Below are 136,225 nucleotides of genomic sequence, written 5' to 3'. Positions count from 1 at the left end.
CCCACAAGCCAGATACTAAGAAATGATACATGCTCAGCACATTCATGAGAAAGGTTTTTTTTTTTTTTCCTTTAACTAGAATTCTAAACTGTGTAAAAGCTCCCAACTATATCCCAAAAACTTCCTAGATGCTTGAGTATCCTCAGTTTCCACTTCATTAAGTAAGCCTCATCAGAGCAATTTTATTTTATCTGAGAATATGGAAAAGGAGAAAAGTGCTAAGCAGCCCAAGCAAATGTATGGGGAATTCAAGTTCCACTGGAATCAAACTGGTGTGCCTCATCTTCCCAAACAAGAAATGTTCTCTACAGGTGTCAAACACTCCAGTATACTTTCAAGTTGTACTGCCTCAGCTACACTTCCCCAAACCCACCAGAGATGGTGACAGTGTAAGAAATGACTCCTGCAGTGATGCAGAAATGCCCGGCTCCCCTGGAAAGGTAAGCCTCCACTTGCATTCATCACTTGACAACTGCTTCTCTCCTAACTTTGATGAAAGACATTGCTATGGTCTGAATATTTATCTCTGCACAAATTCTTATGTTGAAATTCTGACCCTGTAAAATGATTATATTCACAGGCAGAGTCTTTGGGAGGTGCTTAAGTTGTCAGGGTGGAATCCTCATGAATGGGATTCAGTGTCCCATACAACCAAGAGGCTGCAGAGAGATCCCTTTGCTCCTTCCACCTGTGCGGGCACAGCTGGAAGGCACCAGTTACGACCCAGGAAGAGGGTCCTCGTGAGGATGTGACCATAGTGGCACCTTGATGGTGGACCTCTAGTCTCCAGAACTGTGAGAAATAGATTTCTGTTGTTTATAAACTACCAGACTGTTGTATTTTGTTATAGCAGCCTGGATGGATTGGATTTACCTTGTATTTCGTCGTATTCTTCCTCACAAGACCCTGGAGCACATCAGCTCCACGGGGGCTTCCACTTTTAACACACCTGAGACCTTTCTGTAATGGCACTTGGAAATATACACTGCTGTTTCGGCAAGAAATTAGGAAAATACAGGTGTGGGTAAGCTACTATCTTGAGATGAGACAGAAGCATTTTGTATCCACAGTGACACAATGGAAGAATTGTTGATTCTAATTTCCATGTTTATTTTCCACTAGAGAGAAGTTACAACATATTTTGGTTTCAGAATGCGTAATGGAAAAATAGACTTGGGAGTCCAACAAGTAGAAAGTTGTTTTTCTCTATAAATGTAGGTAAATGACTTTATATCAGAAATTGTTAATATTTATTTACTCCTCTGTAAAATGCTCTGATTATATCCATGGTTGCTATATACATTAAGTATGCATATGGGGCTTATATCCCAGAGATCAACAAATGCCAGTTAGACTACAGCCAGTGACTTAATTATTTAACAAAAGAGTTATATCATAAAATAATTTAGTTATTTCCTTTTAAAGATACTGAGTTATGGGTGTCTGGGTGCCTCAGGTGGTTAAGCGTCTGCCTTCAGCTCAGGTTATGATCCCAGGGTCCTGGGATCGAGCGCCGCATCGGGCTCCCTGCTCAGTGGGGAGTCTGCTTCTCTCTCTCCCTTCCCCCTGTTCATGTACTCTCTTTCTCTTTCTCTCTCTCACTCAGCCCCTCTCTCAAATAAATAAATAAAAATCTTTTAAAGATACTGAGTTACTAAACTTGTATTATAAACTTTACTGAGATAATTGTTCTTTTTGATATAGGCCAACTAAAATTGGCTAAAGCTAGAGAGAGATTCAGTGGCTCTGTTGGTTCACAAACTGCCTTCCCGACCCCCGACAGGGAGGGCAAGGAGAGCTCAAGAAAAAGGCAGGGCACTGCAGACTGGTAGGCAGCAGGTTTAATAAGCGAGGGAACTTACACATGAGGCTTGTCTCCGGAAGCCTCAAGATGAGTAGATCACTGCATCGCCTGCCAGAATCTTACATGTTTACATAGAACCCTTACCTGGATTCAGTCATGTCTATGGTCCAGAGGATCTCAATAGCACAGTCCTCTCTCAGGGCTGCATCCTTGAAACATCTCCCGTGGTGGGAGTGGTAAATGTAACCTACATTCCAAGGACAGGGAGGGGTTAGGAGCTTCTTATTGCCTCGGGTCAGCTCTCGGGTCAATTGGAGGCCATGTCCTCTCAATGACCTCCTTTAACAGGCTCCCATAGGGGCGCCTGGGTGGCTCAGTCATTGGGCATCTGCCTTTGGCTCGGGTGGTGATCCCGGGGTCTTGGGATTGGGGCCCGCATCGGGCTCCCTGCTCCGTGGGAAGCCTGCTTTTCCCTCTCCCACTCCCCCTGCTTGTGTTCCCTCTTTCACTGTGTCTCTCTCTGTCAAGTAAACGGATAAAATCTTAAAAACAAACAAACAAACAATAACAACAAAAAAAAGTCTCCCATAGTTGAAGAGTCCAGGGCTAGAATTGACTTCAGACATGTTTTAACCTTGTTTTGGGCCTGAGGGTTTCCCCTCCTGTCTCTTAGCTGTTTTCTTCTGTGTCTCACCCATTCTCAGGCAGCTTCTCTCCCCTGGAAGGGAAGGGGACCATCAAGCCCTTGGCATACATCTTTCTCTCTTCAAAGCCAGAGCAGGAAGTATGACTCTTCATAGTAAAATTCTAGATTTGTGTCACATCTGTTCAATGTGTCCCACGCCCATCAATCTCACCAAGTGGAACTGACCCCACTTGGTGTCCAGCATCATGGATATAGGTGGGACTGGCCCTATTTCAACCACAGAAACTGATGGTAGGAGAGGGGTGCATCACCAAGGAAAGTCAAGGTATTAGAAGACAAGTGAAGAGACCTGGGCAGGAACAAAAAATAAAATCTCAGCAAAGCATCTAAATTCTGAATTAGGGCACCACAAGAAAAAATAAACTAAGGAAACAAAGGAAAAGAATACCAAAACGCAATTTCTTGCTCAAGGAAGGTGATTTGGTTAGGACTTCTAGAAGGCAGTGCTACACAGAAACTGAATGTTAAGACACACAGTGAATGATGCTAATCTTGGCCAAACAGGTACAGCTGCTGAGGTCTAGTGCTTACAGGTAGAGAAAACATCTGTGCCGATATACCTGCTCATCCCATAGTAAGAATCAGCTGTGTCATTATCTAAAGCAGGGGTTTTTAGCACTTTTTGTCATTAGTCCCCTTTCTCCATAGAACTCTCTCCTTAGAATATTTTTAAAGGCACACATTTTGTTTTAAAGGATTACAAAGGAAAGTAATCATATTCAAATATATTCACCAAAATATTTTTTAAAACAAATTTGTGAGAGGGGTCCTGGGTGACTCAGTCCTTTGGGAGACCAACTCTTGATTTCAGCTCTGATTTCAGCTTGGGTCATGATCTCAGGGTCCTGGGATCAAGCTCTGCCTCTAGCTCTGTGCTCGGGGGATAGTCTACTTCTCTCCTTCTCCCTCTCCCTCTCCCTCCGCCCCTCCCCCTGCTCAGGTGCTATCCAAAGTTCTGTGTAAAACCAAAAATAAGGAATGGTCCCTAGTGTCATTTAGATAAAATAGGGTGCAGATGAAACTAAGTATAAAAAAGAAAGAAAAAATTGTTGAAAAAAATAAAAATATAATAAATCAGTGAAACATCTATATATCAGACATTTATTAGAAGACATTATTTTTGGAACATAAGGCAACTACTTTCTGTTTAATGACATTTGACTTCCCCCCAACCACTCCTGAATTGTTCCAATATTTGTCCACTTAATATTTTGTAAGATGCTCATATCTGGAAGAGAGAAATAAAATCTGATCAGCCTCAGATTCTGAGTAAACCTAAAATTGACAGCTCTGGAAAGAATATATATATCTGGTGATGAGCTCCTTGATTATAAGGCCTATCAATAAGGCTCTAAGACACTTAGTAATAAAGGATGACATTATACAGCATTTGGAGGGGGGGAATAAGAGATTCACTGTCTTTTACCGGAGATCTGCACCAGAAAAGAAAAATTAAGTCAACACGATGAATTACCTTGCCATGAACTGCTTACTGGTTTCCTTACTAACAAACTGACAGGAGATGACCATGATTCAGGGGACAGGGCAGCAAGACTGGGAGAAGAAACTGAGAAACAACATAGAGACAACCTTGAGGTCTGTTTGGGGGACTACAGTTGGACTAATATCTTTGAAACTCATGGTGGGTCGAGAGGAAAAGAGAAATGACCAGATTATGGGCAGCCTTTTATGCCTTACCAAGGGGACTAGAGTTTATCCAAAAAGAAAATGGAAGCTGTTGGTGGATTTTAAACAGGAAGCAACCAGGTCGATGTTTTTAAAAATTGCTTGAAAAGTGCTTGGAGGATGGTTTGGGAATAAGGATGATTGCCAGTTCTGAGGTTATTCCAGTAGTTCAGGAGAGACATGGTAATGGATGAGCTAAAAAGTATTGACAATGAAGAGGAGACGGTAGATCCAAAATATTGAACAATTTGAAATTTACATGATCTGGTGACCCTTTGAGATGAAGGAGGGGATGGGGAGAAGAAAAAGTCCCGGATGAGCCACTTACTGAGGCACTCGTCTCACAATTAGATGCTCTCTCTACAATATAACTCTATCAGTTGAAGTTAAACATTAGGATGAAACAAGAGTTCCTAGGGTCTATGTGTCCCTGGGGAAGATATGCTGGCTGTCTCCAAGAGAATCAAAACATCTCTGCAAGAAAGCGTTGCTTTGGGGGATTCCTGCTGTACATGGTCTGGCTCTCAATCTAATAGGATCAAGAATGGATTCATCCTTTAGGAATTCACAAACATTAAAAAAAAACATAGAAACATTAATCATATTGCCAATTTACTTATTCATAAAAAGAAACCTAGCTCATAGCCTGTATATTTACTTCATATAGGCATGCCAATAGGGGAAAGTTTTTAGATGAAAGGTTTGGGTTGAGGGGATTAGTTCTGTAATGAATTCTATATTACTAATTATTTAATGGCATCAGGTTAAGATAGTCCCCAGATACTGCTCTTTGTAAAAATGAGGTATATGCTATATTGTTGCTTTCCTTGGGTAAATTAATCTATTTAATCATGGCAGCCCAATTTGGACACAGTGCTATCTTTTTCAGCAAAATTGGACATCTTTCCATGGTTGTGTTTTATTGATTTTATAGTTTAGGCTTTGGTAGATAATTTCTTTCAAGTTCTAAGAAAACATAGCAACTCTAATGTACTAATAATATCCTTTGCTTTGACACAAATAATTTAGAAATTTTATACTAGAACATCACATATAATTGGACTAATCATAAGGGTCAAATGTATGCCATAGAAGGTTTTGTCTATGAAGCAGCTAATATGGGTAACTGAAAATAGCAGTTCTAAATCTGGCTTTCAACTGTTCTATAACTTCTATTAGTGGGGTCAGATTTTCAGAAATTAGCGACACTTTTAAAAACATAATCAAGACCAACTGTTGAAAACGATCTTTAATTTCTTTAAATTTTCCTTTTCCTACCTTCACATCTGCTCTCTGCTTCCCATTTCATGTTAATATTAGGGTCTATTGTACATTCTTATCATGGTGGGAAAATATTGCGTGCCTTTTGATTGGCAAATTTATAATTAATAGAGAGGGAACCATTCATTACCAGATCACCTCAAAGCACTATAGATTTATTTTTAAATTTAATATAGTTCTTCCTTTTGTTATAGGATATAGTAGCCTTTGAAATGAGGTCATCCACAGTGCAGTCATTGTCCTCCAGAGAGATGAATGGTTGGGGGTAGTGGATGGATGCTTTTTGCTGAATTATAGACTGGACAATTTTTGTAAGATTAATTCTCCCAGGGAAGTATTGAAGAAAGACTCTGGACATCCCATGGGAGAGATGTCTTACAATAATACATAAGGACATATTATTTTCAATATGGTATTAAGTCTGCTGGAAACAGATTTATATTGTTTAAATTATCTTCTTTTCCTTCTCAAGGTAATTTTTTTCCATTGTAAAATATTTGGTATTTATGTATAGCATTTGAAAAATAACAAATGAAAATATTTATATTTAGGCTACCAAGAGATATCTACTGTTTACCTTTTGGTGTATTTTCTTTAAATTATTTTACTTAATTATTTTTGAAGCATCCTTGTTGGATTTGTATATACATTTGTACAATAAAATGTTAATAGCATCTTTATTTTTTCTCATTGCAAAGGTCAAGAAAAATCAATGATTTTATCACTTATGGGTAACTAGTGTGAATATTTGGTTATATTTCTTAGGTCTTTTTACATATACATATACATCCATATGTATCCTATATATCATTTTTCAAAGCATAGATAGCACAGAAATATTAATAAGTTATAGATGAAAATAATATGAAAAAAGATGGCAAAAGTTATCTATTTTAAATTTTCAGCTATTTCCATTAAAACTCTACATTCACTTCTTGGATTTAAACTAATATATTTTTTTAAAGACTTTTTGGGGCTTCTGGATGGCACAGTTGGTTAAGCCTCTGACTCTTGGTTTCAGTTCAGGTCATGATCTCAGGGTCATGGGTTCCAACCCTACCTTGGGCTCTGCGCTCAGTGAGGAGTCTGCTTAAAAGATTCTCTTTCCCTCTGCCTCTCCCTCTTCCCCTCCCACCCCAGCATGCACGGACTTTCTTTCTCTCTCTCTCTCAAATAAATAAAGAAATCTTTAAAAAAAAATCAGGCTTTTCAAACTATAAATTTTTAAAATAGAAATCCAAATAACTAAAATTCCATGACTAACACATAAAATAAATGCTTTGTCCATGTAATGCATTTTTTTGCATGTGGAAACTACTCAGCTGTTTTTGGTTAATTATGCAAGTAAACCTATAATCACAGGCAAAAATTCAGAAAATATAGAAAATTCTAAGTAAGAAAATAAAAATAATGTATAATTTCATTCCCAGAGATAAATGATGTTGAGATTTGATGTGCAACTTTCAAAAATTTGCCAGGCATAATTATAAATATTCACCATATATATTTTAAGATTATATGCTACATACTGTTCTATAATTTGGTTTGTTCCATTAACAATGTATCATGAACACCTTTCTATGTCCATATGTAAATATCAACATAGATTTATGTCTATGTAGCATTCTATTACTTAAACTTTAGTCTAATATTCTTTCATTTATCCAACAAATATTTATTTTACATGTACTATATTCCAGGCACAGCTCGTATTTTACAGATAGGTAATTAAAGAGACATAGATTCTGCCTTCATGGAGTTTATATTCTAGTTGGGGAATACGTAAACAAATAAAAAGTATATACCATCTACATCAGGTACCTGTAAATCTAAGAAGAAAAATAAGAAAGAAAAAAGGAGATAAAAAATTCCAGAGTTGTACGGAAAAGAATTACTATTTTATATAGGATAAGTAAGTAAAGTGACAAGACACATAGCTGAAAAAGTGGAGAGAGATTCCAGGCAGAGGGAGATAGATAATTACTCTATATGTTCACAGATCAGCTATTAGGCCACTGTGGCTGGGACAGAGTGAGGAAGGGGGAGAGTGATAGGACATGGGGTCAGATAGGTTGTGGGACTTTGTAGGCTTACAGTAAGGATTTTGATTTTTTTTTTTACTTGAATAAAATAAGGAGTCATTGGAGAGTATTGAGCAGATTTGTTTGCTTTGTTTAAAAGGATCCCAACTACTGACGTGTGGAGAATAGCACATGGGGATTCAAGGTGAAAGCAGAAAGCCTACTTGGGAAGCTAGTTCTGTGCCTTGGGTACACTGAACTATGAGTTTGGGATGATGATGAGGAACTAGGAAAAAATGATGAATTAAGTGAAAGGAAATCCACAAGAACAGGGCATCCTTGAAGCCAAGGAGAAATGTTTCCAGGAGAAGGGAGGAATCCACCACTAATAGCTCCAGTAAAATTAAGACAGAATATTAATTTAGCAATGTGGAGATTATTGGCGATGATAATAAGAGACGTATTTGTGGGATATGGGAGCAAAAACCTAAACAGGGTACATTCAGGATTAAAAGGAAGCAAAATAATTCTGATAACTGGTTATTTCTTCTTCAAGGAAATTTTCTATAAAGAGAAGCAGAGAATCGGGGAAGGGTCTGGAGAGGGATATGTGATCAAGGAAGAGATTGGAGATACTAGATTATATTTATTCTATACCTTAAACACCTTTCCTGACGACAAATAAAAATCAAATGAGTGCTTGAGTCACATCTATAATATAATCCTGGCTGTAACCCTCTAGCTCTTCTGTCTCGCAACTGGAAGCACCCACCTGAAGTTGGCATTCTCCCTCGCTGCGGTGTTATTGCTTGTTTTTCCCTCTCTGTGTTCTACGTCTGTGTGTTGCCTCACTGCAACTGTTAATATGTTATATCATTTTAAGCAGATTATCATATGTTTACTTCCCTTTAATTCTTTCCTGGAAAGGACTTTGTCTACTTAATGGAATTATCGTAAAATTGTTTCCAACAGCTTTTATTTGTTCTATCTCATTATAGATTTCTAAATAAATTCAACTTCACTGTTGATGTAAAGCTCATTTCCAACTCATATTTTCCTAATGGGTGAATTACTACAAATAGAGCCCGAGATTCATGGTACCTGAATTTGGATCTTTCCACATAATCTGAGCTTTTCTTTGCTGAGATTCTCAGAACAAACTTTCCTTTTGAGGGTCATTCAATTGGCTTTTCCTGCAGGGTATTGTTTTTCCTCTTAATGTCTCCATATTTTCTCCTACTTTGGATCCTTTTCTCCACATTTCCAATGTATCAGGTTTTTTCTTTTTTAAATCTATGCAATGTAAAAATTATCCCATAATCAGTGTCTTAAAACAATAATAATTATTTAGCATCACTCACGGTTTCTGTGGGTCTGAAATTTGGGAGAAGCTTGCCTGCGTAGTTCTGGCTCAGGACTCTTGTGAGTTATTTCAGAAGGAAGGTCTCAAAAGCATCTTCCTCACTTGTCTGGCACCTGAACTGGGAAGCCTTGAACAGCTGGGACTCCCTGGGCATATCCCTATCTTTATGTAGTTTCTCCACGTGGTCACTCTAGATGGTAACTTCAGGAGAGCTGAGCTTCTTACATGTCAGTTCAGGGCTCCCACAGGGTATGTCTCCAGAGAAAGCCAGATGGAAGCCATTAATGCCTTTTGTGAGTTAGCTTCTCAGTTTATGCCACATCACTTCCACTGCATGCTATTGGTCAGGCAATTGTGAAGTTCTCCTTAGTTTCAAGGAGAAATAGAACCCTCACCTCCTAATGGAGGAATATCAAGCCGGTGTTGTAAAAATAGCATGTGGGATTGGATATACACTGGTGCAGCCATCTTTGAAAGATTACAATCTGCACATAAATCTCTTTTCTTTTCAAATCTTGTTTCTTTTCCAACAAGATCTTGTTTCTTATACTTCGACATAATCTCCAGTTTTCCACACTTTTATTTTTTTATTCTCTCGTTACTCTCCTGGTTTCACTTCCTTGCCTCCCATCCTGAAGCCTGTTAAGAAATTTCTTCACACTCTTTAGTACTCTCAGATGCTTCTACTTAGGATCCTTAAATACACCACAGCTGTCCATCCCCAGATCAAATGAGCTCGGCATCTGCACCACTGACTCATACTGGGGAAAACTGTATGACCACGTTTGTTGGTGGCAACATCATCATCATCATTATTATTATTATTACTTTCTATCCTCACCTAGAGTATTTGACAATGGCAAACAGCACTCGGTCAACTAGTTAAAAATATTCCCCATTCTCAAAGATGGCTATTGCAAACATTTACCACATTTATAAAATGTACCTTTTCACAACTCTTGCCAGAAAGTTTAGTCTGCTTCTAATAAAAATTTCTATTATCTTCCGTTTTAACACCTCAACATTTAATTTCTAAAAATAGAAAATTAATTTATTTTCATTGTCTTTAAAAAAATAACATGTGCTCTATTTTTTATAGATATAACTATTTCACATCTATTTTGAAGTGTTCTCTATTATTTTTGAATAATAACATATTTTAAGCTTTAATTTTATTTTAAATCAAATATTATTTCAGAGCATGTTTGTTAACTTTTTAAGCTAATATGTATTTAGCACATGTCACATGCTAATAATGGTTCTAAGTGTTTTATATACAGTGAATCATTTGATCCTCAAAAGAACCCTGAGTTGCAGAAACTATTATGATCATTACACTGAGGTAAAAAGAAGATACATAACTTTCCAAGTTTTCTACTACAAGAGTAGGCTAATTGTCCAGTTTATGTTCATAACCACTGTATAACACTTCTTCTTTTTATGCCTAATATTATCACATTATTATTAAATTGGCTTGTAATATCTCTACGTTCTTGTCCTTGTTAAGGTTTTCTGAGTGGCCAAATACATTTTCAGTTATTTCAAATTTTCCAATATCTTAAGATAATTTATCTTTGCATTTTCAGGATACAGAGTAGTATTCAGATATAAGTTTTAAATATATATACTCACATATATTTTTATTTTTGTTTGATGTATTACTTTCTGCAATAAATATATTAATACTGCCTGATAATCTGAATTTTATCAGTCTTTTATACTGTCTGTATTTTGCTCAATTATTTCTTGAGATATTATTGGCATATAATGTTGTGTAAGTTTATGGTGTACAATGTGTTGATTTGACACATTTATATATAGTAATACGATTACCACTATAGCATTAGCTAACACCTCTATTATCTCACATCATTATCATTTTTTTTTTATGGTGAGAACTTTAAATTTCTAGTCTTTTACAAACTTTGAAGTATATAATACAGTATTGTTGACTATAATCACTGTGCTATACATTAGATCTTCAGAAGTCATTCATCTTCTATTTGCAAGTTTGTACACTTTGACCAATATCTTCCCAATTGCCCCACCTCCCAGCTCCTGTAACCACCATTCTACTCTATTTCTAAGAGTTTGGCTTATTTAGATACCACAGATAAATGACATCATACAGTTGTCTTTTTTCTGATTTATTTCACTTAGCATAATGCCTTCAAGACCCAATCATGTTGTTGTAAATAGCAGGTTTTCCTTCTTTCTCATGGATGAATAATATTCCATTGCATATATGTGTATACCACATCTTCTTTTCTATTCATTTTTTGGTGGACATTTAGGTTATTTTCATATCTTGGTTACTGTGAGTAATGTTTCAATAAACATGGAGTGCAGGTATCTGTTTGATATCCTCTTTTCATTTTCTTTGGATATATACGAGGCAGTGGAATTTCTGGATCATATGGTAGTTCTATTTTTAATTTTTTGAAGGACTTCCATATTGTTTTCCATAGTGGCTGCACCAATGTGCATTCCTACCAGTAGCACACAAATATTCCTTTTTTCCACATCCTCACCAGCACTTGTCTCTTGTCTTCTTGATGATAGCCATTCTAATAGGTGTGAGGTGATAGCTCACAGTGGTTTTGGTTTACATTTCCCTGATGATTAGCGATATTGAGCATCTTTTCATGTATCTGTTGGCTATTTGGATATCTTGTTTGGAAAAATGCTATTCAGTTCCTCTGCCCCTCCCACCTTTTTAAATCCAGGTGCTTGTTTTTTTTTGTTATTGAGTTGTAAGAGTTCCTTATGTAGTTTGGATATTAAACCCTTATCCAATATATGGTTTGCAAATATTTTCTCCTATTCCATAGGTTTTCTTTTTATACTTTTTCATTGTTTCTTCTGTTGTGCAGAAGATTTTTAATGTGATGTAGTCCCACTTGTTGATTTTTTGCTTTTGTTGCTTATGCTTTGGTGTCATATCTAAAAAATCATTGCCAAAAACAATGTTAAGGAGATTCTTTTCCAATTTTCTTCTAGGGGTTTTATAGTATTAGGTCTTATATTTAAGTTTTTAATTCATTTCAAGTTAATTTTTGTGAGTGGTGTAAGAAAAAAGTCTAATTTCATTTTTCTGCATGTGGTTATCCAGTTTTCCCAACACTACTTGTTGAAGAAACTATCCATTTTTCATTGAGTATTCTTGGCTCCCTGGTCAAATACTAGTTGACCATATATGTGTGGGTTTATTTCTGGACTCCCTATTTTGTTCTGATGATGATCTATGTGCCTGTTTTTGTGCCAGTACCGTACTATTTTGATTATTACAACATTTTAATATAGTTTGAAATCAGGAAGTGTGAGGCCTCCGGCTTTTTTCTTCTTTCTCAGGATTTCCTTGGCTATTCATGGTCTTTTGTAGCTCCATACAGACTTTAGAACTTTTTTTCTATTTCTGTGAAAAATGCAATGGAACATTAATAGGGATTGCACTGAATATATTAATGGCTTTGAATAGCTATGGACATTTTAACAATTCTGATCCACAAACATGATATATCTTCCCAATTATTTGTGTCTTCTTCAGTGTCTTTCATTAAAGTTTCATAGTTTTTATGGTACAGATCTTTCATTTTTTTGGTTAAATTTCATCTTAATATTTTAATTTTTTGATGCTATTGTGAATGGGATAGTTTTCTCTATTTCTTTTTCAGATGTTTCATTGTTACTAATAGAAATGCAACTGATTTCTGTAAGTTGATTTTATTTTCTGCAACTTTACTGAATTCATTGCTTATTTTCAACATTTTTTTGTTGATCTTTAGGATTTTCTATATGTAAGAGTGTATCATCTGCAAATAACAACAATGATACTTCTCTATTTTAATTTTGAATCCTTTTATATCTTTGTCTTGCCTGATGGCTCTACCTAGGACTTCCAGTGCTATGTTGAATAAGAGTGGTGAGAATAGACACCCTTGTCTTGTTCTTGATCTTAGAGGAAAGGCTTTCAACCTTTTGTCATTGACTATGATGTTAGCTGACTTCTGCTCCTGCTTAGGTGAATAATTCAAGAAGGTCTGAGGACTACAGGCTGGGGACACTAAAATGGGACTTTCAATTTCATTTGACAGCAGGTGGCCCCTTGAGAAATAGCAGCTCAAGTGTAAGCTACCCCACTAAAGAGCCTCTAAGACTTGGACCTGGGACAGATTTTGGTGTGAAGCTCCCTTAGATATTTATAACAAAAGAGGAGAAAATGTAGTTTGCTCTCTTCTATTTATAGTAGACACAACCACACTCACAAGAACACTCTCACAAGGACGCAAAGATAGAGGGGGAGAAGAGAAAATCCTCAATACCCATGCTTGTACACCAAGGCCTCCATTAGCCAGGAGCAGCTAGCAGAGCAAGCTGTGGTGTTCAAGGTGGTGGCAGATTTTTGGCTCTAAGACTAGAAATTGGCAGCAGTATTTGGGTGCCTGGGGCAACATATGCCACAGGAGGGGGCAGACGTCATTGGTTTAGAGTAAAAAAGAAAGAGGACAGCTCACAGGGTGAATATCTACCTAACTTTCCCTCTCCCATAAACACACACAGTCAGAAAAAAAGCACGTTAACAAGAGGAAGAGAAGTTCACAAATGTATTTAAAGCACGTCATCGACAGAACAGCACTCCCTCTGTTAAAGTGGATGGTGGCTTAGATCCACTGTAAATAAAATTAAACATTAATGTGACTTCACTTATTCCCCAAATCTTCATCTAGTTTTAACATCTATTAAATCTAATGTTTATTTTCCAGCCCCATTGCCACTGCCTTGGCTTAGATCCAGCCGTTATTCTTGAGGATGAATAGTTCCATAAACCTTATCTGAGATCTAAACTTACAATGTCCCACTCTCAAATTCACTAGCGACAGGGCCATTAATACACTCTCCAGAACCCAAATCTAATCACATCACTCCTCTGGGTAGAATTCCTAAATTGTTCTCCATTATGTAACACAAGTTTTAAATTTCCTTAAATGTTATAAAAAACTTTTTACCAGGCACCTGGGTGGCTCAGTTTGTTAAGCGACTGCCTTCGGCTCAGGTCATGATCCTGGAGTCCTGGGATCGAGTCCCACATCGGGCTCCCTGCTCAGCAGGGGGTCTGCTTCTCCCTCTGACCCTCTTCCCTCTCGTGCTCTCTCTCATTCTCTCTCTCAAATAAATAAAATCTTTAAACAAAACAAAACAAAACTTTTTACCACCTACCCCCTACCACCAACATTATTATTATTATTTTTAACCACTGGCCCCTGTTGTCCCTTTAAATTGTGTGCAAATCCTGAAGGGGTCATGCTGTGGCACATGCCTATCGCATTGTGGATCTATCCCTTCTGCTCAGAACGCCTTCCTCATCTCTGCCTTCAAATTCCAGCAAAGCCTCTTGCTTCCACAGCTACCTTTCTTTAGGCAGAGCCCAAAATGTCATCCTGTCTGATATCCAGCACCTAACACCTGATTTTTCACTTTGTTTACATTCCTCCTTACAAAAGGGTTAGCTTCATGTGGGCAGGGGTTGAATCTTTTTCAGCTGTATAACCCTTCTTAGTAGCGTGTTCAGGTGAGTCGTAAACACACAATTTTTGTTCTTCGTGAGCAATGTCTCATATTGCTCCTAACGCTTTTCAGAATTCAGTAAAGTAGAAGTACAATGTTGGGTAAGGATTCCTCATTGACTGATTTAGTCAACAAAGGTTTATTGAGGGCTTACATCTTATGAGGCACTGTGTGAGGTCCAGGGGCTGACACACAAATCTTACAAATACAGCCTAGTTCTTGCCTTCAAATAATTTATGTGCTACCAGGGAAGAAAATGCCTAAATCAAAAGGTCTGAATCTAATTTATTGAAAAATATTAATATTTCAATAATTAACTTATTGAGAAAATAACTGATACTGAAAGGAAAGAAAATAACTGGATTCTGAAAAGATTTCTAGTATATTACTGAATAATTTCTGAGAGGACAGTTGTTTATACTTCTTTAAAAATGTTTTCCTTTTTGGTCTTAAAAAAATCATAACAGATGTTCATCAGGATTTGAAACCCATCAGTTGGGAAAGGATTTAAACAGATGTGACATTTTCAAAAAAATATGATAAAATATAGATGCAATGGAGGATACATACTTTGTAAAGAGAAAGGTACAGTTTTCTAATGATATTTAAATTTGTTAAGTCAATCCTTAAAAGGCAAAATGTTTGGCAGAGAAGGAATCCTCCTCTCAGAGTGGGAAAAATGCACTATGATTGTTTTAGAATCCAAGGAAGGGAGCTCTGCTGCCTTTTCATGATACCAGAGTGGGGTAAGTTCTATTATTATAACAGCTCTCAACAGAGGGAATAAAGCCATAGGATTTATAAAGTAAAAGGGCCTCATCTGCAGAGATATTCAAAATGGATAATTTATAATTTTTAAAAGATGAATCAATAAGGAAATTATTAATAGCTAGCCAAGAAAAAAAGCAGTATGACCTACTCCTGCCCTCAATCATACACAGTTAAAAGTGAAGACTGGACAATAGAAAGAGTTGTAGAGGATTTACAAGATCAAATTAAGCAAATGTATATGGTCCTAAGAATAATTTGTAAATAATGAAATAATTTTCAGAACAACTTCTGCAGGATCAAAAACCAGAAAGGCCCCCGATAGCAGAGAGAGGGTAAAGTAAGTGATGTGATTCATGCCAAGCAGACTCTCCATCTGGACATGTAAGTCTCTGGCATGCAATCCCAAATGAGAGAAGAGTGGCTGGCTCTGATGGCTGGACAGTCTAACTCAGTAAGGTTTTATGCCTAGCTCGAATTTATTTTCGACACTATTGGAGAGCAGGCACTCTGTTGTATGGGAAATGTCATGATTTTCATTAAAGCAAAAAGTAAGAATTTTTTCGAAGTAAATAATGTCAAGTAATGAGTGTAGTACTACCTGATGATCTCGTTTTTCCCTGGATGGGGAAGAAGATAAATCGAAGATGTAACTGATAAACTGGGAATAAAATGAAAGGATGAAGAATCCATTTGTCCCTTTGGGTTTGAGGGAAGTTATAGTGGGAACACAAGTATGAGATTAAAGGATAATAAATTGTCGTCTCAGAATAAATGAACAGAGTTTTGCATTTTAGAGAAGGATATGTTGCCATAGGGGATAATAAGGCACAAAGTGCAGCCTATGAACTGCACTAAGCAAAACTATGAGTGGTTTGGTGAAGAATAGTGGAAGTCAAAGTCTTATACATTAAGGAGACCAGGGGAGTATAGAGCTGGATGCGGGGTGCATCATCTACATGGACCCGGGGCTGGAGAGTGTGACCTCAATCCAGGAGCTAATGTATGTGAATGAGGGGAGAAGAGATGAAGAGGTTGACAGTGCTGGCAAAAGAGAGAGGTCAATGATGAGAAAGCCCTCAGAAGGGCCAAGTTTTACTAATGAATGGAAAAGTAGTCATCTGGGCCTAGGATGGGTGACAGGGAGAATGCTGGTGCTACCTCCCAATTCCATGGTGACTGGAGAATGGGAATTAGTGTTCTCAACATGTGGTTTAATTTTGGTTTAAAAAAAAAATACGAAGGTCCAGGCAGTGTAGACTCTGGGAATATAGGGCATTTTGTTCTCAGTGAAAAAGGGGTTTTAGAGAGCACATGGAAAGAATTGAGAAAAAATAAAACAAAAAGATGAGTTGGGGAAAGAATTGCCATGTGATTATTATTAATTCATTAATTCAAGCAGTATTTATCAAGTGACTTCTATATGCCAGTCATCGTTCTAGGACCCAGAAATACAGCAGTAAACAACACAGAGAAGGTCTGTGGCATCAAGAATCTCAGATTCTTGGGGCACCTGGGTGGCTCAGATGGTTAAGCATCTGCCTGCGGCTCAGGTCATGGTCCCAGGGTCCTGGGATCCAGTCCCACATCGGGCTCCCTGCTCAGCGGGGAGCCTGCTTCTCCCTCTGCCTCTCTCTCTCTGTCTCTTATGAATAAATTAAAAAAAAAATCTTAAAAAAAAAGAATCTCAGATTCTTATTATTTATATGGAATTTTGGAGGAGATAGGCAGTTTATAGACTTCTTTTCTTCACTTGTCCCAAATTATTATAACCATATGAATACCAGTCAAATAGAAAGAAAGAAAGAAAGAAAGAAAGAAAGAAAGAAAGAAAGAAAGAAAGAAAGAAAGAAAGAGAGAGAAAGAGAGAAAGAGAGGAAGGAAGGAAGGAAGAAAAGAAAGAAGAAAAAAAGAAAGAAAGGGAAAGAGAAAGAAAGAAAAGAAAGAAAGAAAGAAAGAAAGAAAGAAAGAAAGAAAGAAAGAAAGAAAGAAAGAAAGAAAGAAAGAAAGAGGAAAGAAATGCTTTTGTTTTTAGGGAAAAAGCTGTCTAGAATACCATAAATATGAAACCTAGATATTTGTATAGGAGAGGAAAACTAGTCACCAAACTAAAAGATATAATTGAAGAAAGGAATAAACTAAATGAAGAAGGGAAATCTTTAAAAGGCTGGGGTGTGAAATTAGCACACATTGGGGAATTTTCTCAGACTAAATAATATCTACCTCAGGTTTTTTTTTTTAAGATTATTTATTTTAGAGTGAGAATGTGAGGGGGGAGAGAAGAGAAGGAGAAGGAGAGAATCCTCAAGCAGACTCCCTGTGGAGTGTGGAGCAGTGCTCAACCCAGGACACTGAGATCATGACCTGAGCTGAAATCAAGAGCTGGCCTCTTAACCAACTGGGCCAACCAGGCGCCCCATCTCAGTTTTATATATATGTTAGACATACACATACGTACATGTGCATATGTGTTGGTGATACTCTAAAATGACAATTTTTCCCATTCCTTAGTGAATATTCTGCATGATTAGACATGGCTTTGTAAGCAAGTGCTCCGCTTCATCTACCTGTACCATAGAAGGAGAAGTCTTCAATCTGTGTCCCTGTGAAAGAAACATCACTTCTTTCTGGACATGATCTTTTATCACATCCATGACAAATTAAGCTTCACGTTGCCATGAAATCCTGTTAAGGATTTCTCAGTCCCACAAATATTTTGTTTGTACCCTTCTCCCTTTGGAAATTATCAGGCTAACTCAAACAATGTATGAAAAGCAATGGATGGAATAGGTGGTTTGTTTCCAAAGATGACACAAGTACCACCTCCTCGGGTGTAAATCCCTAGTGACCTGCCATGCCCTTGACCTAAGAGTCTCAAAGATGGGATTCCTTCCAAGTTGAGGCAGCAAGCTTAGCTAGGGCTTGGAAAGGGAGCTGACACAGATCCAAAAGCCCACTGATAAACATAGATATTCTGGAAAGAAAATAAATGGCTTGTTTTGGGGGGATGTAAAATTATAATTTTTGGATATAAAAATGCATTTTTTTCCTTTTTCCTTGAGCTTTGCTTCATTTGTTCTCAAGTTAACCACTTGCCATGGTACACCTCAAGAGATAACAAGAACCTGAGGCACTGAGTCACCCCTATTGTCTGGATCTGGTCTGAAAGTTTCAGGAACTCTGTAGGGCAAGGTGGGCTGTAGGGGTAGGTCTGCTCATGCTTAGCTTTGGGGGAGGGGGAGGCTGGGGTAAGGACTACAGCTGGAAAGTGAGGAAGTAGTAAAAGCAGGGCAAGGCCAAAGAGGTTCTTCAAGAAACTTCCCTTGTTACCATTTCCCATTCATGGCAACTGGCCTAGATGAAAGCGGGGATGAGTTACCTCTCTTCAGGGCTGACTCCAGGAGCAGAAGTGGCCAAATACCTAATCTGTGATGATGGATTACTCAAAGCAAAACACCTTCACCCATGAAATAGCTAGTCTTGGGCTTTCACTCTGAGAGTTTCTGCTCTGTCTTTAGAAACCATCCCATAATCAAATCACATTTCTCTAGATGGAGTCAAGTATTTACCTTGCCCAGTTACTTTGGCTCCATTTTTTATACAAGTTAGAATAAACAGCAGTGAATAAAAATGGACTTTTAAATAAAAATCCTTGACAGTTGATTCTGTCATTTATCAGAATCATTTAGGAAATGAAAAGCAGAAAATATACATTTTAAAATTTATCACTAATTAAAAAGAACCCTAAAAGTTTTATATATAATGACCAAGAAAAAAATTGCTTAATTATGGAAATACCACCTATTTGTCTAATAACAAATTGAAATCACAAGGTCATCATTTTCTCTAAATCCAAATAAGATACAATCTCTTGACTCTGATAAAAGTTCCAAAATTTAATGATATATATCAGTGGTTTAACATAATTTTTATGAAATATTTCTGTGTTAATCTTAACCATCCTTAGTTTAGTACCTGCTCTTAAAAACAACATTAAAAACATTTTATATCATGATTAACCCTGGTTATATAAACTTATTGGGAAAAAATATTTTGATCATTAAGTACCACACCAGAGGGCTTAATTTAATTCTTACCTGCAAAGATTTGACACTAGTTATGAGTGAATATCCAACATCTCTAATCAACAACAACAGGATTTTTCATACAATAGAGAGGGCAGTGTTAATGTGATTATAGAATTCTCAATATGGTTTTTACTTAAAAAGTACATAACGAGCATCCTTCACAGTAGTTGGTGTGTAATCCCATTGGATTTGATAAGAAATTTCTTCATGAACACACAGGAAATTAAGCATCAAGAACTTTAAATGTATAACTGTTAAACAAGTGACATGATGTTACACACATGGGATACAACAATTATAGAAATACATTTTGGAAGAAAAAAACTTAAAAGATATTCTAACCCCAAAGCTTATAAAGAAAATTAAAGAGAATAGAAATACGTGGCAAATGGGAGGGAGTGTTTTGCTCCCTCTTTAATTGCAGCAGTATTCTAGAAAACAATCCTCTTTGAATTTGGGGAGATAACACTGTTTTCCATGCCTTTGCTCTTCATTTTCTGAGGTACATAAAGTAGTAGAATAGACTTAAATTGACAATATTTTTTGTTTACATATTATCTCTAAAAAATCAATTATTTTGCTTCATGCTATTTGAAAACTAATTGTACATAACCTAATGGAATTTACTTTTTTTGACTTGTAATTTGTAGAAAGTAGAAAATTGTCTGTTGTAAAATTAATTGGAATTGAAAAACTTTCTAAGTTGTAATGACTAACCAGACTTTTTTTGAAATGCAGTTGATTACTACTATAATTTATATCAGGTGTGAGAGATTGTATTATTGTTATACTGATATTAAAACAATAATAGCCCTCCTCACGATTTGTGTCCATAAGCATGTTTGGGTGTTTGTCATTCTGATATTTCAGGTTTATGTATATTCAGACCACATTTTACAAGCATATTTATCTCTATCTTTAATAAAACAATGCACACTGGGAGTGAAATTCAGTATCACTATGCCTGACACTTTTGCAATTAACTCATCAATGATTTGTAACAGTTATTTGATATCCAAGAAACACTCTAAGTCTCGGAACCTTTAAGTCATTTTCCTCAGAAACTAGGAGTCCTCTTTTGCCAAGAATGAATGAATTCGAATATCAAAGTGTCCATGGGTTTGGAGAAATTCAGAAATAATGAAGTTCAAATGGATTCTCTATTCGCTAAAATGATCTCATCCTTATTGATAACAAAATTCATCAACCCTAGTGACATTTTACATTAAATCTTTGAAATATGGCAAAACAGAGAGATGCGTATTCTATGTAGAGCATAAAACAGTTGCAACACATTCTTTCCATAAGAAGTCTCTCATTTGTGTTATTAGCACATAATGAAGCGTGTGGTTGACCCTTTGTTCCATAAGATTGGCAGGTTTTGGAAAAAACTCTTTCTTGACCACTCGTCCTAGTAAGGTAACCATACTCCCTCCAGAACTCTTAGAAGGGTTCCAGAATCAACATGTTGAAAGCAATGCGTAGAGTCTGCTATTCCGTTGCCACAGTATCTTGTAGGTACTAGTGTTTGTTTGTTTTCCTTCCAGGCAAGGATCATTCTTAGAAACTGTCTGCTTCCACAAAACTTAGCCTTTAGTTAGTGTAAGTAAAATTGGAGATTTAAAAGTTTTAGTTAGAAACTCAAGTCATCCAGGTATCCATAAAGTACACAAGTGCTTTAAAACCAGTCTTCTTTCACACTGCACTGGTCATGCAAGGCAATTGGTTCATAAACCACTATCTCTTTGAATGAGATGACACTGAGTGACGTTCAACATTGATACTCAGACTCTTCTTTCAACCTCCAACCAGGTTGACAGGAGTGATGACGATGGTCCCTGTTGTAGATACCTGTGCAGTGAAATACTTAATTTTGCTGGGCTAATTAGCAGGTGCCAGGTGGTATATTTGGAGCAGGGGTTCTCAAATTTTTAGATGCTTCAGGATAACCTGTAGGATTTGTTAACACACAGAGTCCTGGGTGCCACCCCCAAAGTTTCTGCTGCAGCAGATCTGAGATTGGGTGGAAATTTGCATGTCTAATAATTTCTTAGGTGAGGCTGATGTTGATGGTTCAGAAACCACATTTTGAGAATCACTGATTTACGGCAAAGGCATCTTGACTTCTGAGTCTATCCTTAACAGGCAATCGTACAATGGCTGCCTCTCTGAGCCTCTCTCTTTCTCTCTTTCCTTCTCTCTTGCTCTCCCTCTCTCAACCTCTCTCCTTCTTAAATAATAAAGAACTAGATATATTACAGTCTCTATTATTTAGCTCTTATTCTGAGATACTACTTAGGCATTAAGGCATATTATCAATATTACTTGAAGAATCCTCAAACTATTTAAACTATCCTAGCTCCCATCACAATCTGAATATTACAACATTCCTTTCACGCAGCATAAACAAGAAAGTTCTCAAATGTACAAAGGAAGGGAGGAGAGAGTTATAACACTTTGCTTTTGATGTTATCTTTCTGATAATTAGCAATATCACTTCAATAAATCTTCTCTGGTAGGGTCATTTTTTGCTTTGAGTAGGAAAAAAGCACAAGGTAGCCCCACGTTCTAAAATAAGAAGACAACTTGTGGACAATTTGTTTGTGTCTTCTTTCAGAAAGTGATGGGTTGGAAAATAGCAAGAAATGAATGAGATAGTTTTTATCATCTATAAAAATTTTTCTTAAATATTATTCTCCACATCTTTTGTTTCAGTAAAAATAAGGATACCTGCTGCTGTCATGCAAGAAGAGCAACTTTCATGAACATGTCTTACTTTGAATTCAATTTTCAAGTAAATATTTGAGTTAGAAGCATTTTGCAGGGAGACAAGTTTGAAATATTCAGTGCTTTGGATTGCAGCTCTCACATTTGTACAAAGTATGCCAGGTGGCTACTCCTTTGTATATGAGTTAGGAGCCAGCACTTCCCTCCTAACCACCTGCAGGCCTACGTGGAATTTGCGGACATCAGCCGTGTCACTGTAATGAATCAGAAACAAAACTTTTTCTGTTTGTGTCCCATGTTGGTTGCTTCACTCCTCCACCCCCATTTGAATCTGTCCCCTACAGTGGTTTGCTGTCCTGTAAACTCTATTGACATGTCTCCCTCAGTCATCTAGAGCTCTTTTGAAGGCACGTGTACATCCGCCCCCACCTCATTCTCCAGCACCTAGCACAGTGGGTGCTTGTATTTGATAAATATTTATGAAATTCAAATAAATGCAAATATTTACATCACATCACCGTGGCAGTAGTAACTGTCCCATATGGGACCCAGCTGTGATTTAGTAGTCCACTACTCCTTTTCTTTGTAAATTGCATTCTTAATTTAATCCAGCAAGGCCAACTACATCATTTTTATTGGTTAAATGAATCCTGCCTTATTCTCAAATGTTGAAGTCTTTTCTTAGAGATGGAGATTGTTATGTATTTGTAGTTACTCCAAGATTGTTATGTTAATACAATCTTACTGGCCATATGTTGAGATGAGAAATGTGAGCAATGGTAAGGTTACAAACCTGAGAAAATTGTGTTAAATGAATGGAAATTAAAGTTTAATAGTATATATTTTTAAATAGTTTTGAAAGATAGCTTTTGAGTTATCTAATATAGTATGCTATTTTGTATATATAAATATTCTCTCAGATGTCACATCATGAGTCTTTTGTGATTTTTTTTAAAACTATGAAGTTAATTAACATGTCTGTTGTTAATTGAGTTAGTAATTGCTACTTCTTTTAGTAGACAAAAGAAAATCATTGGATAACTCTTGGTAATTTTTTGCAACCAATCTGAAGGTGAGAGAGTAAAATAACAATTAGAATTAAAAATATTCAAACATTTAATTGACACAAATCACAATACATGAAGCTAAAAGTGAAATAGCCTAAAATAAATTCAGTTGAAAGTCAAACTTCTAAAATTTTATTTAAATCAAAAGTTGAGAAATTATTTTAAACTGACTTTTTTTTTTAATTTCCAAAGAGCAATAGAGTAAAAAGAAAGAAAGAAAGAAGAAAAAAAGAAGAATGAAAGAAAGACCACAAAGTAATTTAAGCTTCAGATCATTAGGATAATAAAGTTTGTGTGTACAGAGATTTTTAAAAAAGAATAGTTTTACTCAGATATCCCTGTCATATGAATGAAATTTCTACCAGCTTTGAAGTGGCCCTGCTCCATTGGCTGCTGGGAGTGTGCTTATGCTGGTGAGCACAACTTGCTCTGAGAGTTTTGATATGTTGTCGAAGTTGCTGATCTGGGTGGTCAGAGACTTCCGGCTCTCTGTGCTCGTTCGGCCCCGGGTAAGCCGGTCCTCCTGGCGATGGTGAACTCCAAGGCAACAGCAAGAAAATGCAGCTTTAAATTCCTCTCGAAACTTTCCTGACAAACCAGGGAGAATGAAAGGAAAAAGAATTACACATAAATAGTGTTCAACAAATCATGAATAGGGTATAACCCAGTTGCTCCCTTGAGCCAAACTAACAATGAGGTGCAACATTTTGCAAAAAGGAGGAAATAGGAAGAGGAAATTGTGTTACTGGAAGCTTGGTAGACTCTTGAAACAATAAGGTATTTCCATAAAATAATGTAACTGCTTTTCATGTGCGATGTTTGGAATTTGTTTCATTCCTTTAGAGTCAAACCTTCTATATTTATGATTGTGGGTTTTTATAGACAGCTGTAATGAAAATGATAATTTGTAGGCTGTCCAGAGATACTTAATAATTTCAAAAATGATGAAGCCTGTATTGTATATAGCCATGACTGTACAGAAATTATCCCTACACTGGACTCTGAAGAAACTGGTCTACTGGCATGCTCAGTTCAACAGAGTATCTAGAAAAAAACATCTTAAAATATATAGAAAATTTCTAAAGTTTCATAATCTGCATGAGGCAGAACAAAAAATGGAAGGAAAAATTACCCACTTTAGAAGTTACTACTTGCCCTTAAGTCACTGACATGAAATTGGAGAAGTATGAAAAATGAAACAGACACCTTTTTAAGGATAAATGAACAGGATTGGGAATCATCATTTCTCTTCTCTGAGCCTCCATTACCAAAGTGGGTGATTGAGTGATTACATGGGAAGCGAATGTTCAAGGGCCTCCGACAATTGCTGGCACATCCCAAGTCTCCACAGGTTATCAACCACCTTCCCTGCCTCAGTCCACCCCACAATAGCACTTTGACTTGGTCCTGTGGCCTTGACTTCAAACACTTCTCCCTATAACCTTCTAGGAGGTTTGATCTGCTTAGTGCAAGCCTGAGGGCTTTAGTCATCTCTAACCCCAAGGCAATGGCTTCCTCATTGCTTTCCAAGCCACAGCTCCACATGGTCCCTTGATCCCCCAAAGACAGCCCATGAGCAGTGAGTGGTATCCGATGATCTCCGATCTAATGCCATCTTTAACCTGGAGACAGGGGTTGGATGTGGTGGGGGAAGGCAAGAAAACCCCACATATACACCACCTGAAAGGTGAAATAAAGCAGGTATATATATGGTATATACCATGATTGAGAAAGAAAACAATGGAAGTTGACTGGTCATTTGTCTTTTTTTCTTTTTTTTTAAATAACCCATACAACCTACAAGGCCAAAGATGAAGTTGGAAAATATACATACTTTATTAAGTATGCAATAAAATGAATTGCTTATTCTTCCACATAAAATTATCATATATTTGAAAATAGCAATGAAACAGAAATAGCCAACCGGTTAGAGAAGAAGACAGTGTAAAGATGCAGCTAATTAAAACACAGTTCTAAAGGTCAGTCAGGCAAAATGTTTGTAAATAAAATAACTAGTTAAATGATTTTTACATTTACATTGGTTCCATAAACCGAGAAAAATTAAATCTGTTACAGATGTGTGTCTTTGTGTGTCATTTAGCTTGTGCATTATTTAGAAGTAGTATCATTTTTTTGTGGTCAGTGAGAAATCTTGAGATAACCTGAAGAGATGTTACTCACAAGAGAAGTGTAAATACAGAAAAATACCCAAAAGTGGGTTCCAATTCAATCTCAACGAGGCAATCTCAGTGTTGGCAAAGGAAATAATACAGCAAGTCTGTTTCATTTTCAGATAAAATTATTTTACATGTTGGTAAGTCGTAAGTTTAGTGTATGACAAGCAGGATTCTGAGTTCTTCAGTTCTCACAATTTTCACTTTCCCCCTACTCAACATTTCTTTTAAATTTTACGGGAAAATGACTTAGATGGTTTTCTCTGATGAGTTAGGTACCATGTGATCCCCCTCATCAGGGTAAAACCTCAAGATGAATTAGATCCGGGGGGGGGGGGGGAATCTCATTGTATAGCAATTAAGCTCTTCGCACATTTCAAGAGTGTTCAAAACCTTGGGGTCACTGATCCCTCGCCCTTGGTAAGGACTGTGGCTTACATGGAAGGAACGGTTGAAAACTCACCACTGAGAAAATTATAAATAATTGGGTTCGCGGCACTATTGGCATATACAAGCCAGTGTGAAAATGTAAACCAGGCGTATACAGTCTCTCTGTCTTCTGTGTGTGTAAACATCCCAAATACTCTGTAGGAAAAACAAAACAAGAAACAATCACGGGAAATCCAATGTGATTTTGAAAAGTACCCTTCAAATAATGAAATTCAGGGGTGAACACAGCCCTTGATGGAAGCTGCCTAACTAACCCCTGTCCTCCCCTGCAGCAGGCACTGCTCATGGCACCATAGTGGGTTTAGGAAAATGTCAGTACCTGAACAAAAGTTCCATGGCACAATTAGGGCATCAAAGGCCAAATCAAGCCAGAGAATGGTCTTTCTCTCCCGTAAACAACAAATGTAATCCTATTTCTGGTGAGCAAGAGTACAGAAGTCGAGTATATAGCTATGTCCTTTTTTCATTTTGTTTCTAAATACAGCTGAACAAGTTTGTTACTATTCCATTTTGTGTGTCATTTAAAAAGCACTCTTGGGGTGCCTGGGTGGCTCAGTCGTTAAGCGTCTGCCTTCGGCTCAGGTCATGATCCCAGGGTCCTGGGATCGAGTCCCACATCGGGCTCCCTGCTCTGGGGGAAGCCTGCTTCTCCCTCTCCCACTCCCCCTGCTTGTGTTCCCGCTCTCACTGTGTCTCTCTCTGTCAAATAAATAAATAAATAAATAAATAAATAAATAAATAAATAAATAAATAAATCTTTAAATAAAAAGCACTCTTAAACTGCAGTCTTTGAGTCCTTCTTCTACCTACCTTTGTGCATTGATCAAAGTATCACACTTTTTCAACTACACTCTTCCCAGCCTTGTTGAAATTTGCCTTCTGGGACTTCATTACAGTTAGAGAGAGACTAGTTTTCAGTAGGCAAAATTTTGGTAACTTCTTAAAATTCATGAGTTTTAGTATTTTTATTTATGATGTTAAACTCTGAAAAATATTTCATTATTTTATCCTTAAACATCATTTTTAAGATTTGTTCCATACTCAGAAATATCCCATCTATCAAATTCAATCCACTAGCCAATAGCAGGTAGCTTGTAACTAACTACCTAGTAAATTTTATAGATTGAAGATGATAATGCATTTCCTGCCAGAGGCTCCATCATTGATTGTGTAATTTGATTACACACGGTGGTGCCCATGATAGAAATGCATTTCTGGAATAAAGTGATGCTCTGTGGAGTACTGGAGTTTTACAAAAATATGATACGGAGTGAAATAGCATGGACAAATGGAATTAATGGTATGTTCTGACCCTCTAGCACAATATACCTTTGAAATCCTAGACAAACCAGAACTGCTTTAAAGAAGCTGGTTTTAACTAGTCAGGCAAAAAATTCTTTCAAGGAAAAGAGTTTAGAAATGTATTGGTAAGAGAAAGAAAATACAAGCATAACCTATAAGGGCAAACAAAGAGATAAGCATTTGAAGAAAAGGAGTGTTTTTCTCAAGTTTTGTGGAAAAGAGCAGAATGCTCAAAAAATTGAGAATATTTTAACATAGACTTTCTTCTTAGCCATTTATTTTCCTTGAAAAGGTCTTTAAGTTAGAGGTCTTTAAGTTAGAAAAAGAAGAGAAATATTATGGACAAGTAGATATTTGGAAATAGCTAAAGGACTGGTCCAAGTGCCGAGACGCAGGGAATCCCAAAGAGCAGTCCAGAGAGCAGTAAATCTGACTTTCATTGCATTTAGACGGAGTACCATAAAAGTACAAAAAGTTAAAAAAAAAAGAGAAAATCATTCAGTATCATAGCATGTTTATAAGGTTCTTAAGGGTAGAAAACATCATCTAGCCAAAGATCAGAATAAATCTGTATGGGATTTCTTCCACCAAGAAAAATAAGACCGAAATTATGAAGAGCTATGAAGGGCAAAGTAGCTTTCAGTTTCTTGTGAGCCCGGATGTTTCTCAAGGCCCCACGCTGCTGAAAATCTCATTCCTTAAAGGCTGTGTCTGTACTAAATAATATTACTAAACAAAAGGTCATTTTCCATCGGGAGAGTGATTAAGCAATCAAAACCAAGGGCCAAGAAGAATGAGAACTCTTTGCAGTCGGTTGTACCGCCTTTAGCGTGTGTGACTCCAGCCAAAGCTGCCGCTCTCCAGAGTCTCCAGCTGTGAGGAATATGATACTGACTCTGAATCAGGGAAAAGTGAGAGGAGCAATCCTAGTTTAAGTTCGAAGCCTATTACAAACAAAATTACTACTACCTTGGGGCCAGTCTGTTTGCAACAGTTATGATAATTCCCAATAAAGTTGGCTGGCTGTGAAGTTCATGCGCACCAAGGCCCCTGCATTGGTTGTTCTTGTTGGTCCATTGTTTTTAACTTAACAGTGTATCTGCAGCGTAAAAAATAACACGCTTTCTCTCAGTCACCCTGAGCTCTTGATTCAGTGACTTGAGGAAATGGCATTTTTTTGTTTAAACACTCAAAACACAGTATGAGCCCTGATTCCGTTTTTGTGTGTGTGTGCGCTCACAAATGCACTTTTAAGGATAATTAGAATGCTAACAAAACATCCCTATCTCTTTTTATCCTTTAGATAGAATTCTGTCATAATTCCCTATGTATGAGAACAAAGTTTGTAAAACCCAATTTGTTCTGATCAAAAAAGAACTCCAAGCTGTAAATGAGGGTTTTTTTGTTTGTTTGGTTTTGGTTTTGTTTTGTTTTTATTTTGGGTTTTGTTGTTGTTGTTGTTTCTTTTTGTTTCTTTTCTTTCTTTCTTTTTTTTGCATTAGAACTTTTTCTACATCTAAGGCTCAGCAATTAGCTTGAAGAGGTCAGGGGAACATCTGTTTTATGTCTGCCATTCAACAGAGAACTTCCATGGACAAGGCATGTAGAGTCTGAGCACTCTAAAAGGCTGTCCAACTTACCTGGTAGGAAAAACAACACACTGAGTTATCTGGCCTGACACTATCTAGGCAAAGGGCTTAGATTTTTCTCTGGCTTAAGAAGAAAAAAAAAGTTCTTCACTGAGAACCAAGAAATGAGTCACTTTATTTTCAAATAATAGAAGAACTTTACCTCTTGAGCACGTTGAGGATGCTAATTGGTAGATAGCAAATTGCAAACACCAAAAGCACAACCATTAGCATCCGGGCTGTTTTCCGTCTGGCTCGGATCTGCTTTATTTCAGCGGCCACAGCACTAATCCTGGACTTGGTCTGCGGTCCTGGCCCTCGAGGCTGTGAAGCAGGCTGCAGGGGCTTCCATTTTCTCTGAACTACAGATGATGTTCCAGGGATCTAAAAGGAGCAGAGACTCTTTATTGCCACCTGACTCAGGGAAGTTCCACTTTGGAGAAGTAACTAGAAGATACAGGAAGGAGAGTGTTTTGGACGCCTATATCCAGAGGTACAGGCTTAAGAGCCTGTTTCCCCAGAATGTTTGCTGAGTTGAGTATGTTCTTGAGTAATACAGTTGAGTATCAAATAGGAGTTTGGGTGGAAAACAAGTTGAAACATCCCATTTTTGTCAAGGTCTAAAGAGAGCTACAAGTGGGAAAGATACCTCTTTATAAACAGAGAAGTTGTATATCCAGACAATGGAATATTATTCAGTGCCAAAGAGAAATGAGATATGAAGCCATGAAAAATGATAGGAAACTTAAATGCATATTACTAAGTAATAGAAGCCAATCTGAAAAGGCTACATACCATAAAGTCTACAACTACATGACATCTTAGAAAAGGTAAAATCAGAGAGAGAGTAGAAAGGCAGTGGTTGCCTGGGGGTGGTGGGGGGTGTGTTGGGGGGCCAGTGGGCAGGGCACAGAGGATTCTTGGGGCAGTGAAAATACTCTGTATGGTACTGTAATGATGGATACTTATCATTATACATTATATGATGTATTTGGATACGTTGTCCAAACCCATAGAGCGTACAACATTAAGAGTGAACCCTTAGGTAAACTACGGATTTTGGATGATTCTGTGTCAGTGTAGGTTCATCAGTTGTAACAAATGTATCACTTTGGTGAGGGATATGGATAATGGGAAGGCACTTCATGAGTGGAGGTAGGGGGCATTTGGGAAACCTCTGTATCTTCCATTCAATCTTGCTGTGAACTTAAAACTGTTCTTAAAAACAAAACAAAACAAGCAAACTAATAACCAAAGCCAGTTCTTAATTAAAAGGAGAATGAAATAAAAACTGGCAAAGAAGAGCTGTAAAAGGACAACAACCATATTATCTGATTAGGAATTCTAGTTCAGCTCAGATACCTCAGTATAGAGAGGGGAAAGGTAACAGGTAATTGCAAAAGTAACTCGAAAGCATTTTTTTCATGCATCAATACTGCCATCTGCTGCCAGAGGGACAGATAGGACTTAACTACCTAGTGCTTTTTATTAGATTTGTTTCTCAGGTTTGGCCAACGGAAACTTTGAGTGAAGGGGCACCTGGGTGGCTCAATTGGTTAAGCGTCTGTCTTCATCTCAGGTCATGATCTCAGGGTCCTGGAATCGAGCCCCGCATCAGGCTCCCTGCCCCGCGGGAAGCTGCTTCTCCTTCTCCCACTCCCCCTGCTTGTGTTCCCTCTCTCGCTGTCTCTCTCTGTCAAATAAATAAAAATCTTTAAAAAAAAAAAAAAAAAAGATAAAGAAACCTTGAGTGAAGAGAATAAAAAAATAAATAAAATATTCTCTGTTGCTTACTCTTTATTGTTATGAAATTACTTGAAACCCATTTTGTGATCTAGTCTGGCCCTTAAAAATGCATACAAACAGGGGCGCCCAGTGTGGCCCCATGAGTTAAGCCTCTGTCTTCTGCTCAGGTCCTGATCTCTGAGTCTTGGGATCAAGCCCGCCCCGCCCCCAAGGCTCCCTACTTAGTGGTGAGTCTGCTTCTCCCTCTCCCTCTGCCCGTCCCCCCACTCTTGCTCATACTCTCTTACTCTTTCTCTCTCTCTCTCTCTCTCAAATAAACAAATAAAATCTTTAAAACAAATTAAAAAAAATAAAATGCATACAAACACAGTGAGAATCCCTTGTGGTATTACATTAACATTTCAAATAGCTGGAATTTGTAACAACCGTTATACAACTTGTACTTTCCCATTTCTTTTCAAAGTTATTTGATAATAGCAGGGAGTCCTTCCAAGTGTAATATTTTCTTAATTATAAGTTCATGAAGATTGATAGAGTTTAGTGAGCAAAACAATAAAATTCAGCACGCATAATTTTTTAAGAGGAAAATGTGCCAACAAGCACACCATAGCCGTTTGTTGGTTCTAACTAAGACTCCATGGTCATCTATGTTCTGTTAAGATTATTTAATTGTTGTTTTTATCTCTGTGCTGCTAGCCAGGACAGACCCATGTGTTCCTGTGCTCTCTCAGAATGCACGTTGGACGGACTCTGTTGCTTTATACATCACAAGATCCAGGTGTGTTTAAGATAATCTTTGCAAGCAGAATTTTACTTTGATTTCTACACAGACAAATATGGAGTTTCTTTTAGCCATAACTATTCTCTCTTAAAAAGAAACAAATGAAGTTAATGAAAACCTGCCCTTACATAGACAAACGTTTGATAAATTATCTGTCTTCTGTCTCTCTATGTTCTTTTATGTAGCCTGACCTTTTCACATACGTGGTGGTCCTATAAATTTTCTTATATATATTACTGGTTGGGGGTGGGGAGGACACTGAGGATCCTTCCTCCTCTGTGAGTCTCTTTTTAAATAGTCATTTATAAAATAATTGAGGAGAAACCACAGTGGATGTTGGAAAGTTCCAGAAAAGCTGTAGCATGAGTAACCCTATAAATGTCTGCTAAATGATCTTGGACTGTTTTCTAAATGATCTCTCATAGATCATTTAAACTTTAGAAATTCTATTATTGACATTGAGAAAGGTTAAATAAAATATCCATGTCTATATCTAACAAGTCAGAATTGGCACTAAGGTCTGTCTGACTGAAAAGCTCACCTTTTCCCATTCTGATGTAAGGTTTCCATTTATAAACTTCCAACACAATGTGTTATGGAAGACAGTAAATTTTTAAATATATGCTTAGTTAGATGAAATAATAATCATACAAAAGGGCATTGAGAAATCCAGCCTGGGAGGCTGTCCATGTAGGAAGGTCTTCCCCTGCCATCTCAGGAAGGGCTCAACAATCCATCTGTGTAAAACATGTGTGTGCATATGCATACACACACACACGCACACACACACACACACTCCACTTTTATTCCACTATTGTAAATAAACTTTAAAATCATCTTTGATATGAAAATACATCTTGGAAGAGTTATTACCACAATTATGAATTGGAAATATCATGTAAATGATGGACCTTGGAACCTGCCCTTTCTTAAGCCGTATTTGTGACTAGGATTAATTTATATGAAAAGGGAAACATGCTGCATACATTAAAAGAAGAATAGAGGATATTATGAATAATGAATAAATTTGCAAACTTAAGTGAGATGGGTAAATAACCTTGAAAAACAAAGATTACCAAAACTGACACTAAAGATTACCGAAATTGGCACTATGATTCCAAACTATGCTACACAAAAACTCCAGGTCCAGATAGGTTCATTAATGAATTCAATCAAATGGTAAAAAATAAATAATATAGATCTTATGTAGACTCTTTCTGAAATTCAAAGAGACAATAATACTTTCCGAATAATTTTATAACACTACAGATACCCTAATAATCAAAGACATGCCAACAAAAGAAAACAATCGACTAAATATCTCTCATGAATAGAGATGAAAAATTCCTTAATATATTATCAAATCATACTTAGAAATATACAAAAAGGATAATAAAATTTACTAAACTAATCAATTAGATTTATTCCAGCAATGCAGTTTTGATTTAACATTCAAAAATTAATCAATGCAATTTATATTAACAGAATAAGAGACAAAAATATGACCATCTCAATAAATAAAGGAAACACATTTGAAAAATTCAACACCTTTTCATGATAAAAATTTCAGTAAAAAATTAGTAAACTAGTAAGACGAGGAAACTTTATCCACCTGGTAAAGGGCATGTATAAAAAAGTCTTCAGCTATCATCCTACCTAATGGGAAAATATGAACACTTTCCTTTAAAACTGAGAACAAAACAATGAAGTCTTTTCTCAGTGCTTCTACTCAACATTATACTGGATGTCTCAACCAGTATAAGAAAACAAGAAAAATAGATAAAAGGTATATAGATTGATTTTATTGAGGAGCCATATTGCTTACAAAGTAAATCCTAAGGAATTTCCAAAACTCTACTAGAACTAATACCTGAATTTAGCAATATGCAGTACTCCAAATCAATAAACAATCCCTTGTATTTCTGTGATAAAATGATTTATAACATATATGTCATGGTTTAGATGACCAAAATATATTTCCCAGATATATTTCGTCTTCATCTACAGTTCCTGAAAATGCTTCAGAGGCATAAAAGGTGAAATGGGTGTCTTATTAATGAAGGTAACTTAAGGTCAGGAACTAGTTGCCAGGAGGACCAACTATTAAAGGATGATAAATTTCAGTCCCACCCTCTGACCTCTGGGAAGGAGAAAGGAGCTGGAGCTGAATCAACCAATTGACAATGACTTAGTCAATCATGATGACATAATGAAGCCTCTATAAAAACCCAAAAGGACCATGGGTTTCAGAGAGTCTCCAAGTTGGTGAACATATGGAGATGCGTGGTGAATGGCATACCTGGAGAGGACATGGAAGCTCCTTGCTCTGTGTATCTCTTTATCTGGCTGTTGATTCATAACCTTTAACATACCCTTTCATAAATTCATATCATCGGATTTTGAGATTTACAGTAAAGTCATATACATATGTATATGTATGTATATGGGATTGTGTGTATCTCAGAAAAAAGAAGAGGACCAGTCTGATAAATACAATTTGGGAAATCACCTCATTAAAAAAATGCTTGGAAAATACATCACCTAAAAAAATTCTGTGCAGTTATGAAGGAACCTAGTAAAAAGTCACTTAACAGCCAGGGAAAGGAGTATAAATATTCAAAGTGAAGAGAAGCAGAAAGACAGATAGGAGGGCTATGGTAGTATGTGAACAGTGAAACCATGAACAACATTATTCAATGCTGGCAAATGATCAAGCAAAAAATCCTTAGGGAAACATTTTTTGGAAATCATTGATGACTTCAAGTGGGAGCTGTTTCAGTGTAATGATAGGATTTTAATAAGAATAAAGTGGGCTGAGAAATCAGTGAGGGTGGGAGGTGGTGAGAAAAGGAGCCAACAAATGGAAAAGCCATGAATTTTAGCTAGGAGGAGGAGGAAGAGCAAAGAGTTAAGTTAGTAACTGGAGGAGTCTGAGAGTTAGGATGATGTTTTTTCTTAGTATTTAAAAATGCCTGCTCCAGGAGGACAGGTCTTTATCTTTCTTCTATTCTTTAGCTCATTACCTATTTCATCATAATAGAGTGTAACTGATACTTAGTAGGTGCTATCTCATATGAAACAATAATCTCATACTTTTCTCTTTCTGTCTGGCAGGAACAATGGGACTTTTTCTTATTCCTTATACTATCATTTGAGAATGATTGAGCTCCAAGACCCAGTGACTTTTTTTCCATTTAACTTCATGACTTCTTGACTTTTTTTTTTTAACCCTGGCAAGACCTTTTAGAATTTAGATGAGCATGCTAAGTCTGCATGATGACGATCATAACTATTCTATCTGTCCCATCTCTTGACTTCATTCTCAAAATAGAAAGCTCTAGTTTCAAGTCCTACAGACAACCCATATGGACTACAACTGCTGTCCATGATTCTCTCACCCAACTCCCAAACTCAAGGCTCCTGTCCTTTGTCCATCCCCAGATGTGTTGTCTGTCAACATTACTCCATCACACAATTAGCTCTTCTTTGTAGAAACTGGCTTCCCCTTTCCTTCCTGGAATCCAACAAATGGTTTTTACTGACTAGGTCCTCTCATGCATCTGTATTTCTATGGACCTTAAAATCTTTAGTCGCAATCTTTGGATAGTTCCCATGATATATTCTCATTGCATCAACAGGTTGAATTGTGTTTAACCTTTTTTCCTTCCCCCGACTTTGAGCAGAACAATTTCCTGAAAGAATTGTCTCCATCTTTTTTTTCTTATTTTAAAAAACCCATTATTTTTTGTTCTCTTTTTTAAAAAACAGATTTACTGAGATGAATTCATATGCTAAAACTCACCTTTTAAGGGATACAGTTAAGTAGGTTTTAGTGTATGAACAAAGTTGTGCAATTATCACACTATCACTGTCTAATTCCAGAATATTTTCATCACCTGGAAATGAAACTCCAAACCTATTATCTGTCACTTCCCATCACCCCATCCTACTACCCTCTGCAACTACAAATCTTTCTGGCTCTATAAATTTGCCTCTTCTCTACATTTCATGTGAACTGAATCATAAAATATGTGGTCTTTTGTGTGTGGCTATTTTCACTTAACAATAATTTCAAGATTCATCCATGTTGTAGTATGTATCAATATTTCATTACTTTTTATAGCTAAATAATATTCTATTGTACACATATACCACACCCATTCATCCATTAATGGACATTTGGTTTATTTCCACTTTTTGGCTACTATGTATAGTGCTGCTATGAACAATAATGTGTAAGTTTTTATGTGGACATATTTTCAATTCTCTTGGGTATATACTTAAGGATTAAACTAGTAGGTCACATGGTAATCCTTTAAGATTTTGAGAAAGGGCCAAACCATTTTCCAAAGTAGCTGCATCATTTTCTACTTTTACTTTTTTCCATTTTCCAGCCATATAATGAGAGTACTAATTTCTCCACATTCTCACCAATAATTATCTTTTAAAAAAAATTATTTCAGCCATCCTGTTGAGTGTGAAAAGGTATCTCACTGTAGTTTTGATTTTCTCTTTTCCTAATAATTACATCTTTTCATGTGCATATTGGCCATTTGTATATCTTCTTTGGAGAAATGTTTATTCAAATCTTTCCTACTTTTAATGGGTTATTTCTTTTTATTGTTGAATCAGAAGAGTTCTTTATATATTTTGGATATGTCTTTTATCATATATGTAATTTGCACATATTTTCTCTCATTCTGTGAATTGCCTTTTCACTTTCCTCATGGTATGCTTTGAAGTACAAATGTTTTTATTTCTTTTTTTAAAGATTTTATTTATTTATTTGAAAGAGAGAGAGGGAGAGAGAGCACATAGGGAGAGGGAGGAGCAGACTCCCCACTGAGCAGGGAGCCCGAAGCAGGGCTGGATCCCAGGAGCCTGAGATCATGACCTGAGCTGAAGGCAGCCGGTTAACTGACTGAGCCACCCAGGCACCCCAAATGTTTTTATTTCAATAGCATCCAATTTATCTATTTTTAAAAATTTTTTTTGCTTGTGGTTTTGGTGTCATTTAAACCATTAGCCTAACCAAGGTCATAATGATGTCTGACCACAGACATAAAATGAATGTGTTTTCTTCTAAGAGTTTCATAGCACAGATGGCCTCTGACTTACAATGGTTTGACCTATGATTTTTTGAATTTATGATGGTACAAAAGTAATATACATTCAGAAATTGTACTTTGAATTTTGAATTTTGATCTCTTCCTAGGTTAGTTACTGTGGTATGATAATCTCTCATGATTCTATGCAGTGGCAGTGAGCTTCAGCTCCCCATCAGCCATGAATTCATGAAGGTAAACAATTGATACATTTACAACCATTCTGTTTTTTACTTTCAGTACAGTACTTAATAAATTACGTAAGATGTTCAACACTTTATTATAAGGTAGGTTTTATGTTAGATGATTTTGCCCAAATGTAGGCTAATTTAAGTGTTCTGAGCACATTAAAGTAGTTTAGGCTAAGCTATGATGTTCTATACAGGTTAGTGTATTAAATGCATTTTTGACTTAGGTTATTTTCAATTTATGATGGGTTTATTGGGATGTAATGTCACTGTAAGTTGAAGAAGATCTGTATTAGTTCTTATATTTAAGTCTACAACCTATTCTGAGGTAAATATTATGTATGGTGTAAGGTGACATCCAATTTCATTCTTTTGAGTATATAGAGCTGTCCCAACCCCATTTGATGACAAGACTATGATTTTCCCCATTGAATTGTGATGAGAGTCTTGTCAAAAATCAATTAACCATAAATATAAGGGTTTATTTCCAGACTTTGAGTTCTATTTCATTGATCTATATGACTATCTGTTTGCAAGTACTATACTATCTTGATTACTCTAGTTTTATAATAAGTTTTGACATTGAGAAGTGAGTTTTCCAACTTCGTTCATCTTTATGAAGATCATTTTGGCCATTCCTGATCCCTTGCATATTTATATTGATTTTAGTACTATTTGCCAATTTGTTCAAAAACAAACAAACAAGACAGCTGGGTGTTTGATAGGAATTGTGATGAATCCATAGATCAATTTGAGGAATTTTTCTATCTTAACAATATTAAGTCTTCCAATCTATGAACATGAAATGTCATTTCATTTATGTAGTCCTTCTTTAATTTTTAAATGATACTATGTAATTGTATATGTTAGGTATTTCTTCTATTAGACTTATTGCTAAATGTTTTACTCTTTTTAGAGCTATTTTAAATGGAATTGTTTTGTTAATTCCATTTTTTGGATTGTTCTTTGCTAGTTTATAGAAATGAAATTAATTTTTGTCTGTTGATCTATTATTTTCAAAACTGGCTGAACTTGTTTTTAATTTTTTTGCATGTAGATTCTTTAGGATTTTCCATATACAGTATCATGTAATCTACAGAGTTAGTTTACTTCTTACTTTTCATTCTTGATGCATTTTGTTATTATTCTTAATATTATTTCTTGAATAACTGACTTGGATAGAATCTAGTACTACTCAATATTAAATAGAACTGATAAGATCAAACATCCCTATCTTCTTCCTGATCCTGGCAGGGGAATATTCAGTCTTTCACTATTAAATATGATGTTAGCTGTGGGGTTTTGTAGACCTTATTATCAAATTGAAGAAATCTTTTTTATTTCTATTTGGTTAAGTGCTTTTATCTTGAACGGGTGTTGTATTTTGTCAAAAGCTTTTGCTGCATTTATTGAGATGATCATGTCATGTGGGTTTTGAGTTTTATCTGCTAATGTTGTATTACTCTGCTAGATTTTCATATGTTAAACACACATTGCATTGCTGAGCTAAATCACACTTGGTCATCATGTATAACCTTTTTTTATATGTTGGGTTTGGTTTGCTAGTATTTTGTTGAGTATACTACTCTATATTCATAAGTATATTAATTTATGGTTTTTTTTTGTGGTATCTTTGTCTAGTTTTAATAGTAGTGTAATTCTGGCTTTATGGAATGAGGTAGGGAGTGTTTCCTCCTCTCCTGTTTTTTCAAAGAGTTTGTGAAGGTTTGGTGTTAATTATCCTTTAAACATTTGGTAGAATTCAATAGTGAAGCCACCTGGGCTTTTTCTGTGGGAAATTTCTTTATTATTAATTTAACCTCTTTACTTGTAATAGGTCTATTCAGATTTTCTAATTCTCCTTTAGACAGTTTCAGTAGTTTGTGTCTTTCTATGAATTTGTCCATTTTATCATGCTATCTACTTTGTTGGCATACAATTATTCATAGTATTCTTTTTCATTTTTTATTTTATTATGTTAATCACCATACATTACATCATTAGTTTTTGATGTAGTGTTCCATGATTCATTGTTTGCGTATAACACCCAGTGCTCCATTCAGTACGTGTCCTCTTTAATAGTATTCTCTTACTCTTTCTATTTCTGTAACATCTGTGGTAATGTCCCTCTTTTACTTCTGATTTTAGTGATCTGAATCTTTTCTCTTTTCTCTTGTAATTATATCTTATCTTTTCAAAGAACCAATTTTCAGTTTCATTGACTTTTATCTATTGATTTTTTTTAAAGATTTATTTATGAGAGAACATGCACAAGAAATGTGGAGGAGGGGCGAGAGGGAGAGAAGCAGACTCTCCACTGAGCTTGGAGCCTGATATGGGGCTCAATCCCACAAGCCTGAGATCATGACCTGAGCCAAAACCAAGAGTTAATTGCTTAGCCACCTGAGCCACCCACCAAAATTTTATTTTTAAGTAATCTCTACACCCAACATGGGATTCAAACTCACAACCAGAAGATCAAGAGTTGTGTGCTCCACTGAATGAGCTAGCCAGCTGCCCTGACAGTCACAGTTTTGGTAAAGTTTCCTTTAATATTACTACAGCTACCTCAGCTTTCTTTTGTTATTGTTTGCACAGTAAACATTTTTCCCCACTTTTTACATTTAACCTATTTGTGTCTTTGAATATAAGATGTGTCTTTTGAAGATAGCATAGAGTTGGATCATTTTATGTTTGTTCGTTTGATCTATTCTCCCAATCTCTGGAGTGTTTTATTCATTTACATTTAGTTACTGAATTTAATTAATTATTAATTTAATTATTGAAAAGGAATAATTTACATCTGTCATTTTGCTTTGTTTTTATATATATTTTGTCTATTTTGTTCCTCTTTTCCTCCATTGCTGCTTTATTTTGTGTGAAATAAGTATTTTCTAGTATACCATTTTAATGCTCTTTTTTTTTTTTCTTTCACTATAGTTTTCTGAGTTATTTTCTTGGCGGTTGCCCTGAGAGTTACAATTAACAACCTAAGTAATATTTGGATTAATGGTAATTTAAATAGTGTATAAAAGTTTTGCTCCAAACTAGCTTCAGTCCTGTCTCCTTTCTTTTGATTACATCTTTATATTACAAGCTGAATCTTTACAGTTTTATAATTATTGCTTTATGCTGTTATCTCTTAAGTAGGAGAAAAAAAACTATTACAAAGAAAAATACATTTATACTCTCTTTCATGTTTACCTATGTAGTTACTTTCACTAGTGCTCTTTATTGCTCTGTGTGAACTTGAGCTATCACCTTTTGCTTCTGCCTCTGCAATTAGTTTACTGACTATTCCCTCACACTAGACTGACTAATATTAATTAAGTTTTCTTGGAGAATGTTGAAGAATATAGAATAGTATAAAAGACTGTGAGGAAAATTGGGACAGGAAAAGTTTTTCAAAGTTACACTCCCTGGTAAGTTGAAATTTAGTTCAGACTCAAATATCAATTATGGTTCATCCCCAGTTCCTCCAACAATATAAGACACATAGTGGGTGCTTACCAAATATTTTGGAATATTTTGGAATGAGTTAACAGGAATTCACATGATGATTAAAATTTAAATGTTGGGGGGGCAGAGCAAGATGGCGGAGGAGTAGGAGACCTGGATTTCGTCTCCTCTCAGGAATTCAGCTGGATAGGGATCAAACCAATCTGAACACCTACGAACTCAACAGGAGATCGAAGAAAAGAAGAGCAACAACTCTCTGAACAGAAAAGGGACCACTTTCTGGAAGGTAGGACATGCAGAGAAGTGAATCTGAGGAGATATTCGGGAGGATAGATGGCGGGGGAGGGGCCTCCGTCGGCCGCTTCTGGCAAGTGATAGAGCCCCAGAGCACAAAGTCGGAACTTTTAGAAGTTGGCTCCGCTTAGGGACCTCACTTCAGTGGCTAAGCGGGGGATGGAACCCTCGGGACAGTGTGGTCTCAGGATCCTCGGGGTTACAGAAAGACCGGGGGTGTCTGAGTGTGGCAGAGCTCCAAGGTATTGGAGCGGGGAAGCCGGCTGCAGAGACGGAGCCGAGGTGCAGGCTCTCAGCTTGGGGTTGCCATAAACCGTGATCCACGGCACACTGCTCCTCCAGCAGGGACCCAACAAGTGGCAGATCCGGGGAGACTCACCTTCTTCCCCCAGGAGGAGAGGTGCGGGAGCGCACTGCAGGGATCTGCGGGGTTTGGAGACTCCACATGGGGTCGGGTGCCAGAGATACAAACACATGGTCACAGGCCGCATGAGCACAGAGAATGGCCGGAGACCAGGGAGATGGGAATGACTGGTGGCTTTTCTCTGGGGGCTCACTGAGGAGTGGGGCCCGAGTTCTCGGCTCCTCCGAGGCAGAGATTGGGAGGCTGCCATTTTCACTCTCCGCCTCCAAAGCTGTATGGAAAGCTTGCAGGGAATAAAAGCTCTGGAGAGCAAACCCGAGCAGATTACTTAGCCCGGACCGGGCAAGGGCGGGGCAATTCAGCCTCCGGCAAAGACTTTTGGAAACCACGGCAACAGGCCCCTCCCCCAGAAGATCAGAGAGAACAGCCAGCCAAGACCAAGTTTACCAATCAATGAGAATGGCAGAACTCCAGCGTTAGGGGAATAATGCATATAGAATTCATGGCCTTTTCCCATGATTCTTTAGTCTTTCAAAGTTAATTTTTTTTTAACTGTCTTTTTTTTTTTAATTTTTCTTTTTCCATTTTTCAACCAACATCTTATCAATCCCTTTTTTAAAAAAAAACATTTTTATTTTTCTTTTTTAGAGTCATATTCTATCCCTTCATAGTAGTTACCCGTATTTTTGGCATATATATATATAAGTTGTTCTCTCTTTAAAATTTTGAGATAGTTTCTTCTAACAGATCAAAATATACCCTAAATCTCTAGTGTATGGTTTTTTTCTACTCCCCTGCCTGATCACATTCTCTCCCTTTTTTTTTCTTTTTTTTTTAAATCCTCTTCTTCCTTTTTTCAAACAACTTCTTATCAATTCCTTTTATAAAATTTTTTATAATTTCCATCTTTACAGTCATATTCCATCCCTTCATCATATCAACCCTTATTTTTGTACATATATAAGTTTTTCTTTCTTTAAAATTTTGGGAGGCACTTTCTTCTAACAGACCAAATACACCCAAAATCTAGTGTGTGGCACTGATCTATATACCAGCCTGATCATATTTGATCACATTCTGTTTTTGTTTTGTTTTGTTTTGTTCTGTTTTTGTTTGTTTTTATCTTTATCTTTTTCGTTTCCTTCTTTTTTTCTTTTTCTTTTTTCTCTCTTTCCCTCTCTTTTCCCACTGCTTCAGGTCTTTTCTAATTTGTTTAGAGTATATTTTCTGGGAACGTTGTTACCCTGTTAGCATTTTGTTCTCTCATTAATCTATTCTCCTCTGGACAAAATGACAAGATGGAAAAAATCATCTCAACAAAAAGAACAAGAGGTAGTACCGACTGCCAGGGACCTACTCAATACGGACATTAGTATGACGTCAGATCTAGAGTTCAGAATCATCACTTTAAAGATACTAGCTGGGCTTGAAAAAAGCATGGAAGTTATTAGAGAAACCCTTTCTGGAGAAGTAAAAGAGCTAAAATCTAACCAAGTAGAAATCAAAAAGGCTATTAATGAGGTGCAATCAAATATGGGGGCGCTAACTGCTAGGATAAATGAGGCAGAAGAGAGAATCAGTGATAGAGAAGACCAAATGATGGAAAATAAAGAAGCTGAGAAAAAGAAAGATAAACAACTACTGGATCACGAGGGCAGAATTCGAGAGATAAGTGATACCATAAGACGAAACAACATTAGAATAATTGGGATCCCAGAAGAAGAAGAAAGAGAGAGAGGGGCAGAAGGTATATTGGAGCAAATTATAACAGAGAACTTCCCTAATTTGGGGAAGGAAACAGGCATCAAAATCCAGGAGGCACAGAGAACCCCCCTCAAAATCAATAAAAATAGGTCAACACCCCAACATCTAATAGTAAAACTGACAAATCTCAGAGACAAAGAGAAAATCCTGAAAGCAGCTCGGGAGAAGAGGTATGTAACCTACAATAGTAGAAACATTAGATTGGCAACAGACCTATCCACAGAGACCTGGCAGGCCAGAAAGGACTGGCAGGATATTTTCAGAGCACTAAATGAGAAAAATATGCAGCCAAGAACACTATATCCAGCTAGGCTGTCATTGAAAATAGAAGAAGAGATAAAAAGCTTCCAGGACAAACAAAAACTAAAGGAATTTGCAAACATGAAAATAGCCCTACAAGAAATATTGAAAGGGGTCCTCTAAGCAAAGAGAGAGCCTAAAAGCAACATAGAAAGGAACACAGACAATATACAGTAACAGTCACCTTACAGGCAATACAATGGCACTAAATTCCTATCTTTCAATAGTTACCCTGAATATAAATGGGCTAAATGCCCCCAATCAAAAGACACAGGCTATCAGATTGGATTAAAAAATAAGACCGACTGATATGCTGTCTGCAAGAGACTCATTTTAGACCCAAAGACAACCCCAGATTGAAAGTGAGGGAGTGGAAAACCATTTACCATGCTAATGGACACCAAAAGAAAGCTGGGGTGGCAATCCTTATATCAGACAAATTAGATTTTAAACCAAAGACTATAATAAGAGATGAGGAAGGACACTATATCCTACTTAAAGGGTCTATCCAACAAGAAGATCTAACAATTGTAAATATCTGTACCCCTAACTTGGGAGCAGCCAATTATATAAGGCAATTAATAACAAAAGCAAAGAAACACATTGACAACAATACAATAATAGTGGGGGACTTTAACACCCCCCTCACTGAAATGGACAGATCATCTAAGCAAAAGATCAACAAGGAAATAAAGACTTTAAATGACACACTGGACCAAATGGACTTCACAGACATATTCAGAACATTCCATCCCAAAGCAACAGAATACACATTCTTCTCTAGTGCCCATGGAATATTCTCCAGAATAGATCACATACTAGGTCATAAATCAGGTCTCAAACGGTACCAAAAGATTGGGATCATTCCCTGCCTATTTTCAGACCACAATGCTTTGAAACTAGAACTCAATCACAAGAGGAAAGTCGGAAAGAACTCAAATACATGGAGGCTAAAGAGCATCCTACTAAAGAATGAATGGGTCAACCAGGAAATTAAAGAAGAATTTAAAAAATTCATGGAAACCAATGAAAATGAAAACACAACTATTCAAAATCTTTGGGATGCAGCAAAGGCAGTCCTAAGAGGAAAGTATATAGCAATACAAGCCTTTCTCAAGAAACAAGAAAGGTTTCAAGTACACAACCTAACCCTCCACCTAAAGGAGCTGGAGAAAGAACAGCAAATAAAACCTAAACCCAGCAGGAGAAGAGAAATAATAAAGATCAGAGCAGAAATCAATGAAATAGAAACCAAAAGAACAGTAGAACAGATCAACAAAACTAGGAGCTGGTTCTTTGAAAGAATTAACAAGATTGATAAACCCCTGGCCAGACTTATCGGAAAGAAAAGTGAAAGGACCCAAATCAACAAAATCATGAATGAAAGAGGAGAGATCACAACCAACACCAAAGAAATACAAACAATTATAAGAACATATTATGAGCAACTATATGCCAGCAAATTAGATAACCTGGAAGAAATGGATGCATTCCTAGAGATGTATTTACTACCAAAACTGAACCAGGAAGAAATAGAAAACCTGAACAGACCTATAACCACTAAGGAAATTGAAGCAGTCATCAAAAATCTCCCAACAAACAAAAGCCCAGGGCCAGATGGCTTCCCAGGGGAATTCTACCAAACATTTAAAGAAGAATTAATACCTATTCTTCTGAAACTGTTCCAAAAAATAGAAATGGAAAGAAAACTTCCAAAGTCATTTTATGAGGCCACCATTACCTTGATTCCAAAACCAGATAAAGACCCCATCAAAAAGGAGAATTACAGACCAATATCCCTGATGAACTTGGACGCAAAAATTCTCACCAAAATACTAGCCAATAGGATCCAACAGTACATTAAAAGGATTATTCACCACGACCAAGTGGGATTTATCCCTGGGCTGCAAGGTTGGTTCAACATCCACAAATCAATCAATGTGATACAATACATTAACAAAAGAAAGAACAAGAATCATATGATCCTCTCAATAGATGCAGAAAAAGCATTTGATAAAGTACAGCTTCCTTCTTGATCAAAACTCTTCAGAGTATAGGGATAGAGGGTACATACCTCAATATCATAAAAGCCATCTATGAAAAACCCACAGTGAATATCATTCTCAATGGGGAAAAACTGAGAGCTTTCCCCCTAAGGTCAGGAACGCGGCAGGGATGTCCACTATCACCACTGCTCTTCAACATAGTATTAGAAGTCCTAGCCACAGCAATCAGACAACAAAAAGAAATCAAAGGCATCCAAATCGGCAAAGAAGAAGTCAAACTCTCACTCTTTGCAGATGATATGATACTTTATGTGGAAAACCCCAAAGACTCCACCCCAAAACTGCTAGAACTCATACAGGAATTCAGTAAAGTGGCAGGATATAAAATCAATGCACAGAAATCAGTGGCATTCCTATACACCAACAACAAGACAGAAGAAAGAGAAATTAAGGAGTCGATCCCATTTACAATTGCACCCAAAACCATAAGATACCTAGGAATAAATCTAACCAAAGAGACAAAGGATCTGTACTCAGAAAACTATAAAATACTCATGAAAGAAATTGAGGAAGACACAAAGAAATGGAAAAACGTTCCATGCTCATGGATTGGAAGAACAAATACCGTGAAGATGTCAATGCTACCTAGAGCAATCTACACATTCAATGCAATCCCCATCAAAATACCATCCACTTTTTTCAAAGAAATGGAACAAATAATCCTAAAATTTGTATGGAACCAGAAAAGACCCCGCATAGCCAGAGGAATGTTGAAAAAGAAAAGCAAAGCTGGCGGCATCACAATTCCGGACTTCCAGCTCTATTACAAAGCTGTCATCATCAAGACAGTATGGTACTGCAACAAAAACAGACACATAGATCAATGGAATAGAATAGAGAGCCCAGAAATAGACCCTCAACTCTATGGTCAACTCATCTTTGACAAAGCAGGAAAGAATGTCCAATGGAAAAAAGACCGTCTCTTCAACAAATGGTGTTTGGAAAATTGGATAGCCACATGCAGATGAATGAAACTGGACCATCTCCTTACACCACACACAAAAATAGACTCCAAATGGTTGAAAGACCTCAATGTGAGACAGGAGTCCATCAAAATCCTAAAGGAGAACACAGGCAGCAACCTCTTTGACCTCAGCCACAGCAACTTCTTCCTAGAAACATCACCAAAGGCAAGGGAAGCAAGGGCAAAAATGAACTATTGGGACTTCATCAAGATAAAAAGCTTTTGCAAAGCAAAGGAAACAGTCAACAAAACCAAAAGACAACCGACAGAATGGGAGAAGATATTTGCAAATGACATATCAGATAAAGGGCTAGTATCCAAAATCTATAAGGAACTTATCAAACTCAACACCCAAAGAACAAAGAATCCAATCAAGAAATGGGCAGAAGACATGAACAGACATTTTTCCAAAGAAGACATCCAAATGGCCAACAGACACATGAAAAAGTGCTCAACATCGCTTGGCATCAGGGAAATCCAAATCAAAGCCTCAATGAGATACCACCTCACACCAGTCAGAATGGCTAAAATTAACAAGTCAGGAAACGACAGATCTTGGTGGGGATGTGGAGAAAGGGGAACCCTCCTACACTGTGGGTGGGAATGCAAGCTGGTGCAGCCACTCTGGAAAACAGTATGGAGGTTCCTCAAAAAGTTGAAAATAGAGCTACCATATGATCCAGCAATTGCAGTACTGGGTATTTACCCCAAAGATACAAATGTAGTGATCTGAAGAGGTACATGCACCCCGATGTTTATAGCAGCAATGTCCACAATAGCCAAACTGTGGAAAGAGCCAAGATGTCCATCGACAGATGAATGGATAAAGAAGATGTGGTATATATATACAATGGAATATTATGCAGCCATCAAAAGGAATGAGATCTTGCCATTTGCAATGACGTGGATGGAACTAGAGGGTATTATGCTGAGCGAAATAAGTCAAACAGAGAAAGACATTTATCATATGACCTCACTGATATGAGGAATTCTTAATATTAGGAAACAAACTGAGGGTTGCTGGAGTGGGGGTTGGGGTGGGAGGCACGGGGTGACTGGGTGATAGACACTGGGGAGGGTATGTGCTCTGGTAAGCGCTGTGAATTGTGCAAGACTGTTGAATCTCAGATCTGTACCTCTGAAACAAATAATGCAAAATTTTTAAGAAAAAAAAAGAAGAAGAAGATAGCAGGAGGGGAAGAATGAAGGGGGGGAAATCGGAGGGGTAGACGAACCATGAAAGATGATGGACTCTGAAAAACAAACTGAGGGTTCTAGAGGGGAGGGGGGTGGGAGGATGGGTTAGCCTGGTGATGGATATTGAGGAGGGCATGTTCTGCATGGAGCACTGGGTGTTATGCACAAACAATGAATCATGGAACACTACATCTAAAACTAACGATGTAAATTATGGGGATTAACATAACAATAAAAAAATAAAAGTAAAAAAAAAAAGAAAAAAATTAAATGTTGAATTATCTGAGGTCTAGAACTGGAAAGAACATTGATAGAGTCACACAAACCAAGATTAAGTGGGTCTTAAAAAGAGGACTTTTAGAGAAGAGTCTGTAGAATTTCCAGACTGACTGAATTCCCTGAGTCACATTGTCAAAAAGAATTTAAGTCATTGATTATAACAAAGCACTGGTTAATTCTTTTAACAAAGCTGAAAGTTCTTGAGAAAGTCAGACAAGGTCACACACTTTGCTCACTAATAATCTTACGCTGACAAATTCTAAAGTATGTAACAGATTCCATGCATCTGTAATTTTAAGCAAATAGGATAGGCCCTCCATTTGATGGCTCACTGGATGTAGCCTATGGCACACATAAGGCTTTGGAACTCTGTTTATAGACATCAACAGTTGGAAATTGAGAGTTGCTCAAGCAGAATTCTACATAATCACCCATTTGGGGTTAATTTACTTTATTGTGGCTGCTAAAGTGAGCTCAGCTGAACTTGTCATTTTCCATTCCAATCTGTTTTGTAAATGTTTTTAGTTTCACAGCCCAAGCATTTTATTGCAAATCTTTCAGATCATATGGTTTGTTCTAACCAGAACAATTCATCAAAAGAATGTGGGTTATTTCTAAACCTGCAATACAATTTTGAACTTACTTTAGAGTTTGGGACATGAAGAACTATAAGCTTAAAGAATGGAGAAATAAACTGGCTGGAGTTTAGTAGTTATCTATTCAACGTTTTTTGGAATACTTTCTTAGTGCAAGATACCATGTTAAGTGTTGGGGATTCAATGATGAAAAAGACAGATTTAGGTACCCCCAAAGAGTTTTAAAGTTATGTCAATCTGGACATAAATGAATAAATAAATAAAAACATCTATTATATATAGTACACACTTACTAGTAAAAAATATGGAAGTAAGGGAATGCTCTTAACACTGAACATTCCTGGTCAAAATCTCAATCTCAATCTAAAGTATCTTCATTCCTATATGCTCATTAAATGCTTTTTCTCTTTCAAGAAATTTTTCAAATTCCAGTTTTTCTATGAATAGTTATCTGATTAATGAGAAATGGATTCCCCAATCTTCTCTTCTATCGAAATGTTCCCAGAACCTTCTCTTATTCTTCTACTCATGTTTTTCTTAGGAAGTATTAATTGAGCAACTGATATGTTCTAAGCATATACAAATTGGAGGGATACAAGATAAAGGCTAGAGTGTACTGTCTTTAGCTTTAGAGTAGAGCAGATAAATAAATACAGAAGGTCATTATAATGTTATTGAAAAGTACTATGAAAATGGGGCACCTGAGTGGCTCAGTCAGTTAACTGTCCAACTCTTGATTTCAGCTCAGGTCACAATCTCAGAGTTATGAGACTGAGCCCCATGTCAGGCTCCATGCTTGGCATGGAGTCTGATTGAGATCCTCTCTCTCCCTTTCCTTCTGCTCCTTCCCCCTTTTGCACTCTCTCTCTCTTTCAAAAAATAAATAAATAAAATCTTTTTAAAAAAGTACTATGAAAGATATCTCTTTAAGAAAGTAGTCACATACATGGATTCAACACATACTTGTTATTTTAGATCTATAAACAGAATTAGTTGAAATGACAAATAATAGCATATATTGTTAAGGTATTTTAATCAATGAGTACTTTCTCTGCTCTAGGCACTTGACTTAAGTCATCAAATAAGTGTAATAATTCTGTGAGGTAGATGCTACACAACCCCACTTTAAAATAACGAGAGAGAGGCAGAGAAATTTAAGAAATTGACAAAATTCATGCATCTATTAAGTTGCAGAGTCAAGATTTAAAATCATGCAATCTGGACCTTAAGTCTGTGTTTTTGACTTCTCTGTACTATATCATTTCTGATTATTCACTCCTCAGCTTGTAAGAAGATTCCTATTGCCTTATGACTTGCAGTGTCTTTCTGTGAGAGGATTCTTTCCTTCTCCATGGTTAAGCTTAACCACACGACTTGTTTTGGCCAAAGAGGTACGAAGAGACTTAACATATGCCAGTTCAAAGCAAAGATCAAAGAGACATTACATATTTCTCCCCACTTCCTTGCCCTTTCCCTCAGTCACAGAATGGCATGTCCCAGGAAGTGCTGTTCCTTTAGCCTGAGTTCTGAAATGAGATGGTAAGTAGAGCACAGCCACAGTCCGTCCTCACTACTGACATGGAACATGAGTGAGACACATTGTTGTTGCAAGCCACATACGTTGGGATTGGTTGGGTTTTTTTTGTGTTGTTGTTGTTGTTTGTTTTTTATAGCAGAATAACCTAGCAAAAACTGACTAGTATAATAATACTTACCAAGAAGTAGGTGTGATAGTAACAAACACCCTAAAATATGTGATACCATGGCGAGGGGGACAGTGTTGAGGAAACTATCACTGGGATTGGGAAAATACAACTCATGTTCTACAGTGGCAAACATTTGTTAACTTAGTTGAAAAGACTAGGGTTAGAATGCTAATAAGTATTGGTACTGATTGCATTTTTAAGACTATAAAAGTAATTGTTTCTTTGCAAAAATAGAGGAATAGAAACAATTTGGAATTATAAGATATACCAGGTTGACAAGTGCAACTACTGCCCATATTCAACCAATAAAAGATATCCTGAAAGATGCTTTGACTAACAAAGGTTGAAGGAGACCCAAATTAAGACTCTTCCTCAAAGACCAGATAAGACGTTTGTGAAGTCTTTTTAATGAATTAAGGTATCCCAGTAAATTCCTTTAGTTGGATAAAATATATCAGAGCAAGAGACTAAGGGCATGGCTTTCCATGAGCCTGATAAGCTCTAAGTACTGGCAATAACTTTAGAGAAAGAAAGAGATACATTTCCAAGAAACATGGCATTTTAAGATAAAATTTATAAGTACAAAAGGATGAGCTATATTCTTTGTCTAAACTTTTATAAACTATTTCACATGTTCGTTGGTGATTTACTTGGAATCATCAATGTTCAGCTTAAGTGTTTCCTGCTCTGAATTAGATACTCCTCTACCACACCTTCTTCTGATCCCCTGGCTTATATTTATTAAGATGATTTTCACTCTACATCTGACTCTTTCCCTCCTCTAGTCTATGAATTCATCAATGAATTTGACAGAAGCTTTTAGCTTTTTATCAGATACACATGCAAAAGAAATATGGTAAGTATTTAATGAATGAATAACAGAGAATGAATACACTCGTCGAAGTAGCAAAATTATCTAACAAACTACAATACTCCCAAATCAGCATGATATACCATTTCTAAAAGTCTAAAGTCTGCCTGATTCTCTACTGTGCTAAAAAAATAAGATATTTGAAGCTGGAGGCTTAACACATATAATAAAAGTGTACTACATAAATCTCATATAAAAGACAACATTCTTTACATACAGTCTCAGGAAACGGTAAAGAAATTTTTGTTATTTCTCATACAAAATAAAATTTATAATACTAGTCCTAGACAAAAATCAAGTCAATTAATCACAGAGCTTTACAATTTAAAGTCATTAAGGCAGTTTGTAAAATACATTCCCTAAATATCACCCTAAAAAAAATGCCCAGACATACATATTTCTATGGCTAGGGTCTCATTATTTTAGAAGAATACACAATCCTTTGGTAAGCATATTATGTTGGTTCAGTCTACTCTTAAATTTTATTTATTTTTTTTAGAGATTTATTTGTTTTAGAGAGAGAGACAGCATGTTGGAGGAGCAGAGCGAAAGAATCTTCAAGCAGACTCCCCGCTGAGCACGGAGCAGATGACATCCAGGACCCTGAGATCATGACCTGAGCCAAATCAAGAGCCAGCTACTCAACAGACTGAGCCACCCAGGCACCCCTCTTAAGTTTTATTTTTAAGTGCATCCTATAGAAAACACAAGGAAATTATTTGAAATTACATACCTGGCGACACCAGAGTTTACGAAATATTTGCAGATAGGCCAACACCATAAGACACAGTGGTGCCATGTATGTCACCAGAAAGAAACAAATGTGATACATCTTGGGGTAAATTTCACCTGGAATGAAAGCCAAAATAATAAAATCCTGTTTTATAATTCACCGATTTTTTTAAAGGTCTGTCTGTCAATGTTTTGCTTTTAAAGTACACATTTAACTTCCATATGATTTCACTGGCATGGTATACACACACACACAAATACTGTAATATAGTATTAATTGCTTACACTTACTCAGTATACACACACACACTAAATGTGAAGTCTTAATTTTATTTAATATACTCAGAGAGGAATAACAGTTAGCCATTTCTTAATTTGTGCTAACATAGGCTATCCAAAGTCAAGCCTTTATTTATAAAAAAAAAAAACTTTTTTGTCTGATTACCTCTGGCTAATTAATAAAAATGAATTCGGATTGTGCTATACTTGAATTGCAATAAGAAACAAGACAGTCAAACCTAATTGCTAATGCTTTTGGGAAAAGAATGTAAACTGAGTCGATTTCCTTATTAGAATGTTTCCTGAGAAATGGGAAGCTATTCCCAGTTGTACCTCCATATACAAATGTGGAAAAGTTTTGGAAAAATAAACACAGTGAACATTTAATGGTTCCTTTGTTGATTACTATAACAATATAAAATTTCTCTTTCAGTATGTTGTGTGTGTATATATATGTATGTATAAATGCATGTGCTTTTAATAAAAACAATATTTTTAGGGATTTTAAAGTTAATTTTTAAACAAATATGATTTTTTTTATATTCATCTCATTTATCTAGTCATAAGCGCCTCTAGGATTGTAGTGATTTCTTATCATTAAGTCTATGGACATAGGTGATACATACCACAGATTAGGTATTTATTCAAGAGTCAATTATTCAATTAATAAATAACATGGTGGCTTAATATAATTTTGTTGGCTTTTTAAAGTATATTTATTACTGACTTTTAATTAATTTATTTTTTAAAAGATTTTATTTTTAAGTAACCTCTACACTCAACGTGGGGCTCAAATTCACAACCCTGAGATCAAGAGTCACTTGCCCCCCTGACTGAGCCAGCCAGATTCCCCTACTGACTTTTTAAATGCTTTCAAGGATATTTTTCCTATACTAGTATTTGAATATATCACAGTGATCCAGCTACTTTTACTTAAATGCAAAACAGGAAACAGAATATATCCTACATTGTTTCATGGATATTAAATGCCATAATCAGATAGAATTCTAATTGAATGCTAACAAAACAAAGTTTTTTTTTCCTACTTCTAAAAATTAAGCAACCGAATTTGACTTTGATATTGGCAATGAGGTTAGTTCCATACAATTACTGAGAGATAACACTATCACCTCCATGCATTTTATTTTTTTCATTGCTTCAGAAAGGGAATATAAGAGCATGAAGCCTCCGTTATGTGATCAAATGTGGTAAGGGCAAATTATAGTCAGGATTAACCAATAATAACTACGAAGATGACCACAATAATTGATAAGTTTATCGAACAACCATGCATTTGTTACTGAATGTATTTAAGTGTATCTATGAGTTTAATATCCTCCACAATCTTGATTCCATAGCCTTATCTTCTAGAGTGGTTGAGTTTAATATTCTACTTAGGCTTCCTTCTAAAACCCTGTCTTCTTTCTCAGGTAGATTTTTTTTTTCCACTGTCTTCTTTCTCAGGTAGATATATATTTTTTTTCACTGTCATCTCCAGAGGCGCCAGCAGGGTGCCTGTGCTGGCTGGGAGGTCTAAGAGACGGACTTGGGCATCAGTTTTAGCTCTTCTGTGGCCCAAGTGGCCCATACCTAGCTCATCAGTTTCTAATTTCCTTTCAAGCTTATCCTGTAAAACAGGCCAGTTACAGAAAAAGGGATAGAATCCCAGCAGCCTGACTAGAGGAATGACAGCCTTCCTCTCTGAAGTGTTGCAGCCCAAGCAGGCTTCTGTAAGCCCATTTCTGAGGAGCTGGCGGACGACCTCAGCACTTCCCAGGCACCTGAGTGGCTGTGAACTTTTATTTGTTTTGAAGAAAGTGTCACATGACCTTCCCACATAAAAATATACCTTTGAAGCTGATATACCTGTGAAGCCCTGATGTCCCTATCTCAGACAAAACTGAGTGAGTGGAGGAGGGTAGATTTGAGAGGTAATATTCTTCTTTTTTAATTGCAGCTATGGATCCCATCACCGTGATAACAGTTTGGGTTTTAAACAGCTGGGAGAGAAAGCTCATTCTGCAGTCAGTATATTTATAAATAGTTGGTAAGATATGTAATTTGCTGGTAAATGCATATTATGATAATGAACACCCACACAGAAAAGCTGATCAAGTGAAATTACACTTGCAGGCTGGGATTGAATGTCTTAATAAAGAGATTATTATAGATAATTGGGGAAACATGATAGTCTTAACATTCTTCATTTCATGCTTACAGTCTAAGCTAATTGAAAACCCAGAGATGTCATTGGAATTTTAAGTTATATGTGTTGAAACTATCTTTGTAGCCTCTCTGCACTTTATGAGCAATGTCTTCAATATATTTAAGACATTTATATATAACCTAGAACGTAGTGACAGGAAATTTGTTCCATTTAAGCATTTATACTATAAAACTGCATCTTAAAGATTGACAATCATTCAAAATTGGTGTCTCTACTCAACTGATGAATAGACACAATCTGAATAAATTCTTGCATATATATCAAACCAATAAATAAGGAGAAAATGTGGATCTTTATTTAGTCTCTGAAGTCAGAGGATAAAGAATAATATCATATATTAATAAGATAAGACTTAATCTCACATGAATTAGGTCCATTATTGAAACAACATGTTAATCTCATTATCTAAAAATCTACAAACATTTTCTCTTTCACGCTACACATATCAGGGACTCAATGGCCGAGTAAATTAAATATAATTTCCCAAATATTCAATATAGACTGTCTTTTCAAAGTTTATATGCCCATTAAAGTTTACCTGAATCTTTAATATATTTTACTATCTTCTAATAAATGTTTTCCATAAATGTGTATATATATATACATGTGTGTATATATATATATATTTCCATAAAATGTGTGTGTGTGTGTATATATATATATATATATACACATTTCAAAATCTCATAATAGACCAGATGCTATAATTAGTGTGACTGTAAAGAAGGGCTCCGTTATTATTTCTTTCAGACCACCAAAGAACAATTCAGCAGTAAGCTCCAAGAAGAGAGATTATGAATCTCCATTGTCTAGAAAAATGTTTGGCTAACAGTATATGCTCATTAAATATTGGATGACTGGTGAGACAATTATATCTTTAGTGCAAAAAAGAAGTTACTTTCCTTCCAGTAGGAACCCTTCTGTGAAACTATGCATTTACAAAGCAAGTAATGGAGGAACTATGGATATAATTCTGGAATAATCTTAAAACTTAAAAGTGTGAATTAATGTAACATATTCAAAAACATACTTTAAAGATCATTGAAATAAATATTAACACATTTTATTTGTTTTTGAGTATCAAGTGTGTCTGCCAGAAGTTAGGGTTTGTGGTCTTTTTTTTGAAAAAGCTATAGGCAATAATAAATATAATGAGTTGCAGAAATAATTTAACAAGATATTAAATATTTCTGGTAATATTTTCAGTAAGACTAAGAAAGAGTTCTTAGTTATTTTGTACCATGAGTGAGATAGCATTTGCAAGACTTTCCTAAAAGTATTTTGATAGATATGGATAAAGTGACCACATTGTTCACTGACTCCATCCATGCTGGAATATATTGGCTATGGGACAATTATGATATCACCATCTGCTTCTATAATTATGTTATTGATTTAACTTAGGATAAAAATAAGAAACACAATTCATGAATTAATCTCAAATAGAAGATATTTCACAACAAATTTTTAAAAATTGGGCTAAATGTTTTTGGACTTAGATGTTTGAACTTCAGAGAGCCAACACTGTAAAATGTAATTTCCTATGGACTTTTTAGGTTGTGACTATCACACACATGTCCGAATTTTAACATTTTAAGCTGAACTTCTAAATTAGAAGTTTGGACTTCTAAATAGCCTACATAAACAAAGCTTATACTATGTAAAAAGCATTATAATAAACAGTCTAATGATCAAAATGATAAGAACCTACTTTAATTCTTTTATATTCTTCTTGAAAACATTAAGTGATTAACAATTTCATTTAATATTCAAAAAGTTAATTTCATAAATTTTATTGTTTGATTTTGTGGATGATAAACTCAATTTTGTATTGCTTAATTTAAGCCTTTATAATCATGTTAAGTAATTGTGGGTTAATATAAAATCATTTTCAAATAGTTTTCCTAAATTACTTCTGAAGGCTGAGTTTAGATTTTTAAATATTCAACAGTAGGGGCTCCTGGGTGGCTCAGTTAGTTAAGTGACCAACTCTTGTTTGAGCCCCAGATCCGGCTCTGTGCTCAGCACAGAGCTGGCTTAAGATTCTCTCTTCCTCTCCCTCTGCCCCTGCCCCTGCTTGTGCTTTCTCTCCCCCTGTCTCTCTTTCACTAAATAGAATAAGTACAATCTTTAACAAACAAACAAATAAATAAATATTCAATAGTTGCTGTTTTTTTTAAGGAAATGTCTCTGCTACAGCTAGATAATAAAATGCTAAAGTTTGAAATGAGTTTTAGATATTTATATTTTTTGCTCAAAGTAATTAGAAAATGATGTAGCTATTTATTTAATCAGAATAACTGACAGGATTCCCTAGCTCTGCAATCTTTTTTGCTAATGAAGGTGAATGCTACTTGATTAAAAAAAAAAGAAAGAAAGAAAAGCTTATAAAAGCAGTCCACAAACTTATCAACTAATTACCAAAATATTTTAGAGAAAATACTATTGATACATGTTAAATAATAGGTGGGTATTTTAATCTATCATTTTCATAAACTTAAAATATCCAACTTTTGAGTTGAAAGCTTAGATTTAAATATACTTCTTTGCTTCATAATCTGCAAATAATTTATGGCTCAATTTCATCATTAATTAACTAACACATTCTGATCAAAGGATTTTTAGGCTGTTTTCCAGGTAGAATTCATTGTATAAGAAATGCATAAGACATGTCACAATTGGTCCCCAAACCACCTTCTTTCCAAACACATTTCTTTAGACCGCATATCCCTACATGACAGAAACTAGAGGTTTGGACCCTCTTTTCTTCTACAAGGGATAGTGCTCTTATATGGGTTTCTTGCTTCTTGGACACCCTTTCCCCTCTTCCCTGTCTGGAGAATTTCTCCTCATCTTTAATTCTTTGCTGAAATGTTAGCAGCTCCTTTGTAAACTTTTGTTCAAATGGCCAGGACTGAGTTTGTTCTCTCATTTGTGCTCCCACCACTTTGTATACCAGTATATTAAAATACTAATCACACTATAAACATTTGTTTATTTGCCTTTCAGTCTCACTATATGGAATGTGTTTCCCTAGGCAGAATCTATTTCTCTCCAGGTTGGCATAATTCCTGGCATATCCTAAGTACTCAAGATGTTATTTGAACATTAAATAAATGGGACTTAAGACTCTTAAGAAATACTCTTACCATTTTGGAATTTTCCATTCCTTTTGTTTTTGTCTACATCATTAATGGGGAAAATTGGGAAAAGATAAAGATGATCCAGAGAAAATACAGCAAGTGAATTGCAAAAAAAAAAAAAAAAAAAGAAAGGAAGGGGAAATCTCAATTTCAAAAAGGGCTAGTTAGTTTTTGGGATAAGAGACACAGCTAACTGTGAAATTTAGTTAATACAGGACTTTGGATAATATATGAAAAATAATCCCAGGGTCTTTTAAATTTTATCTTGTTGTAGTGAAACATACACCTAATTTTTCAGTTCCTGCCTTTTTGCTTTTCAGTGTTCCAAATCAAAGTATCAAGGTAGGAGTTCATATAAATTCAAAGATTCAAATACTCAAAAATACCAGCTCCATAAGCAACCCATGGAGTATCCTGCTTTTGTTAATACATTTTCTAATGTGCATAAATGTACATCTGTCTAGTAAACAAATGCTTTCCTAATGATTAAGTTTCCTAACTATGAGCCATTGTTATGTATTTATCCAGATGAGGATAGATCCATTTTCCTCAAATTTAATGTAGTAATTTTGTAACTAGTACATGACACACTAAAATGCAGGATTAGTTGATTTCCTGTCATTCTTTGCTGTGTCCAGGTTTATGCCATCATCAGGTCGATAGAAGTGTTTCCACTATTACAGAAAAACCTTCAAAGGCAGTCACTGAGAGTTTTGAACCAAAGGAGCATAAGGCCTCCAAACTTCTGCTTGTTTAAATTTAACTGCCATACATATCAGACTGGAAAACAAAAAGGATTCATAATTAATATAATTCTTAAATCAGAAAATAATTATGCCAGTGATAGCTTATCAGCTTAATATGTTATGAATAAACATAGCATATGGAGATAATTTGACTCAGAGAAGAGCATAGGTCCACATACTCAACTCCAGTCAGGTTTCCAGGCAGGATATGGTTTAAAATGAAAATTCCCAGTTGTATCTGAAGCCCATTAAGAAACTTAACACTTGAGGCAATATAACCTCGTACTATCTTGTAAAATGTTAATCATTCCAGAATACGTATTTGGATCATATAAATAGCCTTTTCTGTTTTGGAGAATTTAAGAAAAGCTGACATAGTCAAATCTGAATTATAGGAAAAGCCTTCCTTTTGTTCCCTATCTGAAAAATATGAAAACCAGCTGTGCATAGTAGTTCCAAAGGACCAGTAGGTGGAACTACTCTGTGAAATTGTTTTGGGTTTCAACCTGGTTTTCATGCTTTTGCAAAACGATATTAACAGGTGTCAATAAAATGCACAAGGCCAGCTTTATAATGGCTATGCAAATCACATTTTTAGTTTGCATATGTAACATCAATGTCAGCTTATGGGCCATAATGTACTCACCGCCCCAGCGCTCATCACACACTGTAAAGAGAGTGGTTTTATTGGCTAAGCCGGGGAGCATGGTGCTGCACTCCATGACGATGGCCTGAGGAATCATTATAATGCAGGAGACAATCCAGATGATGACAATGCTATTCCTGGCCCTCTTGGCTGTGCTCTTAAACATCAAAGGGTGACAGATTGCATACCATCGATCCAAGGCAATGCAGCTCAGTGTGAGGACAGAAACTGACACTGATACGGTCTAGAGAGGAAAAGAACACAGGACGAGAGAAACCCTTGGTGTTAAATGGATCATTCTTAATGTGCTTACCGGAGAAGAGAAAGGGTCACACAGATAGTCAGATTCAAAGTTTTAAGAAAATATTTCACGTAACGTTTTTTACCAAATAATATAATATTAAAAATATATTAGGGAAAACATATTTCCTATTAAGCATGATAAAGGTGCTATGAAAACATTGCAATCACTTTATGCCAAATGTGTTATATGACATGTCTGGCTTTTAAAATAACCATGAAAGACTGTGGACTCTGAGAAACAAACAGAGTTTTAGAGGGAGGGGAGGGGGGATTGGTTAGCCCAGTGATGGGTATTAAGGAGGGCACGTACTGCATGGAGTGCTGGGTGTTATACAAAAAAAATGGATCGTGGATCACCGCATCAAAAACTGGTGATGTATTGTATAGTGACTAACATAACACAATAAAATTTAAAAAATTTTAAAAAAGTGGCTAAACACCTTTAAAAAATATCATATAGAAATTTGATTGCAATGCATTTAATTAGCATTTTTTAAAAATTATGGATATCTCAGTCTATATTTTCAAATAACAAAGGCTATTTGTACATTGTTTCATTTCCAGCATGTTGCACCCAAAGGCAGGAGTTATGTTAGAAGCAAATTCTGTATAGATCTCCTCACCAGAGTTTGCTTATAGCTGGTGTAAGCAACTCACCTCTAAAACTCAAATAGGTTCACCTAGTCCAGATTTTCATAATTAATGCCATCACAAGTGATACTTTAACTTGGAACTTTAAGGAAATAGTAAAGATACATGTTAAGCATGCCTATACCCACATAATCAGTTTATGTAATTATATGTAATGTAACTCCTATCCTGGATGAATCATTGATTCTGGTATCACTCTCAAAATCCCATCTTTAAAAAGAAACCTCACTCCCTTTTCCTTTCTTCTTAGTACTTACAATAAATATTATGTGATATAGTACAATTATTTTTGTTTAACTTATTTATTGTATGCCTTCTCTATCAGAACAAAACTCTGTAGCAGGAGGGACTGCTACTGTTTTTATTTGTTTATTCTCACAACTGTGTCCCCAGTGCCTGGCACAATGTTTGATGTGCTTAATAATTTTTTTTTGAGTTAAGGAATAGTTATAAGCCTCAATCTAAGGTAATAAAGGTGGTCTGGTCCTCTCTCTCATTTTTCTGTCCTGGTTGTATTGATCCCACCCTATGTGGAAGGGTAGTCATCTCTGTTTCTTAGCTCAGGACCTTCTTTGTGGATGCATTGACTTTGGGTGCATATGACTGAAAAGGATCTAAGAGCCTGGGCAGTACAGGAGAAAGGTCTCTGGGCTAAGTGTCACGATGACCAACCTGTTTTCGCTTCCCACCAGCTAGGTGTGCACTGTTGGCTTACCCATTTTATAGGTTTTTTTTTTTTAAAGATTTATTTATTTATTTGAGAGAGAGAGAGTACACATGTATATGTGACAGGCAGGAGGCAGAGGGAGAGAATCTCAAGCAGACTACCTGCTGAGCCCAGAACCTGACATGGGGCTCAATCTCATGACCCATGAGATCATGACCTGAGCAGAAATCATGAGTTGGGCACTTAACCGACTGAGCTACCCAGGCACTCCATCCATTTTACAGTTTTAAGCCAAATGCTTATGTGTTGTTATTTTTTGTTGTTGTTGTTAAATGAGTGAAACTGACAGGATACAATTCTTGTTACTCTGATTCTTTTGATTCTAATCGGAGGGGGAGACGAACCATGAGAGACTATGGACTCTGAGAAACAAACTGAGGGTTCTAGAGGGGAGGGTGGTGGGGGGATGGGTTAGCCCGGTGATGGGTATTAAAGAGGGCACGTTCTGCATGGAGCACTGGGTGTTATACATAAACAATAAATCATAGAACACTACATCAAAAACTAATGATGTAATAATGTATGGTGATTAACATAACAACAACAAAAAAAGGCAGTATAGTTGAAATCAATTCTGCAACCAGGTTTCCTGGGCATGAATCCCACCTCACTTGATAAGTGTATGATCTTGGGTAAGTTCCTTAACCTCTCTATATCTCAGTTTTCTCATCTGTAAAACTGGATGATAATAGTACCCAACCATGGAATTATAGGGACAGTCAGTTGAGATGTGAAATGACTAGGCCTTGCCTGCCCCATAAATGCTATGTAAGTGGTTGTTATTACTTATTATGATTATGGCAATGATTATGGTGATTATACTATTACTTTTCTCTTCATTCTCACGTTTGGCAGTCTAGCTTTTAATTAGAACGGACTGCTTTTTAGTGAGGAAAAAAAAATCACAGAAATTACAAATAAAAGACTAAACTATGCTAAATTCTTGGAGGGTTAATTGCATTTTAAATGTAACTTTACAGGCTGAACTCTATCAGAGAGGGTTTAGATGGCTTGATGACTCCTGAGAATTACTTGGTCCATCTTAGAGCTGATTCATGTGTCCTTCTCAAACCAACGCTTTTCCTTCCAACCCCCATTTTTCCCCCATAAATATGCCAAGCACTCAGGACCCCTCAATACTATTGGTAACTTGGGAATAGAACTGTGGTAGCCTAGATCTGCACAGCCGACCTTTCATAGTTCCTGGGCCGGGGCTATATTTATCCAATCTAGCTATCAGAAGTGTAAAATGCTCACCAAGGCTTAGTGATTTATCATTCATGAATTCTAATCAACATGGGTGAATGGGATAGAGGTAACATGGCTCAAATTAAAAAGTCATTTCTAGTATTTCCCTTTACTATTAAATAGTAATTATCACTTAAAAACAGTTCACTTAAAAGACTGCCATCCAGTGACAACAGTGAGCCAAAGAGCAGTGGTTCTCTGTTATGTGGCTACATGAGAGAATATGTTGACATGGTTAATCTAACAGTAGAATTCATTGAATGGACCCTTGGCAATTGGTGATTTAATATTCACTGTTTGACTACTGTATTTGCTGGTGCATAATACACACTAGCATCCAATTCACAACATTTTCTTGGGGGGTATATAAAATGGCATCTTATCCCAAGTGATTACAAATGACAGTTTCTTGCTGCTTTCACTTCTAGGAGTGCACTTCTGTGTGCCTTTTTCATTTAGAGTTTGATATTAGCGTAAATCAACCTGGTAGCAAATCATTTGAGAATGAGTCCAGTGGAGATTATGAATGTTATAAACAAAGTGGGATAAGAGGATGTGAACTTCTGCTGTTAGGTGCTTGACCTTTCACTCATACTGTGGGCACCCTGTAGTCTGGACAATGCTGGAGACTTGCTTCAGTAGATGATGAGTCTGTTCTATGCTAGCATAGAGCTATGACAAAAAGGCCTCAGAGATCCATGGCAAGTAGAAATGGAAATTTGGGGGCACCTGGCAGACTCAGTCGGTACAGCATGAGGCTCTTGATCTTGGGGTTGTTTGAACCCCACACTGGGGACAGAGATTACTTAAAAATGTTTAAAAACTAAAAAAAAAGAAGAAAGAAAAGAAACAGAAATTTTGCCGTATCACAGATTTGGATATAAGCACTGAAAGATTGGAAGGTGGGAAAGTGTGACTGAGAGTGAAGGAGCCTATTCCGCCACCCACCACCCACCACCTCCATTTCAGGCGGCTTTTTGTTCTTCTTTTCCTGACATTTCCTATGTAGGGCTTCTTCTGCAGCTGAAAAAAAAGTCACTCTGAAAAAGTAGCCAACTGCTCCTATAAGTGTGAGAATAAAAATGAAGTATGTTATAATTTTCTAAGAAATTCATGTTAATTATTCTGTAAATAGTCCAGTATATGTTAATGGTCTTGGATTTATAGAATTATTAAAGATACAAAAGGGTCATTTGAATTATTCAGCTAAGCTTTATTACATTTGTGAGATTTTTAGGATTTTTGAGCATTTTGTGAAGTGTTTTGTAGATCAGTCATAAACCTAAAGGTTGTATTATATTCTATTTAGAAGAAAAAATGGCATATAAGTCATAGAAAATTAATGCATGTTCAATGAATCTTAAATACAACCGAATAACCTTAAAATCTGGCTGGATAAACATTTTTGTAATAATTTTTTAAGCATTCAGTGGGACATAAGTTTCATATCAGGGACAAAAGCCATCAGTTTCAGAATATCACAACTAAGGGAAAACAACTTCAAATTTGAATGAATGGCTTATTGTCCATTGATATTGCTCATTCCATTTGGGGAAATTCTATGGAAAATGGGCAATAAATGTTGAGAGAATTTGGAGATACTAGTTTTACCAGTGCCCCAAGTTTTTTGTGCATTTATAACTTTTCATCAAGAAGCAATGCTGGATGAGGTAATGAATGGATCTAGTCTTTTTTCATCTGACTCAGATCTTGTGGTTACTCAGTTTTCCTTGGCCTATGGAGGAGAGAATCAACTGAGATCTTGACTAGACAGGACACTATAGAGAAGGAAACAAAATCTCTCAGGAAATGAAGATGTTTCATCACTGTAGGAATTGCTAATAAGTTGTGCTAAATGCAATTGTACTGTCAATAACTTTAAGAGAGACCCATGCCCTGCATCACTCATTGGATACACACTGCATCCAATCTGTCCTGGAGTGCTCATAGGAGAGTCTGGAATACCTGGTATATAAGAAGTTATCATTGTGCTTTAGAGCAGAACTGTATCTACTACAGGGTGATGCACTCCTCCCTCATCACCCCACTGTTCATTGAGGAATCTTCTGGTTTGTAGAGAGAGCATAGAATACTCTCACTTAGCCAATAGAAGAATCTGGACAACTGCCTGTATCTTGAAACTTAAGATGATCCCTCAAATTTTCCCCTGGATGGTTATTAAAACCAAGAGATGGTAAAATATTAGAATTCTGGGCTATTTGCAATTTCTCCAGTGTCTCCATGCAAAACCATAAGACCAATTTCTTACCGATTTTTTTAAATAAGGATACTTACCTTTGTTGCTCAATGTACTATTTATCTCAAAACAGAAAAAGTTACTGAATTTTATTTTTGTAACACATTCATGGTTTTCATCTGACTGACAGACTAAACTTATAGCTAATGCTTGCAAAAAAGCTTATAATGTCCGTGGCATTTTATACTTTCTATACTGTCAATGATGTCTAATCTAATCTTAAAAATTATCACTTTTACTTATGAGGTTATTGAAGAACTATTGGGGTAAAGATCTCTTCATAACACTTCAGATCCAAAAGCATAATCAATATAATTTCTAGCAATGGGTTATTTGTGTCTCCTCTGACTTTTGTTTTTTATTAAAACTTTACTTTGGGGATACATTTAAAATCACAGCAAAATTGAGAATGCACAGAGATTTCCCATATACTCCCTGTCTCTCCCATTATCAGCTTCCCTCCACCAGAGGGGTACATCTCTTACAATTGATGAACCTACATTGATAGATCATAATCATCAGAAGTCCATAGTTTATATTGTGGTTCACTCTTAGTGGTGTACATTCTATGTGTTTAGAAAAATGTATAATGACATATATCTACCATTATACTATCATAATCTGTGCTTATCACTTCCTACCTCTGGCAACCATTTATCTTTTTACTGTCTCTCTAGTTTTGCCTTTTCCAGAATGTCATATTATTGAAATCATACAATATGTAGCCTTCTCAGCTTGGGCTTCTTTTACTTAGTAATAAGCATTTAAGTTCCCCCATGTCTTTTCATGGCTTGACAGTTCGTTTCATTTTAGCGCTGAATAATATTCTACTGTCTGGATGTACCACAGTATATTTATCCATTCACCTACTGAAGGACATCTTGGTTGCATCTAAGTTTTGGTGATTGTGAATAAAGCTGCTATAAACATTTGTATGCAAGTTTTTGTGTAGACATAAGTTTTCAGCTCCTTTGGGTAAATACCAAGGAATGCAACTGTTGGATCATATGAAGAGAGTATGTATAGTTTTATAAGAAAACTCCCAGAGTGTGTATCAAAGTGGCTGTACCATCAGCAATAAATGAGAGCTCCTGTTACTCCACATACTCACCAGCATTTGGTGTTGTCAGTGTTCCAAAATCTGGCCATTCTAATAGGTATAAGGTGGTATTTCATTGTGATTTTAATTTGCATTTTGCTGATGATATATGATGAGGAGCATCTCTTCATACACTTCTTGCCATCTGTATATCTTATTTGGTGAAGTCCTGTTAAGGTCTTTGGCCCATTTTTTTATTGAGTTATTTGTTTCCTTATTGTTGAGTTTTAAGAGTTCTTTGTATGTTTTGGATGTCAGTCCTTTATTATATGTATCTTTTGAAAATATTTTCTCCCGGGTCTTTGTCTTCCCATTCTCTTGTCTTTCACAGAGTAGAAGGTTTTAAATTTAGTGAAGTTGGCTTATCAATTATTTCTTTCAAGGAACATGCCTTTGGTGTTGTATCTAAAAAGTCATCAATGTAACCAAGATCATCTAGGTTTTCTTCTTTGTTATCTTATAGGAGTTTTATAGTTTTACATTTTATACTCAGGTCTACAATACATTCTGAGTTTTTGTGAAGGGTGTAAGGTCTGTGTCTAGATTTTTTTTTTTTTTTTGCATGTCCAATTGTTCTACCTGCACCAATTTTTCATTATTGGGAGCATATTTTCATCCCTTCCAAATACTGTGATCACCATCTGGGAGACCGGATGGAGTAGGGAATGTGGGGTGGAGGATGGTTACAGGAAGACAAGCAGGGAATGGCATGATCTCATTCACTGTCCAATTGCTAAAGGGAATCCATCTCTTTGAGGGCTGTGGCTATGGCCACTAGCTTAAAAACATTTCACTTTCAAAGATTTAGAACTATCAGAATATCCACAACAAAATTATTCTCTGAAAGCATCTGTTCTCAATTTCTTATAGGACAATTTACTGTAGAAAAGCTACTTTCACACAGAACAATAAAATGTCTAACAATGTTGATGAGGATGATGACTGATGTTTGTTGAGAATAGACTATATTTTTATAAGATCATCATCTGCCAGAGAGTAATCACTATGCCAAGTAATTTATATAAATTAGCTAAGGAAAATGTCATAACCATAGGAGTTAGCTATAATTAAAATTATTATCCTTCTCTAATAAGTGAATCACAAAGAGCTAGTGTATTTGGCTCAATAGCATACATTCAATAACTAGGAGAACAGAGATTCCAAACCTGGTAGCATGATTCAGAACCAATACTAAAATCTGTTCACTGCATTGCTTTGATCACATAGCTTTAATTTCTCAGTGTGAAACAAAACCACTTATAAAAATAGACAGACCTTGCTTATTTGAACTAGAAGAGGCTCAATCATTAATTTGTTCAATTTCCTTATTTTACAGTGGGAAAATTTGAAATCAGAGAAATAAAAGGTTTGTTCAGCATCTAATGATGACTTGAGGATTCTGTTGTTTTATTTTTTACCCAGAACTTAACTTATTTACCTCAAAATTATGAAGTATTACTTTTCTTAAGTTTGCTAATTCCAGAAGCAGGTATATTTCTCTCTTAGCTCACTAATTAATTTACCAGATGATTATAACTGAAAATACTTTTCAATCCTTAATTGAAAATACTTTTTCAGTAGCTTCTGTGTTTGGATAAAAAGAAGTGTGAAAGACAATTACCTGTAAATATGGAATAACTTTACAGAGGGACTGTCCAAAGAACCAGGTCTCAGTGATGTCTACCACCAATGTGGCTGGAAGGCAGGTAATGGTCACGAGCACATCAGCCAGAGAAAGGTTGACTATGAAGTAGTTGGTTACCGTCCTCATGTGGTGGTTCTTCCACACTGCCACACAAACTAATTTGGGGGAAAAAAAAAGAATAGTTACTATTAAGGACTAAATATTTTTGTCCTTACAAAATTTAGGTTGAAATCCTAACACCCAGTGTGATGGTATTAAGTGGTGGGTCTTTAGGAGGTGAATAGATCATGGTGTTAGAGCCCACAAGAATGGGATTAGTGCCGTTATAAAAGGGACCCCAGAGAAATCCTTTGACTCTCCCACCATCTGAGGACAAAATGAAAAAAACTGCTGGCTATAAATCAGGAAACTGGCCCTCACCAGACATTGAATCTGCTACAGCCTTGATCTTGGACTTCTCAGATTCCAGAACTGTGAGAGATACATTTATGGGGTTTATAAGCCACTAGTTTATGGTATTCTGGTTATAGCAGCCCAAATAGACTAAGACAGTAACTATACAAAGAAAATAGGTACTGATTAGGAAACACTGCCAAGCTAATTAATGCTCCTGTAAAGACCACAAATAAATATTGAAAAAGGAAGATAATTTAAGGCTGTACTGTTTTCATTGAATCAGTCAGTTTGTGTGAATGCTGAATCCATGCTTACCATCAGTTCATTTACCTTACAAGACATTTCTCAATGGATCATAAGACTGCATTAATTTCTACTTGATTTTGAATTGTGATTCCCAGAAGTTGAGGAACAATCTTTGATTCTTCTTTGTATTCCCTCAGTGCATGTAGCAGAGAGTCAAGAAATATTTACTGGAGTGAAATGAATTAGGAGCTAGCTATTTTCAATGAACTGTAGTGTTTGCCTCAACCATGACGTTTAACCTATCTACTCCCAAACTCTGCATTTGGAACTTTTAATTGATGAGGAGGTTTAAAAGACAAAAGCCAACAATTTTTCAGCCCCTATTATTAGCAAACACTGAGCTATATGGTTCATATACTTAGGTCGTTTAATCTTGACAATCCCAAGGGAAGACATTGTTACCATCATTTTATATATGCAGTAATTGAGACACACGGAATTCATGGAGCTTGGCTAGGGACAAATGGCTCATAAAGCACAGAACTACAGCTACAACTAGGGATTCAACACCAAGTGAGGTGTTGTTTTTTTGTTGGGGGGGTGGTGAACTAGTTATAACAAAGCACATATATACTCTAGAGACTCAGTCCTCTTTCCTCTCTATTACTCTGGATGGCCTCTAAACGTCATCTCAAATCAAACACATTTTTCAATACTTTCTGAGTTGAGCCTTCCTCATTGCTTTTCAGCTTATCTTCATTTTTAAAAGCTGTTCTATCTTGGGCGCCTGGGTGGCTCAGGTGGTTAAGCGACTGCCTTCGGCTCAGGTCATGATCCTGGAGTCCCGGGATCGAGTCCCGCATTGGGCTCCCCGCTCTGCGAGGAGCCTGCTTCTCCCTCCAACCCTCCCCCTTCTCATGTACTCTCTCTCTCTCTCATTTTCGCTCTCTCAAATAAATAAATCTTAAAAAAAAAAAAGCCATTCTATCTTATTCAGTTGCTCTTTATGGAAAGAACATCCAGTTCCCCAATTCTCTGTTTTTCTCTGTGTGGTGTATCCAAAGGTTACATAATCACTGGCTCAAGAATTATATAGGTGTAAGCCCTGTTACCCAGTAAGCCCTGTTACCCACATCTACTGATGGGTTGCTTCACTGACAGTAACTGCAGATTTGCCTTGGGTATCATCAACCTGTCAGAGCTGTCACCTATGCACCCAAATGATGCAGTGATTGTGGAAAAATAAAAGCATATTTTGTTAAATTTAAGTCACTAAGTAAAGATTTCTTTTTGACAATTATGTACCACTTATTAAGAGTTTCATATGCTGAAGAAACTGAAATTATCTTCCAGTCACCAGCATATGCTAAGTTAATAAAATCCCTGAATTCCTGAGGATTTAATTTTGAAAACTTTACATCTTTCTCCAATTCCAGAACATTAGTACCCAAAAGCTCAGATGAACTTTATTAGGGTAAACTGTAGTCTTTACTATTTGAAAGTGATAATGCTGAATGATTTACTTCCCAGAAACACTTGAAGACACACACACACACACACACACACACAGGCACACTCTCAGTTGACTAGCACATTATCATGGCTTGTTATGAGAAAATTGATATAAGTCTCACACCACTGATATTTAGTCAACAAATGGTCCAAATGGTACAATTTTGGATCTAGGAAAGAAAGTAAGACTTAAAAAAATATAAGCAGTTCTAGATTGACTCCTAATTCTCCATATTTTGGAAGTGAGGCAATGATGGAAAGACAGTGTTGATGCATTATGACTAGCTAATATGAGAAAAGTATTTTTTCAGGAAATATTTCTATACTATTTACTATGTGTCATGCCCTGTTCTAAGCAATGTAAATTATTAACTAGTTTCAGTCTAATGATAACACTATAAGTGATTACTATTACTATCCCTGCTTAACAGTTGTGAAACTGAGGCTAGAGAAGTTAAGGAAACTACCTAAGGACAAATAGTTTGTAAGTGGTAGAGCTTAGGTTTAAATCTTATCCACCGTGCTTATCCACCGTGCTATGCTATCTTAATATATCTTTTTTTAGTATAGTTGATACACAATGTTACATTAGTTTCAGGTATACCACTTAGTGATTTGTCATGTGTATACATTATGTTATGTTCACCACAAATGTGGCTATGCCATCTGCCTTGTTACATTACTATTACAATATCATTGACTGTATTCTTTAGGCTCTGCCTTTTATTCCCATGATTTACTCATTCCATAACTGGAGGCCTGTTACATCTGATAAGGGGTTAATGTACAAAATACATAAAGAACTTATACAACTCAACACCAAAACAACAATCTGATTTAAAAATGGGCAGAGGAGCTGAATAGTCATTTTTCCAAAGAAGACATACAGATGGCCAACAGCCACATGAAAAGATGCTCCACATCACTAATTGTCAGGGAAATACAGATCAAAACCACAATGAGATATCATCTCATACCTGTTAGAATGGTTAAAATAGAAAAATACAAGAGAGAGAGATTGGAAGATAGCAGTGGAATAGGAGGATCCTAGGCTCAGCCTGTCCCACAAATACAACTAGATAACTTTCAAATCATCCTAAATATCCCATAAATCAACATGAAGACTGGAGAACAAACTCCACAATTAAAGGTAGAGAAGAGGCCACATCAAAGAGGGTAGGAAATGCAGAGATGAAGTTTGTGAGAGAAACAGATCATGGTCAATGTGGTGGGGAGGGAGTCACAGCTGCAAAGAAGGCTAGAGATAGACTAGCACACAAGGGAGTGCATGGGGAAAACAAATTCCCATAGCAATTAGGGTGGAAAGCAAGAGGGGCTGAATTTTTTGAGTTCTTGCAAACAGCAGGGCTTAAAGCCTGGAGTTTTAAAGGTGAGGGGGCTTGGCTGGGAGAGAGCCTGGAAGACATTGGGGCTGCTTTAGAGAAAAGGAAAGGCAAATAGCCTGAAGACATACAGCATGGAACCAGCTATCTGAAGTGCACCTGGGGCACATAGTGGGGAGGTTATTCATTCATCTCAGAGCATGTTCCAAAGAGGCAGCATTCATGGAGAGACACTTCAGGAAAAAAGGAACTGAGTAATGCCATTTCCCTCCCCCATCCCTTAGCATAAATACAGGGCTACCTGTGGGAAGCAGCACAGTGTCCACACTGCTACCTAACTTGCTTACACCAAGACCCACATCACACTCCAGTGGAACTGCCCTTCTTAGTCATGCTCATCTCAGTCCCAGCATGGTGCCCACCTCCCCCCCCCCCCCCCCGAGAAACTGGCTCAAACCCTTGCTCACACTGTGTTTCCCAATGCAGGAGTTTTGCAGAGACTCAGTTCTGGAGGCCACTGTGACAGAACTTGCTTCACAAACAGACCAGAGTACACCTAGTTAAAATATGCTACATTTTGGCCAGGGACCAAACACTGCCCACAATGGGCAATGAGAGCTTCTGCAGATGACTGGCCTGAAGGACAAAGCAGCCAGGACAAAACAGCAGAGCACACACAGCACACATGGAAACACTCCTGAAAGCACCAGGCCCTGGAGAACACGGGACACCACACAGCAAGGCACTACATGACCTCTTTTTCATAAGGCCATTACCTTCAAGAATAGGAGATGTAGCTGACTTTCTTAACACACAGAAAAAGGCACAGAGACTTAGACAAAATGAGGAAGGAAGACAGAGAAATTTACCCCAAATGAAAGAACAGGACAAGGCCATAGCTGGAGATCTAAGCAAAACAGATATAAGTAACATGTCTGATAGAGAATTTAAAGTAATGATCACAAGGATACTCAATGGACTTGAGTAGAGTAGAAGACATGAAAGAGATCTTTAACACAAAGATAAGAAATAACATAGCAGAGAGAAAGGGCTCAATAAACAAAACGAGAAACATGCTTGATGGAATGAACACTAGGCTGAAAGAGGTAGAAGAATGAATTAAGGACCTAGAAGACAGAGTAATGGAAAGTAATCAAGCTGAACAAAAGAGAGAGAAAAAAATACTTATGGAAAATGATACTAGACTTAGGGAACCCAGTGACTCCATCAAATGTAATAACATTCAGATTACAGGAGTCCCAGAAGAAGAAGAGAGAAAAGAGGGCAGAAAATTTATTTGAAGAAATAATAGCTGAAAACTTCCCTAATCTGGGGAAGGAACAGGTATCCGGATCCAGGAGGCACAGAGACCTCCCATCAAAATCAACAAAAGCAGATCCACACCAAGACATATTGTAACTAAATTGGCAAAATATAGTGATAAAGAAAAAAATTTAAAAGCAGGAAGACAAGGGGCAGCTGGGTGGCTCAGTCATTAAGCATCTGCCTTCGGCTCAGGTCATGATCCCTGGGTCTTGGGATCAAGCCCTGCATCAGGCTCCCGGATCTGCAGGAGGCTTTCTTCTACCGCTCCCACTCTCCCTGTTTGTGTTCCCTCTCTCACTGTGTCTCTCTCTGTCAAATAAATAAAATCTTTATAAAAAAATAAGTAAAAGCAGGAAGACAAAAGAAGACAGTAACTTATAGTAGAAAACCCATAAGGCTAGCAGAGGATTTTTCAGCAGAAACTTTCAAAGCCAGAGGGGAGTGGCATGATATATTCAAAGTGCTGAATGGGAAAAATCTGCAGCCAAGAATAGTCTATCCACCAAGGTGATCATCCAGAATAGAAGGAGAGATAAAGAGTTTCCCAGACAAACAAAAATTAAAGGAGTTCATGATCACTAAACCAGCCCTGTAAGAAATACTAAAGGGTAAACTTTGAGGGTAAAGGAGAGACCAAGAGCGATAGTACAAAGGTAGGGAACACAAACATAAAAACAATAAAAATGAATATTTCTGTAAAAAATCTGTCAAAGAATTCACAAAATAGGAGAATGTAAAACATAATAATATATACCTAAAATGTGGAAAGGACAGGAGTAAAAATGTGTTCAAACTTAAAAGACCATGAAATTAATATAGATTGCTATATGTAGAAGAGGTTATATACAAACCTAATGGTAACCATCTATCAAAAACCACTAATAAATATACAAAGAATAGAGAGAAAGAAATCCAAATGTATCACTGAAGAAAATCAACAAAACATGAAAGAGAGAAAGATAAAAAAGATTCAGAGAAAATCTTCAGAAACAACCACAAAATAAGTAACAAAATGACAATAAATACATGTCTATCAATAATTACTTTGACTGTAAATGGACTAAAAGCTTCAATCAAAAGGCATGGGGTGACAAAATGGATACGCCATCTATACCTTGCCTACAATAGACTCATTTTAGACCTAAAGACACCTGAAGATTGAAAGTGAGAGGATGGATGGGGGTGCCTGGGTGGCTCAGATGGTTAAGTGTCTGCCTTTTGCTCAGGTCATGATCCCAGGGTCCTGGGATTGAGCCCCATGCTGGGCTTCCTGCTTCTCCCTCTCCTCCCCACTTGTGTTCTCTCTCACTACTTCTGTCTCTCTCAAATAAATAAATAAAATCTTAAAAAAAAGAAAGTGAGAGGATGGAGAAACATCTATTATGCAAATGGTTGTCAAAACAAAGTCAGAGTAGCAATACTTATATCAGACAAAATAGACTTTAAAACAAACAGTGTAATAAGAGACAAAGGACACTACATAATAACAAAGGGGACAATACAATAAGAAGATATAAAAATTGTGAATATGTACCCAACATAAGAGCACCCAAATACGTTAAACAGTTAATAACAAACACAAAGGAACTAATCGGTAATAATACAATAATAGTAGAGGACTTCAACACCCCACTTACATCAATGGACAGGTCATCTAAACAGAACATCAACCAGAAAACAATGGCTTTGAATGACTAAAATAAATGGATACACCAGATATATTCAGAACATTCCATCCTAAAACAGCAGAATTCACATTCTTTTCAAGTGCACATGTAACATTCTCCAGAATAGATCACATATTAGTCCACAAAACAAGCCTCAACAAATTCAAAAAACTGAAGTAATACCATTCATCTTTTCTGACTACAATGCTATGAAACTAGAAATCAATCACAAGAAAAAATCTGAAAAGACCACAAATAGTTGGAGGTTAAATAACATGCTTCTAAACAATGAATGAGTCAACCAGGAAATAAAATAAATAAAAAGTACATGGAAACAAATGAAAATGAAAACACAATGGTCCAAAACATTTCCGATGCAGCAAAATTGGTTCTAAAAGGGAAGTTTATAGCAGTACAGGCCTACCTCAAGAAGCAAGAAAAATCTCAACAACATAAACTGGCATCTAAAGAAGCTATGAAAAGAATAACAAAAATTCTAAAACCTTCAGAAGGAAAAAAATAATAAAGATTAGAGCAGAAATAAATGATATAGAAACTAAAAAAAATTGAACAGATTAATGAAATCAGAAGGTGGTTCTTTGAAAAAGTCAGTAAAATTGATAAACCTTTAGCCAGATCTATCAAGAAAAAAAAAGGGAAAGGACCCAAATTAATAAAATCACAAAGGAGAAAAGAGAAAAACAATACAACAGTAATACAATTATAAGAGAATATTATGAAAAACTATATATCAACAAATTGGACAAGGAAAAGAAATGAATAAATTTCTAGAAACATATAAACTACCAAAACTGAAACAGGAAGAAATAGAAAATTTGAAGAGACCCAATTATCAGCAAGGAAATTGAATCAGTAATCAAAAAATTTCCAACAAACAAAAGTACAGGACCAGATGGTTTTACAGGCAAATTCTGTCAAACATTTAAAGAAGAATTAATACCTATTATTCTCAAACTATTCCAAAAAATAGAAAAGAAAGGAAAACTTCCAAATTCACTCTTTGAAGTCAGCATTTTCCTGATACCAAAATTGGATAAAGACATCACCAAAAAAGAGAACTACCAGCAAATATCCCTGATGAACACAGATGCAAAAATCCTTAATAAAACACGAGCAAATTGAATCAACAATACATTAAAAAAATCATTCACCACGATCAAGTGGGATTTGTTCCTGGGCTGCAAGGGTGGTTCAATATTCGCAAATCAATCAACATGATATACCACGTCAATAAGAGAAAGGTTAAGAACCATATGAGCATTTCAGTAGATTTGGAAAAACCTTTTGACAAAGTACAACATCCATCCATGATAAAAACCCTCAACAAAATAGGTTTAGAAGGAACATAACTCAACATAATAAAGGCCATATATGAAAAACCCACAGTTAACATCATCTTCAATGGGACAAACCTGAGAGCATTCCCCGTACAGTCACAAGAAGACAAGGATGTTCACTGTCATCAATCTTATTCAGCACAGTACTGAAAGTCCTACCTCAGCAATCACACAACAAAAATAAATAAAAGATATCCAGATCAGCAAGGAAGAAGTAAAACTTTCACTACTTACAGATGACATGATACTATATATAGAAAACCCAAAAGACACCACCAAAAAACTGCAAGAACTAATAAATGAACTCAGTAAATTTGCAGGACACAAAATCAATGTACACCAATAATGAAGCAGCAGAAAGAAAATTAAGAACCCAATTTCATTTAAAATTGCATACAAAATAAAAGATACTGAGGAATAAACCTAATCAAAGAGGTAAAAGATCTGTACTCTTAAAACTATAAAACACTGATGAAAGAAATGGAAGATAACACAAAAAAATGGAAAGACATTCTGTGGACTGGAAGAGCAAATATTGTTAAGATGTCTATCCAAAGCAATCTACATATTTAAAGCAATCCCTAGCAAAATTCAAACAGTGTTTTTCACAGAAATAGAACAAACAATTCTAAAATTTGTAGGGAACCAGAAAAGACCCTGAATAGCCAAAGCAACCTTGAAAAAGAAAAGCAAAGCTGGAGGCATCAAAATTCCAGTCTTCAAGTTATATTACAAAGCTGTATTAATCAAAACAGTATGGTACTGATGCAAAAATAGACACATAGATCAATAGAACAGAGTAGAAAACCCAGAAGTGAATTCACAACTACATAATCAATTAATCTTTGACAAAGCAGAAAAGAATATCTAATGGGCTTTTGCCCATTTGAAGACAGCCTCTCAAGAAATAGCGTTGGGAAAACTCGATAGCTACATGCAAAAGAAAGAAACTGGACCATTTTCTTGCATCATATACAAAAATAAATTCAAAATGGATTTAAGATCCAAATGTGAGACCTGAAACCATAAAGGTCCTCGAAGAGAACATAGGCAGTAACTTCTTTAACATTGACTGAAGCAACTTTTTTTTAGATAGGTCTCCTGAGGCAAGGGAAACAAAAGCAAAAATAAACTATTGGGACTATATCAAAATCAAAAGCTTCTACAAAGTGAAGGAAACAATCAACAAAACTAAAAGGCAACTTACAGAATAGGAGAAGGTATATGCAGATGAATATCTAACAAACGGTTTGTATCTAAAATTTATAAAGAACTTATAAAACTCAATACCCAAAAACCAGATAATCCAATTAATAAATGGACAGAAGACATGAACAGATATTTCTCCAAAGAAGACATACAGATGGCCAACAGACACATGAAAAGATGTTCATCATCATTTACCTTCAGGGAAATGCAAATGAAAACTACAATGAGGTATCACCTCACACCTGTCAGAATGGTTAAAATCAACAACACAAGAAACAACAGGTATTGGTGAGAATGTGGAGAAAAGGATCATTTGGGCATTCCCACTGTTGGTGCAAATGCAAACTGGTGCAGCCATTGTGGAAAATCACACGGAGTTTCCTCAAAAAGTTTTTTTTTTTTAATATTTTATTTATTTATTTGACAGAGAGAGAGAGAGCGAGAGAGCACTCACAAGCAGGGGGAGTGGCAGGCAGAGGAAGAAGCAGAATCCCTGCGAAGCAGGGACCCTGAGGTGGGGCTAGATCCCATGACCCTGAAATCATGACCTAAGCCAAAGGCAGACACTTAACTGAGCCATCCTTGAGCCCCATCAAAAACTTAAAAATAAAAGTACCCTATTATCCAGCAATCACACTACTGGATATTTACCCAAAGAATACAAAAACACTAATTCAAAGGGATATATGCACCCTATGTTTATAGCAGCCTTATTTACAATACCCAAACTACAGAAGCAGCCCAAGTGTCCACTGATTAATGAATGAATAAAGAAGATGTGGTATATATATAAAATGGAATATTATTCAGCATAAAAAGAATGAAATCTTGCCATCTGCAATGACGTGGATGGAACTAGAGTATATAATGCTAAGTGAAATAAGTCAGTCAGAGAAAGACACAAAACAAATGAGCAAAGGGGGAAAAAAGAGACAAATCAAGAAACAGACTCTTATTTATTTATTTATTTATTTATTTATTTATTTATTTATTTATTTTTAGGTTCTATTTTTTTTATTCTTATGTTAATCCCCATACATTACATCATTAGTTTTAGATGAAGTGTTCCATGATTCATTGTTTGTGCATAACACCCAGTGCTCCATGCAGAATGTGCCCTCCTCAATACCCACCACCAGGCTAACCCATCCTCCCACCCCCTCCCCTCTAGAACCCTGTTTGTTTTTCAGAGTCCTTTGTCTCTCATGGTTCGTCTACCCCTCCGATTTCCCCCGCTTCATTCTTCCCCTCCCGCTACCTTCTTCTTCTTTTTTTTTTTTTCTTAACATATATTGCATTATTTGTTTCAGAGGTACAGATCTGAGATTCAACAGTCTTGCACAATTCACAGCGCTTACCAGAGCACATACCCTCCCCAGTGTCTATCACGCAGTCACCCCATCCCTCCCACCCCACCCCCCACTCCTATTATAGAGAACAGAGGAGAGCGGGGGCAGTGAGGCATGGGTGAAATAGGTGATGGGGATTAAGGAGTGCACTTGTGATGAGCACCAGGTGATGTACGGAAGTATTAAATCACTATATTGCACACTTGAAACTAAAATAACACTATATGTAAACTAACTGGAATTAAAGTAAAAACTTAAAAAGTAAAAAAAAAAAAAAAAAACGAAAACAAAAACAAAACAAAGAAAAAACAAGTATTGGCGAGGATGCAGAGAAAAAGGAACTCTCATGCACTGTTGGTAAAATGTAATTTGGTACAGCCACAATTTTAAAAAGAATGGCGGTTCCTCAAAAAACTAAAAATAGAAATACCATATGATCCAATAAAATTACACTATTGGGTGTTTACCCACATAAAGTGAAAACACTAACTCAAAAAGATATACACACCTTGATTTGAGGGAGAAATCAATACTTACACTTGGAAAAATTTAAACCAAAGTGAAATACTGTTCATCTGTTGGTGGTATGACCTGATTAAGAATATGTAAGCCATGTAAGTGAGATTGTATCTCTTACAAACACTTGGGCCTTGAAATATCAACAGTTGGTATTTGATATTAAGAGATGACTGTGCCTGATATTAGTTAGTTACTGAGCACCTTGAAAAGATCTGTACTACATATAGCAACATTTTAGTATATGTGCTGCCGAAGTGAGCACCATATAGCAACATTTTAAGCATTTTCAAATTTATTTAATTTTTGTAACACTAAAATAAGGTATAAACATTATGCTAACTGAATTTAGTCAGACCCAAAAGGCTAGTAATTGTATGCTTCCACTTGATATGAAGTATTTAGAGTACTCAAATTCATTGAGACAGAGAGTAGAATGGTGGTTGCCAGAAGCTGGGTAGAGGGGAGAATAAGGTGCTCTTTTTACAGGAAACAGAGTTTCAGTTTTGCAGGACAGAAAATTTCTGGAGATTATGGTGATGGTTGCACAACAATGTGAATATACTCAACACCACTGAACTATACACTTAAAAATGGTTAAAATGGTAAATTTTAAGTTATGTATATTTTACCATAATTTAAAAAATGTCTATGATAAAAAGGGCCATAAAATGGAAAATAAATTTTTGAACCATAATGATGTCCCTCAAAAATCTTTTTTTAAAAATGTGGGTCTTGAACTCATGACCCTGTGATCCTGAGATCAAGACCAGAGCTGAGATCAAGAGTCAGACACTTAACCAACTGAGCCACCTACGTGCCCCAAAAATCTTAAACACAAATTGAAAATGCTAGGGGACAATCTTAATTACTCGTCTCATAAGTTTTTTAAATGAATAGCTAAATAGTGAAATGCAATTATTCACAAATATTGTACTTCTAATGTATTAATGGCAGTTTTTAAGACAACAACCACATGATTTTATATACAATTTTTATTATTTGCAAATCCAAAGTATTATTTATTAGTATGTTGTGATATTATAATTTAGATAATATCTTAATAAAATATTGTTAATTTATTGGTTGTTTATTTATTTACATATATATGTATATGGGTAGATAAAATGATAATTCCTTGATTATATTACATATATATAAGATGGTAAACATGTCAGAAAACTTAAAAAAAAAATAATGTAGTTCCACCCTTTGCCACAAAGTGTCAGTGAAAGCCTTTGAAACTGCTTACCCTGTTACTTCAGGGTTGTTTTAAACATTAAATTATCTGCAAAATTCTTTATGCAGTCAAATGTTCTGTCCCTGATCTGCAAAATTCATTATAATGTAGATATAAATATATTTAATTCAATTAGGATTTTTCTAGACTAAAAACAATTTCTAAGAAAAGATAAAATGGCCAACATCTTTTAAACTACATGTAAATAAATGAGTTAGCTGAAATAAAACCATTTTTCTAAATGAAAACAACAACAATAAAAGGAGAATTGAAAACACATAGAAGATAGACTATATTTAACTTCTGTAAGAAATGTATCATGAAAGCAGGTCGTGGAATAGGGTCATCCAGAATCATTAGAGACTACAAATTTAAGAAGCAGGGAAGTTGATTACTGGTCTAGTCCTAAAAGGGTAAAACAAATTGCATGAAATCCTGAAGTATTTTCCTTTTTCTCACCTTCAGCGCACTTCACAACTCTGGTATTGGCCCATCTTCCTACTGTTAGTGTTGCCTTCTTCTCTTCCTGGGGCCAATATAACAATATACCTGGCTCAATCTCCCATTCTCTACCTCCACACCTTGGCAACATTGTCTACAAATCTGTCTATAAATCTCTCTGTCTGTGATAAATCTCTCCATCTATAAATCTCTCCGTCTGTGCTCAGAAGAACAGTAAGCAAATGTGCCGCTTCTTTTTCTACAAGTCTGACAGAGGGGATACTGCCAAGAGGCAGTGTGTGTGAAATGCACCACCCAAAAGGTTATCTAATATTAATAGAGAGCAAATTTTTAAAAAATTACTATATATGCATATATAACAATATGTTTAAAACGTTTTCATTTCCTCAAGAAAATATGAAAGTCTGTAATTTGATAAATATGTTTTCACTGGCACCTGCTCATTATGTTAATGCAGGCAGGGGAATTCTCATGGAGACTAATGATGTCACTGTGGTGTTGATACGAGGGAGGTAATGGGGGGAATAATTAAGAAACCACAGTTAATAATTTGACTGGGAAGAGATTTAGAAAGACAGTATCATCACAAACACAGATGTTCAGGAAGGAACTGTACCTAGAAGAATGTTAAAAAACAGAAAGACAAGGGAGCTAATAATTTTACAGGAATCAAGTCCAAAAGAAATTCTTCAGAGAGGTAAAAATACAGTGAGAAAAGTGGAAAAAACTAGGTTTGACTTTTCGGTTGTCTGTTAATGGTATTATTTCTTTCAGGGTGAGGTTCAACCACAGATTGACACCAAGACTTTGTGTGGGAGCTGCCAGAGACCAAAACAGTGTTGCTATTAATAGGTATTGCTAAGCTTTTGTGGAAGGTGAGGAGGGTGGAAGACAACATGGTCTTAGCATCTGCAGTTTTGTTAATGACTATATTTGGTAGCTCTAACTTGGCTTCACTGGAATTTCTTTGGGGGGATATATCAACTTCATGGTTATCCATGTCTTATTACTTTTTACAGGTAAATCACTACAAGTTCCTATCCGCAGTGCAGGCTCTCAGAATTGCATCTGGATCTCTACCCCATCCTCAGAGTTGTTCAGGAACATAAAGTAAAACCTTATCTTTGGTCCCTTTGCACTACTTAAAACACAAGTGACACACATCCTTCCCAGGATGTTTGATTTATATTTATCTTAATGCCTACAGTGAACTTTCCCTTGGGCCTTCTTTGTAGAAATATTTTCCTTCTTGTACATCATACATATCTTCAACCCTCTTGTCTTTTTCTCCCATATTCTTTCCACTTTGTTATTATTTACTCTCACAAGTTTAATTCTCATTTCTAGGAGACCAATTCCCAAAGTTATAAAACTCTAGTTCTTGGCTCTCCTTTGTTTTTCATATTAGAATTTCTAACTAGAATATTTTTATCTTCTAGTTTTTGCATCTTTACTTCACATTCAACTCATGGATCGTGAAATGTATATAAATCTTGTTAAAGCATTTGGGCATTGTCCTGCAGATTATGGAGAATCAATGAAGGATTTTAAGCAAGGGGATGACCAGATCCCATCTTTCTCAAAGATGACTTAGAGAGAATGTAGAAATTATACATGCCCTGAAACTGGAAGCAGGGGGACCAATTTTGAGATTGTTTTAGAATTCTGAGGAAATAAGTTGGCAATGAAAGAATGGGGGAAAACTTAATGAATTCAAGAAATAATAATGAGGTTGAAATATAAGGCCTTGGTGAGGGATTAGATAGGAAGACAAAGGAGTGAGAAAAACTGAGGATGATAAGCAGGTATTTTGCTTGATAGGTGGGGAGAAAATCATGTTGCTCCCTGAGCTATGGAATAAAGGAAAATAAGGGGGATTCATCTGGAAGTAGAGGTAAAGGACAAGGAATTCCCTTTTTCATATGTGAGTTGGAAACATTTGTTATCTATCCCACTGTCAATATCCATTTTGCATTTGGATGTAAGGGTCTATATTTCAGGAGATGTATTTCAATTATAGGTAAATATTTGGGATTAATCAGGAGAGAGAGAGCAATGAAAGCCAACTGAGTAAATAAGATCATCCAAGGATAACAACTAGAGTAAGAAGGGAAGGACCTAAGTCATACCTAGAGAATTGTGAAATTTTAGCCACATATTCTTGGATGGCAAATATCCAAGAAGTGTCAATTTTCCCCTGAAGTACTAACTATAATACTGAAGGAAACATTGGTTTTACTATTACAAAATAATTTCCATTTATGGTAGTGGCAGATAACCTTGCTGCAGACCAAACCTCGCATCTAAAACAACCAGAATCTCTTTAAGACCTTGGAACACTACCTTTGCAATGAGCTGAAGTGACAATATCCTGGAGAAAAAAAAGAGGACAGATGTTCACCTGACATTCAGCACTTCTTTTCTTCTCAAAGCTTTTGGCAATTTGCAAGCACCAGCTAAGTACAGAAGAAAAAGCACCAGCCAATAATATGAGAATCTGAGCAGGAACTTGAGTAGTCTTACTGAACAGAGGGCAACATTGGAGCTCAAAGTCTGCCAACTAGGTAAACAACTCTGGCTTTCAGCCACAACCCCAAAGAGCAAACTCTAGTAAGGATGAACCTGAAGGAAACAAGCTCTCCTCAAGAATGATGCCTAGCTTCTAACATCTTCATTTACTAACTGGATAGAAGTTTTCTGTTCCAACACTAACAGCTGCCAAAACAAAAGCAAATTCTCTATAGGAGAAGATAACATCATCTAGAACATCAAATAAGTTTTACAGTTTTCATATGAAATGTTACTCGTCCAATAAAAAAAAATCATCAGGCATATAAGAAGTCAATACCATATGACCAAAGTCTATAGAAAAATAAAAAATAATAAAGTTTTGAGAAATGTTAATAGAATTTAAATAATAAGTTCAAAAATTACATGATATTGTGTAGAATGTTAATAAAGAATTGGGAAAATATTCAAAGGGAAACTGCAGAACTTAAAAATGTGTTAACTGGAAACATGATAATGGCTTTAACAGAATATTAGATAGACAGAACTATCTAATAGGACTATCCAAACTAAATCTAATAGAAAAATATTTAAACTAAAAAATAGAGAAAAATTAAAATTCAGAAAAGAATATGAGTAATCCATGGTGCAAATTCTAAAATACATGTGATTGGGTTCTCAATATGTGAGAAGAAACAGAATAAAGTATTTAAAAAGACAGTAGCCAGGAAAAGATATTATCCAATAAAAAAAAAAAAAAAACTTCAAAAACTAAAACCTGGGGTGCCTGGGTAGCTCAGTTGGTTAAGGGTCTGACCCTTGATTTCATCTCAGGTCATGATCTCAGGGTCATGAGTTCAAACTCCATGTCAGGCTCCCCACTTGGCAGGGAGTCTGCTTGGGACTCTCTCCCTCTCCCTCTGCCTCTCTCTCTTTTGCTCTAAAATAAATAAATCAATCTTTAAAGAAAAAGAAAGAAAGAAAAACTAAAAGCCAAAGGTAGAGTCCTGGGACACATCACTGGAAATCTCATTCAAAATTAGTAATTAATCAATATATTAACTTCTTCAAACTTTTTAGCAGTTACTTAAAAGATGTAATGAAAGGGCATATTTGTTAAATTTGAAGATGGCACAAAGCTTAGAGAGACAATATTTTGGATTCCACATGACTCAAAGTTCTTGTCAGAGTGGAGCAATGAGGGAAACTTAATATGAGCTATCACGGGAATAAATGTAGTCCTGCACTTAGGTTCAAAAATCCATTTTAGGTACATTATATTTTACCAGAAAAGAAAAGACTAAAGACACCTATCCACAGATATCAGAAATGCTACAAAGCTCAACCAGGGGAAATATAAAACTACACAAAGTTATATTATAGCAAAACTGCTGAAAACCAGTTACGAAGGGAAGAATCTTAATTCAAGGGAAAAATGCTTCATTATCAATGCATTATAATGACATTGACAGCTAAATTCTCAAAAGAAAATAAATAAGAAGCTAAAGGATAATAAAATGGTGTCATTGGCATGTTGAAAGTAACAAAAATCTAAAATGGTATATTCAGTGAAAATATACTTGATAAATAAAGGTGAAAGAAAGTTGTTTTTAGAAAAACAAAAGCTGAAAGAACTACATTCCCAAACCAAAGGAAAAAATAAAGGGAGTTAGACAGAAAGAAAATCATCTCGGGTATTGGTAAAACACATAGAAAGTAATTAAAAATAATGGAAATGATAAGTATGTGAATAAACATCAATTATCATTGACTATATAAAATAATGATAAACATATCATCATCATCATCATCATGTTTTGTGAGGTTTTAATAACAACTGGAAAAAAGGAAGCAGGGCTAAATGAAGTTAGGTGAGTGTTCCAAGTTTATTGCAGTGTTTAATAAGTGTTAAATATACTAATTTACATTAAAATGTATAATCATGACAGAGTTGTCATCTTCAGGGGAATCTCTAAAAGAAAAATAAGGGTGCCTGAGTGGCTCAGTTGGCTAAGCATCTGAATCTTTATTTTGGCCCAGATCATGATCTCAGGATTGTGAGATTGAGCCCTGTGTTGGCATGGAGGCTGCTTAAGAGTCTCTCTCTTCCTCTCCCTTTGTCCCTTCCCCCCAGTAAATAAATAAATAAATAAATAAATAAATAAATAAATAAATAAATAAAAGAATAACAAGTGAATATATAACTAACAAGCTAAAGGGGAGAAAAATACTTTTTTAAAGGTAAAAGTCAAGAAAAATTGAACACATGGGAAAAGGAAAAAACAAAGAGTAGGATAACAGATTTAAACCGAAATATACCAGTAATTACACTAAATATAAAGGTATCTGAAACTCTAATTAAAAGTCAAGGATTATTAGACAGGATAAAAAGAAAACTCAACTATATGCTCATTATAAGGAGCACACTTTTAATAAAGGGAAGCAACAAAACTAAAAATGCAATGGTGGGGAGATTTACCTTGCATTTATTTAAATAATGATGATGTAGCTAAATTAATTTTGAACTAACTAGATTTTAAGGCAAGAAGAATTACTTGATAAAAGGAGGGAAATTTTATAATAATGAAAGTATCAATCCACCAGGAAGGTATAACAAGTCCAATATCATAGCCTCAAAGATATATATAAAGCTAAAGATAACACAGCCAAAGTGGGACTCACAGAGGGACATTATAAAATATCTTTCTAAGTAACTGGTAGAATAAACACAACAAAATCCACTTCAGATTCATTTAAATAACAAACTTGACTTACTATATCTATAAATTTCAATCTCAATCTCAATCTATCTGGAACACTGTATCCCAAAACTGAAGAATATACATTATTTTAGAGTATGTATTGTATTTGAACCAAAATTTACCATGCGACTATAAAGTAAGTCTCAACACAATTCAAAAGATGGAAATCATAATAAATATCTTATTTGAACTTAGTAAAATTAAGCTAACATTCAACAATAAAGAAGTTGAAAAAAACCCCATAGATGTTTGAATTTCAGATAATGCACTTCTACATAACTCATGAGACATAGTTAAAAGAAAATAAAAATTAAAATATTTTGAACTGAATAATAAAGTACAAACTATCAAAATCCATGGAATGGAAAAGCTAAAGTTATGCTTAAATGTATATTAATAGTCATAAGTGAATCTATTAGAAAACAAAAGCTGAAAGTTGATGATGTAGGTATCCATTTCAAAATGGTAAAAGAATAACAGAAAACTAAAACCAAAGACGGTAGAAAAATATAAAGAACTGAAATAATCAACTATAGAATAAATATACAAGAAGTAGAACCAAAAAACCAAAATTTGAAAACTAGTAAAATGATTAACTTCATAACAAGGTGAACAAAAAAACAAAGAAGTCAGAAATATCAAAATAAGAATTTAAAAAATGTAACTTTATTATAAATCTTATGTGCATTAAAGTATAGAGAATATAAGAAAATGTCATTAAATTTCAAAATTTAGATGAATTAGACAATTTCTCTAAAAATATAGTTCATCACAATTGACACAAGAAGAAATAGGAAATCTGAGGTGACATGTCAATTTGAAAAATTGAATCTAATTGGAAAAAAAGAACTTTTTCATAAGGAAAACTCCAAATCCCTACTTTACTGATGAATTCTTCTAAACATTAAAGGTATAAATTAAATTTTTCAAAATTGAAGCAAAGAGCACACTTCCCAATTTTTTATGAGGCCAATAAAAATCTTGGTATTAAAGACCTGGAAAAGATATTTCAAGGAAAGAAAGTCATAAGCTCATGAACTCTTTTGAAAATAAATTTTAACAAAACATCAGCAAGACAAATCTAGTGATATGTGTAATAAGAATAATACATTGCTACCAATTAGGGTATTTCTTCTGGGATATAAATTTGGCTTAGTATGGAAAGCCACTCAATGTAATTCACAATATTAACAGAAAAAATGTACAAGATTTATATGATCTTTCAATAAATGCAGGAAAACAATTTGTGATAATTCAGCAACCACTAATAAATTCTTAGCACTGTAGGAGTAGAAGGGTTCTTCCTCAATCTGAAAAATACTGTCAACAACAATGACAAAATTTGCTAATTCTCATCATCTTTCCCCTGAAGATCAGGAATAAGTAGATGATTCCTCCCAATGGCCATATTAATTCACAACTGTGCTAGAGCTAGTACAATAAAGTAATAAAAAGAAATAAAATGTATGAAGTTTAGAAATTATGCGATAAAACCTACTATTATCCACAAAGGGCATAATTTTGCAAGTAAAAGTGTAGAAGAATCAGCAGATAAACTATTAATCTTACTAAATGAATTTATCACACTTGGATATGAAGTAATACATAAAATATACTAAATCAATATACAAAAGGTATAATATAGAGAGAAATAAATTTTGTTTCTTTAAACCACCCACAACTAGAAAAATGCAATTTAAAAAGATGACATTCATAATAACATAAAAATACTGAATATCTAGGTAGGATTTGGTGAGAGATGCATACAACTTCTATACAGAAAATTATAAAATAGGGATGCCTGGGTGGCTCAGTTGGTTAAGTGTCTGCCTTTGCTCAGGTCATGATCCCAGGGTCCTGGGATGGAGTCCCACATTGGGTTCATTGCTCAGCCGGGAACCTGCATCTCCCTCTGCCTGCCTCTCTCTCTCTCACTGTCTCTCTCCCTCTGACAAATAAATAAATAAAAAATCTTTAAAAAAAAGAAAATACAAAGTATCATGAGAACAACTGAAAAATAAATGGAGGGATAAGGCCATATTCATAGAAGAATAACTATTATAAGAATATCAATTTTCTCTAAACTTGTAGAGATTCAATGTAATCTTAAGCAAAATCTCAAAATTTTTCACTGAAGATTGACAAATCTCCCATCATTATGACCCTGGGACAGATAAGCATTTATTGAAAAGATTCCCTTTAAACATTTCTTGAAAAGAGTCCCTTAAAAATATTTAACATAAAGGAAAATTTTGATCAGCTAACCCACCCTAAAGTTAAGGTGCATCAAAAGTGCATAAAAATGCATGCCACAAAGTGAGAGCAGATATTTCCAATGCATTTATTTGTAAAAGGTCAATTTGCATAATTATCTCTTGATGTTAATGGGTTTTGTTTTTGCTTCTGTTTTTGTTGTTGCTTTTAATATATGTTTTATTGAAGTATCACACATGTAGAAATATGTACAAATGAACAAAACCATAAATTTATCACTAGACAAAGTGTACATTCCCCTGTAACTACTACCCAGACCAAGAAAAAGAATGTGGCCAAAATCCCTACTCTATTCACATTTCCTCTACACCAGTATGCTCCTGCAACCAAAAGAATCTGTATCCTTATTTGTAACACCACAGACTAATTTTACCTGTTTTTAACTTTATTTAAATGGAATCAAGATGTATGTGTTGTATTTTGCCTGACCTTCACTGTTATGTTTTTCAAGTTTATTCATATTATATAGGTAACTGTAGTTACATAATTTTCATTATTGTATAGTATTCCAATCCACAATTAGATTGTTATTTATCTACTCTACTACTGATGGACATTTTGGTTGGTTCTAATTCAGGACTATTGTAAACAAGGCTTCTGTGAACATTCTTGTATATGCATTTTGACAGACATATGTATGGGTTTCTGTCAGTTACATATCTAAGAGTGAAATTTTAATCATAGAGTACGCATTTGACCACCATTACTCCATAACTGTCAAAGAGTTCTCCAAAATGGTTATTGCGGTACCTGTTTTTACTCCTACCAGCAGGTGTGAGTGTCTCAGTTTCTTTACATTTTTGCCAACACTTGGTACTGTCAGTCTTTTCTCATGTTAGGATTCCATTGGGTCAAATTTAACACATTTTTATATGTATATTGGCTCTTTGAAAATGGAAGAGAAAATTAAGAGAAAGGATTCAAAATCATAGTACCTCCTTAAACTTTGGCACTATTTACATCATTTTGCTCACATAAATCCCTGGAAGAGTTTGTGCCTGAAAGTGTCTTCAGTGAAGACTGAAAACAATAGAATGGCCTTTTGGATAAGAGGATGGACCACTTTAAATGTGTTTTCACCTGAGATAGAGACTGAAGGAAAACCTTTCTGTTGTGACATAGGTACATTATAATTATAAAAAGTCCACTCTGCTACAAAGCATACTGATTTGTAAATTATAGTAATTTTTATTTAATGACCATAAGTAGATCTGCTATTTATTACTACATGCTTTACTAAGTAATTTAAAACCATATTTCACTTGCCACCACTGAAAGTATTTGTAATAACTGAGTAAAGAAGTGGAAAGAGGGTCTGTTTGCATCTTTCCCAAGTATTACTAATTTTAGGTTTGTCCTGGGTTCTGACATTCACATGAAGTTTGATAATATTGTATAATAACCCTTTAAAAAAACAGATTTATTAATATTAAAAAATGTATCTTTGTTTCCCACTTGGCTATGTAAAATGTATCTCACTTTTCTTGGATCATAAGACATTCAATTCTCCAAATCACTGCTAAGAGTCTGGCGCAATATAAAAATATTGTTTTCTGAAAGAAAGTAGCCTAGCTTTTAAATCATCAATCTACTTGTATTGAAATTTTTCTCTTCAAACAAAAATAGATGCTATGGAGGTAAAGGTAACATATTTTGGTATTAAAAAAAACAATTCAAATCCCAGTTTCAATTTCTTTTAACTTTTGGCAAGTTACTTATGTCTCTGCTTCAGTTTTGACATGTATAAGATTGGGATACTTGTATCTATCTCATAGGATTGTTTTAATGAACATAAAAGTACTTGGCACAGAGCTTACAACATAAATGCACAATAGATGTCCACTAAAAATTATATGGTTTTCAACAGAGTGAATCAGCTTAATAAAATTCTCCCGTAGTTATCTCTGTCATCCAAAAACAAAGACTTCTAGCACTGGATATTTTTAAAATTTCACTGGATGGGCGCCTGGGTGGCTCAGTTGGTTAAGCGACTGCCTTCGGCTCAGGTCATGATCCTGGAGTCCCGGGATCGAGTCCCGCATCGGGCTCCCTGCTCAGCAGGGAGTCTGCTTCTCCCTCTGACCCTCCCCCCTCTCATGTGCTCTCTCTCATTCTCTCTCTCTCAAATAAAAAAAATAAATAAAATCTTTAAAAAAAAAAATTCACTGGATGGGTGCCTGGGTGGTTCAGTCAGTGAAGCATCTGTCTTGGGCTCAGGTAATGATGTTGGGGTCCTGGGATCAATCCCCCATTGGACTCCCTACTCAGCAGGGAGTCTGCTTCTCCCTCTCCCTCTGCCCTTCCCCCCCACTCCTGCTCTCTCAAATAAATAAATAAACTCTTTAAAAAAATAAATTAGGGGCGCCTGGGTGGCTCAGTCATTAAGCGTCTGCCTTCAGCTCAGGTCATGATCCCTGGGTCCTGGGATCGAGCCCCATATCGGGCTCCCTGCTCAGTGGGTAGTCTGCTTCTCCCTCTCCCTCTACTGCTCCCCCCTGCTTGTGTTCCCTCTCTTGCTGTCTCTCTCTGTCAAATAAATAAAAACCTTTAAAAAATAAATTAATTAATTAATTAAAATTTCACTGGAGATTCTAATCTTTACGGGATAGGTAAAACCTGACCCGTAATCAGTGATCAATAAACATTTCCTAATTTTAGAGCTCCCACCGGGTAAGGTAAGATGACATCCTTTTAGACAGCATGTCAGAGAAAGTGATTTTTTATTTTGACTCCATGCAAGAGGAAAAAAAAAAAGAATGTCCACCTGGCTCCTCTAGACAAGAGCAATGGCATAAAAGGCCACAGCTGTTCAAAACTCACATCCCATGGATTCAGTGAGAACTCCCAAGAAAATAGGAATTGTGTGGTGCATTTTAATAAGTGAATATGTAAAGATTGTATTAATTAATTGTCCATTGGACTAAGTAATATTCATACCCCAGTGAATGGATATGAAAGTGAATTACATGCAAATTAATGTAAATAGTTGCACATTGACAAAGAAAGGATGCTCTTTGGAACAACTATTAGTATTGTTAAGTTTTTAATTATATGCTGAAACTAAATGTTTCTGTCAGTATGGATCTTTGAAATTTAAAAAAAAAAGAAATAATTTGATACACAAAAAATATGTTTCGGAAAATGGGTTAGGACACATCTGTTCTGTGGAAAATGGTGGACAATTAACAAAAATGGAGAAAGTAATCACAGTGGGAGGAGCAGGGTGAAGGTGAGAAGCTTATGAGTTTCATTTTGAAAATGTTAAATTTGATGTGCTTAAGGAATATCCATCAAGAAATATGTTGTGGTATAGTTAAATTTAGAGCAACAACAAACAAACAAAATATATGATTGAAGATAGAGTCACCTAGGATGATACAGCATTTATTAAAGGGACGCCTTGTCAAAATAAGCCCATGATGTCTTATCTCAGAATTTTGCAAGTCTTGGCAATCTCTTTCCTTTAATGGCTGAGTTTATTGCATTTTCTTCTTTTCCTTTTTTTTTTTTTTTTTGGTCAAATAATACTTTATAATAACTGAACCTATTATATTAGGTTCATACATTTCTAATTTGAAAAGACATGAAGCAGACATTTGTTGGTACAGATTCTTGCTTCCTTTACTTAAAAAATATAAGTGCCTTGGTTTGAATTATAAATCAACAACCTCAACACTTTTAGTTGTTAAAGGGGGTGTTTCTTTAATTCTGTTTGCCGTTAAAAAAGAATGATCCACTGTATAATTTCATATGGATACTTTGTTCTTGCTTCTCTTCTTAAAAGAGAGTATTTTTCTCTCCATATGTTTAATTTCATATGGATACTTTGTTCTTGCTTCTCTTCTTTTTTTTTTCTTGCTTCTCTTCTTAAAAGAGAGTATTTTTCTCTCCACATGTTTAATTTTGTTACAGTAACTTTAAAAAATGAAAAAAATGAAAATTCTGATGGTCAAAGATTAAAAAGTACTCAATAGAACATGTAAGTCTATGCCTATTATTATAAGGGAGTGCTATTTATAATTTTCATAGACTTTTGCTTAGTTACTAAAATGTGTATAGATGCTAGTGTAAGTAGAACATTGATGGGACTATGTTTTTCAACTAAATTATGTCTTTTTCTCAGTGCTTACTCATACCACATCTCTGAGTGACATTATAGTCTGGAGGTGGCATGGGAAAGAGCCCAGGAGTATAGTAGTTATGGGAAGTAGCAATTACCTGGGCTAATCATGAAAATATTAAATTATCTGATTTTTCTCACTGACTTCTCACAGCCCCCAATACAGGTTTCGTATAGAACTCCAGCAAATTCTCTGCCATTCCAGACACAGGTTGGGATTTGAAGGGTTGACTGTTTCTGAATCAGGGAAAGATACAGAGGCCAATATGCAGTATGGGCCTTGGTCTTGTTGGCTAGAAATGAACTAGAAAGGAAGTCTTTGAACTGTTTCCCTGGGTAGTAGCATTCAGAAGACTGAGCCACACTTGAGTTTTTGAATGAGTTCTTAATCATTAATTCATTATTTCAACACATATTTATTAAAGATAATATTCCACTTTGCAAAAATAACTTACACATGTTTTGCCATATGATCATTCATTTTGTGCAAAATACAAAATCATGTACTGTGGCTTGAATTATTTTAATCCATTTTCAAGTATTTGTGTCTCCATTTATATTAAGTGGAAAATGATATAGTAACTAATATATGCCAGTCATTATGATGGGTGATAGTGAAAAATGTTCTGATGTCATTCCCTCAATACTTCCCCTGCACATGCCGGGATAGATCAATTCAGGAAAAAATAATATAATTTCCCTCATCTCTGTAAACCATATTGTACATGTTAAATTCATTTTAGTTTGCTTAAATGGATTCCCTTTAAATTCATGCATAAACTCTTCTTTAAACCATTTTATACATTTTGAAAAAATTCTTGAAATTTCTGAATTAAGTCATGACTGCTGCTGGTCTATGAACTAGACTTTGAGTAATGAAGCTCTAAAGATCCTGTCATCTCAAACTCTTCCTTGTTGTTGCTGCTGTTATTATTATTATTAGAGTTACTGGTGCAAATACCACCCATAAAAAAAAAAAAAGTATTTGTGAAGTTTATGGTCATTGGTCACATCTGAGTCATTGTTATATCTAGACTGATACTACAGAATTTAAAATGGGATGGAGAAGGGCGCCTGGGTGGCTCAGTTGGTTAAGCATCTGCCTTTGGCTCAGGTCATGATCCCAGGGTCCTGGGATTGAGCCCTGCTTCGGGCTCCTGCTAAGCGGGGTGTCTGCTTCTCCCTCTGCCTCCCCCCCTCCTCGTGCTCTCTCTCCCTCTCTCTTTCTCTCTCAAATGAATAAATAAAATCTTAAAAAATAATAATAAAATAAAATGGGATGGAGAGATCATGAAAAAATCTCAGCTATTTTGTGGTTAAAGGTGTCATTTTAGAATAAAGATAAAGAAATTCAAGTGTTTAAAAAGGTTTATGAATACAAGAGAACTTTGTGTGTAAGAAGTTTTCACTTGATACAGCAAGTTGAATGAGACCCCAACAGATAAGTGGAATGTAGATGAAATCTCAGGGGTTATTAGTTTGCTGCAAAATATTGTGACATGTTATTGGAAAAAGTTTTGGTTTACTTATAAGGTCTATCAGCATTATAACTAGTAGTTTACTAAAGAAATCTTTGTGGGTTCAATGCAAAATAATGGATGTAATGAATATTATGGCCTGACTTCTCAATAGTCACAGATCATACAGTGTTGGAAGTCCTACATTTCAGTCTACTTTTCAAGCTAGTGATGTTTTAAACATCACCAACTGAATTCACAAGCTAAGGGTGGCTAAACCCTGTATTATCACATATCGAACTTTCACATTTTGATTTTTATAATTAAACTCTCTATTTTCTTTCCAAATTGGAAGCAAAAAACTCTTGTTCGCCAGGTTTAAACTTCTTTTAACTCTTATATACAAATTTCAACCCTTGTTTTTGCCCCCATTCTGCTTGTCTGATCTTCCCCTGCTCTATCATTATTCATGTTATGCTATACGTCCACATGCTCTTTCTGCTGAGTCTGTTCTTCATCACTTTCCTGGTGGTCCTCTTGCTACTTCAACCACGACTTCTGCATTTGTTCTGAATCTTAACTGACTCCTCCCTCACTGTCTGTTTGCACCACAGTGCCTCAGGCCCAAACAAACTAACCTACTGAAACATCTTTCAGACTCTAACCAGTGCCTAAATAATGTCTTGTTTTCCAACTGTCAAATCATTACTTTTTTGGATAAATAATAATTGTTATGTCCACCTTGATATATTTTCTCTGAACTCTCTGTACTGGGATGTTGATATCTTCATTATATAGATTTATCTACACTCCTAAATCTCAATTTCATTTTAAGTTTAATTCTGTTTATCTTTCCATTTTCTCCTTTCCTTGTTCACAGTAGAAATTGGCTCTCCATTTTTAATTCCTCCCATTTTTGTCACCAAGTGTAACTAAGAGCATCTACTTTGAGTCAGGTACTATGCATCACGGGTAAACTAGAGATGCATATGACGCAGTACCTGTCCTCAGAATAATCCAGTTTTCATAGGACTAGAAAACAATTATAGGAACATCCAAAGACAACCAATATTCAAATATTTAATTCCATGTGACTGCTAGATATATTGTACAAGAATAGCTCTTCATGCTGTACCAAATTCCCCATCCAAATACATATCTGAGAACATTAATGCTTTTTATGTTACAGAAAATTAGGATGGGTTTTATATGTGCACATAAACACACACACACACACAAACACATTCAAGAAATGGGGGAGAGAAACTGGAATCAGATAGAACTGATATCCAATTCAGGTTCCAATACATAATAGCTCTGTGACTTTGGTCAACATATTTCAATGATCTAGAACTAATGGGGACACTAATCCCAACCACATGGAATTAATGTAAAAATTAACAGAAATAACACACACTGACATCTCTATGTCTGACTTCTAGTAAACAGCCAATAAATATTTGCCGACTGAGTGGGTGTCAACCACTTACTACTAGTGTATAATCTTATCTAAGTCACTTAAATCTCTTAAGCCATAAAGGTAACCCTGGGATAAAAATAGTACTGACCTCATAGAATGCTGTAAGGGCTAAGTGAAGAAATCCAAGTAACAGAACAATGCCTGGCATGCAAAAGAAATACTCAGTAAACATCAATTATGATTAATATTAGATTATGATAATTTTTCTTTGTTTTACTTCACCCATATTTAAAATTTAAGTTCTATCACTTTCATAAAGTAGATGCATTATATTTGAAATAAGAACAGCTATTTTTTAATGAAAAAAATGCTTCAGTAATATCTATGTCCTGTTTTCATTAGATCTTTGATACTGTAAACAATCTTCTGGAATTTGACATCACTCCACAAGCCCATAGAGCTCAGAGATTGAATATAAGTACAATGAATTTAGGTGTCCTTAAACTTCCCTTTTTTTCTTTCTGACTCCATCCTGAACAAATAGAAAGCACTTTAGAGCACTTTAATTCACCTTATATTAAAAAAATAATAAATCATCTTATATTGTAATATGGGTTTAATGAAGCTTATGAAGCCACAGAGGAAAAAAAGAAAAAGGAGGAGAATGAGAAATGAGAAAATTGAGTACAATGGAGGGGGCATAAGGTTCAACACACTCTCTAAAGATATATGCATGGTGACATTTGATAACTACTACTCTTATAAATATCCCATGGATTCCATAACCCAATGTCCCTGAAATTAAAATCATCTTTTTTACCCCTCTCATTACACACTGATGCTCGGTGAAGTAAGGACAAAACAGTCTGGCCTCTCAGTGTCGTAGGGATGGAATGAAAATGTTTTGTCAATGATAAGCATGTGAAGTAGGGCTTATCAAGCATTTTAAGTACAAAAACTCTTATATAAGGCAAAGAATGCCAAAAGCATTTAATAGTAGTTATACTTTAAAAGAAGTTATTATACTTAATAGAAATTATATTTTAGTTTCTGTTGATTAATAAAATAATTATAATTTCAATTTAATTATAGTAAAATGTTTAAATACACTTACAGTTTATTAATTACAGCATCATTCTTCATTCATCTGAAAAATATAAGTATATGCACATGGAATTATAACATACCGTGTTGGCATTACCGGGTACTTGAACATTGCTGAATGAATGAATGTATGTATAATTTACATTTTCCTTATCCATACATTCATTGATGGACACTTAGGTGGTTTTCTACCTCTTGGCTATTGAGAATAATGCTGAGAATATTGAGAATAATCCTGCAATAAACATTGGAGTGCAAATATCTCCTCTAGATCTTGTGCTTTATTCCATCATGGTCAGAAAAGATACTTAGTATGATTTCAAGCTCAAATTTATTAAGACATATTTTGTGGTCTAACATGTGCTCTCTCCTGGAGAATGTTCCAAATTGTGCTTGAGAGGAATATGTGTTTTGCTATGCTGAGGTGTTTTGTATATGTCTGTTAGGTGTATTTGGTCTATAGTGTTGTTCAAGTCTTCCGTTTCATTATTTGATATTCTATATGGATGTTCTACTCATTATTGAAAGTGAGGTACTGGGGCACCTAGGTAGCTCAGTCGGTTAAGCGTCCAACTCTTGGTTTCAGCTCAGGTCATGATCTCAGGGTTGTGGAACTGAGCCCTGCATGAGGCTCTGCACTCAGTGAGGAGTCTGCTTGAGATTCTCTCTCTCCCTCTCCCTCTTGTGTGAATTCTCTCTCAAATAATTAAAATCTTAAAAAAAAAGTGAAGTACTAAAATATCCTATTGTCACATTGCTATCTATTTCTCCTTTTATTTCTGTCAATGTTTGCTTCATATATTTTTGTTTCTGATATTGGGTGTGTATATATTTATAATTGTTATATATTCCTGGTGAGTTCACCTTTTTATCATTATTTAATGTCCTTTGTCTTTTGTGATAGTTTTTGACTTAAAGTCTTTTGTCTGATATAAGTAAGGCTCTCTTGGTTAATATTTTATTTGTATGTAATATCTTTTCCCATCCTTTCACTTTCAGCTTATGTGTGTCTGTGAATCTAAAGTGAGTCTTTTGTACACATCTTTTAGATGGATCTTGTTTTTTTTTTTTTTCTTAATCCAATTAGCTAGTCTTTTTGTTGGTAGTTTAATCCACTTATATTTAAAGTAATTGCTATAAAGAAGGACTTAACTATTGCTATTTTGTAATAAGATTATTTTTGTCTTACAGTGTTTGTTTTTGTCCCTCTTTTTCTCTCTTGATGACTTTTTTGGTTTGTTGATTTTTCTTTTTGTAGTGATATACTTTGATTCCTTTCTGTTCTTTTGTGTATCTTCTTTAGGTATTTTCTTTGTAATTACCATGAGGCTTACATAAAACAGCTTATGGTTATAAAAGTCCATCTGAAGCTGATCACGACTTAACTTCAATTGCATGCAAAAACTCTACACTTTTACTTCTCTTCAACACACACTTTATGTTGTTGATGTTACAATTGCCATCTTTTCACATTATGTATCCATTAACATATTTTGTGGTCATATTTATTCCTAATACTTTTAACTTATAATAGAATTAAAATGATTTACAAACTACCATTACAGTATTGTATTATTCATTTTTTGTCTATTTATTTACCTTTACTAGTGAGTTTTATATTTTCACATGTTTTTGTGTTGTTTAGTGTTCTTTCATTTCAACTTGAAGAACTTCTCTTAGCATTTCTTGCAAGGCAGGTCTAGTGGTGATGATCTCCCTCAGTCTTTGTTTTTCTGGGGAAGTCTTTATATAATCTTTATTTTTGAAGGAAAGTTTTGCCAAGTATAGTATTCTTTCTTGGTAGTTTCCTTCTTTCTATACTTTGAATGCTGACTTTTCTGGTCCTGAGAAATCCATTGATGGTCTTATGGGGGCTTTCCTGCACATGATGAGTTACTTTTCTCTTAATCTTTTGGAAATTCTTTGTCTTTGGCTTTTGACAATTTAATGTTTCTCAGTGTTGTCTTCTTTGGGTTCTCCTATTTAGAATCTTTAAGGCATCATGAATATGGATGTTCATTTTCTTCCCCAGATTTGGGAAATTTGGGGTCATCATTTCTTTAAATTAGCTTTCTGCCCCTTTCTCTCTCCCTCCTCCCTCTGGGACATCCATTTTCATATATTGGTCTGTTTGATGGTGTCCTATAATTCCCTTAGGCTTTCTTTACTCTTTTTCATTATTCATTTTTTTTTGCTCTTCTGATTGGGTAACTTCAAATGACCTGTCTTCAAGTTTACTGACTTTTTCTTTGGCTTGATCAAATTCATTATTGAACACATCTAACAATTTTTTAAATTAAATTATAATATTCTTCATTTCCAGAATTTCTGTTTGGTTCTTTTTAAAATTTTATCTTTTTTTTAATATTCTCATTCTTTTCATGCATGGTTTTCCTGAGCTCATTGAACAGTGTTTGTGATGTTTATTTTGAATTCTTTCTCTGATAAATCATACACTTCTGTTTATTTAAGGTCAGTTTCTGGATTTATTTAATATCCTTGATTGGGCCAAATCTCCCTGTTTCTTCTTGTGTCTTGTAACCGTGTTGGCATCTACATGTTAAAACAAAACAACATACAAAAATAAACAAACAAAAAAACAATCTCATTCAATCATTTTGGACTGGCTCTGTACAGGAAAAGGCTTTCACCAATCAGCCCATTTAGAGATTCTGGGGACCTATCAAACCTTGTCTATGGATGAGTCTTCTGGATGTGTGTGTGTAAATTCCTAGTTAGGGATAGTTGCCCCCCCCACCCTTTTTTTTTTTTCCAGGAGATTGTAATCTCTTATTCCTTCTGGTGCTTGTCTATTGTATTGTGGGTCTTTTGGAGAAGTAGCAAGCTGCCTAGCTCTCTTTTGTTCTCAGTGGTCCCCAGGCATCTAGAATATGTGGGGTTTCATCAGTGCTCTGGGACAGGTGAGGCAAAAACTAGTGCTGCTAGCAGTCACCAAAGAAGCTGGAACTTCAGATATATGTTCTAACCCCTTCCTTGTGCAGGGAGAAACTGGCTGTTTGAAATTTTCTCCTGCTCATTCCCCACTAAACCAGGGGGAGGGACTCTGGTGAGTAAATGCATGCTAGTCCAAACATTGCTTCTTTTCTCAGTGGCCCCCAACCTGGTGCCATTCCCTGTCAGTGCTCAGATTTAGGTAAGGCAGAAACAAGATCCTTTGGCAGGCCTCTGAAGTCTGAATGTTAGACACACATTTCAGTCTTCTTTTTTCTCAGGGGAGAAATTTCTTTCCAATTGCTTTGTGGCATGCTGTGAAATGGGCTATGGTGAGTGAGTGCCACAAATTTTCCTACCAGCTTTGATGTGGCTCATTTCATGTTTGTCTGGAATATAGAAGCCTGTTAATATGTTTCTGAATTTGTCACAAAGGAAACTGGCCCATGTGTTGTTGAGTTGGTATGTCTGTTGGGTGAAGAAGGGCATCTGGGGCTTTCTATCTTGTTGTTTGACATCTTGTTGATGTCACCGTGCAGGTACTTATTCATTTTAAATTCTCCCCACATTTTTAATAAGTGGCAAAACCCATAGCAAATAATTTAAATAACTGTTGTTTGCTTTATATGTTAAAAATCTTAAGATGTCATAAGATTGTCACCTTATTGAAACTTGACTTTTAATAAACAGCCAGCACCCTCTGTACCCACCAAAGCTGTACATGTTGTTATTTCATGTTCTTTCTTCTTTGTTCCATTCTACCTTCTCAAGTTCTTCAATACCTCAGGGCTTTATGCTCTGTACTGGCACCTTCTTGTTCCTACCAAGGTTTTGACCTTGTTCTGCTGTTCTTCTTCTTTTTTTTTTTTTTTTTTCTGTCTGCCCGCTCTCCTCCTACCTCTCTTTCCTTTCATGTACTTTAATTTTATTCTTTTCCCTGAGAGTCACCCAGCCATAATCTGATCCACACCAGAATGGAAACCAAGATTCACAGTTATAATGCCAATGAAAGAGCATAGCAAGTTATCCCATTAAACAAATGAGCACTTTTCTAGTATCTCTTTGAGGCACTGACATTATTTAGGATGTCTAAATAATTGGACTTTTAAACTAGGCAACCCCTTGCCAGGTAAATTTTGATTAGACCAAGGAAATGTTGCATCAGTTATGATGTGTTTGTTAGTAGAGAACAGCTTAAATTTCAAGGACACTTATTATTTAACAATAATCCAGACAAATTCTGTCTCAAGGTCGGGTCAACACTGTGAAATAGAAAGGACCCAATCTCTTTCTATTCCTCCACTCTGCCATTTCAGTGTATGACTTTTATCTTAAACTTAGTTATAAAATATCTACCTCAAATCTTGGTATCATACTGTCTCATAACTGCATCCAAGTCAGGAAAGGCTCTTCTCCTGGTGCTGCTTTTGTTTTCTGTTAGATAGCAAAACCTTTATTAGAATCTCCAAAATTTAAACCCAATTTACCAAAAGTTATTGGCATGTCCACCTCCAAACCAGTCATTGGGAAAGGGAAACAGGATTGATATCGTTGCTTTAGAAAAATCATGATTCATCACTGAAGCTAAGCGTATGGTTACTTGAACAAATTTGGGATGCCTTTAGTAAGGAAAAACGGGGAATGGCATGAGTAGGTATCTAACCATGTCCACCTTAGTGTCATTTCCAAAGATATATAGTCTTGAAGGATCAAAATTCCTCTACTCACACTAGAAGCAAACCTCATACTTAGGATAGAACTGCAGCCTTGGAGGACTGCTTAGGATATGTCATATTCATCTTGCATCCTCAGTACTGGCATAGGAATTTATGAACAAGTGCTGGACATTCAGTATACAGATATCTGTAAAGACAGGTATTTCTTCATGTGGGGGATTAATTTAACATTAGTTGCTGTTAAGCTCTTATAGAGAGAGCTTGTGCTAAAGAGGGGATAAGATAGCCATGATTTCTACTCTCACAGTACTCATGGGGCAGGTGATGAGATATCATTGAACAAATAATAACAATAAAATAAGGTAGGTGTTGTAAACAGTCCAGCTTGCTGTGAGACTACATATCCCAGTACCTTGGGAATTATTAAAAGCTTTCCAAAGGAAGGGGTATTCAAGTTGAGACCTAAAGGAGAAGTAAGAGCCGGCCAAGCAGCTCCACATCAAGATCACTGTATGTGCAAAGGCTCAACGTCAGGGAAGAATGGCACATTCAAGGATCTGAGGGAAATTTAATAAGCCTGTATGGCAGAGTTTGGAAGGAAGGTCATAAAAGATGGGACTAGGTCATGAAGGGCTTTTAAAAATACCAAGGCATTTGTAATTTGTCCCCACCTACAACAGAAAGGGACAGGAAACACATAGGGCTTGAATTAAATTAAATACTGAGCAAAATGGAGATTTTAGGCATAGGGAAAAAAAGGGTCCATCTTTTCCCACCAATATTTAGGCAATATGTCTTTTCCAGAACCAAACAGAGTATTACTTGCAAGCATTTTGGCAGCGAGATGAATTTTTTTTTAAGATTTTATTTATTTGGCAGAAAGCACAAGAACACAAGCAGGGGCAGTGTCAGGCAGAGGGAGAGGGAGAAGCAGGCTCCCCACTGAGCAAGGAGCCCGACACAGGGCTCAACTCCAGGACCTTGGGATCGTGACCTGAGCTGAAGGCAGACGCTTAACCAACTGAGCCACCCAGGTGCCCCTATCGAGATGAATTATAATCATTTGCAAGATACTTGCAAGATTGAAGGTCCAGGACATTCATACTTTGAAATTTACTGTACCTTTATAATTTTTATTTATTTTTATGACCTCATGATCAAATTCTATAAAATACACTTGATCTCAGCCAAAAAGCAGAGAAGCAATCAAATTCTATAAAATAAAATAGACTTGATAATACTCTTAACAAGTAAAAACAATGTCAATTGATGTCCAAAAGGGCTCTTAAATCCAAAAGAATATGGCAAAGTCAAGCTGTACTGGTCAAGGTCTTTCTCTTGCAAGCTAAAGAAACCAACTCTAGCATATGAAAAGAAGTAGAAATGTGTTATAAGGATGCAAGCATGCCTTACAGAGCCCAGAGATGTTCATATCTGGCCATTGAAAGGGACTATGATCAGGAAATAGAAAACCATCAGGGCCCTATCTCTGTGTCTTGTTCTCTGTCCTGCCCTTGCTTAACTATTTTAGTCTTCTCTTTGTTCTCTCTGTGGACTGGGTTTCTCAGATCCCCCCTGCAACAGTAGAATATGAGTACCTGTCTCATTTTAATATAAGTGATGTCAGAGATGAGCTAGGCTTCTCAGTTCATATATAAATTTTAAGAAGAAAATATCTGAGTGACCCCAGGGCAGATGTCCACCCCTGGTCTATTCAATGAAGATCAGAACTACAGGGCTACAGAGTTGGTATTTGCTGGCCATCCAGTCATATAGTTTTGGAGAAGAGGTCCCCCCAAAAGATGTACTTTTGAGCTAGGAAAAAAACCCCAAAATTCTATTACAGCACTAACAAACGAAAGACTTCTCCTATTCTAATAATTGTGTTATTCATGATATTAATCATTCAAATTATATAGGCAAACTATATCTATGATTACACCAGCCTAAGAAATAACACATTTCTAATAATCCTCTGTATCTATGTATTTTATTTGTTAAAATAAGAGAAGCTATGCTGGGATGCCTGGGTGGCTCAGTTGGTTAAGCAGCTGCCTTTGGCTCAGGTCATAATCCTGGGGTCCTGGGATCAATCCCTGCATTGGGCTCCCTGTTCAGCGGGGAGTCTGCTTCTCCTCCTTCCTCTGCCCCTTCCCCCCTGCTCATGTACTCTCTCTCCCTCTCAAATAAATAAATAAGATCTTAAAAAAAAAAAGAAAGATAAGCTATGCTGAGTTAGATAGTTTAGAATGGTGCCATGCTGAAAGATAAACCAAAGAACATTTGTGGGAGAACTGTTCCATTCAATGAGGGATTCTATAATCTTCCTCTAAGCCAACTTTTTTGATTGATAAACCTTTTCCACTAACACTTAAATAGCATGATTAAGCCTCCTTTATTATTTGACTCATTAGTACATGAATTCAGGTAGCCTAGAAATTAAATCATTATCTCATGAAGCATGCCAATAATATATGGAAGAATATAATTGTTCAGAACTCCCTTGGGGGTTCTACTTTAATGGATTTAGAAAACAGTCTGATATCCATTACTATTCTGTTAACATAGCACAAAACTTAAATGCAATGAGTTAACTTTGAAAAAACATCTATAATAAAATAATCACGGTAAGTAAAATAAAAATAATTTTTCAATTATTTTAAACATTTTTCAGTACTTCACATCTTCTTTCTGAGAGATGCTTCAGCAGCAGTACCCATATTTGGGCCTTGAGTTAAGGCCCAAAAGACATGATTAAAATGGCAATGTAATTCAACCTAGTCCTTGTATTCTATGTACTCTGCTTAGCTCATCGAGAAACCTAGTAAGTAATGCTCTTGCACAAATGACAATTTAATGCATGATTCTTTCATTTACATAGTTCATCTAAGCCTGATGTTGATTAAAACATAGCTCATCATTGAGTCCATCTAAGTACACTTATACATATTTATCATGGTTGAATTCCATTACAGATTTAATCTGGAGGTTCTGAACTACACATCACAGCAGAAAATGGCAAGAATGATACCAGCTTAAAATGTGAGGTGCAACTTCATCCATATGAGTCAGAGTAGAAATCAATAGATGACATGGATAACACCCTGGAATAACCTTCCTGTTCCCATCTGAATATATATCTCTGCAGGATTAGATCTAATCGGCCACAAGAGGCAAATTTATGAGTAATACATTCTTAAATGGGGGTTTTCAGGTAAAATTCAGAATTCTGCATCTTTTGTTAAATAAAAACTAGCTCTGGTTAAAAAGATTAAATCAGAGGGCGCCTGGGTGGCTCAGTTGGTTAAGCGACTGCCTTCCGCTCAGGTCATGATCCTGGAGTCCCTGGATCGAGTCCCACATCAGGATCCCTGCTCAGCAGGGAGTCGGCTTCTTTCTCCGACCCTCCCCCCTCTCATGCTCTCTCTCTCATTCTCTCTCTCTCAAATAAAAAAAAAAAAGTTAAAAAAAAAAGATTAAATCGGAGGGGGAGACGAACCATGAGAAATGATGGACTCTGAAAAACAAACTGAGGGTTCTAGAGGGGAGGAGGGTGGGGGGATGGGTTAGCCTGGTGATGGGTATTAAGAAGGGCACGTATTGCATGGAGAACTGGGTGTTATACACAATGAATCATGGAACACTACATCAAAAACTAATGATGTAATGTATGGTAATTAACATAACATAAAAAAAATCAAATGTCGCCTCACTAAGGTAGCAATCCATAGTTGTTCCCAAGTTTTCCATATATAAATCTCAAGCCATATTCCATGATGATGCCATTAAAGCTCAGCTAGATCCAAGGAAGATATATTAAAACAAGAAATGTTGGCATGATTTTAAAAGGTAAATTTGTTCTAGGATCACACAGATTACAAACCATTTCTTTTAATATCTGAGGTTGTAACATATTTTTAAAACTAATACAGACAGACATTCAGCAATAGTTTATTGCATGCCTTCTCTTGATACTGGATACTTCTAACTGATAGAAAAAAAAAAGAGAGTTGTTCTAGTTGACTGTTAGAAGAAACTTTACAGGTCATCTGGTCTGACCTCCCACTCAAGGCAAAAGTCTTTAGTACAATAGCCCTATTACAGTGAATTGTTTAAACATTTAAAGTGTTTAGGAGCTGATGTCATCATTCCAGCCTATTCTATCACTTAATTCTTATACATTCTTCTCTATTGTAAGCTACAATTTTCTCCCTGTTGTTTCCACCATTTTGTCCTAATACAACTCTACAAAAGTATGAATTTGGTCCTTGTTTCCTACATCTCATAATCTAATAGGACTTTAAGTTCATTTCAAATGGCAAGTTTAAAAGAAATCACATTTTTCAGGCTTGATATGGAAACCATTGTAAAGAGAAATAATCATTCAATTCATGGAATAGTCAAATCTTTAATTTATTAATTTCTACTTTAAATGAGTCCAAGGCAAAGAAAATGTTTTGTTTTATATATTACATATTCATTTAGAATGCCGACAAATGCTTTAAAAATTGAGAGTTTTTATTTTACAAGCTAGGAACACACACATGTAAAATAGCTGTCCTGACCTTATTAGCGAAATGCATTATTCTCTGATGAATATAAATTGGCGAGAATTCAGTATTAATTTTCAACCCTGCTATAACGTATGGTAAGGGGACTTAATCTCGAAAATCTACAGATTTCTATATTTAAATGCCAGGGTTATTTGACTTATGAGGTATGTTGGAATTTATCTTCAGTTCTCTCATTTTATAGAAAAGCAAATCAAGGCCAAGAAGGTTAAGCATATTTCATATGATCACATATCCATTCGGTGTAAAAACAGGAATATAATGAGGTCTCCTGTCTTTTCAACAAAAATTTTTTTCTTACTGCATGATAAATCTTGAACTTGAAAAATTACTTTAAGTCAATGATAATTCTCACACATACAACATTTATTTTATAATAATCATCAATTATTTTTGCCTTTTCTGATGTGATCTTTTTAAGAGGAACAGGTCATGTTAAACGTTTCCAAAATTAATTAAAAGATAAAATCTTTCTGATGTATAATAATGCATATAAAACCTTTCATGTTTTCAATAAATGTTACATATCTTATTTTTGCAGCCATTATTTTTTTTTTTTTATTTTTTTTTTTTTAAGATTTTATTTATTTATTTGAGACAGAGAGAATGAGAGAGACAGAGAGCACATGAGAGGGGGAGGGTCAGAGGGAGAAGCAGACCCCCCGCAGAGCAGGGAGCCCCATGCGGGACTCGATCCGGGACTCCAGGATCATGACCTGAGCCGAAGGCAGTCGCTTAACCAACTGAGCCACCCAGGCGCCCCTGCAGCCATTATTTTTGATATCATTAGGATGAGCCAAGGACATGAAACTTAATTCTCAGTTTGTTGCTATTTTTAAAAGCATCTTTGGCTTTTGCAAATCCTGATAGGTAGATGTTATTTTTTCACCATATTCCTTGCATGCATTTTTCCTTTAAAATAAACCAGATGCTTATTAAATTCTTAATAGCCTCACACAGTTTCCACTACATCCAGTTTGTTTGAAAAATCTATCTTTTCAAAAAAAAAAAAAGAAAATCTGTGTTTTCTTGCACTTTACCTTAGCTCATCTTTTGAACACATAGCTTGTTTCATAAAATAAATATTTTTCTTTCAAAGAAGATGAGTAAAATTTCCAGGTGTAACCTCAGTTATGAGATCATTTCTTGTGTATAATTGTCTTGCAACTTCACATTTTTATAATCATTCATAGTGATTCTCTAATTTCTAATTGTTTCAAATATTATGAATACAAATAAAATTTTTAAATTTTATAAAAAATAATTGTTAATTTGTATAACTACACCCACACTTATATTAAAACTGTTTGAGCCATAACTTAGTCCTTCCTTTCTACTACCAAATACCTGAAATTTTCTTCAACCAATACTTGGCCTTCTCTTAGTCTTATTAAATGCTTCTCAAAGTTTTAATAAATATTTATTTAGGCCCTAGCCTTCAAAAAAAAGATGAGAAAATGCTTTCAGTAAGTGAAAAACTTTGTAAATATTATTTAACAAATGTAAAAAAGTCATGATTTTTTTTTAAATGAAAATGCAAATATAATAATAAGTGTATGAGAAAATTCAGGCTAAGTAAACTATAATAGCTTAACAATAGAGATGTGTTATACGAGGTAGCCAGAGTAGGGATTAAAAATATGGATAACAAAACAAATGATGAGGGTGCCTGGGTGGCTCAGTCAGCTAAGTGTCTGCCTTGGGCTCAGGTCATGTTCTCAGGGTCCTGGGATAGAGCCCCACATCAGGCTCCCCACTCACTGGGGAGCCTGCTTCTCCCTCTGCCTGCTGCTTCCCGTCCTTGTGTGCGTGTGCGCTCTGTCAAATAAATAAATAAAATCTTAAAAACAATGATACAAATGATGATATTTCTCTTACCTAAAAATCAAACATATGAGCCAACCAACAAATAAAAAAACTCAAGAAATCACTCTTGAGGGTATTCTGCCCTCCAAGCACTTCCTATTTTATTTTAATTGTAAAACTCATTGAAGGAATTTTCTATATCAATGTCTCTAATTTCTCTTCTATTCTCTCTTGAATCCACTCTACTTGTCCTCTTCCTACCTCATAATGTACCAAAAACATTCTCCCTAAGGTCATCAATGACACTCACAGTCCTAAATCTCACCGCCCATTCTCCTCTCCCATCTCACTTTATTTATCAGTAGCACTTGACACAGCTGATTACTCTCTCCTTAAAACAATTAAATATCTTGGTTCCTTTAGATTTCTTCTTCACTGACCATTCTTCTCAATCTCCTCTCATGTTTCATTGTTTTTCTAACTTTTTTTGGAGTATATCACATCTCAGTTCCTAGGTGTTTTCTTTTCTATATATTCACCCACTTAGTGATCTCATCCAGGCTCACCACTTTAAATACCACCATGTACCTGCTGATATTTCCCTAAAAATATCTTCAACCTGTGCTTCTCTACCAAACTTCATTCCCATATGTTTAAGTGCCTACTTGGCTTCTCCACTTGGATAGCTAACAGACATCTCCAACTCAAATATAATTTTGGTATTTTTAATTTGAACTCTTCCAAGTCCAGCTCCCACTTCCTGGACAACAACTTTGGTAACATCCTTAAGTTCATTTGTCAATAAATATTGTTGGCTCTACTTTCAAGATATGTTCAAAGTATGATAGTTCTCACTATCTACACCTCCACTGCTCCCACCTTCATCTAAGCTAGCATCTAATCATTGCAATAGCCCACCTTCATCTAACCTGCATCTAATCATTGCAATAGCCTATAAGGTAACTCTCTGCTTCCACTCTTGGCCCCAGTCATAGCTCAGGTTTCCCTAGAAGTAGATTCTAAGAAAATAATTCAAGCAAATGAAGTTTATTTGGGAAGTGTTCCCCCAGAACACTGTTGAGAAACAAAGAAGTGGGGTCAGAAGGAGGAAAACTAATAAAAATTATGTCATGGTACAAGGCACCAGTAACCTGAGCTTACTTAAGAGGGAGGCGCTCATAGTAATACTGTAGAACACACAACTTAGAGTTATCTACCCAAGGAGTGAGAGAGACCCATGGTATTTATCTACTAACTACCCTGACTCATATGTTGAGAGTGCTTCCAGTCTGTGCTCCATGGCACTTTCAATCGGCTGGATTTGTGGGCAGATTAAGCTCCTACAGTACTTAGAACATAGAAAAAGCCTTTATGCAAAATGTCACATGAAGTGAAAGTCGGGTTGTGGAGTTAAGTATGAAGCAGATAGAAGTAGAGTCGATACAGTATCTAGTATGCCCTCACAGTATATTTTCAACCCAGCCACAGAGTGAGTCTGTGAAATGTATTTACATTCACTTTTCTGCTCAAATCCTCCTAATGGATTCCCATTTCACCTGGAGAAAAAAACCTTAGGTCTTTATAATGGCCTACAAGTTCTTATCAGATATTCCACCTGTTCCTCAACTACATCTCTTTTCCCTGCCATTAATTCCTTACTCTTCCTCATATAACTCAGATATGATTCTACATCAGGGCTTTTACACCTGCTGTTTCCTTTGTTGGGAATGTTCTTTCCTAGGATATCTTCATGGTTTCTTACCCCCTTCCAAAAAATCTTTGCTCAAATGTTACTTTTTGGGAAGAACTTCTCTGACCATCCAATATTAAGGTAAATCCATACTTCCCTAGGCATTCCCTAATCCCTCTCCCATTTTATTTTTTTCCATAGCACCTAACCTCATCTAAAATTTTAATGTACATATTTTACTTATCACTTTTGTTGATTGTCTCAACTCTCAGTAAAATTGAGCTCCAAAAGGTCAGTGGCTATTTCTACCTAGTTCATTTGTCTACTCCCTGTTCTTTTAACACAACTGGGTACATGATAGATCCACTAGGGAATAAACAAAAACAAAAACAAAAAACCTAAACAATGACTACAATATTGAATGCCACTGAATATCATTGTTAAATAAGATAGCCAATCAGGAATCAAGAAAAATAAAATATTTCTCAAGCTTTAGCTTTGCAGGTTATTTGTCAAATAAGTTTTTGTATATAGGACAAATGAAAAAAAATCCATCCTTGAGAAAAATTTTATTTTATATAGTCATATATAGATAGTCTCTTTATAAAGCTTAGGGTACATAGTTTATCTCTTATAGAGAAAATTTTAGAGGGGCATTTAATTATGATGTTGTTCTCAGTTTTGATTTTGACATATCAATAAAACCTAGAGAACTCTGAATAATAAAAGGTAACTATTACTTCTAAACCAGTTGTTTTCACATTTTAAAACAATTCAGATATATTTTAAACAACTTTGATGTTGAAGCAAATACTACATAGATAAAAAGAGAACTGCTAAGGCTCAAGTGGTGCACCTGTATATGTGTGTGTGTATAAGAGTGTTGCCCCCCCAAACTATTTGTCCCTGCCATGCTTTTGACAGGGCATATCCAGAAAAAAGTCATTCTATGAAGATAGATCAGCTCCTAAAGTTAAGCATTTATAAGGCAAAGATCATCAAGTCCAGGATTCAGTTTGACTGTTCCATTAATGAGGGCTATCACCGCCACAAAAAGGAGGTATCTTGCTTATGAATATTCAATACATATTTCCAGTGATATTAAAATTTGTTAATGGGCAAAAAGGAATGAACAAGAATAGGTGGTAGAAAGAAAAGGGATAGACCTATACATCTAGTAGGTGTCATTTCTTCCCTGAAAAGCAAAGATAGAAATGAAAAAAAAAACTATCCTGATTATCAAAGCTTTTCTTTAAAATTTAATTAATATATTATTTGATTTGAAAAGTTTACTCCATTCTTCTTCCCAAATTTGAGAGCCTATGGACTTTCATATAACCTTGCACTTACCCCTACTGTGAGTGCAGGGATATTTCTTTAATTCTCTAATATTGCTTTATCTCAAGTTCTTTTCTAATATTAGATTCTTAAAATTGCTTCTTGAATAAATTTATTATTTAGATCTATGGTCAAGAAACATTTGAAACCAATAAAAACAGTAATCATATAAATTTGAACAAATATAAATAGACGTTAGTAGACATTTCTGACTTAATTTTCTAATACTTGTTATAAAATTTGTGTGTGGTATGTGGATCTAAATAATCTGGAAAAAAACCATGTCTACCCCAAATTTTCCTGAAATACAGAATATTCAATTAACCTCTAGTTTGGTAGAAGGTGGACTGTACCTCTTAGATTTATGTAAATACTTCCTAAGCACTGTATATGTCATATATGGGTTCATTTATTCTCTTGAAAAATTAGTTTTGCATGGCTTTTTTTTTACTACTAATAAATTGGTATAGCTAAAAAAGAAAAAGGATAATTTACACATTATGTCTATTATTTAATAATATATTCATAAATGTACAAAAATCATCTCATTTTTTCCAATATAAATTAGAATTGTATCATTGAAATTTACTTTTAGAATTTCACACACATGTTTTGGAAATGAACATATGTGTATTTTCATGCGGTTTCTCTAAGTTTTCTGTTGAGGATTTCCAGAATAATTAGCATGACCTAAACAGAAATAAAGAAAAATGAACAGCAAAGGTCTAAGTCTGAACAGAACTTTACTAATTGCATCACTGATACAGCTGGATGGAAATTCTTGGGCTTGTACTTCTCTCCCTAAAGCAGAATAGGACAAATGGCACCAAAGAAGACAAAGTCTGATACATTTGCTTTGCCTGCACCTAATTCCAAGATACAAGTAGCTTCAATGACCAAGAAAGAAAAGAAGATGGTCATCCTCTAAAATTTGGGAAAACTTACCAAACATCTATCTTAATTGCTACTCTCATCAGCTCAACTCTTTCTATACCCATGCAAGCAGGCAACATGGAAACAAGCAGAAGGATAAGAGTCTTATTTATGCAAGCAAAAAATTGCATATAGGTGTAGAGCAAAGAAGAGAATCAATGTTTGCTTGGTGATTTAATCTCTTTTATCTTTTAGGCTCAACTTTATCTCAAGAATTAAAAACTGTAGCTAATTCTAGTTGAGTTACACTAGGTTATAGATTGTAGAGAAAAGACTTCAATACTAGTCCCCAAAGCCTGTCTTACCTATTTCATAAATTTAGATAGGTACTGTGCTCATAAACTTGACACTGTAGATTGAATCAGAAAGAAAAGCTGCCAGCACTCAAGTGGGCAGGAAGGGGAGGTGGCACTCCTCTGGAGCTTACCACTGCGGGAATTGGATATCACCCCTTGAATTTAAAAATGAATGATAACAGTAGGGGGATGAAAAATATATGAGTAAAGAAAAAAGAATTTAGACTGAAGACTCAAATCAGGGTATAGCTAAAAATTATTCTAAAAAGCAGATGAAAATCTTGAGAAATATTTTGCTTGAGTTTTTCCAAAAATGGAAGAGTACAGTGGCCTCTTTGGAAGAAGAATAAGGACTCATGAATGAAGTGGAGCTGAACAAAAAGTAGAAGAATTAAAAATAAAACATTACAATGAGACTTGAAATTCAATGGAAGAATTTAAAAGCTAGAGGTACTGGAAACTAGAACCACCACTAGCAGAGAAACATCCCAGAATTCAGAAGAAAAAGAAAAACTATGTAAGAGAAGATAACAAATAGGACAGACATACAGTTTAAGAATTATATGTACTATTGAAGAAAATTCAGGAATAAGCATATATGAATAATACATAGAATATATGAAATAATACAAATGTTTTCTAAATATAAAATTCAAAGCAGATGAAATATGTTCATACAATATCAGATATAAGTGATTACCAAGGAAGGAGGAAAATATATTACATCTCAAAAAGCAAAACGATTAGGTTTGACTAAAATAATTTCTTCACAGCACTAACATGCAAAGATCTTTGAAAAAAATGTATGTACAATTAGATTGTAAAATTTTATTATTGAAGAATTGTATGTCCAGTCAATCTTATGTTCATTTGCAAAGCTAGTGAAGTTATATTCTCTGCAGGGAAAGGAGAATTTGTATTTACAAAACTGATACATGTATCAAAACCAAGACATCAACACTGAAAAAACAAAGTATGAATAACTACAGCTGAATATTGAAACCAATTATATCATAGAATAACAAATAATTTGAAAAATGTATACAAAATGCAAAGGAAACTGAAAACTACCATACAAATTAAGATTTATGGAATATATAATAATATAGTATAAAATATAGTGAGCAGAGAGGAAGAGTCAATATATTGCAGACAAGAAGAGTCAAAATTGTACGTAATGTCTTGTCATGAATGGCAAAAATCAGAAATTACTCTATAGATTTTAATTTTGATAATAGGATCAAGGAAATTGTAAAGAAGTATATGGAATCATGAAAAAGTAAAAGTAGGGAAGAGGGAGAAAAAGCAGTTAATGTCTTTACTAATGAAACAATGGATAGTCTTAAAAACAACCATGTAGAATCAAGCTTGTGAGACCCACTTTCAAAATCACTAAATTTTTTTTTAAAAAAATAAGAAAATAAATAAGCATGAAAATATATATAGTAAAATTGGAGGGAAAGGGACATTTTTAAGTATAGAGAAAATATATAGTAAAAAACACCTAGGAGTGCCTGGGTGGCTCAGTTGGTTAAGCATCTGACGCTTGGGTTTGGCTCAGGTCATGATCTCAGGCTTGTGAGATGGGCCCAGGGCTCTGTACTCAGTGGGGAGTCTGCATGAGATTCTCTTCCTCTCCCTCTGCCCTGCCCCCACCAGCACTTCTCTCTCAAATAAATAAATAAATCTTTAAAAACTGCTTTAAAAAAACACCTAGATTAAGCTAAAATTCTTCACAAAAGTATCTTAAATTATATGCATTTTCACCTTGATTGCTGCAATCAAAGTGGATCTTTCAGGTGGAAAAATCAGATGGATGGAAATAGTCACCTGGGGCAGTAAGTGGCAGAGCCCAGGTTTGTCAGGAACCAAAGACCAACTGTATCCACTATGCTGTACTCATTCGCATTCATGACACAGGCTGTAGATTTTTTAAATGTATTCATTCAAGTCCTAAGCACATTGAAAGTATGCAATAAATAATATTTTGATGGTTTTAGATTTTTGACTGACTGATTAAATTCTTCCCTTATGAATTTTTCATTTCATTCACACAAATGGGAGAAACCTGAAATTTTAATATATTTTTCTCACATCATCAATTATAGAGAATGTTTTTTCTCTAGCTTTAAATTATACCCAAATTACTTGTTCTTGCTAATTTTTTTTCCAAAATAAAACAAATGTAATTATTTTAAAGTACACATAAGGGACATTTAAGACTATTATCCTTAAATGCTTAACTGTATTTTGTAGTATTCTTCCCACTGGCTTTTTGATGGATATATTACTAGAAAAATCAATCTAATACCTTAATTTGGATATGTGTATCTGGGGTAGATATATTAGGAGGAGAAAGGAGATAACTTCACAGGTTAAAAAAAATAACTAGCATCAAAGAGTTAGAAAGAAAAGAGTCATGACTCGGTTTTTCATAGCAAGTGCCTACACTGCCCAAGAAGGAAGGTCACTGTTCACATTCCTGAAAGTATTCAGTGCTTCCCTTTCTAAACATCTTTAGTTAGTAGTCTTTGCATTTTCGGGAGGCTGGCCCATCCCTAACTTTGTGACATGTTGCATTAAAAAATGGTAAAACACACAATATCCACATTCCCAAAATTAGAAAGTTAGGCTGGATGATAATGAAGGGAAATTATTTCTCAAAATTTGTAGTGGATATTTATGCTTTCTGCCATCCAGCATCTATTTCCCTTTCTCCTGTGAACAGTGACCTGATTTTTCTTTTGGGCGAATCCCTCAAGCTTCTCACTCTTTATATAAGTGCATCCAGTGGCCTTGTTCCTCTCTCTGGGAGTGGACAAGTGTTTTAGAGCTGGCCAATCAGAGCATCATTACAAATTAGTCTTCATTATTTAAGGATGGTACCTTGACCCAAGCAAAGTCAACCCGGTTCAATCTAAACCAATCTTGGAATTTAGGCTTGAGCAACCAAAAGAAGAGGAAGACTTTTTTCCACTATAGTTGAACCTAGTACGTTATAGGCTTGGAGTTGTTGGCAGCCATCTTGTCATTCAGAACTTGAAAATGAAGCAAAAGAGAAATGAGAAGAGTCTGGAGTTCGAGACAGACCAGATCCGATGGCAGTGTCGGGACCTCTGAATCCAGCTGTCTGTAAAATGCAGTCCTGGATTTTATAGTTCCTTGAACCAGTAAGTAAGGTTGGAGTCTGCGTTGTAATTAGAATTAAAGGTAAGTTTGAGGTTAGGATTGTGGTTAGGGTTAGAGTTTATGTTATGCAGGTTTAGGGTTAATATTAGGGTTACAGTTATAGGTAAGATTAGAGCTAGATATGGGGTTAGTTTTAGGTTAGTTTAGGATTTGGGTGAGAGAAATGGTTGGTATGAGTTTTATGCTTGGGTACGAAGACAGAATTGTTCTTTTCAGGCTTAGGTTTTGAGGTAAGGTTGGGTTTAGTTTTATAGGTGGTTTTTGGGTCACAGGATGGGGTTATGGCTATCGACAAAATCAGAGTTACTTTTGGGGTTAATGTTAGGTTATGCTTAAAGGCAGGATTATTACTGTTAGGGTACAGGTAGGTATATAGGAAGGATCAAGTTAATTGTTAGTGTTACAGTATGGTTAGGCTTAAAGGTAGATTTGAGTTTCCTGAGGAAACAATATACTCCTTGACACATTCAGTCAGGGATTCTTGGAGGACCACCCAGGCTGCAAGCATGTGTATCATCTTTGTCCTTCTACAGAATCTTAGAGAAGGACAATTTCTGAGGAGTATAAACTATGTCAGAGAATAACAGTTATCACAGCTCCTCATTTTCCCTCTTCATTTTTTCCTTTGTTTTTTTCTTCTCACTTACCTGTATAATGCAGGTTGTTTCCTGTTTTATTTTATTTATTATTTTTTAAAGATTTTTTTTATTTACTTGAGAGAGAGAAATCGAGAGAGAGAGGATGAGCTGAGGGAGAGGGGCAAAGGGAGAGGGAGGAGCAGACTCCCCTCTGAGCAGGGAGCCTGAGGTGGGGCCCATCCCAGGACCCTGGGATCACGACCCAAGCTGAAGGCAGATGCCCAACCGACTGAGCCACCCAGACCCTTGGTTCCTGTTTTAATCAGTATTTTTCAGTACTGATTATCCAAGTCTAATGAATATAAATAAAACAAAGCTCACATACCTGGGAAGGAATAGTCTCACTAGATCTAGGAATTCCAGCATCATTAGGGTTCCCTCCATCTCTTGGTCTGTACCTCTGGAAACGGGACTAACTTTCCCACCGTAGGTGATTTTCTTCTATGTGGCAAAAGGAAAGATCTTAGCATCTCTAGGTCTAATCATGCTAAGTAGTAAAATCTTAGGTAAAAAAAAAAAAAGTTCATTTATCTCCCATAAGACATGTAAAATCCAACAGACAAACTGATTATTTCCATTTGGATCAAATTATCCTCCCTTTGCCCAGCACTATAGTTGGGGGGATGGGAAATGATTAGTCCTGTCTGTTTCTGAGTTTGAGGGTAGGGTAGTACTTTGATTGACAGTTTCTTCTCTCTCCCACCACATTTACATGAAATGACAGTTTCTGAAAGGAAGGGGTAATACTGATATGCCAAGAAAGGGCAAATATGGTTATTGGAAAGACAAAAAGCAGGCATCTATTACAGATCCCTATGCTATAGTGACGTTTAAAATTGTTGCCATTTTAGGCATTGTTGAGATATATAGGATTGCTTTCCTTTTTAATTTCTATACTCCTTCTATGCCTGTTTCCACTACTCTCATCTCTCTGATTTTAATTTAAGCCATTTCCTCTGGTTTCATCTTCAGTGGGTACCTAGAACAACTTGATACAACATTTTTCTCAAGATACCTTTACCTAAATACATTTTGAAAGTTTTAAGCTAGTCTTCAAGTACATTTTCCCTTTCATTTTATTACTGTGTGTGTGTGTGTAATGTTTCCCTCCCTGAGGTGTTTTATACTGTGATGTATCGGTCTTTAAAAAAAAAAAAAAAAAGTCAATCTCCTACTGATTTTTTGTTTTCTCTTCATTTACCCCTTCAGTTCTCTACTGTTACTGGGTATCTTCTTCATTCATTCTTTTCTCTTCCTGTCCTTTATTCTGAAAGTTAGTGACTTCAAAATTATAATTTTTACAGTGCTTTTGGTGATAATTTTACTGGAAAACAAGACTGATAGAAACAATGTATCTCTGTCTACATTATTCAATTTTTAAATATTTTATATGAATCACTCCATGTTTGTTTTTAATCTAATTTTGTCTTCCCAAATGACTATATTTTCATTAAAAGCAATAAAATTTTTAGTTTTATAGAAATTCAAGAGGCCAACATCTCTTTCATTAAAAAAGTCCCAGATTTGATGATAAAGAACTGTCATTAATATCTCATTGTTTTGGTGTCCCAATATTCATATTTCCAGCCCACTCAGTGACAAAGACACATAATACCAAACTTGCAGAAACTTAATATTAGGGAGTTGAACAGAATAGAATCTCCCAAAGTAAATCTCAAGTTTACTTCTATGACTTTGTTCATCATGCTTATTATAAAATTAGGTTCTAATATTAATATTGTAAGATTCATAGTGTTGATAGTGAAGTAGGAATAACACATAGAGTTAGCATCTCAAATATATTTTCTAATTTGAAACATGAAAATGAGTATCTATATTTAATTATATACAGAATTATTTTCAAAATTTCACTACATGAGTAGGGTCTCCATATGACATACTTGTTATTTTTTAAACAGAATGTGTTAGAATATACAAGTATAATGTTTAAAATAAATTCTACTTTTTTTATTACTGTTGTTCAAAAATAAAGCATTATTTTCTTGTAAAGAAAAGTCATATAAGGACCTCCAGGAGAAACATAAAACATTTTCTCTTATTAGAACTTTAATTAAATGAACTTGCAAATGACCAATGTCTCCAATAATATCATATGATTCCTAAAATTACTGCAAATAAGGAAAACCAAGCATTTAAGCTAGCTATAGGGACTCCCATTTTAAGATATATGAGATTTTACTTCCCTTTCCTAATGTTAAGTTACTAATACAAATGTAGAAGATATTGTCCTTTTATCTCTACTCTCTATGACCATGAAAAATAAAGGGAATTTAGACAAGTGAACAAAAACCTTATTTAGGACACTATTTTAAAATGTTACAAAAAAAATAAAACTTCACCCAGCATTACAGGGGCAGACAACGAATTTGAGATTTATTCATTTCTGTTCCATTGCTTAGGTGATAACAAGCTGAGAACCAGTATTAAGACAGCAACAGAGAAGGAGGGCGCCTGGGTGGCTCAGTTGGTTAAGCGACTGCCTTCGGCTCAGGTCGTGATCCTGGAGTCCCTGGATCGAGTCCCACACCTGCTCGGCAGGGAGTCTGCTTCTCCCTCTGACCCTCCTCCCTCTCGTGCTCTCTGTCTCTCATTCTCTCTCTCGCAAATGGATGAATAAAATCTTTAAAAAAAAAAAAAAAAGACAGCAACAGAGAAGGAAAGGACATGCAAAGGTCAGAAAGCAAATGATATTAATGTATCCATTAAAGGAATTAACTTTGTAGTATTTTAGTCCTACATTGATATAATGAGCCAGCAATGCTAGCTCTGAATGACTTCTTTTTAAAAATCGATTTTAAAAAAGGTAATAATAAAACAACCAAACTATTACATTTGATGAGAAATTTGGAGATAAACTATTTCAATCAAGTCTCACAGGTAAACAGGAAAATAGGATAGGAGCAGTAGGAATTCCTCCATAAATTGTGGTTGGTCAGAGAGGTGATTAAACCCCAAGGTGCCATTTGGAGTAGAAGGGAGAAAAAAATTCTCAAGGACAAAGACGTTTTTGAGGATATGAAAAGCTGAGGGTTGTGAAAGTTTACCTCGTTTGTGCTGTGACTCTACAGCACTTTTTGCTTCATCTTTTGTCCCTCCTGTCATTTGATTCCTGATGCCCCCATCTTTTATGTTACTGTTTCCTTCCCAACCATTAAGCTAATTTTGCACATATACTCCTATATTTCAGTACACTGTTCATATCTCTTTAATAGTAGATAACACATTGTGTTTTTATGTAATATATTGCATTTCTGTCCTTTCCAGGAGACCATTAACTCTTTGAGGAAAATAATGATATCTTAGGGATGCCTGGGTGGCTCAGTTGTTAGGCGTCTGCCTTTGGCTCAGGTCATGATCCCAGGGTCCTGGGATCGAGCCCCGCGTCAGGCTTCCTGCTCTGTGGGGAGCCTGCTTCTCCCTCTCTCACTCCTGCTGCTTGTGCTCCCTCTCTCGCTGTGTCTCTCTCTGTCAACTAAATAAATAAAATCTTTAAAAAAAAAGAGAAAAGAATGATATCTTTTTTATCTTTTTCGTTCTAGTGTCAAGGAGAATGACTGACTGGCAATAAAAAGATGTTCAATAATCATTTCATGAATGAATGAATGAATGACAGTACTCTCATTATTCATCTTTAATTATACCCATTCAACAGTAGCATAGCACCCAGACTAGATTTCTGGAGAACATCAGTATCTAGGCTGCAGGATACTGACATTTTCTCTTGAGAAAATGGTATTCCATGACCTTCCAAAGGAATCAGTCCCTATGAACTTGCAATTTTTATCACAAGTCTTCAGTGAATTTCTTCACTTCTTAAATATGAGCACAGATCATGTTTTCTTATCCTCACACAATGCTAAAAATCGAAGTTTAAGCACTTAATTATAATGTTGAATAGAAAAATGAACATAAAAACTACAACATATATCCTGTTCTTGTGTTATATTCAGGGTATATAGATTGAAATATAATACTTAGACATTACCTGCAAAAGAAGAGGACATCTAGATTTTGTAAAGAATGAATTTAAACTGTTTTATCAATCTATACTTACCTTATTTATCAATACTCTAATTAAACACAAAATGACAATTTAGAACCCAGTTGCAGGGAAGTTGAAGATAATGGCTTTATTTCCTTTTTGTTCCTTTTCTTCCTTTTTTTCTTTAAATGTCATTCTTAATAAAAGCCAAGGTAGTAAAAAAAAAAAAAAAAAAACCTCCTAAATATTTTTCTAGAAATGAAAATAGAGGCTTTAAAATTTGAGTCCCTTGAGCTGAATATAAAGGAAAATCAAATTATCTATAACTAATGACAGTAATAATTCCTTAAAGTACATGTTAGTATACATAAATTCTTATGTATATATACAACATATATACAATGTACATGAAAAAATTTAGGCTTACATAATCCAAATCTTAGTTAATGTAGTCCAAAATAAAAATGTCTCTTCTCTAACCTACTATAGCCAAGTATGTCTCAAGCCTTATAAATTTTTTACAATATTCTTGTAACATCTACTCTTTGGAGGTGGAATATTTGTAAACTCCAATATATTGAAGAAAAAGGTAGGTAACCATCTGTCTGCAGTGGATTACACAGAGCTTGCTAGAGTCTTATGTTTCCTCCTTTTCTCCATACAGAGGATTAAGGGTATCTCAGTGAAAAACTGCATTTCTAAAATCATAGTGTGGACAAGTCCTTGGAGGAGAATTTTTATTTCTTGTCTTAATCCATATCTACCTAGTATTTCCATATCTTCGATATTATTGCCAAAAAATTTTTGATGTTTTTAGAATTTCACATAATCCTACTAGCTCTTTTGTGACCAGCAATTCCTGATATTTATTATTTAATAAATCAGCACTACTAGATCTAAATCAGAGACAGTTCTTCACATGCCTTTGTGTGGTTTGACACCTTTTTTTTTAAGATTTTTAATTTATTTATTTGACAGAGACAGCAAGAAAGGGAACACAAGCAGGGTGAGGGGAGAGGGAGAAGCAGGTTTCCCACTGAGCAGGGAGCCCTATGCGGGGCTCCATCCCAGGACCCTGGGATCATGACCTGAGCCTAAGGCAGATGCTTAATGACTGAGCCACTCAGGCACCAGTTTGACACCTTTTATTCTCATAACAACCCTCCAGTCCTTTCCATGACATAATTAATTAACTACATTTATTATATTTAGCAGTATTTGTATAGATTTTGTTTAATGATTTAAGGATGCACACAGCAAAAGAAAATAAATTTCATTTTAATCTTGAAACAATGGCTTCATAGAGAAAATCATAAATTGGAAAGTACAGAAAAAATCTTTGCATTACTAATTCTATTTCTCTCTAGATCTTTTTCTAAAACTTTACATTATGAATTCTACATGCAATGAATTCTGCTTATTATGCCAGACTTCTGAAATGTCCTATTTTGGAAAAGCCATATAAAAAAAATTGTGTACTGACTACTGTAATAATAAATGGAACCAATGTGCACACTGATATCTCTGCTTAAAATGTTACATAACTAAATATTACTTTGAGGGGGAGCAGAATGTGTGACCCCAAAATATACCACTTAGCATGTGGATTATTTTAAGCTGAAGACAATCAACATTCAGAAGACTCAAAAAAAAAACTTTTTTTTTTTAAAGATTTTATTTATTTATTTGACAGAAAGAGAGCACAAACAGAGGGAGTGGCAGGCAGAGGGAGAGGAAGAAGTAGGCAGAGGGAGAGGGAGAAACAGGCTCCCCATGGAGCAGGGAGCCTGAGGCTGCTTGATCCCAGGACCCTGAGATCATGACCCATGACCTGAGCTGAAGGCAGTCACTTAACCAACTGAGTCACCCAGGGGCCCCAAGAAAAAAACTTTTATCTCTTCCTTAACTACTTAAAAGAATTTGAATAGGAGGCCTGGCCCAGAAAGAGATCACTAGAGATAAATTTTTATTTGAAAGGCCTATCTATATGGCAGCACAAGCATCTAATTACCAAACAACTGCTCTTCTTATTGTCCTGTGAGTCACCTTCTTCCCCTTTGAAGCTCCCAGCTCCTATCTCATTCCTTAGTTCAGGATAGCATATAAGCCTCAATTGACCAACGTGGCCATGGGTCACATATCTTTGGGGCTCTCATACCTTTGAAATTAAATTTGTTTTTCTCTTATTAATCTGCTTTATGTGAATTTAATTATTAGACCAGATGATGAACTTAGAAAGGAATAAGGGAAATTTTTTCCACCCCTACAACTTCAAAGTTATAACTGAGAGAATTGGGAGCTCTGGCACATTTAGCCCTTCCTTTTTCTCCTCTGACTCCTCCTATTGGCCATCATGCTACATTTTCTTGTTTTTCTGCCTAATCCCATTTCAAATCAGGTCTTTTAATCTTCTCTCCTCTGATATCTCTTTATTGACACAGTGGAATTTGTGTCAAATGTACAACCACCTGACTTGCAATTTGGCTTCCAAAAATAGGAGGTTTCAAATAATAGGAGTTCTACCTTCATTTTTTCCTATGGCAAGGATTTTCATATTCAATGCACTATAATCCTATTTATTTATTTAATTTTATTTTTTAAAAAAATATTTAAATTCAGTTTAGTTAACATAACAAGTATTACTAGTTTCAGGGGTAGAATTTAGTGATTCAGCAGTTGCATATAACATCTAGTGCTCATTACATCAAGTGCCCTCCTTCACAGCCTGGCTTGACTTTTTACTTAACCTCCTGACTTCACATTTAAAGGCTCATCATACACTTACCTTTACTATCTCAAATTTAGAATGTGTGGCACCAAGCTTTTGATTCTCCTTCCCTGCTTCCAATCTGCGTCTTTCCCCAGGGTCTCATATCTCAATAAATAGTACCACCACCAATCCTGGTATGAAAATGTTGACTCCTCTCTTTCTCTCACACCCATATGCAATTCCTCAGCAAATCCTGTCAGTTCTATTGTCAATATATATCCTAAATATCACCACTAGAATATAAGTTTCCTAATAGAAGAAGCTTTGTCTATTTTGTTTGCTGCTATAGGCACACAATAAATATTTTCTGAACCAATGAATTCAATTAGTGTTGCAAAAAATGTCTTGCCATCTGATATATCCATCAAGAAATTTATATTCTGTGTATGTTTTCAATTATTCCAGAAGACATTGTCTATGTAATTCTTACATAAACTGTATACATTGCTTGCATAGCCACAAAGAAAAAGATCACTCAGAGTAGCAAACTAATTGTGAATGGCATGTGGGGGAGCAAGCCCTCATTCCTACTGGACAGATCTACATGTATACTCCTCTAGCAATTCAAACTCAAACCTGCCTTGGCCAAATTCATCATGATGCCTGTACTAATGATACTTGATTTTCTTTCTATATGTTTTATGTTAAGAAAAAGACAAATAAGATAATCACTGTACTTTAACTAAAAACTTCTGTTAATCAGAAGATTCTTTTCTGTTCCTATCAATCCCTACATCTGATGAGTTGCTAATTTCTACCTCCAGAATGTCTCTCATACTTGTTTCCCTTTTTACCATATTCAATTCTACTGCCTTGGTTTTACCCTTATAATCACTTTCCTGAAGAGTCTCAACAGACTTCCCAGTATCTGGTCTCTCATAACTTCAACCCATTCTTACCATTGCCCCAGATTAATTTTCCTCTGGGAAGCTCTGATATATTAGAACTCATTTCCAAATGACACCCATCAAATAAAGAAGACCATGGAAGTAAAGCAAAGCATTAAGGGAGATGACTTAAAGTCTCTATTTTTTTAAACCACCCAGAAAAGTTCATGAAACCCCATCTTTTAATGGGATTCCTTGGATGATATTTCAGCATAGCTGTTTATATATCTGCAAGCAATCATAAATTTACTACTTAATCAATATAGGTGTCATTTCTTTCCAACCTTTGGAACTTTTCAAAAGTCTCATGCTCTCATGTCAAAAATACCTTAAATGGTACCTCCTCAGTGTAGGAGTACCTCCAACCCCAAGTCAGATCCATCTTCTATGTTTCTGTGTTCTAACATTTAACATATGCCTCTTCAATAACCCTCATACTATAGTCTATTGTTTATATGTTAGTCTCTCCTACAAGATTAGAGATTCCTTGTAGGTAAGGACTATGCCTCATTCACTTCTGTATTTCCTCCACACAATGTAATAGAACAGATTACACATTGTGGGTGTTCAATAAATATTTGCTGAATGAAATAAGAAAAGGAAATAGCTTCAAATTAGATAAGCCCTAGAAAACCAGTGTGTTGGTACAGGCTGCTTTATTTTTTGGTGTATGTGCCTTTTGCTGCTACAGTTGGACTGAGACCACTGATTCTCTGTTGCTTTTACCTCCATTTGGATCATAAAGATATATTTGCATGACTTCAAACTAACAATCTGTAGATACTGCCATTGTTGTTGATGGTGACTCAGCACTCAGAGAGGCATAATGAACTCCTGTTTACCAGGAGAGAAAATCTATTTTAGGCTTGACTTAGTACTGCTCTTCTTCCCCTCTAGACTCTGTGGCCAGGTACTGATGATGACTTATAGATCACTAAGGCAGTGGTGATTAGACACTGAAACTTCAGTGGAGTATACAAAAAAATTTGCATGAGAATTTGTATTTTCCTTATATTATGCACATCGTATTTTTCACTATCAAAGGAGGAATGGAAATGGAGAACAGAGATCTGTGTTTACCCACGTTCAGAAATGGGAAAGCTAAGTGATAACATGTAAAGCTATTCACACAACTAACATGGTAGCAGCTCTCTAATACTAAATTTCACTACCTGGGAAAAAGGAGCAAATAATAGCCCTATCACACAGGTTGTTGTAAGATTAACTAAAACAATGGGTGGCAAATATTTTTGTTGAAGACTTATGTAATTAGTGCAATATAACAATTCCAAGAAACCTAACATGTCTGTAATTCAAGTGATTCATAATATAAGAAATATTAATACAATCAGTTCAATAGGTCAAGGATCTGCTAGAATTAGCTATACCTCCCATCCCTGTGCAAGACTGCACATCGATTTTTTTTTCCTGAAGATTTATTTATTTATTTGAGAGAAGGAGAGAGAGGAAGAGCATGTGTATGAGTGGGGAGAGGAGCAGAGGGAAAAGGAGAGAGAGAATCTCAATCAGACTCCCCACTGAGCATTGAGCCCAATGTAGGGTTCCATCTCACAACCCTGAAATCAGGAGCTGAGCCAAAATCCAGAGTCAGATGCCTAACAGACTGAGCCACCCAGGCACCTCAAGACTGCACTTCAATTTTTAAAAATTTATAATTTGATGGATATTTCCAGAAACTGAAGACTGAAGTTAGTCAAAAGCATTTATTGTCCCCTTATCCCTCATTAAATGAAATGTCTAGAAGTATCCAGCTATTGCCAACATTGCTCTTGCACTCTACCTAAAAGTAGAATTTTTTTTTTCAATTGTCTGAGCAGTCTAGTGTATCAGAATTGGCATAAGTCACTGGCAATGGGGGAGAATGACAAAGAATTCCTAAACCTGAGACTTTGTGAGTATTTCTGAAACATACTGGGCTCAGAGGGGGATATGTTTGGTCCTTTTAATTGCAGGAAGTGTGGAATCCCATAACATTCAGTCTCAGCTCTCTTATTTCATCTGGGACACCAACGGTCGAATGTTTCCTTAGACTTTTATAAAACATAAAAGACAACTAAAAGTTACTTTGAAACAAACACAGTTTAAGTAAAGATTTTGTATATTACATGTTCTTCTCAATTATTGCAGAAATATGGCAATCTTAGTGGAAGGATCTTGGTGTAACTTCCTTGAAAAAAATGAAGAAACCTGCCACAGTTTATAAATCCCATTTCTTTTCATGGGAAGAGCAAAATAGTTTCATTGTAATATCAAGGGGATCTCAGTGCTGGGAGAAATTTTACAACTGGTATCTCATAATCATTACTCTCATAATTATACATTTATTTTAATGTGTATATTCCTTAAGATATTTGAAAACTCAAATTATTGAGGTTTTATTTTTAATTTTTATGTAAAAGAAATTTAAAGCCTGCAATGTATATATATAATTCCTAAGGAATTCCTCCTGGTAGTAGTATTTTATCTGGTAGCTAAAAATTGTTGTATGCCTGACGTTGTTCTAGACATTGAGGATGTACCTGAAAAAAAGAAAAATAAAGAAACTGCTCTTACAGAACTTACACATTACTTGAGGGAGACAATAGAAAAATTGACAAACCAACAATATAATTTCAAAAAGTAATAAGTTCTATGACAAAAATAAAAAGGGATGGTATCATAATATATGAAGAGGGATTCAGGGTGATCCAGAGTGGGCTTTCTTAGAGAAATTTTCTGAGGATATGACAGGTGAGGTGAGCAGGAGCCAGCTGTGAGAGGGTCAGAGGGGGTTATAAATTGTGAAGACTCTAAAGCAAGAATACATTGAGTGAGTTCAAGGAAAAGAAATGATGCTACAAGGATGGATCCAAAGAATACTCCTTCTTACATGGACATTCATTCAGGGACTTACTCATCTCTGGTGTATATATTCTTTTTGTATCCCTAAAGGCTAGTTCATTTTCTTAGGAGATAGTTGAAAATATCTCTTAAGTTTGTCAAAGTCAAGGGGTTATATAGAGTTTTTGGAATTTTTCAATTTGGAAGGTAGATTCTTAATCCTGCATGAAAAAAAAAAAAAAAAACACCTAGGGTGCATTAAAATCATACTAGTCATATAATGCAAATACCTGTGTGTGTATACATGTGTTTTTATTTTTTTGTGTTTTTAAGTTCTTAAATTCTTATTTTCCCTTTTTGCACTGAGACAGTTCTTCCCATCTGACCAGTTGCAAAATTCACCATGCCTGGGGAAAAAACACATAGATTTATAAACTAGGTAATCTTATAGACTTTCAGGAATCTATGAGTCACCATCACCATCTCTGATGACTTCAAAGAACAAGGTCTTTCTAGGCTTTCTTGTGTCTAAAATATAAATCAAGTCCAAGCATATAAATGTCCCAATAATTATGAGGTCTTTTTCCTGCACCAGCTGGTAAAATTTGTTAATGTATTTCTTTTTGAGCTTTCTAAGATTGGGGAACTTTTATAGTAAGTATTTTCATTGGAAAGATTAAGTTTTTAGCCATTCTTTTATAACTAAAAGTTGACTCTGTTTTACCCAATGACAAAACTGTTTGATAAGCACTTAATCATACCTCTTTACTTCTGTCTCTGAAAGACCAGCACTATCTGCACATTTTAAGAAAGACAAATTGGCTTCAAAATGGTATTTATAAGGAATATGGTTCTCTACCAAAGTGGATGACTCATCAAATTCATTCTAAATTGATAAAACAAATTATTATAGACAATGACTTTCTTACCCCATTTCTAGCAATGTAGTGATAAAATCAAAGCCCTACATGGTTGTAAACCATGTGTTTTATAAGTTCATTTTATAGTCATTGAGTAGGAATAAAAACTCACTGAAAATCTAGAAAAGAATGTTGCAATCTTTAATCACCACTATATTCCCATTGTGAGCAAGGAATAGCAAATAAAGGGTTTTAAACTAATCACAGTTTTAGAAATTTTGAAGTGTTCCCATGTCAACTTGTGGGAAAATATTCCCTGTAATTCCCTAAGGGCTGCCCTGGGATAATATCATTTTGATTATTGGAATGATGAAATTCTCATTTAAGATAAGATTTCAAATGAACATATTTAGAAAGTTACAAATAATTTGGAGTAAAAATTTGGGGCTTTAGTTGGAAAATATGAAAAATTTTCATCAGGTCTCAAATTTTTATCTTTTGCATCTCAGTATGAGGTCAAAAAATGATTTAAAAGCCAAAAAGATGGATGGCTGGGGGCATAGCGACTCATCAAAACCACAAAAATAAGTCATTACCTAAATCGTTTTAGTGAAAAATTATACAGAATACTGGAAAATGTTAGTAGAGCTATGGCATGTAAGAGTCCTAAATAGCTCTTTCAGGAAGGACATATGAAAAATTATTTTAAAGAGAAATTACTTCTTGGGGTACCTGGGTGGTGCAGTTAGTTGAGTGTCCGACTCTTGGTTTGGGCTCAGGTCATGATCTCAGGGTTATGCGATCAAGGCCCATGTTGGACTCCAAGTTCAGTGTGGAGTCTGCTTGAGATTTTCCCTCTCTTTCTGCCCCTCCCCTCCTCTAAAATAAGTAAATTTTTTTAAAAGCTTTAAAAATGAGAAATTACTTCTCAAATTGAAATAGTCTACAAAGCAGACATAGCAACAGTTTTTGCTATATTTTAGTCATCTTCCTCTTCTCTTCGTTTCCTCTCCATTTCTCACTTTCTGTTTTTCTCTTTTCCTTCCTTATGCAACACAACAGCAAGAAATCCAAGAGTAAGAGGCAGAGTGGGAACTCAAGGCAGAAGCTGTAATGTTTTGTAATGTGATCTTGAAAGTGACATTTCTAGCCTCCTAGAGGTAATTATCTAGAAAATATTGATTGTGTCTTTTATTATCAATTTTTGTTTTCATTAAAACAGGCTTGATTAAATGAGCCCCAAACAGGACACAAATCCCAGGGTGAAAACCTTCACAAATACCTATCCTTTAGATTTATTCTTTACATTATCCCTACAGTGGTCTCATGAAAAATGCAAACTAATGATGACACTCTCCTTAAATCTTCAAAGGGTCCCCTCTAAACTGCAGTGTAAAAGCTAGCCGAAATCTCCAGTATGGTAGTACACAAGGTCTTTCATAACCCAATCCTCATCTACTGCTCCAGCTTCATCCCTAGACTCTCCTCATCTGCTCTTACTTACACTGGAGTTACCCAATTGCTTAGCATTCTCTTCATAGTCCATGCTATTTCACGCCTCTTTGATTTTGCTCATGTTGTTTCCTCTGCTTAGAACATCCTTACCCAATTTTTCTCACCTGTGTAACTTGAATTCATGCATTAATACTCAGCGTGGGTGTCATCGCCTCCTGAATCTTTCTCTAATCCCCCAAATGGAACTAAGTGTCCTTCTTATATTCTTCCACTGCACCCTGTAACCCATCTATCAAGAGCACTTGTCACATTATACTGAGATTATCTGTTAATATGTCTGTCTCTTCAACCAAAATGTAGGCTCCTTGGTTTCTATGATTGCTGTACCCTAGATTCTTAGCACAGTAACTGGCACAAAGTCTCCCAATATTTATGCTATTTCCATTGGGAGAGATCCAAAATGTGAAGTGGATATATCTTATCAGCTTATCTTAGGCTTACGCCATCAGGTACTTAATTCCTCTAACTCCCCTTGTTCTGAGTCCATGCATGTAAAAAATACTTTTAACTATTGCATATTTAAACAGAGACAGTGTTCCTTTATACTTTCTGTAACAAAGACAGTGTTCCCTTATACTTTCTAGTCCTGCTTGCAGTTAGGTTGATAAAATATGACTGGTTTTGGCCAAATGATTATGGGCATGACTGACATGTGTTGACCATTGGCAAAGGTAGTTTAGAGCCAGTATTTTTTCCCAGTTCACTCTTCTAACATGAGGCTGCTTGATACTTTATAGGCTGCCTAACAACTTATCCCTGAATTTAAACATTTAAAACAAGAAACTTTTATTATCTCACAGCTTCTAAAGTGTCTATGAGAAATTTGGTAAGATAGTTCTGTCTCAGAGTATGTCATTAAGTTTCAGTCAAGCTAGGGGGCGATGGGAGATGCTATGTTATCTCAGACTGGATGAGGATTTCTTTCCAAGATCATACATGTGGTTGTTAGCAGGCCACATTTACTATATGGTTTTTGGCTGGATGTTTCAATTCCTTACCATGTGGGTCGCTCACAAGGCAGCTTATGTTCTCCAGAGCAAGAAATCCAAGAGCAAGAGAGAGAGTGGGAACTCAAGGCAGAAGCTGTAACCTTTCATAATGTGATCTTGAAAGTGACATACTATCACTTCTGCTGTACGTTATTGGTCACCCAGACCAATTCTGGCACAGCGTGAAAGGAACTACACAGGGTGTGACTATCAGTTGATGTGGGAACATTGGGAACCAGTTTGGAGGCTGGTTACGACAGAGGCCACATGTTAAGGTGGTACATAAAACATGAGGGACTCCTCAACCTTGAGTCGCTATATGAAACTGACTCTCTAACCCACATTAAATGTTAAACAGACAAGAAATAAACTCCTATGACATAAAACCAATGAAAACTCAGGGTTTATTTGCTACTATGGCATAGCCTAGCTATTCAGACCAATAAAGCTCTTCATGTAGATATGATGATCGGAAGAGACTGTGATGATTGAACACACTTCAAGTATTCTAAGATTCATAAAAGTGAATCACAGACCTGTACCTCTGAAACAAATAATACATTATATGTTAAAAAAAAAAAAGAAGATAGCAGGAGGGGAAGAATGAAGGGGGGGAAATGGAGGGGGAGACGAACCATGACAGACTACGGACTCTGAGAAACTGAGGGTTCTGGAGGGGAGGGGGGTGGGAGGATGGGTTAGCCCGGTGATGGGTATTAAAGAGGGCACGTTCTGCATGGAGCACTGGGTGTTATACGCAAACAATGAATCATGGATCACTACATCAAAAACTAATGATGTAATGTATGGTGATTAACATAATAATAAAAAATAAATAACGTTCTTAAAAAAAAAGTGACTTCTTATTTTAAATCAAAACACTGGAATGCTTTCCTTCTTTTCTTATTTGCCAGGTTTGTGAATTTGGTTAATGTGTATCTGCACTCAGAACATTGACAAAATCAGGTATCAAAGACATCATAGCTGAAAGCCATAGGTGGTTAGCATCCCTTACCCTGGTCTCTTGGAATACAAGAAACTGGCAAGCTTTTCCCAAAGTGGCATTCAACCCCTTGATATTTCCAGTTACTCAAACTTTTAAAGTAATTTTAAATCACTTCAAGTACTTGATTCATTAAATAAGACCTACCTCATAATATTGTGAAGAATAAGTGAGACAATAGATATGTAACAATGTCTTCCGAAGAGTAAAATACTACATAATTATTAAACATCCTTCATGTATATTTAATATTGAAAGAAAACTACTAGAAAAGAATCAATGATGATAATCCCAAAATATTTTTTTAAGAATAAAGTAAATATTTATTCTGAAAGTTTGTTTCTTGTTTATAAGAAAATTATTCTGTTGGAAACAAATTTAATGTTATGTAAAAAAATATATATCCTATATCCATTTCCTTGGTTAAAAGATAATCCCTCATTGGGAACAAAAGTAAAATCAATAAATTCAGCCCAAAGAGTCAGCAATTCAAAAGACTGGTCATATATGTATTCTATTTCATCCAATAGCATCTCAAAGTGTTTCATTGTCTGCATCTAAAGGTCATTTCACGTCTGGTGTGATGCTCAATGCTCTTTGGACGTACATAACACCATTATACTCCAGGAACACCATTATGTGATATAAAAATTGACCTATTCAATCAAATCAATAGGAACTTATGATTTTTTTTCAAAGTTAACAGTCATTATATCAGAAAAATAAAAAATAAAGTACATGAGTAGATTTGAAAACCAAAAAAAGAAAAAAAAATTTTTGGATTATTTGATATATTAAATGTTTAGGTTCTCCATCTAAGTTGTGTCTAAAGACAGCATTTTCAAAAACAAAATAATCCTTGGCCACAATTATCTAACATTTATCCAGTGAGTCACCCCACCCCCATCCCAAACAGGCAAAAGCGTTTTTGGCAGCACCTATTTTACCTTGAAATTTTCTCCTGTAAAGTAACCCTAGTCTGACCTTGATTAGCTTATCAAATGAGCTCATCCTCAGAGCTGAAGAACTGTAGTCTATCAGAGATGTAGCATGGCAACATGCCAGAACAACTCTGTAAATCGTCTAGAGGGCACATCTAAGCATCATTTCCACTCTTTTTTCTTCCGTGTTTCTGAGTCAAGATGAGAAACAAGGGAGACAGAATGAAGTAATGGAACACAGCTGGGCCATGGGACCTGATCAATCCATTTTTGAAACTTAGTTCTGCTCCTTACTGTCTGACTAAACTTTGGAACAAGTTAAAATAGCTTTTGAATTTCAGTTTCCTCATTTGTAAAACAAAGCTACTAATCTCCTCCTTATAAGTTTATTATGAGGCATCAATAAATTACATATATGCATTGTGGAGCCTAACATTCAGGACTTAGCATTTGGTACTCAATAAATATTCTCCATTTTCCTTTGCAGTGAGAAGGGGAACTAGAGATGAATCCTCAGCTTCTTCCATCACAGGTCACTGACTGACTCCTATTAGTGAGCCAGTACTTAATAGAACACGCATCCCTACAGTTTTGGGGTATGTCATAATGCTATAAGAAGAAAGACAGAAAATTCTTTTTTCACTTGTAAAATAACACCAGCAGTGGATACTCCTGAAATATGGGGAGCTGAGTGAGAATTCAGGAACTCTGGAATGCTAACGTAGCTGTAATATGTGAGGATTTGCAAATATATTCTAGAATATAAAATGATGATAATTGATGTAAATATATATGTATGTCCTAATGAAATCAATAAAAAAATTTAAAGACTTGAATACTGTATTTGTATATAAGTATTGGATTTGGCCTCTTTTGAAAATTGGTATTATTTTCATTATTTCATTTTCCTAATTTTTTTCCAAATATAGGAAGAATCCATTACATTTAAATTATCAGTAGCTTGTACTATTTAATTATTGTCTGTAAATGATAAATGTTGCTGTTTTCTATGAGACAGCCATTTAAAAAGTTATCCCTGAGATTCTGTTCAAATCAAAAACTGGTTTATTTTACCCAGTAAAACTAGGTGGTTATGCTTTTAGTCAAAGTGTGATGGCATCAGTTTAATTCTTATTGAGATAAGCATATTTTACATTCTGTAACTAAAAACACACCAGTTTAAAGCTCAATGGCTAATATTACCTTTTACAGTCATCATTCATGACTTCTATCAGGTCTTGGCAGAAATGAGTAATGTATTATCTCTAACCTCTTTCTGTCTCCTGTGTAGGAAAGGGTGGGTTTAGAAACACCAACGGATGTGAATTGGTCATTAGGAGAAGGAGGAAATAAATGTTTCTTAGGCTTAGAAGTAGTAGCGACTTGAAACTCTGCCAGTTCCATATCTGGGACATATGATTAGCTCTGCAAGACGCAACCCATTACAGATATTTTTCCCATCTCATTCACCCAATTTAGTTTAAATGTTACCGGGTAAATTCCTTAACAGGCAGTGTACTTCAACTGAGTGAAATCAACATATTACCCGCGTATGTGTGTGTGCACACATGCTATTTAAAACATTAATAGTGACAGACCAAACACAACCCAACAACAACCCACAATTCTGAGTAAGTGGGACCCAGTGCAAGCAAATTTAAGCTGAAAGAGAATATTATCCTCTTAGCAATGACTTTCACGGAGAGCTGGGAAGGCAATGTTAAGTAGTTAGTATGAAGGCAATAAACACCTGTTAGGGGATGAGTGGGTGGAGCTGGTATGGAAAAGGAAAGCAACATGTGCCAACTCCATTTTACTAATAACTTTTAGGAAACCTCTCAATTGAGAAAAAGGCAGAACAGAGGTCGTAAAGAACTACAGAGCTGCAGACTGGCCATGGAGGCAGAAGATGGCTGCAAACTACATCAGGGAAAGATTTCAGTAGTGGGAATGAAGGGATAGAAATTGGCATTCAGTGTCTACTATGTGTCAAGAAAAATACACACACACACACACGTGTGTGTGTGTACTTCTGTGTATATTATATTACATATTTCTACAAGGCCCGCATTATCTATCTTAATTTTCAAATAGAAAAAACAGACTTGGAGAGTTCAATAACATACTAATGGTCACACAAGAAGCAAGAAGCACACCTGGACTGATGACATTTGTTGAATGTTCTCATTTTTCATATGGAGACAACAACAGGGAAGATAGAAGCATTCCAGGTTAAAAAAAAAAAAATCATGATATCTTTGAATGCAGGAGTAAGACAGGCAGAGACTTACTCATTTCTTCCAGCTATTTAATGTTTGAATTGACTAGAACCCATCACTCCATCCAGTTTCAACTCAAGGAAAAAGAAGTAGGAATAACACCAAATATATTCCTCTGAGTGTCCCCATGAGCCCTCCCCCCAACACACATTAATTTTAAAAACATAATATTGCTCAAAATGTACTGGTCAAATAATTGAATGCATCTATTTGGCTATAGTACAAGACATACTTAGGAATAGGTTATATGTGGCATAATTTTGAAGATACTGGAAAAACACTGTGTCCAAAAAGAACTCTACCCTATCTTCCTTCCTATGACCAAAAATTCTATAAGTAGACATGCATATGTCTTTTATTAGAATGCATATACTCATGAAATTTAATGTAGGGTCACTTTTGTCTTATTTTCAATGACTTGTGTTGCATTTTTTTTTCCCCAGAAAACTGCTTTTCATCACTGGGAAGAAACATATGATACAAATGGGAGAAGGGACACGATGAGAGAGAGGAACTGTGGAGAGAAGAAAAAGAGGTGGAGATGATCTAGACTCTGTCATTCTGCTCAGGGCATATCCTGTTACATCACTTCACAAAAGGACATTGTGGCGGAAATGACTTCTAACTGATCACATTATATCTGAAAGTTCAACAAGGTTGAAATTTTCTAAGTAGTCAGTTACATGAAAGTGCAAATGGTGGGTGGACCCAAAGGGTCAGGGATTACATCTGCTGCCTACACTGTGGTCTTTCACCTTCATACCTAATAGTTGCCTCTTTGTTTTGCATGAATAATGTGATTCCTTGTCCTGCCACTCTATGCATAAAATTACTTTTACTCAAGGGGCAAAAAAGCAATTCTCAATCTAATCCGTTTTGCAAATTTGACAGTGATATCAAAGAGCAGGAAGTTGTCTGTGAGTAATGACACACTGATCATTTGTTTAAATGTCAAACTTAAACTTCATCAACTTTCAGGGAATATGTCAGTAAAGAATGGGGTTCAGTTCAGCCAGAGAGGATTTCAATGTCATTTAGTCCCAGAGAAAATAGCTGTCAGTATCTTGAGAGCACAGTGCTTTGAGTAAATTTTTCTTTTTAAGCTGAATGGAATTGGCCATTTCAGCACTTGGGGCTGTGGACAGTGCTCTTTTCCTTGACATTATGAAACACGTAGTCTTACTGTAGAGGTGTTTCCTTCTTGAGACTAAAACACTCCCTAGGCTTGCAAACACGTACCCCTAAACTATGCAGTTAGAATATGAAGACTATGCATCAACATTCTGTGTAAGGCCAGAATAAAGTAACAGCAAAGGGAAACAAATTTTATCACAGAGATTAAGGCTGAAATAAAAATTAGGGAAGGGAAATAGTTATGATTTGCAGCTATTCCTGCAAAACAGGTCAAATTTTTACTGCAATGCAATAACATTCCTCTCTGGATAGGATTTTGTTGGAGACAATGACAGAGCCATTAACCCTTCATGGTAATTTATTAACAGTGGGCATAGATGCAAGAGAGAACAGGAAATACATTTAATAGGCTTGCAGACAACAAGGAGCAAAGAATTCATTCTCTCTATGCTTTCTAGCTCTAGAGTGGAATATCAATGGAGAATTTTGGATCTGAGGTCAGAAGAAATGGACCTGAATCTGAATCATGTTCTTTAATAAGCCATTTCATTTCTCTAAGTCTTGTTTCTTCTTCTGTCAAACGTGGGTTACTTTGAGGTTTAAATGAGAGTGTATGTGAAGGAGTCTGGCACAAGGTAGGTACTCAATGGGTGTTCAGTTTAGATTACTTATCATTAAGTGTGGGCATAACAGTGATATGTTTCTATGCTGGCAGCCATGTGTTTTAATAGTTGTAACTCTAAGAATGGATGCCAGGAAGGGAAACAAGAAAGTCATTATTATTAGCAGACTTATCCTTATAGCAAAGGACCCTAAGCATGTGTATTTTCACCTTCATCCACCTTGTTTGCATCACCCAAAGATTCCCTTTATGTTTACCTTTAAAACAACAACAAAAATAGCCTGGAAATAATATAGTATTATTTAAAAAAAAAGTTTTCAAAGGATTTGTATCTCTCTTAAAAAAATAATATTCTACCAACTCTCTCCAGAATGCTTCTCAGTCATAGACTACCAACTACTCTGCCTGCTGAATTGGTGACAGACTACTTTGAATGCTTCCTACCCAGACTGACATACTTGGGGAGAGAAGGTAAAAATCAGATTAGTGCTGATAAGTTCCTTATCATCCTCCATTGCAGCTACAAATTCTTTGCTTTGGACTTCAGAGCCACTCAGCCTATCTCACCTCACCCATCTTCCCTTTTTGTAACTGAAAATCAAGAGCATCTTCTCCTAGCCTCCCCCATCTCCTCCTGTCATTTTCAACAGAGATTGCCTCCACACTGCCCTCTGCATTTGAAACGCCTCCCACTCTCCATTCATCAAGGTACACGCTCCTTCCATTCACAATTCATATTAAGTCGTCCCTCCCTTCTAGAGCTCCTTTTCCTTAAGTGGATTCCCCAGTGGATTAAGTGGATTCCCCAGCTGCCCTAATAAACTCCATCACCACAGCCCCATACCGCACTGCACCCCCTCCCCAACACTCAGAAATTGTGCCGAGCTGGGAAACGGACAGGGAAATCTACCTTTGCATACAAACTCAGGGACAAATAGGGAGCCTAGCGTTTAGCTTGGTCTTGTCTTTGGGCAAAAAAAAAAAAAAAAAAAAAAATCCATTACAAAATTTCCTCAAGCCTGGCAACAAGCATGCTCTGGAAAAAAAATATTGGTTGAGTGGATGAATGAATGAGTGGATAGGCGGATGAATGATTGAGATCTCTTTGGTACTTTTCTCAGGTGCCCCTCCCTCTTGCTGGCTCCTGGCATGGTTCCTGTTTAATTCAGCTTCAGTGCATGAGTGCACCTCCGTGCTTCGCCTGTTTCCACTCCCTGCCGTTTCATTACCACCTCTAGACAGAGCCTAACCTCCTCGCCAAAGGGCACTCTGCCTACCTCACAAATCCTTTGTGACTTCAGTGGCCACAGAGAGCTTGCTCCTTAGGAGCACAGCTTTGTCGTCTCCCAGCTCTCGCTCTCCAGAAAGTCCCCAAAATCCCTGGCTACATTACAAAAAAAGGATGACCAATTTCCCCACACTCAACAAAATCCACCTGGAGACCCTGTCGTTCGTTGCCTCCCTCTCGCCGCCTGTAACCGTGGTGATTGCAAAAGAAACGCGCTTCCCCGCTTCTCCCTGCAGAAAAAGGAATTACCATTCCAGGGCTCGGTCCTGGTTCCGAAAATCAGAAAACTTTTTTTTTTTTTTTTAACAGAAAACCCCACCCCGAGGGCAGCGACCTCTTTGTTTGCATCCCAGGGGGAGGGAGGGGTCTTCAGAGCCTTTGCAGCCCGGGGCGGAGGGGACGTGACAGCCCTCTGGAGGGCTGCCCGGGACCAGACTCACCCAGGACATTCCCAATAAGAGCCACCACGAACACGATGATGTACCCAGCGATCAGGACCCACTCATATTCTTTTGGGTGTAGGTATTCCCTCCACAGGTACCGCAGGAATTCCTCGTCGTCATAGTCGGTGGGGTTTAAAAAGGGCTCTTGAGTTTCATTCAGCTCCGAAGCAGATGACCAGTTGCGACAAGGGGGGGAGTCCTCCAATTTGGTACCGGACATCACGGGCTCGAGTCCGGTTCCACTCAGTGCCGTAAGCCGCTCTTCGCCTGCCCCATGAGCACTGTGATTTGTGGTGCTAAAGGCTGCGCGGAGACGCGAGAAGGGGCTCCAGAGCAGAAAATGACGTGAAAAGTTACTGAGCCAATGCCTCCGGAGTCTCATGCAGGGCAACTTCTGCGGCGGCTTCACTGTCTTTGCAGACGATTTTGCACCGTGAAGAGAGGCGGCTGAGGAGCTAGGGACCTGGCACTGGAGGCTGCAGCAATGACACCGGGGGGAGAAAGCTACCTCGGGCTCGGCTCGGGCTCAATTACTCCTCATTCCAGCACTGAGTCCGCAGCTCACAGCCTCCGCCCGCGCTGAGGGAGAGCTGAAGCTGAAGGAGGGTGGGAAGGGGTGGGGGAGTCAAAAATTATTTTAACCTATTTCTCCGTGGGTTAAATCTCCCGCTTTTCTACTTTTCTCCTCCATTTCTCACGTGCAATTTCCGTAACCCATACACAGACATGTGTATGCTACGGACATGACAAGCATGTTCACCCATGGTTAATACAGGATTTGTTGATGTACTTGTCTTTTTAATGTCAACATTTAAGTAACGAAGAGGAGCCACTGTGTTCCTCAAGCAGGACTATGCAAAAGTCATTTCAGACAAACCTTTTCATGTTTGTTTGGCTTTGCCAACTTAGCACTTGCTGAATCTTGAAGATATCGCCTCCACTCCCCCTTTTCCAAACTGGGGAATGAGACCATTTTTGAATTGAAGGATATATTTAGCTGGAATTTGTACTTGCAAAACCAAGTGTCATAAGAAACACGGCAGCAAAAGCTTGAAGGACACAAGGGTCATAAATGTGCTAATAGTTAATGTTGTCAAGCAAAGGAGACATCCACATGTTAAATAGATCCTTAGGAGGATGTTGTGGTACAAGCAGAAGTGCTCTCTGGTGAATACCACACCCCACTGGTCTTTCTTCTTACTGACTCAGGACTGATGTCACCTGCCACTCTCTAATGAAATTGATTTCGTCTCTAAGAAGAATATTTTGGAATTCATCA

General features: G+C 35.9%; 1 protein-coding gene across 1 annotated transcript; it reads right to left on the bottom strand.

Annotated features, from left to right (window-relative positions):
• Nucleotides 1-23,434: 23,434 nt before the first annotated feature.
• Nucleotides 23,435-135,166, bottom strand: HCRTR2 (hypocretin receptor 2). Its single transcript, XM_045866024.1, has 7 exons — nucleotides 134,944-135,166; nucleotides 65,990-66,168; nucleotides 58,084-58,327; nucleotides 51,044-51,159; nucleotides 28,794-29,014; nucleotides 25,714-25,835; nucleotides 23,435-23,664 (listed from the first exon to the last, which is right to left on the bottom strand). Exons 1-7 carry the CDS (start codon nucleotides 135,164-135,166, stop codon nucleotides 23,435-23,437), a joined length of 1,335 nt encoding a protein of 444 aa, XP_045721980.1.
• Between the last annotated feature and the right edge of the window lie 1,059 nt (nucleotides 135,167-136,225).

This window comes from Mirounga angustirostris, unplaced genomic scaffold, assembly GCF_029215605.1.
Source record: "Mirounga angustirostris isolate CCGP_5_RB_7025 unplaced genomic scaffold, mMirAng1.0.hap1 SCAF_8, whole genome shotgun sequence".
In the NCBI taxonomy this organism is placed as follows: domain Eukaryota; kingdom Metazoa; phylum Chordata; class Mammalia; order Carnivora; family Phocidae; genus Mirounga; species Mirounga angustirostris.
The sequence above is the reverse complement of the archived record's forward strand: the minus strand, read 5'-3'. Positions and strand labels throughout refer to the sequence as shown.

What these genes read in the sequence shown, in the direction of transcription:
- HCRTR2 (XM_045866024.1), bottom strand. Translation starts at nt 135,166, where the DNA reads ATGTCCGGTACCAAATTGGAGGACTCCCCCCCTTGTCGCAACTGGTCA. An exon ending in TCTTATTGGGAATGTCCTGG is followed by an intron (nt 66,169 to 134,943) that starts GTGAGTCTGGTC and finishes CCCCCAAATTAG; the next exon opens with TTTGTGTGGCAGTGTGGAAG. An exon ending in GTAAACTCTGGTGTCGCCAG is followed by an intron (nt 29,015 to 51,043) that starts GTATGTAATTTC and finishes TGCTCCTTTTAG; the next exon opens with ATCCCTGGAACATCATCTGT.